Source organism: Hyla sarda, chromosome 4, assembly GCF_029499605.1.
Source record: "Hyla sarda isolate aHylSar1 chromosome 4, aHylSar1.hap1, whole genome shotgun sequence".
Lineage (NCBI taxonomy): Eukaryota > Metazoa > Chordata > Amphibia > Anura > Hylidae > Hyla > Hyla sarda.
The window spans coordinates 167,639,021-167,783,199 of record NC_079192.1 but is presented as its reverse complement, the minus strand read 5'-3'; the positions used below and the strand labels follow the sequence as shown (position 1 = coordinate 167,783,199).

Here is a 144,179-nt window from a genome sequence, read left to right as displayed (position 1 = left end):
TTGTGAATTTTCTCCTTCACTTTGCTGCTATTCGTGTGAAACACCTAAAAGGGTTAAAACACTGACTGAATGTCATTTTGAATACTTTGGGGGGTGTAGTTTTTATAATGGGGTCATTTATGGGGTATTTCTAATATGAAGACCCTTCAAATCCACTTCAAACCTGAACTGGTCCCTGAAAAATACTGAGTTTGAAAATTTTGTGAAAAATCGGAAAATTGCTGCTGACCGTTGAAGCCCTCTGGTGTCTTCCAAAAGTAAAAACTCATCAATTTTATGATGCAAACATAAAGTAGACATATTGTATATGTGAATTTAAAAAAATGTATTCGTAATATCCATTTTCCTTACAAGCAGAGAGCTTCAAAGTTAGAAAAATGCTAAATTTTCAAATTTTTCATCAAATTTACCGATTTTTCACCAAGAAAGGATGCAAGTATCGACAAAAATTTACCACTATGTTAAAGTAGAATATGTCACGAAAAAACAATCTCGGAATCAGAATGATAACTAAAAGCATTCCAGAGTTATTAATGTTTAAAGTGACAGTGGTCAGATGTGCAAAAAACGCTCCGGTCCTTAAGGCCAAAATGGGCTCCGTCCTGAAGGGGTTAAGGTGAAAATTAGCTGCGTCCTTAAGGGTTAAATGTTATTTTGGAAGGGGTTTATTTAATCATTTATATAGGGTTTAACATTATTATTATTATTATTGACCCAATTAGTTTTTTAATGATCCATCATTAGATGGCTCATACAGATCAATACACTACCTATGTAATGCATTGATCCATGAAATGTGTGCTCTATTGGTTGAGCCTGCCCTACACAGGCTCTATCAATAGGAGCAGAGTGGCAGCTACAGAGGCTCACATAAGCCCTCTCCTCCAGCAGCCAGAACAACGGATCTCCTGGCTGCAAAAGTGCTGGCTCAGGATTAGAGCACTTATGGGTTTAAGAAGTACCCACCAAATGTATTATCAGCAGTAATAATGGGGAGATTTATCATAACTTTTGCAAGGGGAAAGGTGACTAGTTGCCCATAGCAACCAATTAGATCACTTTTAATTTCCAGAGGCCTTTCTAAAAATTAAAGATGTAATTTCGTTGCTATGGGCAACTGGTCAACATTTCCTCTGTACAAGTTATGATAAATATCCCCCAATGACCTGTCTTCATCTAGAGTTGTACATAATTTATGGCCATTTATGGCCAATATGGTGTTGCCATGCACTGCTGGAGTCCTGGGTTTGAGTCTGACAAAAGCTACTTTAACACTGCCCTTGTGACCCGGCAGTACACCGGCCGGTGCAAAGCGTTGGGAGTATAGCAGGAGAAAAATTTGTGCATGTACCATCCTTTTCTTCAGCTATACTCCTGTAAAACAACGAATCAATGGGATCCGGCCACATCTGTTGTGACCCATCCCGATAACGGCCATTAAAACCCCCCCAAAAAAAGAGTCTGAAGGACCTGTTACCCACGAGTCACAACGGCACTGTGAAAGTAGCCAAAGTGTGACAACTGTATGGAGTGTGTTTTGTGGCAGTGTGGCAAGGAAAGGGTGTATTTTCTTGGCTCACCCTGCAGAAGCTCTCACCTGCTTCTTAAGTAATGAGGCAGGAGGGAAGGGAGGTGTGTATATGAGATGGAGACTCAGTCTAATGTGGGCTCTTCCTAGGAGACAGCATGTGGGCTGTAGGGGAGAGACAGAGCCTGCTGAGGAGTACACAGCCCGAGCTATGAGTGGCTCAAAGAGAGTGACATGAATTGTGAGTAGAAGGTTGCAGGGGACATATGTTTAACTGGCTGAGGGAAGCTCAGCGGTTGTTAATCAGGACAAGCTGATCTGTTTAGTCAGTGACTAGACGGTCTAGGATTTTGTTTTGTTCCTGCTTTTTGTTTATTTCTTTCCCTGCAACCTGTCTAATAAAACTGGCAAGGTGCCAGATTTGCATTAGAAGCGTTTGTTTGCTGGCTTATTGAAAAGAAACCCATCCTGTGGCGTGGTCCAGGACAATCCCAGAGCTAATCCCCAAGACGGATCGTCACAGTATGCTTTCTGGTGTTTTGGTGGTTTTCTCCCTTACTCCCAAAAACATACTGTCGGGTTTGGTTGACTTTTAGTTTGTGAGTCCCAATGTGGATATATGGGGAGATTTATCAAATCTGATTGCTATGGGGAACTGGTAAACCTTTCCTCTTCACAATTTTTGATAAATCTCCCCCATAGAATGGTGACAATTGGAGAGGATTTTATCATTATTGGTGCAGGGGAACTATTTTTGCAGTGTTGATGTGTGCCATATTTATTGATATATTTTGAGGAGATTCAAATTTCCAGAAATGTTACTATATTGTACACTTTTCTATGATTTACCCATTGTGCAAAAAATTTCAACTTCCAAATTTCAACTTCCTGTAGATGGGTACTGCATAGTGCCATCTGTAGGGTAATTTGCACAATGCTCTCATGGGGGGCTTTTCTCTGTCCTGGGGAGGCCATTTATACTCATTGGTTAAGAAGTCCGTACCACAGGATCTACTTGATTGGCAGCAAGAGATCATAAAAGTACTTGGGACAGGAAGTAAGGGCGGTGGATGGGAACACCAGAAGATGTCATGAGGTAGTAAGCTGTCTCCACCCGCCCCAAAGGGGGGTGCATGCCAAGATGAGGGCCCTGAGAAACTGTTCCAGGTGCTGCTGTGTGTCACGGATAGATACCGGTAACATTATAATTACGTATTATGTATTTTCCTCTTTTCTTTGTTTCTGTATACAGTAGTTACTTTGTTACATGCAACTGGTAACAATCAGAGATAAGATGGGGATGTCATTATGGTAGAAATCAGAGATAAGATGTGGATGTCAGAGATGGTAGAAACCAGAGATAAGATGTGGATGTCATTATGGCAATTGAGACAGCGAATAGATCTATTAAATCTCCAGGTGAGATTGTGATGGGTTTAGTATATACGGTAGCGATCATCCAACTTTCTTCTGCAGAGAAAGGGCGCATGGCCCATGCATTTCAATGCATAAACATTTGTGCACATTTGGCATAGTTGCTGATCCTTCGCTACCTTGTTTGTCATAAATAAAAATATATCCACGGAGTTCCTCATAGGAGCTCCTGTCAAATTTAGTACCGTTAGATATATATAGTGCTGTATCTAAATTGTTGTTCCGGTTGTGTGTGTGTTAGGCAGATAGGCTTGTGTCAAAGTTTGTGTCACTTATATCCCCCAATAGTGTTAAAGGGGTTCTCCGGGACTTAGACATCTTATCCCCTATCCAAAGGATAGGGGATAAGATGCCTGATCGCGGGATTTCCGCTGCTGGGGACCCCCGGGATCTTGCACGCGGCACCCCGTTTGTAATCAGTCCCTGGAGCGTGTTCGCTCCGGGTCTGATTACCGGCGACCACAGGGCCGGTGGCGTGTGACGTCACACCCCCGCCCCCGTGTGACGTCACGCTCCGCCCCTCAATGCAAGCCTACGGGAGGGGGCGTGACAGCTATCTGTATTCATCTTGGTATAATATTCTCTCGGACATTACTGACCGTGTGGTGACTGATGTGTGTACAACACAGTTACATGTAGATACTGTAATTCTGTAGCCTCTATATAGCTGCTATCTGCATAAGCGTAACATGCTACTATATATGTTCTATACATTTCTTATTTTACATGCTTCATATATGTAGTCATTGCGCTTATATATTAAATAACGCTTCAATAATGTTCTATATGTGTCAAATTGATTAATGATTCATATATATGTATAATCTGTTTATATACTCATTTTGTTTATAAATTATAACCAATAAATCTGCATAGTTAAAAATACCTTTGTGTTATTTCATCATATTGCAAAACATACCGCCATAGCGTAAACCAATGAGCTTTTAAATATTCTGGGTAAATAGTCAGGCCCAGAGATATGAATTGCTTTGTTTAGCTATTTTAGCAGGTTATAAGATCACATATATTAAATTACTGGTGACTGTAGGTCATGATGTCACAATGGCTTAGTGACCAATGGCTTAGGAACAAATCCTATATTAAGGGAGTTGCCCACAGGGATGATTTACACATGAATAGTGGCCTCACTGTGCATAATCTCCTCCCACAAATGTAAGGAGGTCCACACATGGGTCACCATCGTGTGTGATCAATCAGACTGACATATTTGGTAGGTCCTACCGAGATCAGATAGTACTGACATTATTTGGTAGGTCCCACTGTAGATCAGATCAATAATACTAACAGTTCACACAATGACGTTTCCAGGTTGAATCTGGTGGAAAAATTGCACTCTAAATTCCATTGCAGCAGAGTCTTATTGTTTTCAATGCGATTCTGCTGCACGTGGCAGAATTTCTTTGCTGGAAATATTCTTTAGGTGGAATCTGTTAAGAAATGAATTGCAGTCTATGGAGACAGCACATTTCTGAGCGGTCCCTACTCTGGTAAGTTGGTGCCTGCCGCAGATGAAATGTCTTGACAGAAAATCTGTTCCGCAAATATCAAGCTGTGGGAACAGGGTCTAAGACAAACACCATTGATATTATGCTCAACCCACTGGCTCAGGAATAACTGAAAATGAAAATTTGGTAAAACTGCCATATACAAGTTATTTAATGACCACAAAAAGTGCTACGCCTCATGTACACACACAAAAGTACAGGTACACTCTACACTCACCGGGAACTTTATTAGGTACATCCTGCTATTAGGTACAACTTTCTACAAGGTGCTGGAAACTTTTCTCAGACATTTTGGTCCACATAAACATGATGGCAACATGCAGTTTCTGCAGATTTGTTGGCTGCACATCTATGATGGGAATCTCCCGTTCCCAGGGCCGGATCATCATTGGCGATCCTGGAGTGCCTGCTCCGGGCCCCGTGTCCGCAGGGGGCCCCCATCACATTCGGGACATCCCTGTGTCCCGAAAAATCTTTTCAGGACACAAGGATGTCCCGGTTTCCTCTCTGCAGCCCCGCGTTAACTTTAAAAATGCAGGGGCCGTCGGGAGGTAGCGCACGCAGGGACGTCACTGACGGGACGTCAGTGACGTGCCCTCGTGTGCTACCTCCCGACAGCCCCTGCATTTTTATAGTTAACGTGGGTCCGCAGAGAGGAAACCCATGCACCCACTGTAGAAGAGCAGAGCATTGAGGAGGACACGCGCGCATAGTAAGTCACCAGCACCAGCTGGCAGCACATCATCTTCAGTGTTCTGACCACTGCTCCTCCGGCCCTGGACCTAGCAGTAGATCGTGACCCCGGACAGGAGGTGCTGTGGTCGGAACACTGAAGTGGGGCAGTACACAGGCATCCAGCCTCCAGCCATACACTGTATATGGCTGAAGGCTGTATGTCTGTGGGGGAACTATACTGCACCTAATGTGGGGAACTGTACTGCCAACCTAATGTGCGGGAACTGTACTGCCAACCTAATGTGCGGGGACTTATACTGTCAACCTAATGTGCGGGAACTTATACTGCACCTAATGTGGGGAACTATACTGCACCTAATGTGGGGAACTATACTGCACCTAATGTGAGAAACTATACTGCACCTAATGTGGGGGAACTATACTGCACCTAATGTGGGGGAACTATACTGCCAACCTAATGTGGGGGAACTATACTGCCAACCTAATGTGGTTGAACTATACTGCCAACCTAATGTGGGGGAACTATACTGCCAACCTAATGAGGGGGAACTATACTGCCAACCTAATGTGGGGGAACTATACTGCCAACCTAATGTGGGGGAACTATACTGCCAACCTAATGAGGGGGAACTATACTGCACCTAATGTGGGGGAACTATACTGCACCTAATGTGAGGAACTATACTGCACCTAATGTGGGGGAACTATACTGCCAACCTAATGAGGGGGAACTATACTGCCAACCTAATGTGGGGGAACTATACTGCCAACCTAATGTGGGGGAACTATACTGCCAACCTAATGTGGGGAACTATACTGCACCTAATGTGGGAGAACTATACTGCACCTAATGTGAGGAACTATACTGCACCTAATGTGGGGGAACTATACTGCCAACCTAATGTGCGGGTACTTATACTGCACCTAATGTGGGGAACTATACTGCACCTAATATGGGGGAACTACAACCTAATGCGGGGAACTATACTGCACCTAATGTGGGGGGTAACTATACTGCACCTAATGTGGGGGGTACTATACTGCCAACCTAATGTGCGGGGACTTATACTGCACCTAATGTGGGGGAACTATACTGCACCTAATGTGGGGGAACTATACTGCACCTAATGTGGGGGAACTATACTGCACCTAATGTGGGGGAACTATACTGCAACTAATGTGCGGGGAACTATACTGCCAACCTAATGTGTGGGGACTTATACTGCACATAATATGGGGAACTATACTGCACCTAATGTGGGGAACTATACTGCACCTAATGTGGGGAACTATACTGCACCTAATGTGGGGGAACTATACTGCACCTAATGTGGGGAACTATACTGCAGCTAATGTGCGGGAAACTATACTGCCAACCTAATGTGCGGGAAACTATACTGCCAACCTAATGTGCGGGGACTTATACTGCAACTAATGTGGGGAATTATACTGCACCTAATGTGGGGGAACTATACTGCATCTAATGTGGGGGGGAACTATATTGCACCTAATGTGGGGGTACTATACTGCCAACCTAATGTGCGGGGACTTATACTGCACCTAATGTGGGGAACTATACTGCACCTAATGTGGGGAACTATACTGCACCTAATGTGGGGAAGTATACTGCAGCTAATGTGGGGGAACTATACTGCACCTAATGTGTGGGGAACTATACTGCCAACCTAATGTGCGGGGACTTATACTGCACCTAATGTGGGGAACTATACTGCACCTAATGTGGGGAACTATACTGCAGCTAATGTGGGGGAACTATACTGCACCTAATGTGCGGGGAACTATACTGCCAACCTAATGTGCAGGGAACTTATACTGCACATAATGTGGGGAACTATACTGCACCTAATGTGGGGAACTATAGTGCACCTAACGTGGGGAACTATAGTGCACCTAATGTGGGGGAACTATACTGCACCTAATGTGGGGAACTATACTGCACTTAATGTGGGGGACCTACAACCTAATGCAGGGGGAACTACAGGGTGGGCCATTTATATCGATACACCTTAATAAAATGGGAATGGTTGGTGATATTAACTTTCTGTTTGTGGTACATTAGTATATGTGAGGGGGGAAACTTTTCAAGATGGGTGGTGACCATGGTGGCCATTTTGAAACGGCCATTTTGAATCCAAATTTAGTTTTTTCAATAGGAAGAGGGTCATGTGACACATCAAACTTATTGGGAATTTCACAAGAAAAACAATGATGTTGTTTCATAAGAAAAACAATGATGCATAAAGAAGCCAAGGAAAGATGGAAAAATCTGCAGTAGGCATCAAATTACAGATAAGACATTCTTGACATTCAATGTATGCAATCCTTGAACAACAGTTTGAGGGTGCATATTGTTGTGCGAGATGTGTGCTAGTTGTCCATTTGGAAGCCCAGATCCTGCATCTAGAGGGGCGACTGGCAACAATGAGAAGCATTAACAACATGGAGAGGAGTCTCGTGCTCACTGAGCAGGCACTCTCGGGAATAGAGGTGGGGGAGGACAGTGGGACGGAGTTGCAGGACAGTCAGGCAGTTAGCTGGGTTACAGTTAGAAAGAGGGGTAGGGGAAAAAGTGTCAGGGAGGCTAGTCCTGAACTGGCACACCCCAACAAGTTTGCCCGCTTGGCAGATGAGGGGGATGCCATTACAGAGCTAGCAGTACTGCAGCAGGATACCGCCTCTGACCGCCAGGGGGGTGTCTGCTCCAGTAAGGAGGGAAGGAGGAGTACAGGGCAGGCCAGACAGGTACCAGTGGTGGGGGACTCAATTATTAGGGGGACAGACAGGGCAATCTGTCACAAAGACCGGGATCGCCGAACAGTGTGTTGTCTGCCTGGCGCACGAGTTCGGCACATCGCGGATCGGGTTGACAGGTTGCTGGGCGGGGCTGGAGAGGACCCAGCAGTCATGGTACATATTGGCACCAATGACAAAGTAAGAGGTAGGTGGAGTGTCCTTAAAAATTATTTCAGGGACTTAGGCCGCAAGCTTAAGGCAAGGACCTCCAAGGTAGTATTTTCTGAAATATTACCTGTACCACGAGCCACACCAGAGAGGCAGCGGGAGATCAGGGAGGTAAATAAGTGGCTCAGAAGCTGGTGTAGGAAGGAAGGGTTTGGGTTCATGGAGAATTGGGCTGACTTCGCTGTCGGTTACCGGCTCTACCGTAGGGACGGGCTGCACCTCAATGGGGAGGGTGCAGCTTTGCTTGGGGAGAAGATGGCTAGAAGGGTGGAGGAGTGTTTAAACTAGGGACTTGGGGGGAGGGAACCCACAGCAAAGAGGGGGAAGATAGTGTAGATAGAGAGGTGGGAATTATAAATGTATCTGGGGGTGGAGCGGAGGGAGGGGTTAGAATAGTTAATAGGAATAGGCTTCATAGGAAAATAAAACTTACACCCTTGAATCCCATTGGCCCCAATAACATAAAGGATGGAAATGTAAAGTGTATGTTCACAAATGCCAGAAGCCTAGCAAATAAAATGGGGGAGCTTGAGGCCTTGATACTGGAGGAACATATTGATATAGTTGGGGTCACTGAGACATGGCTGGACTCCTCACATGACTGGGCTGTCAATCTGCAGGGGTTTACATTGTTTCGCAAGGATAGAATGAACAGAAAAGGTGGTGGAGTCTGTCTGTATGTAAGAAGTGGTATGAAAGTCAATGTGAACGATGCCATAGTGTGTGATGATTTTGAGGAGGTGGAATCACTGGGTAGAATTACAAAAGGAGGGAAATACTGAAAAAATAATATTTGGGGTAATCTACAGACCCCCTAATATCACTGAAGAGATAGAAGTTCGGCTTCATAAACAAATAGAGAGGGCCGCCCGGGCAGGTACAGTGGTAATAATGGGAGATTTTAACTATTCAGATATAGATTGGGGTCCGGGGTTGGCTAAAACCACAAAGGGGCGTCAATTCCTAAATTTATTGCAGGATAATTTTATGGGCCAGTTTGTGGAGGACCCAACAAGAAGTGATGCCTTGTTGGATCTGATCATTTCCAACAATGCAGAGCTGGTTGGTAATGTAACTGTGCGGGAAAACCTTGGTAATAGCGACCACAATATAGTTACTTTTGACTTAAAATGTAGAAAACAAAGACAGGCGGGGAAGGCAAAAACATATAACTTTAAAAAGGCAAACTTCCCTGGGCTGAGGGCTGCACTACAGGACATAGACTGGGGGGAGGTGTTGTCAAATACTGATACAGAAGGTAAATGGGACATCTTTAAATCAACTCTAAATAACTATACAGCTAAATATATACCAGAGGGGAACAAATATAAACAGTTAAAACTAAATCCTACATGGCTGACAAATGATGTTAAAAGAGCAATAAACAACAAAAAAATAGCCTTCAAAAAATACAAATCTGATGGGTCAGCGATAACATTGAAACAGTACAAAGAGCTTAATAAAATCTGTAAAAATGTAATAAAAACAGCAAAAATTCTAAACGAGAGACAGGTGGCCAAAGAAAGCAAAACTAATCCTAAATATTTTTTTAGATATATAAATGCAAAAAAAAACAAGGACAGAGCATGTAGGACCCCTTAATAATGATAATGGGGAGGTTGTCACAGGCGATCAAGAGAAAGCGGAGCTACTGAATGGGTTCTTTAGTTCTGTATACACTATGGAAAAAGGAGCTGACATTGGCCAGGTCAGTGCTGGTAACACATCATGTAATGTACTGAACTGGCTTAATGTAGAGATGGTACAAGGTAAGTTAAGTGATATAAATGTAAGCAAATCTCCAGGGCCAGATGTATTGCACCCAAGAGTTCTTAGAGAGGTAAGTTCAGTAATATCTGTACCCCTGTTCATGATATTTAGAGATTCTCTGGTGTCTGGTATTGTGCCAAGGGACTGGCGCAAGGCGAATGTGGTACCAATCTTCAAAAAGGGCTCTAGGTCTTCCCCAGGAAACTATAGACCGGTAAGTTTAACGTGCATTGTGGGTAAATTGTTTGAAGGACTTATAAGGGATTACATACAGGAATACATAGGGGATAATTGTATTATAAGTGATAGCCAGCATGGGTTTACTAAGGATAGAAGTTGTCAAACCAATCTAATTTGCTTTTATGAAGAGGTGAGTAGAAGCCTTGACAGAGGAATGGCTGTGGATATAGTGTTTCTGGATTTTGCTAAAGCATTTGATACTGTCCCTCATAGACGTCTGACAGGTAAGTTAAGGTCTTTGGGTTTGGAAATTTTAGTTTGTAACTGGATTGAACACTGGCTCATGGATCGTACCCAGAGAGTGGTGGTCAATGATTCGTACTCTGATTGGTCGCCGGTTATTAGTGGTGTACCCCAAGGTTCAGTACTGGGCCCGCTGTTGTTTAATTTATTTATCAATGATATAGAGGATGGTATTAACAGCTCTGTTTCTATCTTTGCGGATGACACCAAGCTTTGTAGCACGGTACAGTCTATAGAGGATGTGCATAAGTTACAAGATGACTTGGATAGACTAAGTGTCTGGGCATCCACTTGGCAAATGAGGTTCAATGTGGATAAATGTAAAGTTATGCATCTGGGTACTAATAACCTGCATGCATCGTATGTCTTAGGGGGGATTAAACTGTCAGAGTCACTGGTAGAGAAGGATCTGGGTGTACTTGTAGATCACAGACTACAGAATAGCATGCAATGTCAGGCTGCTGCTTCCAAAGCCGGCAGGATATTGTCATGTATCAAAAGAGGCATGGGCTCAAGGGACAGGGACATAATACTCCCCCTTTATAAAGCATTGGTACGGCCTCACCTGGAATATGCTGTTCAGTTTTGGGCACCTGTCCATAAAAGGGACACTGCGGAGTTGGAAAGGGTGCAGAGACGCGCGACTAAACTAATATGGGGCATGGGTCATCTTAGCTATTGTTACGCCGAGCGCTCCGGGTCCCCGCTCCTCCCCGGAGCGCTCGCTTCACTCACCCCGCGGCAGCGCTCCGGTCACGTCCTCTGACCCGGGGCGCTGCGATTCCGCTGCCAGCCGGGATGCGATTCGCGATGCGGGTAGCGCCCGCTCGCGATGCGCACCCCGGCTCCCCTACCTGACTCGCTCTCCGTCTGTTCTGTCCCGGCGCGCGCGGCCCCGCTCCCTAGGGCGCGCGCGCGCCGGGTCTCTGCGATTTAAAGGGCCACTGCGCCGCTGATTGGCGCAGTGGTTCCAATTAGTGTGTTTCACCTGTGCACTTCCCTATATCACCTCACTTCCCCTGCACTCCCTTGCCGGATCTTGTTGCCTTAGTGCCAGTGAAAGCGTTCCTTGTGTGTTCCTTGCCTGTGTTTCCAGACCTTCTGCCGTTGCCCCTGACTACGATCCTTGCTGCCTGCCCCGACCTTCTGCTACGTCCGACCTTGCTTTTGCCTACTCCCTTGTACCGCGCCTATCTTCAGCAGCCAGAGAGGTGAGCCGTTGCTAGTGGATACGACCTGGTCACTACCGCCGCAGCAAGACCATCCCGCTTTGCGGCGGGCTCTGGTGAAAACCAGTAGTGGCTTAGAACCGGTCCACTAGCACGGTCCACGCCAATCCCTCTCTGGCACAGAGGATCCACTACCTGCCAGCCGGCATCGTGACAGTAGATCCGGCCATGGATCCCGCTGAAGTTCCTCTGCCAGTTGTCGCTGACCTCACCACGGTGGTCGCCCAGCAGTCACAACAGATAGCGCAACAAGGCCAACAGCTGTCTCAACTGACCGTTATGCTACAACAGTTACTACCACAGCTTCAGCAATCATCTCCTCCGCCAGCTCCTGCACCTCCTCCGCAGCGAGTGGCCGCTCCTGGGATACGCTTATCCTTGCCGGATAAATTTGATGGGGACTCTAAGTTTTGCCGTGGCTTTCTTTCCCAATGTTCCCTGCATCTGGAGATGATGTCGGACCTGTTTCCCACTGAAAGGTCTAAGGTGGCTTTCGTAGTCAGCCTTCTGTCCGGAAAAGCCCTGTCATGGGCCACACCGCTCTGGGACCGCAATGACCCCGTCACTGCCTCTGTACACTCCTTCTTCTCGGAAATCCGAAGTGTCTTTGAGGAACCTGCCCGAGCCTCTTCTGCTGAGACTGCCCTGTTGAACCTGGTCCAGGGTAATTCTTCCGTTGGCGAGTATGCCGTACAATTCCGTACTCTTGCTTCAGAATTGTCCTGGAATAATGAGGCCCTCTGCGCGACCTTCAAAAAAGGCCTATCCAGCAACATTAAAGATGTTCTGGCCGCACGAGAAATTCCTGCTAATCTACATGAACTTATTCACCTAGCCACTCGCATTGACATGCGTTTTTCCGAAAGGCGTCAGGAACTCCGCCAAGATATGGACTCTGTTCGCACGAGGCGTTTCTTCTCCTCGGCTCCTCTCTCCTCTGGTCCCCTGCAATCTGTTCCTGTGCCTCCCGCCGTGGAGGCTATGCAGGTCGACCGGTCTCGCCTGACACCTCAAGAGAGGACACGACGCCGTATGGAGAACCTCTGCCTGTACTGTGCTAGTACCGAACACTTCCTGAGAGATTGTCCTATCCGTCCTCCCCGCCTGGAAAGACGTACGCTGACTCCGCACAAAGGTGAGACAGTCCTTGATGTCTACTCTGCTTCTCCACGTCTTACTGTGCCTGTGCGGATGTCTGCCTCTGCCTTCTCCTTCTCTACAGTGGCCTTCTTGGACTCTGGATCTGCAGGAAATTTTATTTTGGCCTCTCTCGTCAACAGGTTCAACATCCCGGTGACCAGTCTCACCAGACCCCTCTACATCAATTGTGTAAATAATGAAAGATTGGACTGTACCATACGTTTCCGCACGGAGCCCCTTCTTATGAGCATCGGATCTCATCATGAGAGGATTGAACTTTTGGTCCTCCCCAATTGCACCTCGGAAATTCTCCTTGGACTTCCCTGGCTTCAACTTCATTCCCCTACCCTGGATTGGTCCACTGGGGAGATCAAGAGTTGGGGGTCCTCTTGTTCCAAGAACTGTCTAAAACCGGTTCCCAGTAACCCTTGCCGTAACTCTGTGGTTCCTCCAGTAACCGGTCTCCCTAAGGCCTATATGGACTTCGCGGATGTTTTCTGCAAAAAACAAGCTGAGACTCTACCTCCTCACAGGCCTTATGATTGCCCTATCGACCTCCTCCCGGGCACTACTCCACCCCGGGGCAGAATTTATCCTCTCTCTGCCCCAGAGACTCTTGCCATGTCCGAATACGTCCAGGAGAATCTAAAAAAGGGCTTTATCCGTAAATCCTCCTCTCCTGCCGGAGCCGGATTTTTCTTTGTGTCCAAAAAAGATGGCTCCCTACGTCCTTGCATTGACTACCGCGGTCTTAATAAAATCACGGTTAAGAACCGCTACCCCTTACCCCTCATCTCTGAACTCTTTGATCGCCTCCAAGGTGCCCACATCTTCACTAAATTGGACTTAAGAGGCGCCTATAACCTCATCCGCATCAGAGAGGGGGACGAGTGGAAAACGGCATTTAACACCAGAGATGGACACTTTGAGTATCTGGTCATGCCCTTTGGACTGTGCAACGCCCCTGCCGTCTTCCAAGACTTTGTCAATGAAATTTTTCGTGATCTGTTATACTCCTGTGTTGTTGTATATCTGGACGATATCCTAATTTTTTCTGCCAATCTAGAAGAACACCGCCAGCATGTCCGTATGGTTCTTCAGAGACTTCGTGACAACCAACTCTATGCCAAAATTGAGAAATGTCTGTTTGAATGCCAATCTCTTCCTTTTCTAGGATATTTGGTCTCTGGCCAGGGACTACAGATGGATCCAGACAAACTCTCTGCCGTCTTAGATTGGCCACGCCCCTCCGGACTCCGTGCTATCCAACGCTTTTTGGGGTTCGCCAATTATTACAGGCAATTTATTCCACATTTTTCTACCATTGTGGCTCCTATCGTGGCTTTAACCAAAAAAAATGCTGATCCCAAGTCCTGGCCTCCTCAAGCAGAAGACGCCTTTAAACGACTCAAGTCTGCCTTTTCTTCGGCTCCCGTCCTCTCCAGACCTGACCCTTCCAAACCCTTCCTATTGGAGGTTGATGCCTCCTCAGTGGGAGCTGGAGCTGTTCTTCTACAAAAAAATTCTTCCGGGCATGCTGTCACTTGTGGTTTTTTCTCTAGGACCTTCTCTCCAGCGGAGAGGAACTACTCCATCGGGGATCGAGAGCTTCTAGCCATTAAATTAGCACTTGAGGAATGGAGGCATCTGCTGGAGGGATCAAGTTCTCCTGTTATTATCTACACCGACCACAAGAACCTCTCCTACCTCCAGTCTGCCCAACGGCTGAATCCTCGCCAGGCCCGGTGGTCTCTGTTCTTTGCCCGATTTAATTTTGAGATTCACTTTCGTCCTGCCGATAAGAACATTAGGGCCGATGCTCTCTCTCGTTCCTCGGATGCCTCAGAAGTTGAACTCTCTCCGCAACACATCATTCCACCTGACTGCCTGATCTCCACTTCTCCTGCCTCCATCAGGCAGACTCCTCCAGGAAAGACCTTTGTTTCTCCTCGCCAACGCCTCGGAATCCTCAAATGGGGTCACTCCTCCCATCTCGCAGGTCATGCGGGTATCAAGAAATCTGTGCAACTCATCTCCCGCTTCTATTGGTGGCCGACTCTGGAGACGGATGTTGTGGACTTTGTGCGAGCCTGCACTATCTGTGCCCGGGATAAGACTCCTCGCCAGAAGCCCGCTGGTTTTCTTCATCCTCTGCCTGTCCCCGAACAGCCTTGGTCTCTGATTGGTATGGATTTTATTACTGATTTACCCCCTTCCCGTGGCAACACTGTTATTTGGGTGGTCGTTGATCGATTCTCCAAAATGGCACATTTCATCCCTCTTCCTGGTCTTCCTTCTGCGCCTCAGTTGGCTAAACAATTTTTTGTACACATTTTTCGTCTTCACGGGTTGCCTACGCAGATTGTCTCGGATAGAGGCGTCCAATTCGTGTCTAAATTCTGGAGGGCTCTCTGTAAACAACTCAAGATTAAATTAAATTTTTCTTCTGCATATCATCCCCAGTCCAATGGACAAGTAGAAAGGATTAACCAGATCTTGGGTGATTATTTGCGACATTTTGTTTCCTCCCGCCAGGATGACTGGGCAGATCTCCTCCCATGGGCCGAATTCTCGTATAACTTCAGGGTCTCTGAGTCTTCCTCCAAATCCCCATTTTTCGTGGTGTACGGCCGTCACCCTCTTCCCCCCCTCCCTACTCCCTTGCCCTCTGGTCTGCCCGCTGTGGATGAAATTTCTCGTGACCTTTCCATCATATGGAGAGAGACCCAAAATTCTCTCTTACAGGCTTCATCACGCATGAAGAAGTTCGCTGATAAGAAAAGAAGAGCTCCCCCCGTTTTTTCCCCTGGAGACAAGGTATGGCTCTCCGCTAAATATGTCCGCTTCCGTGTCCCTAGCTACAAGTTGGGACCACGCTATCTTGGTCCTTTCAAAATTTTGTGTCAAATTAATCCTGTCTCTTATAAACTTCTTCTTCCTCCCTCTCTTCGTATCCCTAATGCCTTTCACGTCTCTCTTCTCAAACCACTCATCCTCAACCGTTTTTCTCCCAAATCTGTTCCTCCCACTCCTGTTTCCGGCTCCTCGGACATCTTCTCGGTCAAAGAAATTTTAGCTGCCAAAAAGGTCAGAGGAAAAAATTTTTTTTTAGTGGACTGGGAGGGTTGTGGTCCTGAAGAGAGATCCTGGGAACCTGAGGACAACATCCTAGACAAAAGTCTGCTCCTCAGGTTCTCAGGCTCTAAGAAGAGGGGGAGACCCAAGGGGGGGGGTACTGTTACGCCGAGCGCTCCGGGTCCCCGCTCCTCCCCGGAGCGCTCGCTTCACTCACCCCGCGGCAGCGCTCCGGTCACGTCCTCTGACCCGGGGCGCTGCGATTCCGCTGCCAGCCGGGATGCGATTCGCGATGCGGGTAGCGCCCGCTCGCGATGCGCACCCCGGCTCCCCTACCTGACTCGCTCTCCGTCTGTTCTGTCCCGGCGCGCGCGGCCCCGCTCCCTAGGGCGCGCGCGCGCCGGGTCTCTGCGATTTAAAGGGCCACTGCGCCGCTGATTGGCGCAGTGGTTCCAATTAGTGTGTTTCACCTGTGCACTTCCCTATATCACCTCACTTCCCCTGCACTCCCTTGCCGGATCTTGTTGCCTTAGTGCCAGTGAAAGCGTTCCTTGTGTGTTCCTTGCCTGTGTTTCCAGACCTTCTGCCGTTGCCCCTGACTACGATCCTTGCTGCCTGCCCCGACCTTCTGCTACGTCCGACCTTGCTTTTGCCTACTCCCTTGTACCGCGCCTATCTTCAGCAGCCAGAGAGGTGAGCCGTTGCTAGTGGATACGACCTGGTCACTACCGCCGCAGCAAGACCATCCCGCTTTGCGGCGGGCTCTGGTGAAAACCAGTAGTGGCTTAGAACCGGTCCACTAGCACGGTCCACGCCAATCCCTCTCTGGCACAGAGGATCCACTACCTGCCAGCCGGCATCGTGACAGCTATGAGGAGCGATTAAAGGAGTTACAATTGTTTAGTCTTGAGAAGAGACGTTTAAGGGGGGATATGATAAACGTATATAAGTATATTAATGGCCCATACAAAAAATATGGAGAAAAACTGTTCCAGGTTAAACCCCCCCAAAGGACGAGGGGGCACTCCCTCCGTCTGGAGAAGAAAAAGTTTAGTCTCAAGGGGCGACACGCCTTCTTTACCGTGAGGACTGTGAATTTATGAAACGGTCTACCTCCGGAACTGGTCACAGCAGGAACAATTAACAGCTTTAAAACAGGATTAGATACATTCCTGGAACAAAATAACATTAATGCTTATGAAGAAATATAAAATCCCATCCCTTCCCCAATATCGCGCCACACCCCTACCCCTTAATTCCCTGGTTGAACTTGATGGACATATGTCTTTTTTCGACCGTACTAACTATGTAACTATGTAACTATAATATGTCAACAAAAGTTAGATTTTATTTCCATAATTTACACTTTCAAAATAACAGAAAACAAACAAATGGCGTCTGCAAAAGTTTGGGCACCCTGCAGAATTTATAGCATGCACTTCCCCCTTTGCAAAGCTGAGACCTGCAAGTGTCATGGATTGTTCTCAATCATTATCTGGGAAGACCAGGTGATGTCAATCTCAAAAGTTTTAAATGCCCAGACTCATCTGACCTTGCCCCAACAATCATGGGTTCTTCTAAGCAGTTGTCTCGAAATCTGAAACTGAAAATAGTTGACGCTCACAAAGCTGGAGAAGGCTATAAGAAGATAGCAAAACGCTTTCAGATGTCAATATCATCAGGAACAGTGGATGTTAAAGCAAGATCTGGAAGACCAAGAAAAATATCAGACAGAACAGCTCGCAGGATTGTGAGAAAAACAATTCAAAACCCACGTTTGACTGCACAATCCTTCCAGAAAGATCTGGCAGACACTGGAGTTGTGGTACACTATTCCACTTTAAAGACATACTTGTACAAATATGGTCTTCGTGGAAGAGTCATCAGAAGAAAACCTCTTCTACGTCCTCAGCACAAAAATCAGCATTTGAACTTTGCAAATGAACATATAGACAAGCCTGATGCATTTTGGAAACAAGTTCTGTGGACCGATGAGGTTAAAATTGAACTTTTTGGCCAGAATGAGCAAAGGTACGTTTGGAGAAGAAAGGGAACAGAATTTTATGAAAAGAAACTCTGACCAACTGTTAAGCATGGAGGTGGATAAATCATGCTTTGGGGTTGTATTGCAGCCAGTGGCACAGGGAACATCTCACTAGTGGAAGGAAAAATGGATTCAATAAAATTTCAGATAATTTTGGATGCTAACTTGATGCCATCTGTGAAAAAGCTAAAGTTAAAGAGAGGATGGCTTCTACAAATGGATAATTATCCTAAACACACCTCGAAATCCACGGGGGATTACATCAAGAGGCGTAAAGTGAAGGTTTTGCCATGGCCTTCACAATCTCCTGACCTCAACATAATTGAAAATCTATGGATAGACCTTAAAAGAGCAGTGCGTGACAGGCAGCCCAGAAATCTCAGAACTGGAAGACTTTTATAAGGAAGAATGGGCAAAGAGACCTCAAACAAGAATTGAAAGACTCTTGGCTGGCTACAAAAAGCGTTTACAAGCTGTGATACTTTCCAAAGGGGGCAGTACAAGATATTAACTCTGCAGGGTGCCCAAACTTTTGCAGATGCCATTTTTTTGTTTTCTGTTATTTTGAAAGAATAAAATAACAGAAAAGGTGGCAGAAACATCTGACGTGGAAATTCTGCCATGTGAACAGTGCAGCAGAATCCCATTGAAATCAATGGGACTCTGCTGCAGCTGCATGTCCATACGGAATATTCTGTGCTGATATTCCGCAAGAAATCCTACATGTGAACATACCCTACATATTCTGTCTGCTACGGGTCCCACCAAAATCCATCAGCATTAGGCCCACATGGACATGTGCCATCACCATTGACTACAATTTTGTAGTGTGAATGTACCCTTACATAGGATGTAATCTTGGATCAGAGTGTATTTTTAAAATATGATTCACCTGTAAAAACCACAACGGTAAGGCTACGTTCAAATTGCTATTGTGCTCTGTCCCGTTAAAGTCCTGTTCGGCTCTTTTTTTGTTTTTCAAACGGACCCCAAAACGGGTTGGCGGACTCAACTGGGTCCCACATCCTGCCAAACTAAGAAATAAAAGAGGGACAGAATGCAATCCAGTAATGGAGCACGACAGCAATGTCAACGAGCACAAGGAATCACGCAGCATTACAACAGCAATTTGCTGTAAGGTAATTGCAGGTTTTTTTTTTAACTGCATTTTCCCTGCATTTCAGAAACAGAAACAATACTTCCAAAAAGCACAAAAGAACCACAGCTACAAACCCAGCCGTACATTTTCACTAAATCATGCCTTACAACAATAATAACCCTTCTCCATATACCCTATCTGTTATATGCATTATATTAGGCACTTCTTATCTTCTGTTTCAATGTTTTTATTAAGGTTTTCAGTAAAGAATAAAGTATACAATACATGTAACATAGTTAAGGCACTTTATGCCAACAGAAAAGGAATGTAAACTCCCATATGTAAGTTATCAATACAGTAAACATAAGTCCGATAAACTCGATACTTATAGGGATACTTATAAAGGTTCCTCCGATTGAACAATAGGCACAAGATGAGCTATGTGAAGGAGACCCGACTATCTAAATCAATCAATATATGTTAAGACAGATTAGCCCGGTAACACCGGGTTGTGACCAATACAAAGACAGACACACAGGGGAAGACAACACGAATAGTGAAACAAGGGAGAGAAGATAGGTCCGGTAGGAGAAAGAGAAGGGAGAGAAAGAGAGGAAAAGTGCAAAGGCAGAAACTTCATGAAGGGTTACCCAGATAGTCCACCCAAGGTTGCCAGGTAGCTTCAAAAGACTGTTGGGAATCATTTAGGAGGCTCGTCAGTTTGTCATTAGCCATTATCCAGTTTAGCTTGGGGCGTATCAGCTGAAATTGCACAGAACCTGATTTCCAATTAGTCGCTACAGTTATCTTGGCGGCTAGAAAGATGTAGGAAATAAGTTTGCAAAGTCCCTTTGAGACATTCGGGATTGAAGCATTTAATAGAGCTTGCTCCGGGGATTTCACAAGGTTCACACCTGTGACCGACAGGATAAAATAGACCCGTATCCAAAAGCGTTTCACTCGTGGGCAAGTCCACCAAATGTGGAACATAGTCCCCTGCTGCTGGCAATTACGGAAGCACAATGGAGAGGCTGTGGGGTACATTTTAGCTATTCTAGTAGGGACCAAGTACCATCAAAGTAGCACTTTCCAGCCCGCTTCCTGCAAGGATGTATTAATGGAGAGTTTGGAGGTAATAGAGGCGCTAAGGGTCCAATCTTTCAGGTCAATTTCCTTCCCCATGTCCTTCTCGCAGGCAATCAAATACTGTAATTTGGTGGGGGTAGATAATAGGGTGTTATAGATAGAAGAGATGGTGCCCCTACTGTCAAAAGCTCTCAGACACATTGATTCATAAGAGGTGCGGGAAGTAATGTCCGTCCCCGTCTTCTTAAGAAGACAAAAAGTGTGAAATTTTACTGTAGCGGAATAATTCTGAGTCGGGTAGCTTATAGAAGGAGCGGAAGTATGCTATTGGTTTAATACCCAGTCTATCAATAAAGTCACCTATGCGAAATAATCCCTTATTTGTCCACCATGAGAAAGCCAGCGAGACCATGCCAGGAGGAAATTTAGGATTACGTAGAAGTGGTGCTACCGTGGTGTGGGCTGATTGTAAGGGGAATCTATTACGAAGACTATCCCACAATTGTAGCGATTGTGATAAAATAGGAGAGAGGATTGAGGGTCTTTCTTTAGCTGGGAACCAATGTAAGAGGGATAGAGGTACGGTAGATGCAGCTAACTGTTTGATGGAGACCCATTGGGGGCTAGAGTGGAGTATGTGAAATTGGGTAAACTGTCCTATTCTCGCTGCTTGGTAATATTTTTTAAGATTTGGAACCCCTAATCCCCCTTGAGAACGGGGAGCAAACAGTGTCCTGCGTCCCACTCTGCTACCCCTGGAGCCCCAAATAAAAGTAAGAAAGTCCGATTGCAAGCGGTCTATAGCTTGAGAGGGAACGGAGATTGGCAGGGCACGGAAAGCATAAAGCACCCTAGGTAAGAGATTCATTTTGATCGAGGCAATTCTACCAAACCACGATAAGGGAAGTTAGTCCAAGTACGTAAGTCACTCCTAATGTCTCTGAATAAGGGGGGAAAGTTGGCTGAGTACAAGGAGGAAATCGAGGGGGTCAAATTAATACCTAAGTAAGGAACACCCTGCGTGTTCCATTGGAAATCAAAGTTCAGTTTCAGCAGTTTAACCGTCCTGTCTGGAAGATTTATATTCAGAGCTATTGATTTGGAAGAGTTTAGTTCCAAACCCGATATCTCCGCGAATTTAGATTCGACGTAAACAGATTAGGGAGGGAGGTCAATGGGGAGGACAAAGTCAGCAGGAGGTCGTCTGCAAAGAGAGCCACTATATGTTCCCCTGTCTCCGCCCTGATGTCTAAAATAGAGGGAGAGTTGCCAGCGGTTCCATAGCTAAGGCAAACAGGGCAGGGGAGAGGGGACAACCCTGCCTCGTTCCTCTCCTGACCTGGAAGGCCTCCGAGGCATAACCTCGAACATTAACCGTAGCCTAAGGATCCGCATATAATGTGCGTAGGAGTCTGATAAATTCCTGGCCAAAGCCCCTGCGTTCCAGAGCTAAAAACATATATTCCCAATGTAAAGAGTCGAAGGCCCTCCGTAGGTCTAGAGAGAGCAGAAACCCCCTTTGGCAACTAGTATTGCCATCCCAAGGGGAAATGTAAAAGAGTGATCAGATCAATTATTCTTCGAGTCTGGTCCGAGGCCTGTCTTCTTGGGATGAAGCCCACCCGGTCCGGGTGGACATAGGCCCCTATAAAAGTGTTCAAGGGTAAGGCCATAATTTTGGTCAGTAATTTCATGTCATTATTAATCAAAGAGATAGGGTGGTAATTGTCACATACAGAGTGGTCTTTGTTCAGTTTCGGGATGGCTTTTATAACAGCCATGGAATATTCCGGGCCCAGGGGAGCCCCCCGACGTATAGCATTAAATATATCAACCAGATGAGGTAGGAGGACCAGGGCAAACTTCTTATAATAAAGGGCTCCAAAACCGTCCGGACCAGGTCTGCTAGCTGTTTTGGAGGAGTTGATAGCCAAGGACACCTCCTCTGGAGTGATAGGCTTCTCCATGGTCTCTTTATGCTCAGGATTAAGAGTGGTTAGGTTAGCCATTGCGAGAAACTCAGTTGCCTTATCCTTATTTAAGGGGGGGGGAGGAATCATATAGTGATTGAAAATATTTTGCAAACTCCCCCAAGACCAGATTAGGGCTCTGAGAGAGAGTGCCATCTCGTAAGCGAAGCCTGGGGACCGCCCCCAAGGATCGCCTAGGAGCTAATTTCCTAGCCAGAAGGGCACCAGGTTTGTCGCACTGAGAGAAAAAGTGGTACCCGGACCAACGAAGGCTCTTTTCCGCTCGGGCCGTCAAAGCCATATTGAGGGCCGCCCTAGCATCTTCCACCTTAGCTCTAAGATCCTGCTCTGGGAAAGTCTTATGCTCTCTCAGCAGATCAGCATAAGCCTTTTCCTTTGCCTTCAGATCAGACATATAGGCCTTTTTGAAATGTGAACCCATTTGGATCCACTTCCCCCTAATAGTCGCCTTATGGGCTGCCCAAACTGTGGGAATGGGGACCTCATTAATGGAATTTGTTATAAAATAGTGTTTGATTTCCTCCATTATTTCCTCGACTCTGGCAGGGTCAGATAACAATGATTCATTCAGAGTCCATCGGAAGGACGTAGGTTTAACCCACCAATCACTCCGATACAAACAATGTCGTGGTCTGACCACGAGCATGGGAGAATTTTCGCATAGGTGACCAACGGTAACAATCTCGCGGGCATGAAAATATGGTCTATACGGGAATAAGTAGAGTGGGGGGAGGAATAATATGTGTAGTCTCTAGAACTAGGATTGAAATTCCTCCATGCATCAGTGAGGTCATGCGAAAACAGTAATTTAGCAAAAAGAAGGCCCTGGGGAGAAGGAGCTCTGAGGGTGGTAGATCCTGGAGAAGATTTGTCCATGATATGATCCAAGTTGGAGTCTCCCCCCAGGATCAGGGATCCTTCGATGTGCGGAGTTAGAGCTGTGAACATATCATGGAAAAACTGTAATTGATTATCATTAGGGGCATAATAGGATACAAACGTCACCACTGAATCAAGAATTTCCCCCAGATACCAATAAGTATGAAGAGTGAATGAGACTTCTTTAGAGAAACAAATTACCACTCCCCTTTTCTTTTCAGGCGAGGAAGCTAAATAAAAAGTTGGGAACCAGGTATGGAGGTAAGAGGGGGCTGAGTCAGTGGAGAAGTGCGTCTCCTGTAGTAAAATAACCTCCGCTCCCAGAGAGCGGTAGTGCCTAAAAGCCTTGCGCCGTTTTATCGGGGAGTTAAAACCGTGTACATTATGGGATAGTACCTTGCAGAGAGCGGAGCCAGAATTAGCGACTACCTGAGACGCCATGAGGACCAGCAGGTGGGCGCCAGTGTATCAGCATGAAGACTTGTAACGGGTGGAACTAGGGTAAAAAATAACCAATTAGTTATGATGCATAAGAAAAGAGCCAGAGAGGAAGTAGGAAAGAGAAGAGGAAGGACCATAGACAAAAGGAGACACAAGAGGGAAGGGGCACACAGACATGAGAGGCACTTCTTATCTTATCATAGGATCAGTTTCGAATGATTGTCCACAGCATTGCTGACACTCTAACTTCATTTTTCATGCTGCCTTAATATAATTAATCTCATTTTTAATGTTATCTATAATTATATTTAACCTACAATAACATCAGATAACCATAAGAATATTCTTTCTTTAAAAAATAAAAAGAAAGAGGAACCCTCAGAGTGGAGAGGGGAGTCCATGCAGTGTCCTGCTCAGTGCACACCTCTAGTGAACAGGAGCAGAGGGTGGGGGAGTTGTGTCCACAGCCAGTAGTGACAGTTGCCTGGTTTCACAATCTGAACTGGTTAATCAAAAAAAGGGAGCAGCTCTAGACTTGTTGCTTTCTGTAACCATAGAAGCAAGCCCAAGCTTTCTCTTCTTTTCAGTGTTTTTTAGCTCTATGTGGGCTGACAGAAGTGCAAGAATAATGTCCTGTGATACATGCACTGTAGGTAAGTCTATGTAATGATATAATTAAAGTAATATGCTCATGGGGTTTATCTTTATATCACATTGTCTGTGTTCTGAGTGTCAGTTAGTTTCTCATATTATTGTAAGTTAGAAACTTGCTAGTTTATCAAATTAGGAGACCAAAGGTAATAATGAAATTAGCTTTTAAGTCAATTGGCAACATACACAAGCTTCTTTTTTATGCTTAATTTGTAATACTGTCACAACTTGCACTTCATAATTGCAAATGATGTAGCATTTTACACTGAGGAATATAAGGAATCCCTATACAGAGCTACATATTGCTCCATAGTCTGTGACCTGCAGTGGGCACAAACAGATACAATGCTTCTTCCAGTAGTTGTGCCCCTGCCTTGCTTCTGCTTATCCAGGTTAACAGGCTAACAAGTCCCTCTGCTGCAGGATCCATGTACAGGCACACCATAAAGTATGGACCCTAAGCACTGATTTTGTTAGGCTGGAAATCCACTTTTTTTTTTTTTTTCACTGAAAAAAACACCAGTGCAATTTCCTGCATCTGACGTTTTTTTTCTGGCGTTTTTGCATTTGAGTTGAAATTGCATTTTTGGGCCCTTTGGCGTTTTTTCTAAATGTGTTGGGTACCCCCCCCCAAAAAAAAAAAAAAAGGATGCAATAGGGATGGTAAAAACATTTTTTTATGAAATGTTTATTTTTTTATAATTAACTTTTAATTCATTTTTAATAACGTGTGTATGTGTGCTTCACTTTTCCCCCTCAATTTTTTAAATACATTTTTAGGTAGTACTACTACTCCCAGCATGGAACAGACTGTTCCATGATGGGAGTAGTAGTACCTGTACTAATAAACATATCGCCCCGGGTGTCACTCCTGACACCCGATGCGATCGTCCATAATATAGCAGAGATGCGGAGCGGCACTATATAGCGCTCGCATCTCTGCTCTGTACTTCGGCCAGTGGTGTGAATAGAACATCGCTGATTCATATTTCCCACCCAGAGTGGGGATTGGCAGGATGGTTGCAGCCAATCACAGCTCTCAGCGGGAAATATGAATGAGTGATGTTCTATTCACATCACTGGCCGGAGTATAGTGCTGAGATGCGGAGTGCAGGAGAAAGCGGCTCCACATCTCTGCAATAGATAGGACGATTACAGTGGATGTCAGGAATGATACCCGCTGGGATCTGTCCTTAACTGCAGGTACTACTACTCCCATCATGGAGCACGCTCTGCTCCATGTTGGGAGCTGTAGTACCTGCATTAATAGACAGATCGCAACAAGTGTAACTTCTGACACCTGTTGCGATCTGACTATTAATGCAAGCACTACAGCTCCTAGCATTGAGCAGAGTGTGCTCCATGTTGGGAGTAGTAGTACCTGCAGTTAAGGAAAGATCACAGTGATTGTCACTCCTGACACCCGCTGTGATCTTCCTGTATAATGTAGAGATGCAGCCGGCCAAACTGAAAAACGCCAAGTGGAAAAATAATTTTGCCATTTCTCATTGATTTACAGCAAACATCTGGCTGCAGCATTTTTTGGGCGAAAAAACCCATGCAGCAGAACTGGCGTTTTTCTTGGCGTTTCCCCCCCCAAAAAACAAGTGAAATTCCAGCCTTAATGAAATGTCTTCCTTTTTTCAATGAACATACATCAATCACCCTTTTGCTGCAATTTCTGTAAAAAAAAAAAAAAGGTTAATCTGTGTTATTTGTGCAGTGACTGATATCTAACTATATAAATATCTTAATGTTCTATTTGGAAAAGTAATTTGTTTTTCATATTATTGTAGTTTAGAAACTTGCTACACAGTCTCCAGAAATCAGACATTTTTAATAAATGTTTTACTGTCATTTAGGTCAATATTAGACCAGGGTTATGCGATTGCATCAAGTCCCAGACAAGTCACATGACCAAACTTTTCATGCAATTTTTCTGTTACATGACTATGTTGGAATCTTGACATTTATTCCCGCAGCATATGCAAAAATAGCAACCCATAGGACAATTGTCAGTCTCTGTCAAGCCTAGGGACATTTGATCAGTAAGGGTCTGGGTATTGAGATCCCCACTGATAGTTAGATTAGTCCAGGAGAAGAGCACATTCAATCCCTGCTCTGACCACTCAACACGAGATGGGCTTCTATAGAAAGTTATGGTCAGAATCAGGGCTCGGCAGCACATTCTCCCAGCCTGTTCTAACATTTTGTGGGGGTTTGAACACTCAGGCACCAACAAATCAACATTTTTTAAATGTCCCTAAGAAACGTAAACAGACATTGACTATTGGCTTAGAAAGTATAATTTGTGATTGAATTAAAAACTGGCTGAAGGATGCTATCCAGTGAGGTTTGGTCAGTTATAAGTGGTGTAATGGAAGGTATAACTCTAGGTCTGCTATTTTTCTTACTTATTTATATCTGATATTAAAGATAATATTAAAAGCTCTTTTTGTAGTTGTGCAGATGACGCCATGCTATAAGGTATAGTGCAATTTATGGAAGGTTTTGACACTTCATACATGTATACAGGTGGAATAAAAAGTAAGTGAGCCCTGTGAAATTAGGGCTGGTTCACATCACGTTGTAGGGTTGATCCCTCAACCCTACAAATAAGTTAATCAATATTTATCAATGTGTATCAGTATTTAGAGGGGTATTTCAGGATTTTTTTATTTGACTATGCTACAGGGGCTGTAAAGTTAGTGTAGTTCATAATATAGTGTCTGTACCTGTGTGGTGGTTTTCTCACAATTCTTCTGTGATTTTCACCCCACTATTTATTTTTACCAGCATACAAAATGACTGTTGTCTCTGATTTTTCCCAGCTTGCAATGCGGCCGAGACCTGACTCACTAGTCAGCTGATGACAGGGAGCCTGTCTGCTTCAATGGGTGGAGGGATCGCTTGGTGGGAGAGAGATCAATCTGCAACTAATGCAACAGCAGTAGGCACCATGATTGAAAACCACAAGTCTTTTGTTTCAATGGGTGGGGTGGCTGATGTGTGGGAAGGAGGAAAATGGAATTCTGGGATTTGTAGTCAAAAAAAGAAAAGTCAAACAGGAAATACAAGTTCACAAACAGCTAGCCACAAAGTTATGGTAATCTCACAACATAGCCATTTAGCCCCAAGACAAGCGCAGATCCTTCCTAAGCATGTCCATTACTGTCTGCCAGGTACGTACTAAAATCCCCTTATGGTTGATAACCCCTTTAAGGTTATCAATATTTCTGGGGTGCCTTCTGTGCACAGACCTCTTTGGGTCATGCCACAGCATCTCAATAAAGTTAAGGTCAGTACTCTTATTTGGCCATTCAAAACACATTCCAAAAAGCAGCTAAAGCCATGATGCTTCCTTTACCATGCTTTACAGTTGAGATTAGGTGTTGGCATGCGGTGTTATTTTCCCACTAAACATAGTGTTGAACATTTGTGCACCGTGATCTCTGCAGTGGATCTCCAGAGTGGAATTTCACTTGGACAATACTTAGTGGGAATGGGCCCTTAGACTGTGTCTGTCCATAATTGTGACTTACATACACATCTGACCACATTATATTAGTAACTAGCTAGTACCTGGCGTGGCCTGTTTTTTTCCTACCTAATAGTTGTTGGGGAGGAAAAGCAACATAGGAGAAAGTACTTGTCCCCATATCCCATCCTCATAACTCGTCCTCATAACCCGTCCTCATATCCCGACCTCATATCCTGTCCTTATATCCCGTCCCCATACTCCATCCCCATATCCCATCCTCATATCCCGTCCCTGTATCCCGTCCCCTTATTCCATCCCCGTATACCGTCCTCATATCCTGTCCCCATATCCTGTTCCCATATCCAAACCTCATATCACATCCTCATATCCCATTCCCATAACCGACCTTATATCCAGACATCATCTTCCTTCCCCATATCCAATCCCCATATCCCATGCCCATATCCCGTAACCATATCCCGTCCCCATATCCCGACCTCATATTTTGTCCCTATATCCTGTCCCCATATGCCATCCTCATATCCTGTTCCCTTATCCCGACCTCATATCACGTCCTCATATCCCATCCCTATATCCAACCTCATATCCAGACCTCATATGCCTTTCCCATAACCCGTCCTCATATCCCGACCTCATTTCTAATCCTCATATCCCGATCTCAGGTGGGGCTGAGTTGTAATGAGAATATTGTAAGATGAAAATAAAAGGGGTGTGGCTTAAAGGGTGGGTGTGTATTTGCAAGATGGGGCATGGAATGCGGGGAGGGTGTTGCTTGCCAGCCAGACTGACGCATTCACAAGGAGATGCAGAGCTTGTGGAGTAAGGTACCAGAAGTTCCATACATTTGTATGGAATTTGAAACAAAAACCCCATCCTTCACATATGGAGGTAGGTAAGGGGTTAATTCAACTATTATATCGTTTTATTTGACAAATAAGTAACATTTGACCAAGTATTATCGAAATACACTGCTCAAAAAAACAAAGGGAACACTTAAACAACACAATGTAACTCCCAAATCAATCACACTTCTGTGAAATTACGCTGTCCACTCAGGAAGCAACACTTATTGACAATCAATTTCACATGCTGTTGTGCAAATGGAACAGACAACAGGTAGAAATTATAGGCAATTAGCAAGACACCCCCAATAAAGGAGTGGTTCTGCAGGTGGTGACCACAGACCACTTTTCAGTTCCTATACTACCTGACTGATGTTTTGGTCACTTTTGAATGCTGGCGGTGCTTTCACTCTAGTGATAGCATGAGACAGAGTCTAAAACCCACACAAGTGGCTCAGGTAGTACAGCTCATCCAGGATGGCATACCAATGCAAGCTGTGGCAAGAAGGTTTGCTGTGTCTGTCAGCATAGTGTCCAGAGCATGGAGATGCTATCAGGAGACAGGCCAGTACATCAAGAGATGTGGAGGGGGCCGTAGGAGGGCAACAACCAAGCAGCAGGACTGCTACCTCCACCTTTGTGCAAGGTGGAGTACTGCCAGAGCCCTGCAAAATGACCTCCAGCAGGCCACAAATGTTCATGTGTCCACTCAAACGGTCAGAAACAGACTCCATGAGGGTGGTATGAGGGCCTGAAGTCCACAGGCGGGGTTCTGCTTACAGCTCAACACCGTGCAGGATGTTTGGCATTTGCCAGAAAACACCAAGATTGGCAAATTTGCCACTGGCGCCCTGTGCTCTTCACAGATGAAAGCAGGTTTACACTTAGTACATGTGATAGACGTGACAGAGTCTGGAGATGCCGTGGAGAACGTTCTGCTGCCTGCAACATCCTCCAGCATGACCGGTTTGGCGGTGAGTCAGTAATGGTGTGGGGTGGCATTTCTTTGGGGGGCCGCACAGCCCTCCATGTGCTTGCCAGAGGTAGCCTGACTGCCATTAGGTACCGAGAGGAGATCCTCAGACCCCTTGTGAGACCATATGCTGGTGCGGTTGGCCCTGGGTTCCTCCTAATGCAAGACAATGCTAGATCTCATGTGGCTGGAGTGTGTCAGCAGTTCCTGCAAGAGGAATGTATTGATGCTATGGACTGGCCCACCCGTTCCCCAGACCTGAATCTGATTGAGCACATCTGGGACATCATGTCTCGCTCCATCCACCAACGTCAAGGTGTTGGCGGATGCTTTAGTCTAGGTCTGGGAGGACATTCCTCAGGAGCATGCCCTGGCATTGTAGGGAGGTCATATGGGCACGTGGAGGCCACACACACTACTGGGCCTCATTTTTACTTTTTGTAAGGACATTACATCAAAATTGGATCACCCTGTAGTATGGTTTTCCACTTTGATTTTGAGTGTGACTCCATATCCAGACCTCCATGGGTTGATAAATTTGATTTCCATTGATATTTTTTGTGTGATTTTGTTGTCCGCACATTCAACTATGTAAAGACGAAAGTACAGTGATCCCTTAACATATGATGGTAATTAGTTCCAAATGAACCATCCTTACTTGAATCCATCGTATGTTGAGGGATCCGTGCAATAGTAATATAGAATGTTGTACTCACGTGTCCCCGCTGCTCCGGACCGTCACCGTTGCCCCGGATCGTTGCTCTCCGTTGACATAATCACGTCACTGCGCACGCTGCTCCTATTGGATGACGGGACGGCGTGCGTGGCGACGTGATGACGATGAAGGAGAGCGACGGCTTTGCAGCGGAGCCTGAAGATGACAGTCCGGAGCTGTGGGGACAGGTGAGGGACACTCACCAGAGCACACGGGGCACATTAAACGGCTATCCGGCAGCAGCTGAAGCAGTCTGTGCTGCCAGATAGCCGTTTATGCGATGGACCCAACATACAAAAGCATCGTATGTTGATGCTGCCTTCAACATGCGATGGCCTCTATGACGAAACGGGAAAAAAATCACTGTGCGACAAAATGAAAGAAAAAAAAGCCATTTTGTAATTTTTGGGGGCTTCCATTTCTATGCAGTACATTTTTCGGTAAAAATGACACATTGGGCCTCATTTACTAAGCTGAAATGACCAGTTTTTGTCTGGTTATTATGTCTGAGACATGTCTGCGCCAGTGTGCGACAGTGTACGCCTGGAAAATCCAAGAAACCCGACATTGCACTGTGAAAAGCCTAAAACAGGGCGTGGTCTGTTGCAAAGGGGGCGTGACCGGCCCGAAAAGGGGCGTGGTTTCACAACCCGACTGATTTACTATTGAATTCACAGAAAATCCTGTGGGTAAATGGCTGGAAATATCGACCTAGAAAAAGCTGGTCAGAAAATGTTCCCGACTTTTCCCAGTAGTATATAGAGAGGATCCTGCAAGTCTGAAACAATTTTTCCCACTAGTAAAAACCCGAAACTCTTAGTAAATGAGGCCCATTATCTTTATTCTGTAGGTCCATTGGGTTAAAATGATACCCTACTTATATAGCTTTGATTTTGTATAACTTCTGAAAAAAATCATAACATTTAAAATTGTCCTATTCTGACCCCTATAACTTTTTTATTTTTCCATGTATGGGGCGATATGAGGGCTCATTTTGCAGTTTTTATCAGTACCATTTTTGTTTTGATCGCTTTTTATTCATTTTGTTATCGTATAAAAAGTGACTAAAAATACGCTATTTTGGACTTTGGAATTTTTTTTACGCATACGCCATTGACCATGCGGTTTAATTAACAATATATTTTTATAGTTCAGACATTTACGCACACGGCAATACCACATATGTTTATTTTTACTTACACCGGGTTTTTTTTTTTATTGGGAAAAGGGGGTGATTCAAACTTTTATTAAGGAAGGAGTTAAATTATCTTTATTAACTTTTTTTTCTTTCACTTTTTTTTAAAAATGTTATAGCCCCCATAGGGGACTATAACATGCAGTACATTGATTCAATACACTGATCTCTGCCATTGCATTGCAATGGCAGTGATCAGTGTTATCATCGGTTGATTGCTCAAGCCTGGATTTAAGGCTTGGAGCAATCAATCGACGATCGGACGCGCAGGAGGCAGGTAAGGCACCCTCTTGTTGCGTTCTAGCTGATTGAGACATCGGGATTTTACCGCGATGGTCCCGATCAGCCCCACTGAGCTGCCGGGAAGCTTTTACTTTCACTTTAGACACGGCGATCAACTTTGATCTCCGCATCGAAAGAGTTAATGCCGGACATCAGCCCGATCGGCGATGTCCAGCATTAGCCACGGGTCCTGGTTGCTTATAGCAACCGGGACCCACCGTGTATGATGCGCGCTCACCTGCTGTCATACCTTGGGAGACGCTTATGGACGTTTATAAACGTCCATATGCATTAAGGGGTTAAACAAAAACCCCGACCCTCACAAATGAGGGTAGGTTAGGGTTAAATTAAGTATCCTATATTTTTAGTGAACGTATAAGTAACATGTGACTGAGTGTTATCAAAATATCTCCAGCTGTTTGGAAGTTATGCAGTAACATATATTTCCCATAGACTTGTATGGGACTTTAAACAGAAACCCCGACCCTCACAAATGGGGGTGAGTAAGGGTTAAATTACATATCCTATGTTTGTTGTTGACATATAAGTAACATGTGTACCAAGTTTCATGTTAATATCTTCAGCCATTTGGAAGTGATGCTGGAACATATACACATACACACACACATACACATATACACATACATACACACATAGCTTTTCCTTGATAAATCTCCCCCATTGAGTTTTATATAGATAGATAGATTAAATGAGGAAATCCAGTTTTCTAAAGGTTTCATTGACTTTTTTTTTATGCAGCTGTATGACGGACAGCTGTATTTATGCATTGAAAAATATATTGTAAAGCTACAGCTAGCCAGCCATAGTCATATTTCTATAAGCAAGTATCATAGGTGTCTTAGGGCTCTCCAGAGTGAGGTCAATATTTTAATGGATAGCGATAGCTGATATATATTTTCTAGGTTACTTTTTAGACTATGTTTATCCAGCATAGCTGTATACTTAGGCACATAACTGTTAATAATAGTCTTTGACTAAGGCCAGGTATTATTTATGTTGATTTAATGATTCACTTGTGTTATATGTAAGCCAACAATGTCAAATGATACACTAACTTAAATTTACTGTAGCATAAAAAAATATGGTTATGTAAAATATGCAGATTATATGGGTTTAACCCCTTTTCTTTTTTTCCATTTCTATCCACTCATCTTCTAATAGCCTGGTCTCTTTTTTCCATCAGTGGAGCTATGTGAGGTCTTCTTTTGTACTGGACCACTTGTACTTTTAATGGCATCCTTCACTTTAACATAAAACCAGTGGCATATTACTTTATTATGCATGTTTGTATGATTACAGTGATACCCAATTTATATACAGTGGTCTCTCAAGTTACAATATTAATTGGTTCCAGGATGATCATTGTATGTTGAAACCATTGTATGTTGAGATGGTAATTATGGAAACCAGGTAAGTGGTTCTGAAGCCACAAAATGTCATCCAAAAATAGGAAAAAGTGAGGAATAAAGAAAAATAATTAAATAACTAATACAGATAAAGCAAGTCCTTACATATAAACTAAAAAGAAGCTGTAAATCACTGTCTATGTAGAGGACAGGAGCTTCTTCAGGGCAATATCCAAAGAAGGTTATATAGAGCCTCCCTACCTGTTGTCCAAAGGTGCAGCTAACCCTGGCACAGAGTAGTTAAGAACATGTAATACCTCACTTTACTATAGGGAGGAGCTAACAGACAGCCCGTCAGTGCATGCACTTCAGTAACACAGGTATTTTATCACAGAAATGCTCATTCTGATTGGTCTGTTCTTCCAGCTCTTGACAAGTTTTGCAAATCTCGAGTATGTTAAATATTCAAGTTACAATTGTCCAGGATAGACCATTGTATTATGAAAATATTGTATGTTGAGGCTATTGCAAGTTGAGGGATCACTGTTTTGCTACTTTAAAAATATTAAAACCTTTAAAAAAAAAACATATTTTGACCTCTTTCTATATATTTAAATAGTTCTATGTATGGAGCTGTGTAAGGGTTTGCTTGATACTTCCCCAACACATTCTCTCCATGCATGTACAGTAGAATGCATTAAGGGTTAATTCAATTTTTAGATTACATTACATCTTTTCTTCTTATATTTTGTGTTTTATAAGCTGCCTGTTAAGTTTCACTTACATTTTATGATAAAATAAAACGTGTCATTACAAAGTACAATTCTTCGCGCAAATAAACAAGCCCTAAAATGGGTCTGTGCCTTTTAAAAAGTGAGGAGGAAAGAATGAAATTGCAAAAATAAAAATTAGCTGTGTCCTCAAGGCCAAAATTGGCTGTGTTATTCTCTTAAAGAGAATCTGACAGCTGCTTCACCAGCACTAAACCCAGTATACTGGGTAACAGTGTGCTTGAAGAGCTGTAAAATGAAGGCTTACTCACTGAAATCCATTTGTTAGGTGTAGAGTTATATTGTAAATAGCTTTACTCCTAATTGTCCTAACTCTGCACCTAAGGAATGGACCTCAGTGACCCCTTACTTTACAGCTGTTTACCAGCACTATAACCCAGTATACTGGGTTTAGTGCGGGTGAACTAGCTGTCAGATTCTCTTTAAGGGTCTATTCACATGTACAGTATGCAGGATTTAGAGCTGTGTTCAGTCATTCAGTTTACATTGAGATCTGCAGCAGAAAATCCTGCGCATCAAATCTGCACAGATTACTGTACGTGTGAATAGACACTTAAGTGGACCTGACAAAACTTTTTATATAATATAGATAATAACATTGTATGTATATTAGTATTATAGATTGGTCAAAAATTGTCTTGTCCCTGCAGCTATTGCATGTGTGTGGGGACAAAATACAGGGGCCCAAGGGGGCGTGTCCTGCCAAGCTGCTGTGAGGCCGCACGTTCCTTATGCTCCATCCCTGACCGCCGCCTCTCTAGGGATTTAGCTACCTAAATGGGGAACAAAAGAAACAAGAAGCCACCTAAGCCTGGGGAAACCCCTGCTGCCTTGGGGGCTCCCATCTCCAACTTCTTTACCCCGCTGCTAGAGGCGCCATCGGCCCCGGAACATGGCGGTCCTCGCCAGGCGCCGTCTTCCTCCAGCCAGCATAAGCAGCGCACAGATGCTGCTGCAGCTCCCACAAGTTAGCTGCCTCGCAGGGGTGAGTCCTCACTGTCCCCGATGTCTCCCTCCATCTCTCTGCTGGACCTGGCCTCGCCGGAGTGCTTGACCCTGGTCCTACCCTGCCAGCCACCACCATCTTCCTGTTAGCAGGGTCCAGACCTGCTGGCTCCGCCCCCCACCTCCACGGCCGCCATTGCCACTGCCTCCCTCCACACTACAGCACTCTTCGAGACCCCTGCTCAGCCTCTCTGGGCCCCAATCTCCCCCAGAGAAAGCCTCCTATAATTTTACAGCCTGCTACCAGCCTGCCCTGGACTCTGATGACGCTGCTGAATTGGCCACTGTGGCCCCAGGATCACCTGCTCTGCTACCCCCCTGCAGTCCTGCTGTTTCCCTTCGGGGGTCCCCGCTGCTATTTGGCTTCATGGACCCAGTTGAGTTTACTTCTACTCATGCCGACTGTCTGACGGACCCCCCTATGACCTCCCTGCACCCCTCAGCTGCTGTGAGCCCACACGCACCCTCAGATCCCCTCTGCCCCCACTATCTCCTGTCGTGGGGCATGCAGCCTCACCAGCCCCCTCATGGGGATGATCCAGCTTGTCCTAGCTGCTGGCGGATGGAGAGGGTCTGCCAGCCCCTCCCCCTCGATCTGTTTCCACAAAAGTTATACTGGGTGCTGGTCCCCCTCAGGCGCTACCAACTGTGCTTCCGCTCCCATCTGCTCAGGACTCTGCTCACTCTGCCTGCTGCTACAGCTCATCATATTCTGAGAGATCATCCAGAGCTACAGGCACTCCTAGCTCTACTACCATCTAAGCAGGATCTTTCATCTCTAGCAACTGAACTTAGAACGGCCTGGCGACAGGATCTCCAGGTGGTGCAGTCAGAGGTGGACTCCCTGCGCACTTCTGTACAGGAGCTTCAATCCTTCAAAGCCTCAGTCCAGCAAACGGTGGACTCTCTTCTGTCTGAACTAACTACCCACATTCATCACCAGCATCTTCTCCACTCACAGTTCGACGATCTTGAAAAATGAAATCGCCGGAATAATATCTGGTGCGGGGCCTTCCTGAGTCGGTTCGCCCTCAGGACCTTCTCCCAGCTCTTACCGAGATATTCAACTCCATCCTGAACCGTCCAGCACGCACCCCCATTGAGATGGACAGAGCACACTGGGCCTTGTGTCCTCAAAGCACTGACCCCCTTAAGCGGAGGGATGTAATTTGCCGCCTGCACTACTATGCTGTCAAGGAAGATATCATGCAGAAGGCTCGACAGCAGAGAGATTTGGAGTGGGGCCCTTCTCCAGCTGTTCCCTGATCTTTCTCGCCACACTCTTAGACAACGTGCATCCCTGAAGCCACTACTTGCTGTCCTCCAGAACCGGAATATCCCCTACCACTGGGGATTCCCATTCACCCTCTCTGTCTGCATGGATGACAAGTTAGTGACTCTCCCACGCCCGTCAGCTCTACCCCTGCTTCTACAAACCCTGGGACTGCCCCCGATGGACTTGCCTCAATGGGATTGTGGTGTCCCAGTACCGCATTCTATACGGTACTTGTTTATTTATGGGTCCCCATAGCCAGAGTCCCTAGGACGTAGGGATTCATATTAATCCAGTCTACCCCTAGTCGCCTCTATTCTAGTATATAATTAGTAATTTATGCATAGATTAATGTAAATAGCATAATATATGTAAATAAATGGTTAATTACTTTTTTCTATGACGTCGCACGGCCTTCGGGTCATGTGATGCGTTCCAAGCCTCACTCTGGATGCATTCCAGGCCTCACTTTGGTATTTCTAGCCTCGTTTTGGTATTATTATGTGTATAGGAAGTCAGATGATCACCCAGAAGCCTGTGTGACGGTGAGTGACAGCTGACCTTGGACCTATCAAATTAGGCTCCGCCCCCTGTCCATATAAGGAACGCGGCAGCCATTTTAGCTCCCTTGCTCCTGTGCTCTTGATGAGAGAAGACCTGTACAGCAGTAATCGCAGTGAGTTAGGCCTGAGCCTTGCGGCAACGGCTGAACAATTATAGTTATAGAGTGTATCAATTCCCAAACACTGTGCGGGACTACCGGACCTAATCTACCCCTAAATCCGGACGGATCCACGCACCAATTACCTTGATTCTATTAACCTGCAAAAGACGCAAGGTCCATAGCAATTGTCAGTCATTGAAGTCTATAAAAGTGTATTACAGAGACTGTTACTGTATTCTGAATGTACCGCAAGTTCAAGAGTAAAGTTTACTTCAGTTCAAGTTTAACTCCAGTGTGGACCTTCAGTCATTATCTACATACGCCGTTTCTGGGAAGGGCGGCGATAGGCCGAAGCTATACCTCAATAATACCAGCCCTCACCCTGGCGTCACGAGTGACAGGGTTAATATTAACCCCTCACATACCGTTACCATACCACCACTAACATACACCCCCCAAGGGCTACCACAGGATGAACTCCTGAGGAATCCACATGTGCAATTTGTCTCGTCACTGAATCCAGCTACCCCTCGTCCACAGAGATCCCGGCGATGACCCCACAGTTTTTCCCATTCTAGGAGGGGATCCCAACGTTCTCAAAGAACTGTCCTGCTTGCTGCTGTGTCACTGCGGACCCCTTGTTACTGTCCGTACTGATTCACCTAGGCCGGCCCCAGCCAACTATCCCCAGTTTCAGCTCCTGTTGCGGCGTCTAATGCCTGGTTGCTGGGCTCTGCCACCTACCAACGGGACTGATGAGTATATTTGCATTTTTGTGCCCCTCTGATTTTGTATTTCCCTGCTGTTTCCCTCCCCTCATGTTATGAGGTCATACAGATTTTGTAAGCTTGTCTCCTTTCTATTACCTCCAGCTGGACATGGCTTTCATTGTCTGTATCATCTTTCTCTCTTTATATGCCCCACGTAGGTTGTTGGTAGATACTTACTGCTACCACGCTAGTTAATTGTGCACCTTGTATTTGTGCATTTTATTCTTTCACTTTTCTCCTCTTTCCCCTCTCTCCTCTATCCTCTCTTCTCCCCTCCTTCTTCTTTTGGTTGTTGCTTAAATTTGGGTCCCTCCCGCTCCCTTCCCAGTGGTCTTGCACCCTCCTCCTATTGACACCGCTTTTATTATGGCGTCACTTATGACTTTGTCACTGAATGTGCAGGGCTTCAACATCCCTGGGAAGCGGGCGAAAATGCTTATGTACTTTCATAAGCAGAGGTCCCATATTGTGTGCCTACAGGAGACACATCTCCACCAGGACCAGTTGTCGGGGTCCCGTAACCGGTACTACCCGACGTGGTTTCACAGTAGTTCCCCCTCCCAGAAAGTTAAAGGTGTTGCTATCTTTTTCCATAAATCCTTAGCAGTGCAGATTATTGACTCCCGTGTTGACCTTGATGCTTGCTATGTGTTTGTGAAATGTTCCATACAGGGCCATGAATATACCGTGGCCAGTATTTATGCCCCGAATCATGGGCAGCGGTTGTTTGTGGAGAAAACGCTGGAGGACCTTAATGAGTTTTCCCAAGGTATGCGGATAGTCTGTGGTGATCGTAACGTGGCCTTCAACCCCCTTCTAGATACCTCATCAGGCTCTAGTACACTCTCGTTTGCAGCGTTGAGGGGCATTAAGCGATCCCTACATATGCACCAGCTATGTGATGCCTGGCGTCTCCTTCATCCCACGGATCGCGATTACTCTTTTTTCTCACATGCGAGGGGAGTGTACTCTAGACTCGATTATATACTTGTTTACCATCACCTGCTCCCCCCTCTCACCTCTGGGACGATTTACCCGATGATACACTCAGACCATGCCCCAGTTTCTTGTACTCTTCAGCTCCCTGCACTTTCCAAGAGGGAATTTACCTGGCGTCTAAACGAGAAGCTTTTGTAAGATCTTCTCTGTTTAGCGGAACTTAAGACAGCAATCACTACCTCTCACTCACACATGCCTCTGACACCACGCTGCAGCAGACTAAGTGGGAGGCACTGAAGTGTGTCCTTCGGGGTGTCCTGATCCAGCATGGAGCCAGACGCACACGGGAAGCTTCCCATAAGCTTTCAGTTCTTATGACTCAACTAAGCACCCTAGAAACCCATTATAAACGGACGCTCGTTGAGGACCTTCGAGACCTCCTCAGAGTGTGGAAAGAGATCCAGGTTCTCATAGGTTCCATCAGCAATGTTCCGCCTCCCACTACGAATGGGGCAATAAAGTAAGACGATTGTTGGCCCATGAGGGACAAGAGAGCCCTGAGGGACAAGAGAGCTGCTCTCTTTGTACCATCGATTAAAGACTCCCAGGGTCGCCTGGAACACCTCACCTCCCGTATACTTACCTGTTTCCACTCATACTACTCTGGCCTATACAACATAACTGGTGTGGGTGGTGTCCCTGTCCCCTCTCCGCAGCCCATCCGTTCATACTTACAATGCACGGCCCTACCCCCTCTGCCACCTGATACCCTAACTAGCCTCAAGAATCCCTTCACTGTGGAGGAATTAGATTTGGCCATCTCCTCCTCTCCCTCAGGTAAATCACTGGGACCTGACGGTTACACTGCCCGGTTCTATAAACTGATTAAATCGGAACTCTCTCCTTTCCTCTTGTCTGCTTTCAATGCTATTTCCCCCTCTATATGTTTCCCTGACTCTTTTTTGGCCACATATATCACAGTTATCCCTAAAGAAGGCAAGGATTCTAACCTCTGCCAAAGCTACCGCCCCTTCTCCCTCCTCAATGTAGACGCTAAGCTCGACGCCAAACTAATAGCACTGCATCTTAACCCCTCCTGGAGTCCCTGATCCATCTGGATCAAGTGGGTTTTATGCCTTCTAGGGAAGCCCGCGACAACACTTTGAAAACTTTCACCCTTATTCATCATGCCCAATCCACTAAATTTCAGTGCATGGTACTATCACTAGATGCCGAAAAGGCCTTTGATCGGGCGGGCTGGGACTTCATGGAGGATGTGTTGAAGCAGTTGGACCTTGGCCCTTGGCCGCATCATGGCCTTATACCATAACCCCTTAGCTAGGATTAGGGTCAATGGCTCCCTCTCAGCGCCTGTGCTCATTTGCAACGGCACTCGACAGGGATGTCCTCTCTCCCCCCTACTCTATGTCCTGGTGATGGAACATTTGATGCAAGCTATTAGACTTGACCGTAACATTCAGGGTATACCGATGGGGATCTTCACTTTAAATGTTCTGCATTTGCAGATGATCTTCTTCTTTATATCTCCTCCCCTGAGACGTCGCTCCCTGTCCTTTTGTCCGTACTCGAGGACTTTATTGCATTGAGCAACTATAAAATCAACTTCTTCAAAAGTGTCGCCATGAATGTCTCCCTTGACTCTGCCCTAGCCCAAAGGTTGCAAGGAATGTACCCCTTCTCTTCGCTCCCCTCTTCTTTTCGTTACCTGGGTGTGCTTATTCCCAAAGACTTCTCCTGAGTTGTGGACTTGAACTTAACTCCCCTGCTAGCAAAGTTTAAGGGGGACCTCACTAAATTGGATCGCAAAGATTTTTCATGGATAGGCCGCACTAATATCCTGAAAATGAATCTACTTCCCCGCCTGCTCTATCTGCTTCAGGCGTTGCCAGTGATGCTTAGTCGTGCTTTCTTCCGACCCCTGACCGCACTTTTTACTAACTTGGTGTGGTCTCATGGACAACATAGGCTCTCTAAAGTCATTCTGGCTCAGCCTAAAACAGATGGTAGCCTGGCCTTTCCTGACCCATATACATATTATATAGGTAAAACAACAATAGAGAAAAGGAAACACAGCCACACATCCACAATATGTATTTTGATCTACTTGCTTCTCAGCATAAATTCAGGTTGTTAGTGTAACACTTGCGCTCTGGCCGGACACGCCGGTTCCCGCTGCTTCTGTTCCCGCTGCCGACAGAGCTGGGATTCACATCACGGGACGTGGCCGCATGCGACTCCCAGCCCGTCACTCACCTTCCTCATCTTCCGCCTCTCCGTGTCCTCGTAGTCCCCGGTGTGTGTGCCCCCGCCTCCTAGGGCGCGCGCGTGCTCGAGCTCTTACTCTTAAAGGGCTAGTGCTTCATTAATCAAAGTGTCTACACCTGTGCCCTGTCTTTAAATATCAGCTCCTCCCTTCTTTCCCTGCCGGATCTTTGGTTACCTTTTGGCATGGTGAAAGTCTGTGTCCCTGTTACCGTGTACCTGTTCCTTGCTACCTTACCTCCCCTGCACCTGTGTACCTGCCCTGACCTACTGCCATCTTGCCATGTCCTGCCATTCTCCTTCTGTGCCACGCCACTTGCCAGCTACCGGTGTGGATGAGTCATGCCAGGGGTAGCGACCTGGGTGCTGCAAGACCATCCCGCTTTGCAGCGGGCTCTGGTGAAAACCAGTGGCACCTTAGACTCCGCTCCCTGGCACGGCTCACGTCATCATCCACACAGGCCCATAGGATCCACCACCTGCCATGACCCGTTACAGTTAGTATACATTTTGATCAAAAAGTACAAGCCCACTTGCCACCTATTTAGAGTGGGTCCCTAACCCAACATTGGCGTAGCGCCAGGTGGCAGACCCCACCACCGCAACACCATGCCCACAGGGGGAGCGACCCAGTGGCCAGGCAGCCCAACTGCTCCCCCATCAAGCCCCTGGCTCCAGCCCACACCACCCCACAGACAAAGCTTCACAGTAACAATGACAGTCGCAGTGCAACCAAATCAATGTGAAAACCAACCAAGTGCTACCTGCCAGTGGGCTGGGAGAATGCTAGGAGGAAACCCTTATGCAGTCACCTGCTACTTAAAAACGCCTGGGCCGAATGGGTGGAGCAAAGTGCTGACTATGAAATAGGGGACATACTACAATGGTAAAACAAAAATAGAGAAAAAGAAACACAGCCCCATTTCCATAATATGTATTTTGATCTACTTGCCTCTCAGCATAAATTCAAACACTAACAGGTTGTTAGTATATTACATAGCCTCGCTGGCGTCTCGTATACTTGATGGATTTCACACCTCTAGTACCAAACTGTGGGTCCGCCTGGAAAACTTGCTTTCCCCCCTCCCCTTACCTCCCTCCTGTGGATCTGTCCTGCTTACTGAACAGCTGCCACTAGACTTCCCCTCCCTTTGTCTCGAGGATTATTGTTACGCCGAGCGCTCCGGGTCCCTGCTCCTCCCCGGAGTGCTCGCGGCGTTTCTCTCTCTGCAGCGCCCCGGTCAGACCCGCTGACCGGGAGCGCTGCACTGACACTGCCGGCGGGGATGCGATTCGCATAGCGGGACGCGCCCACTCGCGAATCGCATCCCAAGTCACTCACCTGTCCCGGCCCCCGGCTGTCATGTCCTGGCACGCGCGGCTCCGCTCCTTAGGGCGCGTGCGCGCCAGCTCTCTAAGATTTAAAGGGCCAGTGCACCAGTGATTGGTGCCTGGCCCAATCAGCCTAATTAGCTTCCACCTGCTCCCTGGCTATATTACTCACTTCCCCTGCACTTCCCTGCCGGATCTTGTTGCCTTGTGCCAGTGAAAGCGTTTAGTGTTGTCCAAAGCCTGTGTTCCAGACCTTCTGCTATTGCTATTTGACTACGAACCTTGCCGCCTGCCCCGACCTTCTGCTACGTCTGACCTTGCCTCTGCCTAGTCCTTCTGTCCCACGCCTTTTCAGCAGTCAGCGAGGTTGAGCTGTTGCCGGTGGATACGACCTGGTTGCTCCCGCCGCAGCAAGACCATCCCGCTTTGCGGCGGGCTCTGGTGAATACCAGTAGCATCTTAGGACCGGTCCACCGACACGGTCCACGCCAATCCCTCGCTGACACAAAGGATCCACATCCAGCCTGCCGAATCGTGACAATTATCCACTACTCTTGCCTCCACCACCTCACCAAAGTTGACCTGCTCAAACCACTGGGCCCGCTGACCCCCCTGGTTGACAACCCAGACTTTCCTCCGGCTTCTTGGCTACCCCAGCACATTCACCCCTGCCTGTCACTCGGGTCCTCCGGTCCTCCTCCTTGAAAGATCTACCTGATATCCTGGGAGGTGTCACACATTCTCCGATGCACGCATTCCAATATCTTCAACTCCGACATTTCTATGACACAGGGCAGGTTTCAGGGGAACTGCATAGAGAAGCCACACCATTTGATAAACTGTTAACTACGACCGGGCCGACTCATACGATCTCCTTACTGCACACCATGCTAAGCAGCCGTGATTACCGGACACTGTTGTCCTATCAACAGGGTTGGGTGAGGGAACTTGGCCACACCCACAGCACAGTGGAATGGGAAATATCCTTTATGCTATGCCATAAGGCCTCCAGAGCTGTAGCTCTCCAGGAGACAAATTACAAACTGCTCTCTCAATGGTACACTGCTCCATCGCTTTTATCCTTCTATACCTGATGTCTGCTGGAGTTGTGGCAGAGATGTGGGGACCCTTACTCATGTCTCTCTTTTCTGCCCCTCATTAGCCCCCTACTGGTCTTCTGGGGGAGCCCTAATTTATGATATCACTGGCGGACAACTAGATGATAACCCCCAAACTCCCTTTCTCTCCATCCTGTCTGGCCCCCCGGAATCCTTAAAGAAAGGCCTTACTGGTGTGGTACTAGCAGCAGCCAGACGGGTTATACCGAGGCGCTGGAAATCCCCCCCCCCCCCCCCCCCCCCGCTACCACTGACTAGCTTCACAAAGTTTTGCATTTTCAGGGTCTGGAGGAATGCCTAGCTGATCTCCATGCCTCCTCCAAACAATACATTTGCGCTGGTGCCTTTGGATGGACTTTGCTGCTTTACCCCGCTTCTTGCAGTTTGGCCTCTCCTCGACCTCCCCTCCTCCTCCTTGATCTTATCCTTCCTCCTCTCCCTCCTCTCTTCCTACCTGAACTGACTTTTCCTACCCTTCTTTACCCTTCCCCTGAGTTCCCCCTCCCCTCCAGTACTCTCATTCTCTTCCCTCTCGACTCCTTCTGATTTTCTCCTCCCACATATTACCGGACTATGTTACTTGTTTCCCATGTTGTTTATTTTGTTGTTTGCCCTTTCATTGTGAAATTGATTCTAATTTAGCTTTATTCTGCATTTTACGCTGAGCTCACTCTGGGCTCTGAGATACTTTGTATTTTGCTCTTTTTTGTTCAATAAAGACTCTTGTTAAAATAAAAAATAAATGCAGGGGCCCTCTTTGTCCTACCCACACTTGCTGTATTTTGTATAGAGACCCACAGGCAATAGCTGCAGGGACAAGACAGCTTTTTTAACCCACAAAATATAGACTTTTTTAACCTAGGTATATTACAAATATACATATAATGTTATTATTGTTAATATATAAAAAGTTTTTGCAAATGACAGGTACACTTTAACTCCTTAAGGACACATGACGTACTGGAACGTCATGTGTCCGCTCCCGATCTATAACGCAGGGCCACCCCGTGTCATAGCGGGTCGGGCCCGGCCTCTAACAACGGCCGGGACCCGTGGCTAATAGCGCGCTGCATTGATCGCGGTGCCGCGCGCTATTAACCCTTGAGACGCAGCGTTCAAAGTTTAACGTCGCGTCTAAAGTGAAAGTATGCCGGTTAACTCAGTGGGCTGTTCGGGATAGCCGCAGCGAAATCGCGGCATCCCGAACAGCTTACAGGGCAGCAGGAGGGTCCGTACCTGCCTCCTCACTGTCCGATCGCTGAATGACTGCTCAGTGCCTGAGATCCAGGCATGAGCAGTCAAGCGGCAGAATCATCGATCACTGGTTTCCTATGAGAAACCAGTGATCAATGTAATAGATCAGTGTGTGCAGTGTTATAGGTCCCTATGGGAGCTATAACACTCCAAAAAAAAAAAGTGAAAATGAAGTGAATAAAGATCATTTAACCCCTTCCCTATTAAAAGTTTGAATCACTCCCCTTTTCCCATAAAAAAAAAAAAACACAGTGTAAATAAAAATAAAAACAAACATATATGGTATCGCCGCGTGCGGAAATGTCCGAATTATAAAAATATATCATTAATTAAACCGCACGGTCAATGGCGTACGCGCAAAAAAATTCCAAAGTCCAAAATAGTGCATTTTTGGTCACTTTTTATATCATGAAAAAATGAATCAATGATGAATAAGTCCTATCAATGCAAAAATGGTACCGCTAAAAACTTCAGATCACAGCGCAAAAAATGAGCCCTCATACCGCCCCATATGCGCAAAAATAAAAAGTTATAGGGTTCAGAAGATGACAATTTTAAATGTATAAATTTTCCTGCATGTAGTTAGGATTTTTTCCAGAAGTACGGCAAAATCAAACCTATATAAGTAGGGTATCATTTTAATCATATGGACCTACAGAATAAAGATAAGGTGTAATTTTTACCGAAAAATGTACTATGTAGAAACGGAAGCCCCCAAAAGTTTTTTTCAATTTTGTCTCACAATGATTTTTTTCCCGTTTCGACGTAGATTTTTGGGCAAAATGACTGATGTCATTACAAAGTAGAATTGGTGGCGCAAAAAATAAGCCATCATATGGATTTTTAGGTGCAAAATTAAAAGAGTTATGATTTTTTAAAGGCAAGGAGGAAAAAATGAAAATGCAAAAACAGAAAAACCCTCGGTCCTTAAGGGGCTAAGGGATTAAACAGAACTTAAGACTACCTAAGAAAAACTGTATAATGTCACTCATGCACACGGCCATAATTGGGATCCTCTGTACAGTTTAATGGGGTACTCCACTGCTAGACATCTTATCCCCTATTCAAAGGATCTCCAGCAGCACCCAGCGTTCCAAACAAATGCCGGGTTCCGCCCCTCGTGACGTCACTCCATGCCCCCTCCATTCATGTTTATGGTAGGGAGCATGACGGCCGACATGCCTCCTCCCATAGAAATGAATGGAGGGGGCGTGGCATCACAGCAATCACGGCCACCCGCTTCTAGCGCTCTGAACAAAATGTTCAGAATGCTGGGGCACGGGAGTACCCCTTTAATCCATACCCTAAAACAGCACCTATAGAAATGTGTGGGTCCATGCTGTATCTCATTTTTCTTATTGAATCCAAATAAAAAATGCTTCATGTTCCTTTGAATATTGTATTAAGGAGTATACGCACATGGTGCTCTCTTTTAAATACTTAATGGTTCTTTTCATGAGAACTTAAAAAACATACTATCGGCATAACTCATAAAGAGTATACATTTTTGTTTTACAGAATGAACACTGCAAAGAACAACCTAAAGACCACGATGTATATTAATAAAGTAGCTTAAAAGGTCCCACTTTTCAATGATTTTTTCCCAATCCATTTTAATACGGAAATGTCTTACCGGCTATCTAATGGATTCATCAGTCTGCCCTCCCGCTATGGCCTTGGTGACGTCCACGTGGATGCAGGCAGGAGGTCTCCTCGCTGGAACACCAACTTAGGGAGCATTAGACATGGACTGGAATCACCAAGGCATTATGGTCTATCTGAGCTGGAGAGGAACATTGAGGTGAAACTTATATACTAGCATATTCTTATTCTTTGTGTAGAAATATTCTTTTTAGATTTAACATATTTCATAAAGATTTTCAAGCAAATATACATCTGTATATCAAATATACAATACACATATTTAATGATATAATTATTTTATGATTTTGGGTGGAAAGGTTAAAAAGATATTTCCATCATATAATGTTACGGCATAGGATATCCAGTAATTCCCATCTCATTTATTTATTGCCTATCCACAGCATAGAGGATGACAGGCAGATTGGTGAGGGTATGACCACTGAGACCCTCCAACCTCCAGGACCTTTGCCAGTCCTGCGAATAAAAGATATGCAGCACTGGTTCAACACTGGAGCCCCGTCACAGTCTTTCCCTGCATGTGATTGTGACGAAGTATTTTCATGCTCAACTGGGTGGCTGGGAGAGCCAGTGTACAGGGAAAACTGTGAAGGATTTTCAAGGCTGAATCAGCTCTGCAGGCTCCTTATTCTCTGGGGTCAAACCCCCACTGGTCATACAATGATGGCATAACCTAGCAATATGCCATCATCAGATTGAAATACTCATTTAAGGGTTTTGAAACACATTCCTTAATTGAATCATATACATTTACCATTTTGTTCCCATAAAGGCTGCTGGACACTTGGAACCAGATAACTGGATGGGGCACAGCAGAGATCATACCAGGCACCCTCCCAGTCCACAGCAAACAGACAGAGCTAGATCTGTGAGTCCTCTCCGAGGGATCCATTCACTAGAGTGCTATAGGTACAGAATGAAATGAACTTTCAGAGCCTTGTTAAACAAAGAAAAGGTTTATAAATAGGATGATTGTGCTAGTGTTGATTGCAAAATCTGTTAGTTAATCTCCTCATTTTGCTTTGAGTATTTCCGAGGTGAAGGGTGATGTCCTAGAAGAGTCTTTCAAAGCAAAACTTGCTTTGAAGAAAATAGTGATGCCTATTTGTAATTATTCTAGCCACTCAGATCCAGAACAAATATCGTTTTCAACAAAATGGTGCTTTCAAAACAGTGTAATGGCCTATTCACACTATTTATTTTCCAAGTGGAATTCTGTTCTGGAATTCCACTTGGATAATATGGTGCAACAGCCACCCAATGTTCTTAATTCTGCTGCACCATTCAAACTACAATATACACAACGTTCCCATGCGTAACAGATCACCGCCAATCAGTATCAATACAACCAAACTGAAAAAGGCATCTAAAGATCAATAATTGAAAATGATGCAACAGCCTCCCAATGTTCTTAATAGGATTCTGCTGCACCATTCAAACTACAATATACACAACGTACCCATGTGTAACAGTTCAACGCCAATCAATATCAATGCAAACAAGCTGAAAAAGCCGTCTAAAGCTCAATAAATGAAAAAGATTAATGTCAGGAACCGGACTGGAAGCGGGTAGTGGATCCTCTGTGTTAGTGAGGCGATGGCATGGGCCATACCAGGGGACCGGTTCTAAGAAGTTACTGGCTTTCACTAGAGCCCGCCGCAAGGCGGGATGGACTTGCTGCAGCGGTAACTCCCAGGTCGTATCCCCCGATAGCGACTCAACCTCACTAACGGCTGAGATAGGCGTAGTACACAAGGACAAGGCAAGGTCAGACGTAGCAAGAGGTCAAGGCAGGCGGCAAAGGTTCGTAGTCAGGGGCAACGGCAAGGGTCTGGATACACAGGCTTGGGAACACACAGAATGCTTTCTCAGGGCACTAGGGCAACAAGATCCGGCAAGGACAGGAAGGGGAAGTGGGTTTATATAGAGTAGGGAGTGATTGGAACTGATTGGGCCAGGCACCAATTATGGTGCACTGGCCCTTTAAATCTGAGAGACCCGACACGCACTCGCCCTAGAGAGCGGGGCCGCGCACGCCGGGACTGAGCAGGAGGACGGGTCAGGTGAGTGACACTGGATGCGACCCGCGGGCAGGCACGTCCCGCCGCGGGAATCGCATCCCCGCCGAGAGACACAGAGCAGCGCTCCCCGTCAGCGGGTCTGACCGGGGCGCTGCAAGCAAGAGCAGAACGCCGTGAGCGCTCCGGCGGAGCACTCGGCGTTACAACTAACATTATTGAAACATAAATGCAAAGAGACATACATTTAAAAAATCATTAAAAAAAATACATGGAGTGCAGACAGTACTGCTGGTAAGAACTGAACAAAAGTGAGGGCTTACACATATCATTGGGCTGTAAGGTAATCAGAACTAAGGGAGGTATAGACAGTAATCCCCAATTGTCATAAGACCATAGCAGCAAGTAAATAACAAAGTGCATCTAAATAAGAAGCAAGGTCTAATAGTAAATAGAAAAAAGGAGGGGGGGGGAAGAAAAGAGTAATATCAATTATTACCAAGTGGAAGAGAGTGATGTGTTAGCTTCTACCACCCAAAGTTTTGCTCCAAGGCTTCTTCCGGTGTGTTCAATTATTGCTCTTTAGATGCCTTTTTCTGTTTGTATTAACCATTCAAACTATGGTATATCCAGACCCCAGAACACACGAAAGGAAGAACATGTTCATTTTTTTTTGCCAGAATCTGCTCTGAAATGCATTGCCGTCCATTAAGACTGTGCATTTTCGAGCGGTCCTAGTAGTGGCGCTCGCTCCAGTCAGAATCTCTGCTCGGAATTAGCCCTAAGACTTAGCCCTAAGACTAGTTTTATCTGTGTTTATAAATAGTGCTGTACTTATAGACTTTATATACACACATATGCCATTGGAATACCATCTACGGATTCAACTTTTTTATTGGAGCGAAGCAGCGCCTGATATAGAGGCTTTTTACTTAATTCTCATTGTCATGGAGGAGTGGGAGAGGACTCCAGTGGCTGTCTGTAAAGCCCTGATGAACTCTATGCCTAAAAGGCTTAAGGTAGCGCTGGAAAATAATGGTGGCCACACAAAATATTGATACTTTGGGTCCAATTTGGACATTTGCACTTAGGGGTGTACTCACTTTTGTTTCCAAGGTTTAGACATTAAAGGGTTACTCCCATGGAAAACTTATTTTTTTAATCAACTGGTGCAAGAAAGTTAAACAGATTTTTAAATTACTTCTATTAAAAAATCTTAATAGTTAATAGTTATTTTGAGGGGACACAACATAAACTCATTAAACATTAAACTACTTTACATTGTAGCTGAGCGTCATTTCTTCAGTGTTGTCACATGAAAAGATATAATAAAATATTTGTGAGATACTGTATATTTTTATGAAGGATATTAATTAAATGAAGGACAATATTAATGCAACTAAAAATAATTTCTGTATAATCTGTTATTGTAGTAAACTTCCAGCTTGCTCAGAGTATACTAGGAATTTATCCAGCCCATCACTGTCAAGGAGAAGTTCCTTATCTCGTCCCTCCACCTGGTCCCCAGAGGAGTATAGCATAGAGCCGACATTGAGCCGCAAGGGCTGGAGTGGATCAGAAATCGACCTTAGAGCATCTCTTTCAGAAAGTGCTCAGAAGCGTTCAGATCTTGTTCAACACCTAAGAGATGCTCAGTCCAAACTGGAGGAGCAGTCAGAGGAGCTCAAAAAACGAGACAAAGAGCTAGAATTGAGCAGAGCCAAAACTGAACTACTGGCTATAAAGCAAAAAGTAAGATAACATGCATGCTTTCAAAAGCATATTGAAAAGTGGGACACAGGAAATATATAAAGTATTTTCAGTTAAACCGTTAACACTTTTTTGGACTTTTCCAATCCTAGATTGACAGGTTGGAGTAGGATATGATGGTCCAGCCTTGTCATATAGGCATAGTAAAGTTTAGCAAAATGTGCATTCAGAATTGAAAATGAATTCTTAACTGTGTAGCAGATTACTTGTGTAAAAAAGGAAATTCTTCTAATAATATTTTCATTTTTATTTTGTCTTTGCAGTTACTTTTGGGACCCTAAACCACCAGCATGTCTTAATGCAGCTGGGGTTCACTGTCCTAAAACTGCTTATATGAAGCCCATCTGATACCACAGTCAGTAATTGTTTAACATTTATGTCACTGGAGGGGAATACCAGACTCGCATCACACAACTTCTGGCCCATGCACATTGTGCCGGAAAAGCTGTGGACAGTACACATTGCTATACTATGCATTTTGTAGTAAAGGGAGGTATTCCCTCATTGGCTTCATCAGCGCAATTCTTTAACAAAGCAGCTCCCTTCCATTTAATGTAGTATTAAAGGGGTTATGCACCATAAGGTGATTTTTGTACTTACCTGCCAGAACTGGGTATTTCCTGTTGGATTTTGTTCTCTAAACTACACATCCCACAGTTCCATGCTTGACAGTTTGAGATCACTTTCCTTCCTCCCACACATCAGCCACCCCACCCATTGAAACACAGTGTTTTCTAACCAGGCAGCCTACAGCTGTTGCAAAATTGAAGCAGGACTGGCTTCCTCTGATCACCTGACTAGTGACATCAGGTCTTGACACACTGCAACCTGGGAAATCCCGAGACATGAGTAATTTTGTATGCTGTTAAAAATACAAATTGAGGCCATAATCACATAAGAATTGCGAGAAAACCGTCACACACAGATACAGACACTATATTATGAACTACACTAACTTTACAGCCCCTGTAGCATAGTTAAATAAAAAAATATCCTGGAATACCCCTTTAAGGGCTCATGCATACAGCCTAATTACAGTATGGAGCCATAATAGGGCTTCTCTGTATCCCTCAAATTTCATATAGAAGTTTTTTTCTGTTGGATTCTGAATCATGCACACTATATCGTATTCATCTACAATATATGGAGATACATACAGCAGCAAAAAGAGGCAGAGCAACTGTTTATACTGTGCCTTAACACTGAATTAAAAAGGACACGTGGTCTACCCGAAAAATGAGATTTTGCTGACATTAAATAGATTGGAGGTGGCCTGATCACACACTTTTTTTACATCATCTTGATATGCCCTTCCTTTCCCAATTTACTGTATAAGGGTCAATAGCTTTTCTGATAATTCAGGGAATTGTCCAGATGGATGTGAACATAATTTTCAAAATGGAGAATGTCAGGCAGGAGATGGGCTGGATTATATAGTCAAATTGCAAACTATAATGCAATGTAATCGGGGGGGGGGGGGGGGGGGGTACAGGTCCTCCTTAATATTGTTAACTTTTTTAATTTTCTTCATCGTTACCATTAATATGTCCTAGTTTTTCTCATGAAACTTTAAAATTTTTGTAACATCTACACATTCAAAAATAGTTATTGTTCGTATACCTGACAAAAGCTGTCAGAACAAAAGAAGCTGATATTAGTACTGACAGTGTTTCATTTATCTTTTAGCAACTAGAGTCCTCAATATCCCAGTTAGAGAAAGAGAAAGGCTGGCTTGAAGTATCTCGTTTTGAGGATAAGAAACAACGTGGAGAACTACAAGACAGGCAAGTCTTAATATTTAGTGCTGTATTAGTCCCTAGTTGTTGTCACGATGCCGGCTGGCAGGTAGTGGATCCTCTGTGCCAGAGAGGGATTGGCGTGGACCGTGCTAGAGGATCGGTTCTAAGTCACTACTGGTTTTCACCAGAGCCCGCCGCAAAGCGGGATGGTCTTGCTGCGGCGGTAGTGACCAGGTCGTATCCCCTAGCAACGGCTCAACCTCTCTGGCTGCTGAAGATAGGCGCGGTACAAGGGAGTAGACAGAAGCAAGGTCGGACGTAGCAGAAGGTCGGGGCAGGCAGCAAGGATCGTAGTCAGGGGCAACGGCAGGAGGTCTGGAACACAGGCTAGGAACACACAAGGAAACGCTTTCACTGGCACTAAGGCAACAAGATCCGGCGAGGGAGTGAAGGGGAAGTGAGGTGATATAGGGAAATGCACAGGTGTAAACACTAATTGGAACCACTGCGCCAATCAGCGGCGCAGTGGCCCTTTAAATCGCAAAGACCCGGCGCGCGCGCGCCCTAGGGAGCGGGGCCGCGCGCGCCGGGACAGAACTGACGGAGAGCGAGTCAGGTACGGGAGCCGGGGTGCGCATCGCGAGCGGGCGCTACCCGCATCGCGAATCGCATCCCGGCCAGAGGCGGTATCGCAGCGCCCCGGGTCCGTGGAACCGACCGGAGCGCTGCAGTGAGAGGAGTGTAGCGAGCGCTCCGGGGAGGAGCGGGGACCCGGAGCGCTCGGCGTAACAGTACCCCCCCCCCTTGGGTCTCCCCCTCTTCTTGGAGCCTGAGAACCTGAGGACCAGACTTTTGTCCAGGATATTGTCCTCAGGTTCCCAGGACCTCTCTTCTGGACCACAACCCTCCCAATCCACTAAAAAGAAGGTTTTCCCTCTGACCTTTTTAGATGCTAAAATTTCTTTGACGGAGAAGATGTCCGAGGAGCCGGAGACAGGAGTGGGGGGAACAGATTTGGGAGAGAAACGGTTAATGATAAGTGGTTTAAGAAGAGAAACATGAAAGGCATTAGGAATACGAAGAGAAGGAGGAAGAAGAAGTTTGTAAGAGACAGGATTAATCTGGCGCAAAATCTTGAAAGGACCAAGATAGCGTGGTCCCAACTTATAGCTAGGAACACGGAAGCGGACATATTTGGCGGAGAGCCATACCTTGTCTCCAGGGGAAAAAATGGGAGGAGCTCTTCTTTTCTTATCCGCGAATCTCTTCATGCGTGAAGAAGCCTGTAAGAGAGAATTTTGGGTCTCTCTCCATATGATGGAAAGATCACGAGAAATTTCATCCACAGCGGGCAGACCAGAGGGCAAGGGGGTAGGGAGGGGGGGAAGAGGGTGACGGCCGTACACCACGAAAAACGGGGATTTGGAGGAAGATTCAGAGATTCTGAAATTATACGAGAATTCGGCCCAAGGTAGAAGATCTGCCCAGTCATCCTGGCGGGAGGAAACAAAATGTCGTAAATAGTCACCCAAGATCTGGTTAATTCTTTCTACTTGTCCATTGGATTGAGGATGGTATGCAGAAGAAAAATTTAATTTAATCTTGAGTTGTTTACAGAGAGCCCTCCAGAATTTAGACACAAATTGGACGCCTCTATCCGAGACGATCTGCGTAGGCAACCCGTGAAGACGAAAAATGTGTACAAAAAATTGTTTAGCCAACTGAGGCGCTGAAGGAAGACCAGGAAGAGGGATGAAATGTGCCATTTTGGAGAATCGATCAACGACCACCCAAATAACAGTGTTGCCATGGGATGGGGGTAAGTCAGTAATAAAATCCATACCAATCAGAGACCAAGGTTGTTCGGGAACAGGCAGAGGAAGAAGAAAACCAGCGGGCTTCTGGCGAGGAGTCTTATCCCGGGCACAGATAGTGCAGGCTCGCACAAAGTCCACCACATCAGTCTCTAGAGTCGGCCACCAATAGAAGCGAGAGATGAGTTGCACAGATTTCTTGATGCCCGCATGACCTGCGAGATGGGAGGAGTGACCCCATTTGAGGATTCCGAGGCGTTGGCGTGGAGAAACAAAGGTCTTTCCTGGAGGAGTTTGCCTGATGGAGGCTGGAGAAGTGGAAATCAGGCAGTCAGGAGGAATGATGTGTTGAGGAGGAAGTTCAATTTCAGAAGCATCTGAGGAACGAGAGAGAGCATCGGCCCTAATGTTCTTATCAGCAGGCCGAAAGTGAATTTCAAAATTAAATCGGGCAAAGAACAGAGACCACCTGGCCTGACGAGGATTCAGCCGTTGGGCAGACTCGAGGTATGAGAGGTTCTTGTGATCGGTGTAAATAATAACTGGAAATCTTGATCCCTCCAGCAGATGCCTCCATTCCTCAAGTGCTAATTTAATGGCTAGAAGCTCTCGATCCCCGATGGAGTAGTTCCTCTCCGCCGGAGAGAAGGTCCTAGAAAAAAACCCACAAGTAACAGCATGCCCGGAAGAGTTTTTTTGTAGAAGGACAGCTCCAGCTCCCACTGAGGAGGCATCAACCTCCAATAGGAAGGGTTTAGATGGGTCAGGTCTGGAGAGCACGGGAGCCGAAGAGAAGGCAGACTTGAGTCGTTTAAAGGCGTCTTCCGCTTGAGGAGGCCAAGACTTGGGATCGGCATTTTTTTTGGTTAAAGCCACAATAGGGGCCACAATGGTAGAAAAATGTGGAATAAATTGCCTGTAATAATTGGCGAACCCCAAAAAACGTTGGATGGCACGGAGTCCGGAGGGGCGTGGCCAATCTAAGACGGCAGAGAGTTTATCTGGATCCATTTGTAGTCCCTGGCCAGAGACCAAGTATCCTAGAAAAGGAAGAGATTGGCATTCAAACAGACATTTCTCAATTTTAGCATAGAGTTGATTGTCACGAAGTCTCTGAAGAACCATACGGACATGCTGGCGGTGTTCTTCTAGATTGGCCGAAAAAATTAGGATATCATCAAGATATACAACAACACAGGAGTATAATAGATCACGAAAAATTTCATTAACAAAGTCTTGGAAGACAGCAGGGGCGTTGCACAGGCCAAAGGGCATGACCAGATACTCAAAGTGTCCATCTCTGGTGTTAAATGCTGTTTTCCACTCATCCCCCTCTCTGATGCGGATGAGGTTATAGGCGCCTCTTAAGTCCAATTTAGTAAAGATGTGGGCACCTTGGAGGCGATCAAAGAGTTCAGAGATGAGGGGTAAGGGGTAGCGGTTCTTAACCGTGATTTTATTAAGTCCGCGGTAGTCAATGCAAGGACGTAGAGAGCCATCTTTTTTGGACACAAAGAAAAATCCGGCTCCGGCAGGAGAAGAGGATTTACGGATAAAGCCCTTTTTTAGATTCTCCTGGACGTATTCAGACATGGCAAGAGTCTCTGGGGCAGAGAGAGGATAAATTCTGCCCCGGGGTGGAGTAGTGCCCGGGAGGAGGTCGATAGGACAATCATAAGGCCTGTGAGGAGGTAGAGTCTCTGCTTGTTTTTTGCAGAAAACATCCGCGAAGTCCATATAGGCCTTAGGGAGACCGGTTACTGGAGGAAGCACAGAGTTACGGCAAGGGTTACTGGGAACCGGTTTTAGACAGTCCTTGGAACAAGAGGGCCCCCAACTCTTGATCTCCCCAGTGGACCAATCCAGGGTTGGGGAATGAAGTTGAAGCCAGGGAAGTCCAAGGAGAATTTCCGAGGTGCAATTGGGGAGGACCAAGAGTTCAATCCTCTCGTGATGAGATCCGATGCTCATTAGAAGGGGCTCCGTGCGGAAACGTATGGAACAGTCCAATCTTTCATTGTTTATACAATTGATGTAAAGGGGTCTGGTGAGACTGGTCACTGGGATGTTGAACCTGTTGACGAGAGAGGCCAAAATAAAATTTCCTGCAGATCCAGAGTCCAAGAAGGCCACAGAAGAGAAGGAGAAGGCAGAGGCAGACATCCGCACAGGCACAGTAAGACGTGGAGAAGCAGAGTGGACATCAAGGATTGTCTCACCTTTGTGCGGAGTCAGGGTACGTCTTTCCAGGCGGGGAGGGCGGATAGGACAATCCCTCAGGAAGTGTTCGGTACTAGCACAGTACAGGCAGAGGTTCTCCATGCGGCGTCGTGTCCTCTCTTGAGATGTCAGGCGAGACCGGTCGACCTGCATAGCCTCCACGGCGGGAGGCACAGGAACAGATTGCAGGGAACCAGAGGAGAGAGGAGCCGAGGAGAAGAAACGCCTCGTGCGAACAGAGTCCATATCTTGGCGGAGCTCCTGACGCCTTTCGGAAAAACGCATGTCAATGCGAGTGGCTAGGTGAATAAGTTCATGAAGATTAGCAGGCATTTCTCGTGCGGCCAGAACATCTTTAATGTTGCTGGATAGGCCTTTTTTAAAGGTCGCGCAGAGGGCCTCATTGTTCCAGGATAATTCAGAAGCAAGAGTACGGAATTGTACGGCATACTCGCCAACGGAAGAATTACCCTGGACCAGGTTCAACAGGGCAGTCTCAGCAGAAGAGGCTCGGGCAGGTTCCTCAAAGACACTTCGAATTTCCGAGAAGAAGGAGTGTACAGAGGCAGTGACGGGGTCATTGCGGTCCCAGAGCGGTGTGGCCCAAGCCAGGGCTTTTCCAGACAGCAGGCTGACTACGAAAGCCACCTTAGACCTTTCAGTGGGGAACTGGTCCGACATCATCTCCAAGTGTAAGGAACATTGGGAAAGGAAGCCACGGCAAAACTTAGAGTCCCCATCAAATTTATCCGGCAAGGATAGTCGTAGTCCAGAAGCGGCCACTCGCTGCGGAGGAGGTACAGGAGCTGGCGGAGGAGAAGGTTGCTGGAGCTGTGGTAGTAACTGTTGTAGCATAACAGTCAGTTGAGACAGCTGTTGGCCTTGTTGCGCAATCTGTTGTGACTGCTGGGCGACCACCGTGGTGAGGTCAGCGACAACTGGCAGAGGAACTTCAGCGGGATCCATGGCCGGATCTACTGTCACGATGCCGGCTGGCAGGTAGTGGATCCTCTGTGCCAGAGAGGGATTGGCGTGGACCGTGCTAGAGGATCGGTTCTAAGTCACTACTGGTTTTCACCAGAGCCCGCCGCAAAGCGGGATGGTCTTGCTGCGGCGGTAGTGACCAGGTCGTATCCCCTAGCAACGGCTCAACCTCTCTGGCTGCTGAAGATAGGCGCGGTACAAGGGAGTAGACAGAAGCAAGGTCGGACGTAGCAGAAGGTCGGGGCAGGCAGCAAGGATCGTAGTCAGGGGCAACGGCAGGAGGTCTGGAACACAGGCTAGGAACACACAAGGAAACGCTTTCACTGGCACTAAGGCAACAAGATCCGGCGAGGGAGTGAAGGGGAAGTGAGGTGATATAGGGAAATGCACAGGTGTAAACACTAATTGGAACCACTGCGCCAATCAGCGGCGCAGTGGCCCTTTAAATCGCAAAGACCCGGCGCGCGCGCGCCCTAGGGAGCGGGGCCGCGCGCGCCGGGACAGAACTGACGGAGAGCGAGTCAGGTACGGGAGCCGGGGTGCGCATCGCGAGCGGGCGCTACCCGCATCGCGAATCGCATCCCGGCCAGAGGCGGTATCGCAGCGCCCCGGGTCCGTGGAACCGACCGGAGGGCTGCAGTGAGAGGAGTGTAGCGAGCGCTCCGGGGAGGAGCGGGGACCCGGAGCGCTCGGCGTAACAGTTGTTAGAATTGATATTATAGTCAAAGTAATTAACAGTGGGAAGATAAAAAAAATAAATAAAATGAATGTGGAACATTGCACATAAAAAAATAATAAAATAAAAAATTCCAGAATATTGCTAATGCCCAAGTGAATACTGTCACCAAGCACTTATGTCTCAGCAAGAAAGGGAACAATCATCAGTGTCCTCAATCCCCTCTATGCGCCTATAACACCCAGGGGCGGACACAGACAGCAGAGGGCCCCTGTGCAAAAAATGTTCCTGCCACCCCCCCCCCCCCCCCCAAAAAAAAAGTACCATGCCATAAAATTGCACTGCAACTCACATTAACCTGCAGCATTAGGTTGGCAGCAGTTCCCCCACATTAGGTAGCATAGTTTCCCCACATTAGGTAGCATAGTTTCCGTACATTAGGTAGCATAGTTTACCCACATTAGGTAGCATAGTTTCCCCACATTAGGTAGCATAGTTTCCTCACATTAGGTAGCATAGTTTCCTCACATTAAGTAGCAGTTTCCCCACATTAGAAAGCATAATTTACCTACATTAGGTAGCATTGATTCCCCACATTAGGTAGCATAGATTCCCCACATTAGGTAGCAGTTTCCCCACATTAGGTAGCATAGCCCCCCCAACACACACACAGACAAACACACACACACACACAGACACACACATAGATACACTTACTTGGCCTGTGCATCGCTTCTCCTCTCCGCCTGCGGGCTGACAAGTGATGTCACTGATATCCTCCTGCATGGGTCTGAGGAGGCACATTACTTCCTGAGACGCTATTATGCGCCACGGCCACTTTAGAACAGTGAGCAGTGAGAGCGCTGGCCCTACCATGAACCTAATAGGCAGTAAAGTTCCTCCCCTGAAAAAAGTCCCACCGGGTCCCATGGTAGGGCTGGCCCTGGAAAGGCTGGCGGGCCCCCTCACATGCTGGGCACCTGTGCAGCTGAACCAGATATGTCCGCCCCTGATTAGGCCTATAATACCAGTGCAGTTTCTATTTGGACATGTGGTTTTAGGAAGAAATGGAAAATCCAATCCAGTGGCATGAAATAGATTATAGTTATAGTAGGAAACCATCGTCAGTAGTTCCAGTAGAGATAACATTTTGGATGCATTTTTAACAAACATAGAAGTACCATATTCTACAATTTCTAACCAAATATACAACCTAAATTTAACACCGTCAAACTGCTAATTCTTTATTCTTTTAACAGGATTATAAATCTGGAAATGGAAGTGATGTTGGCCAAATCAAGTTTGGAAAATTTTAACTACACAAATGAATTGATGAACCAAAAAATATCTATGGTAAAATAATTCAGTACACCAATTATTTTTTCTGATATTACATGATTTTATATTTATGTCCATAATATGAAGAAAAATGAAAGCATGCTTGTTCTGTGCTTGTTGTACTAAGAAATTTACAGAACAATTATGGAAAAACACAATAAGTAAATGTAATACAGAATAAGGCCCATTGTTGCCATTTGATGCCTAATCATTAACCCCTTAAGGACTCAGCCCATTTTGGCCTTAAGGACTCAGACAATTTAATTTTTACGTTTTCATTTTTTCCTCCTCGCCTTCTAAAAATCATAACTCTTTTATATTTTCATCCACAGACTAGTATGAGGGCTTGTTTTTTGCGCGACCAGTTGTCCTTTGTAATGACATCACTCATTATATCATAAAATGTATGGCGCAACCAAAAAACACTATTTTTGTGGGGAAATTAAAACGAAAAACGCAATTTTGCTAATTTTGGAAGGTTTTGTTTTCACGCCGTACAATTTATGGTAAAAATGACGTGTGTTCTTTATTCTGAGGGTCAATACGATTAAAATGATACCCATTATTATATATTTTCATATTATTGTTGCGCTTAAAAAAAATCACAAACTTTTTAACCAAATTAGTACGTTTATAATCCCTTTATTTTGATGACCTCTAACTTTTTTATTTTTCCGTATAAGTGGCGGTATGGGGGCTCATTTTTTGCGCCATGATCTGTACTTTTTTTTTTATACCACATTTGCATATAAAAAACTTTTAATACATTTTTTATAATTTTTTTTTAATAAAATGTATTAAAAAAGTAGGAATTTTGGACTTTTTTTATTTTTTTTCCTTCACGCCGTTCACCGTACGGGATCACTAACATTTTATTTTAATAGTTCGGACATTTACGGACGCGACGATACCAAATATGTCTATAAAAAATGTTTTTTACGCTTTTTGGGGGTAAAATAGGAAAAAACAGACGTTTTACTTTTTTATTGGGGGAGGGGATTTTTCACTTTTTTTTTACTTTTACTTTTACATTTTTTTACATTTTTTTTTTACACTTGAATAGTCCCCATAGGGGACTATTCATAGCAATACCATGATTGCTAATACTGATCTGTTCTATGTATAGGACATAGAACAGATCAGTATTATCGGTCATCTCCTGCTCTGGTCTGCTCGATCACAGACCAGAGCAGGAGACGCCGGGAGCCGCACGGAGGAAGGAGAGGGGACCTCCGTGCGGCGTTATTTAAATGAATGATCGGGCGATCCGATCGTTCATTTAAATCGCGAACCGCCGCAGATGCCGGGATCTGTATTGATCCCGGCACCTGAGGGGTTAATGGCGGACGCCCGCGAGATCGCGGGCGTCAGCCATTTTCGGCGGGTCCCTGGCTTGCGATCAGCAGCCGGGATCAGCCGCGCATGACACGGGCATCGCTCCGATGCCCGCGGTTATGCTTAGGACGTAAATGTACGTCCTGGTGCGTTAAGTACCACCTCACCAGGACGTACATTTACGTCCTGCGTCCTTAAGGGGTTAAAGGGGTACTTAATTGGAAATCATTTTTTTTTTTAAATCAATTGGTGCCAGAAAGTTAAATAGATTTGTAAATTACTTCTATTTAAAAATCTTAACCCTTCCAGTACTTATCAGCTGCTGTATGTTCCAGAGGAAGTTATTTTATTTTTGAATTTATTTTCTGTCTTACCACAGTGCTCTCTGTTGACACCTCTGTCCATTTTTGGAACTGTCTAGAGTAGGAACTTCCTGTGTAGCATATAGCAGTTGATTAGTACTGGAAGGATTAAGATTTTTTAATAGAAGTAATTTACAAATCTTTTTAACTTTCTGGCACCAGTTAATTAAAAATGAAAAAATGTTTTCCAGGGGAATACCCCTTTAAGATAAGTGATGTATGACTTATTAATGAATCTATTACTTTTAAATGTAAACATTAAATACTTGATATGTGTAATTTTTAAAAGGGTAATGATGAGGTTAATCGGGAACTGAAAACAGCCAGAGAAAACCTTGTATACTTCCGAAATCGGGTGAAAATCCTTGAGGCAGAAAAGAACCAAGCTGTGGAGGAGCTCAGGAAATTACGAGAGGTAATTGGGGAAATCAGCATGAGGCTGAAGGGTAGTAAAAAGGACAGGTAGCTTGAGTACATCTTGGATAAAAGGAGGCCATCAATGAGATGATATATGTGTGCTACTTCTGATTAAGATTGAAGTGCCTTAATAAAAACTGTATCATGAATATGTTTTTGCAGGTTTTCCATTCAAAACCATAAAAGTTATAATGGAAGATTTTTAACATACAGTGATTCCTCAAGTTACAATATTTTCAACACACAATGGTTATTCCTGGATCGTTGTAAGTTTGCACTGTACTCATCATATAATGTAGTGCAAATTTACAGCATGTGTGAATTTCTAGATGCTCCAACAATCAGAGTAGGCATTTCACTGGTAAAACATCTGTGTTAGTGAAGTTACTGTTAGATCAGCTGCTGTATACTACAGAGGAAGTTGAGTAGTTCTTTTCAGTTTGACTACAGTGCTCTCTGCTGCCACCTCTGTCCGTGTCAGGAACTGTCCAGAGCAGGAGCAAATCCCCATAGCAAACCTCTCCAGCTCCGGACAGTTCCTGACATGGACAGAGGTGTCAGCAAAGAGCACTGTGGTCAGACAGAAAAGAACAACTCAACTTACACTTTAGGATACAGAAGCTGATAAGTACTGGAAGGATTAAGATTTTTTTATAGAAATCATTTACAAATCTGTTTAACTTTTTGGCACCAGTTGACTTGAAAAAAAAAATAGTTTTCCACCGGAGTACCCCTTTAAGCCTCGTTTATTGCATATTCTGCTTATTATTGTTCACTTCTGTCGTATTTAATTGCTAAGTTAAATTAGGAATTAAATATTTCAGTTGTGAACACCAAGACTTTATACATATGTTTGCTATGAAGATTTTATTTGCATCATCTTAAAAAACTAAATTGTACAGAAATTGGCAAAGGAGTCTAGGACAATTAAATTATTACAAACATTACAGCATTGGTTAAAAAGATAAAACATTGTAAAACACTGTAACAGTATTTTACATGACTTGTTTATGTTAATAGTATAATATATCATAGTTTCTTTTACAGGGGAGTCAGCTGGCTCTTAGTCAAACAAATGAAGCAAACCAGAGAGCAACGGATACACTCCGAACTCAGCAAAGCCTTCAGGATGAGCTTGCTGACCTCCAGCTAAACTTTAACAAAATTAATCTGGTATGAGTATTGTAACGGAACTAGTTGAACCATATCTTAGATTTTATAATTTCTCAAAGTTGTTGCTTTCAACAGGAGAAAGAACTTCTGTCGTCGAAGGTACTTCGATTGGATGAGAAAATATCAGATTTGACTTTACGACTAAAAGTTGCCCAAGCTGACAAAGAGCGAATTTTGAAGGTAGATATGATAACAGGATGACTATGAAAGTTATACTTTAAGATCGCTTTTTAGTATTGATTGCGATAACCTGTTATCCAACAATGTTATCCAGGAAAAACTTGAGTTTCATCAACGCACACAGGAGTTATCCCTAGAATTGGAGAGGGCCCAGAGAGGACGGGAAGGGTTTAATGACCAGGTCAGTGACCTACACATCGAACTAGTTGGGGCCAAAGCACAGGCAAATCGACAGGACCAAGAGAAGGTGCAAATGAAAGAAGAACTGGTGATGCTGAAGCAAGTAAGGATGTCACAAATCTTGTTAAAACATCAAATAATTATATAACATACCACAATAAAGCATTCTGCAAATCGAATGCCTATTATTTACTATAGAATCAACATATTGGCCCTGATTTACTATTGGAAACCCGACATGTTTAATCGGGTTGTGCGCCAGATTCTGCTGCATTGCGCCAGAAATTCTGTCTGCTCCAGAATTTGTGCCAGAATTCTGTCTCAATGTGCCAGAATTCTGTCTGCGCCAGAAATGAAAAACCCGACCAACTCTCCATTTTACTGAGAAAACCTGAAAAAGGGGCGTGTATGTCGGGAAAAGAGGCGTGGTCACAGAAAATGGGTTTGTTCCTGACATTTTCACAAAAACCCAACATATTTACTAAGGTTTCCACAGAAAATGTGGTGGATTTGAATTGAGGAAAACCCTACAGATTAGAGCATGTGTAAAAAAAGCAAAATGTAGGGAAAAGTGCAAAATGTAGGGAAAGTTTAGTAAATACGGTGGAAAAAAAATTGTAGGGAATTAAAACCCACAAAGAAACCTACACAACACTCTTAGTAAATCAGGGCCATTGGCCTTGATTTACTAAGAGTGCAGTGTAGGTTTTGTTGTGTTTTTTGCTGTTCCAACCTTTTTTTTCCATGGTATTTACTAATTTACTCAGCTTTCGGAAACTTTATACAGTACATGCTTTAAAGTGTAGGGTTTTCTTCCCAGAAAATTCACATGATTTTCAGAGTGGTTTTCAGAAAAGACGAGTGATTTTGGATGAAATGTAGGGAACACGCCCCTTTTCCAAAAAAACACGCCCATTTTGTAGGTTATTTTTTTTACTCTGAGTGATTCTGATTGTCGGGTTTTTTCTGTTGCACATTCTTTCGCATGGTCCATGCGACAGAATTTAGGCACAAAACCAGACAAAAAGAGTAGGAATCCTGTTAGTAAATGAGGGCCATTGTTTTCATATAATGCATGAATAGAAAGTAGATATTATCTGGTTTTTTATATGGACTTAAAAGACTGCATGTGGTAATATGATTACTGATGGTTTTCAACCAGGTAAATGAGAAGTTAACAGCAGAGCTGGGTCAGATACAGCTACATCTTCACAACTCTTTAGAAGATCTTCACCAGACTCAAGCAGAGCACAAGATCTCCAGCAACCTTGCATCTGCACTTGAGGCTGAGCGCAAGCAACTCTTGGAGGAGAAGCAGACACTAATGGCTGCCATAGAGAAGGATGAGGATAGTCAGAGTGTCCAGGAACTCAGGTGATTAGATGCAGAAACAATGAAAACACTTATTAGAAAAGGGGACAATAGAAGATTCGTGGGATATAGAGGCTTTAAAAGTAGTGCATAACCAAGACCAGGAGCATAAACATGTGTTCTAACATGGAACTATGGTTAATATCAGGGTCATCATAAGCAGTGGCACATACGGTATATAATATCCCTGAATCCAAGGAAGGATCCCTAGGGAGTAAATATATAAGCACAAAAAGACTCTCCCTGAAAGACCATATAGCCCCAAATGTCTGCACATAGCTGGGACCCTTTCCCTAATAAAGACTACCCCCATAGCCTTGGAACATAACCCTGACCTAATAATCCCTAAACCTGTCCAGTAAACCCCCCCCACACACACCTTTGAAGTTATTTTTCGAGGATGATTGTGAACATACCATAAGCTGTGTTCACACTACATTTAGCATCAGGGTCGGCCTGATTGACATTTTGTGCCCTCATATAGTAGTTAGGGCACACACACTGCCTCCATATTATAGCAAAGATCCACACACTGACCCCACATTGTAATTAGGACTCCTACGCTTCCCCTATATGGAAGACAGGATCCCCACACTGCTCCATGTAGTAATTAAGACCCCCCCCCCCCCCCGCTGCCCCATATAGTAGTTAGGACCCCCACACTGTCCTATATAGTAGTTAGGACCACCACACTGCCCTCATATAATAGTTAGGACCCCCCACATTATCCCCATATAGCAGGCAAGATCCCCACACTGCCCCATATAGTAGTTATGACCCCCACAATGCCCCCATAAGTGGCAACATGAAAACTAAATAAAAAAAATACTCACCTGTTACAATGTTCCTCTGCATCCTCCCGATGCTCTGTCCCTGCCCTCTTCTCTGACTTCCGGTGCAGGCAGCGTCGGAGAGAAATGTTCTCTGCATCTTAAAGATGCACAAACACATTTAAGAGTTGTGCTAACTTAGGGATCCAGGGCGTTTGTCCTGGATTCCCAGATGGGTGCCCTTCCTATGAGGCATCCATTAGAAACACTATTTTACATTTTATAACAAAAACATTTTTTTTGTGAACCTATGGACAAAATAAGCCATTGTTGGAGCATATGTAAGCTTCTGTCAGAGGCATATGGCAAGTAGCACTCCTATTATATACAGTCATTGGGGTACATTTATCAATGTTTGCTTATGGATTCCTTTTTTTAGTTATTTTTTTTCTTACAATTTTTTTTGCTTATGTGCGACTTATTTATTAACTGCTTTCAGCCTGTTGATAAATTTCTTTCACGTAAGCAATTTTTCTGTTTTTGCTTTGGTAGTGGCTTTTTCTGCTCCATGTCTGAGCTGGAGTAAATTTAGTAGCTTTTTTCATGCGATGCGACTTTTTTGCGACTGTCGCACTTGATAAATCTCTGACCACTGCAAGTCAAAAATCACTTTTTGCTTTGGTAAGCAAGATTTATATTTTCGTGCGACAATTTTGCGACAATTTTAAGCAAGAAAAAACTACTAAATGCTTTGATAATTGTCCCCCATTTTTTCAGATCTAAGTTTCATGCATACACTGCGGCTCTGCTAAAAACAGATGATAGCATTCCCTTCATTGGTTTTCTAGAAAAGGAGAATGTTACATGCTTTTAAAAATGTGATATTTTGAATTTGTAGGTAAATGAAGAAAGGTAGTCCAGCAGTCCCTTAAAACGTAGATCCTTTATTTCACTTTTCTTTAAAAATACAGAGCACACACCATCCACCTTCACCTGGTCAGCAAACAACTCCTATGGATGCTTTTCGAACGCATGCGCGTTCTTGATCACCACCTGTAGTGATCAAGAACGCGCATGCGTTCGAAACGCGTCCATAGGAGTTGTTTGCTGACCAGGTGAAGGTGGATGGTGTGTGCTCTGTATTTTTAAAGAAAATTGAAATAAAGGATCTATGTTTTAAGGGACTGCTGGACTACCTTTCTTCATTTACCTACAAGTCTCAAGCCTTGCCGGGCTCAAGTCCTTGCAGACCGTGGAGGAGGTGAGCTGAGAGAACTTTATTTCTTATTCATTTGTTATATATTTTGAATTTCCAGAGCTTCCCTTACCCAGCTACAAGAAGAAAAAGACAAGCTACAAGCCCGGTGCCATGACCTGGAAATGGCATTGGAGCAAGCACATGAGCAATTGGGTTCCCAAATTCAGGAGCAGCAACAAGTTACATTGTATTGGAAAGAACGATGGCAACAGACAGCTGTTAACTTGAAGAATACAGATGAGCTGCTGGAGCAAGAGAGAGCTCAGTGTCAGAAAGCTTCTCATAAAGTGAGGGAATATTCAACACATATGACAACCTTAGTTACAAATGTAAATTATGGCATTTCTTTTAATATTTAATATAAAACTAACACAAGAAAAACTGTGGCTTTCACATTTACCATGGATTTATAGATTTCACTAAAATTGGAGTGTTAGGGAAATTATTGTAGTTACATCTAGACCCCACAATCTACATTGACATACTGTCCACTTGTAGTCCAACCCTAATTAGTACCTTCGCAATTAAGAGAATTTCCCAGAAAAAAAAATTGTGGCGGACTGTTAAAAAAAGGTCAGCTACCTGGATCCTCGAAGTTCATGGTACTTTCTACTTCCTAACCTGTGCTCTTATCATAAATGCATTGTGTGCAAACAGCATTAACATTGAAACCAACAACATTATCCACATACATGATTGTCTAGCATTTACTGTCAAGCAACAAGCAGAAAAGTATGTAACCTAAAAAATCATTGAGAAAACTTATTTTAGTTTGAATTTTACAAATGGTCTTTTCTCTAGATCACAGAGTTACTACAGGACTGTGAAATGTTACAAACAGAAAATGAGGAGGTCTGTGAACTCAGATCAACTATAAGCAGGTTAGTTATGGATGAATATGTACAGTATGAAGCTGCAACACATTTTAGTATAAACTAGCTGAGTACCCGGCGTTGCCCGGTTTTTCCTTCCTAATCCTTGTTGGGGAAGAAAATAAATAAAGGAGGAAGCTTTTGACTTCATATCCCGACCTCCTATCCCGTCCTCCTATCTCGACCTCCTATCCTGACCTCCTATCCCGACCTCCTATCCCATCCATCTATCCCGACCTCCTATCCCGTCCTCCTATCTCGACCTCCTATCCCGACCTCCTATCCTGACTTCCTATCCCGACCTCCTATCCCGTTCTCCTATCTCGTCCTCCTATCTCAACCTCCTATCTCGACCTCCTATCCCGTCCCCCTATCCAGTCCATCTATCTCAACCTCCTATCCCGACCTCGAATCCCGTCCTCCTATCCCGTCCTCCTATTTCGACCTCCAATCCTGACCTCCTATCTCGACCTCCTATTCCATCCATCTATCCCATCCTCCTATCTCGACCTCCTATCCTGTCCTCCTATCCCGACCTCCTATCCCGTCCTCCAATCTCGAGCTCCTATCCCGACCTCCTATCCCGACCTCCTATCCTGACCTCCTATCCCGACCTCCTATCCCGTCCTCCTATCTCAACCTCCTATCCCGTCCTCCTATCTCGACCTCCTATTCAGACCTCCTATCCCGTCCTCCTATCCCATCCTCCTATCCTGTCCTCCTATCCCGACCTCCTATCCCGACCTCCCATCCGGACCTCCCATCCCGACCTCCCATCTCGACCCGTAATATGTGTACCAGGTATTGAAATAGCTCCAGCCGTACGGAAATTATATGGGAACATACATTTCCCATTGATTTGCATGGGACTTTAAACAAAAACCCTGACCCTCACAAATGGGGATAGTTAAGGGTTAAATTAACTAACCTATATTTTAAGTGAACATAACATGTTAATAAAGTAACATGTGACCAAGTATTATTGAAATATCTCCAGCCGTTTGGAAGTTATGCAGTAACATATATTTCCCATTGACTTGCATGGGACTTTAAACATAAGCCCCGCCCCTGGCAAATGGGGGTGAGTAAGGGTTAAATCCCCTGTCCTATGTTTGTTGTTGACATATAAGTAACATGTGTGCCAAGTTTCATGTTAATATCTTTAGCCGTTTGAAAGTTTTTGTGGAACATACACACATACATACACACACACGTTGAGTTTTATATATGTAGACTAGCTGAGTACCCGGCGTTGCCCGGTTTTTCCTTCTTAATCTTTGTTGGGGAGAAAAATAAACAAAGGAGGAAGCTTTTGACTTCACATCTCGTCCTTTATATTGTTGTAATATCCCAACCCCATATCCCGACCTCCTATCCCGACCTCCTATACTGTCATCCTATCTTGACCTCATATGCTATCCTCACATCTTGTCCTCATATCCCGACCTCTTATCCCATCCTCATAGCCCGTCCTCCTATCCCGTCCTCCTATCCCGACCTCCTATCCTGTCCTCCTATCCCGACCTCCTATCCCGACCTCCTATCACGTCCTCCTTTCCCGTCCTCATATCTCGACCTCCTATCTCGACCTCCTATCCCATCCTCCTATCTCGACCTCCTATCCTGACCTCCTATCCCAACCTCCTATCCCGACCTCCTATCCCGACCTCCTTTCCCGTCCTCATATCTCGACCTCCTATCTCGTCCTCCTATCCAGACCTCCTATCCCGTCCTCCTATCCCATCCTCCTATCCTGTCCTCCTATCCCGACCTCCTATCCCGACCTCCTATCCCAACCTCCCATCCCGACCTCCCATCTCAACCCGTAATATGTGTACCAGGTATTGAAATAGCTCCAGCCGTACGGAAATTATATGGGAACATACATTTCCCATTGATTTGCATGGGACTTTAAACAAAAACCCCGACCCTCACAAATGGGGGTAGTTAAGGGTTAAATGAACTAACCTATATTTTAAGTGAACATAACATGTTAATAAAGTAACATGTGACCAAGTATTATTGAAATATCTCCAGCCGTTTGGAAGTTATGCAGTAACATATATTTCCCATTGACTTGCATGGGACTTTAAACATAAGCCCCGCCCCTGGCAAATGGGGGTGAGTAAGGGTTAAATCCCCTGTCCTATGTTTGTTGTTGACATATAAGTAACATGTGTGCCAAGTTTCATGTTAATATCTTTAGCCGTTTGAAAGTTTTTGTGGAACATACACACATACATACACACACACGTTGAGTTTTATATATGTAGACTAGCTGAGTACCCGGCGTTGCCCGGTTTTTCCTTCTTAATCTTTGTTGGGGAGAAAAATAAACAAAGGAGGAAGCTTTTGACTTCACATCTCGTCCTTTATATTGTTGTAATATCCCAACCCCATATCCCGACCTCCTATCCCGACCTCCTATACTGTCATCCTATCTTGACCTCATATGCTATCCTCACATCTTGTCCTCATATCCCGACCTCTTATCCCATCCTCATAGCCCGTCCTCCTATCCCGTCCTCCTATCCCGACCTCCTATCCTGTCCTCCTATCCCGACCTCCTATCCCGACCTCCTATCACGTCCTCCTTTCCCGTCCTCATATCTCGACCTCCTATCTCGACCTCCTATCCCATCCTCCTATCTCGACCTCCTATCCTGACCTCCTATCCCAACCTCCTATCCCGACCTCCTATCCCGACCTCCTTTCCCGTCCTCATATCTCGACCTCCTATCTCGTCCTCCTATCCAGACCTCCTATCCCGTCCTCCTATCCCATCCTCCTATCCTGTCCTCCTATCCCGACCTCCTATCCCGACCTCCTATCCCAACCTCCCATCCCGACCTCCCATCTCGACCCGTAATATGTGTACCAGGTATTGAAATAGCTCCAGCCGTACGGAAATTATATGGGAACATACATTTCCCATTGATTTGCATGGGACTTTAAACAAAAACCCCGACCCTCACAAATGGGGGTAGTTAAGGGTTAAATGAACTAACCTATATTTTAAGTGAACATAACATGTTAATAAAGTAACATGTGACCAAGTATTATTGAAATATCTCCAGCCGTTTGGAAGTTATGCAGTAACATATATTTCCCATTGACTTGCATGGGACTTTAAACATAAGCCCCGCCCCTGGCAAATGGGGGTGAGTAAGGGTTAAATCCCCTGTCCTATGTTTGTTGTTGACATATAAGTAACATGTGTGCCAAGTTTCATGTTAATATCTTTAGCCGTTTGAAAGTTTTTGTGGAACATACACACATACATACACACACACGTTGAGTTTTATATATGTAGACTAGCTGAGTACCCGGCGTTGCCCGGTTTTTCCTTCTTAATCCTTGTTGGGGAGAAAAATAAACAAAGGAGGAAGCTTTTGACTTCACATCTCGTCCTTCATATTGTTGTAATATCCCAACCCCATATCCCGACCTCCAATCCTGACCTCCTATCCTGTCATCCTATCTTGACCTCATATGCTATCCTCACATCTTGTCCTCATATCCTGACCTCTTATCCCATCCTCATAGCCCGTCCTCCTATCCCGTCCTCCTATCCCGACCTCCTATCCCGTCCTCCTATCCCGTCCTCTCTCGACCTCCTATCTCGACCTCCTATCTTGACCCCCTATCCTGTCCTCCTATCTCGACCTCCTATCCCGTCCTCCTATCCCGTCCTCCTATCTCGACCTCCTATCACGACCTCCTATCCTGTCCTCCTATCCTGTCCTCCTATCTCGACCTCCTATCTCGACCTCCTATCCCGTCCTCCTATCCCATCCCCCTATCTTGACCTCCTATCTCGACCTCCTATCTCGACCTCCTATCCCGACCTCCTATCCCGACCTCCTATCCAGTCCATCTATCCCGATCTCCTTTCTTGACCTCCTATCCCGACCTCCTATCCCGACCTCCCGTCCTCCTATCCCATCCTCCTATCCCAACCTCCTATCGCGACCTCCTATCTGGACCTACTATCTCGACCTCCTATCCCGTCCTCCTATCCAGTCCATCTATCCCGACCTCCTATCTCGACCTCCTATCTCGACCTCTTATCCCGACCTCCTATCCCGTCCTCATATCTCGACTTCCTATCCCATCCTCCTATCTCGACCTGCTATCCCATCCTCCTATCTCGTCCTCCTATCTCGACCTCCTATCACGACCTCCTATCACGACCTCCTATCCCGTCCTCCTATCCTGTCCTTGTATCCCGTCCTCGTATCCCGTCCTCGTATCCCGTCCTCGTATCCCGTCCTCCTATCCCGACCTCCTATCCCGACCCGTAATATGTGTACCAGGTAGAGATGAGTGAATTTACAGTAAATTTGATTCGTCACGAACTTCTCGGCTTGGCAGTTGCTGACTTATCCTGCATAAATTAGTTCAGCTTTCAGGTGCTCCGGTGGGCTGGAAAAGGTGGATACAGTCCTAGGAAAGAGTCTTCTAGGACTGTATCCACCTTTTCCAGCCCACGGGAGCACCTGAAAGCTGAAGTCATTTATGCAGACTAAAGTCATCAACTGCCGAGCCAAGAAGTTCATGACGAATCAAATTTACTGTAAGTTCGCTCATCTCTAGTACCAGGTATTGAAATATCTCCAGCCGTACGGAAGTTATGTGGGAACATACATTTCCCATTGATTTGCATGGGACTTTAAACAAAAACCCGACCCTCACAAATGGGGGGTAGTGAAGGGTTAAATTAACTATCCTATATTTTAAGTGGACATGTAACATGTGACCAAGTATTATCGAAATATCTCCAGCCGTTTGGAAGTTATGCAGTAACATATATTTCCCATTGACTTGTATGGGACTGATGCTGGAACATACACACATGCATACACATACACACACACACATTGAGTTTTATATATATATATATATATATATATATATATATATATAGATAAATGCTCCTTTAAGAACTGTGCCTAAAAAAGGGCACATACAGTAATTTAATTTGTTGTGTATACACAATAATGTTTTCCCATAGAAGAATCACAAACTCTGCATATTTTAAACACAAAGGGACACATTCACAGAAACTATCATTTTGGATGGTGCTTGTGCAATACATTCTGTTGAACTCTCCAGCCTCATGGTGTACCATAAAGTGCCCACTTACCATGATGTATGGATAACCATACCACACAGTGCCCAAATAGATCTCACAAACTAGAGAATAAAGCTACATCCTGTGTCTTTCCATAGGTTTGGGCACCGAAGGTAGGATTGAGGGTGCTTGTTTTTGGTTCACAGGTCATTAGAGCAAGTAGTTCCCTCAGTTATTACAAATTGAAATGGAAGTGAAGTATGTCAAAATTTTGTAGTACTAATCTGATCAGAAATCCACCCAGGATATATACCATTAAAATTGTCCTATCTGTGTTTTTCTCCAGATTAAAAGACGAAAATAACCAGTTAACCAAGAAAGAACTGGAGCAAAATAATCATCTAGGACATCTCCACAGATCGCTGGTAAAACCCACTAGAAACCTAACACTTAGTCTTGCCATTTACTTCAGATGATAGGTAATGGTTTGTGACATCCACTTCCATCAGATGTCTATAGACGTAGCAGTTTTTAGTTGGGCAAGGCTCAAACAAGTTGGATTTTTTACCTTTCTTTTCCTTAAATGGGTTGTATATTCTCCTGCTCAATCGAAAATCAGGCATGGAGAGATGCATGGGCACAGCAACTATACTTGCTGGGCATTAGACAGTTGGCAGTTTCACCTCTCCCTTTAATTTAAGCAATGCCAAATGTGTCTGCCAGCTGCTTCCCTCCCTCCATTTGTAAAAATAAAATGCATGTTTGGCTATGATTATCAAGCATCAATTTTCTATCTCACTCTTTTCAGTCACTCGTCCTATTTAATTGAAAAACTATGTCTTAAAGGGGTAATCCACTGATCAGCGTTTGGAACAAAATGTTACGAACGCTTAGAGCCAGCTCCGGGAGCTTGTGACATCATAGCCCCGCCCCCTCAATGCAAGTCTATTGGAGGGGGCGTGACAGCATTGAGGGGGTAGGGCGTGATGTCATGATGGGGTGGGGCAATGACATCACGAGCTCCCAGAGCCGAATCTAAGCATTCAGAACATTTTGTTACAAAAGCTGAGCAGTGGAGTACCCCTTTAAATAAACATGTATATTAATATGGTAATTGTCAGTGTATGTTGAACTGTACTACTAATGCCGCTGGTTAATTTATGCAAAACACATAATAAATCACAATGCAATTATTTTATATATTGACTTCTGGATTATTTTAGCAAATCAGGACAGATGAGAGATTTCTTGCTTATTTAGTTCATAAAGGACTGTCTAGACTGGATACAATTAAAGCAAAATGAAGCTGTGAGTGTGATTTGTCACTGAACATGCATGTATGGAATGTGATCACTAAGTCCAATGAATGGCTTTAGTAGCATCATGTGTCAGCTACCTCTTTAACAATAGTTAAAATGTTCAGCTCATTCCCATCCCCCCTCTTCCTGCATAAAAATCTCTGCACAGGTCACGGAGAATGCTCATAAAAGCATCACATAGAAGTTAAGGAAATTAATGAGTCCGCTCCTACAGTTTTCTATGGTCCATGTGGCTGCTATAAAGCATATCTCTAAATGCTGCCCCCCCCCCCCCCCCAAAAAAAAATCATGTTCAGAAAATGGAATAAAACAAAAACTACAAACAGAAGATAAATGGATTAGATATATGTATCAGTATCTGATACTCAAATCATACCCTTAGATCTTACTCTTTTTCATTAAAACAGAAACCCCTATTTATGCATAATAATAACTTGAAAATATATAGCTAAATAATAATAAAGACCATCTCTTTGAGAAGACCACCCCTTATCCAGACCATATTTCTTATTTTAAGTACCATATATTAGGCATAGTGCCATTTTCTTTGATATGACCACAGTCAGTGTTCTAATTAAAGAGTTTTCATAACAAAGAGTTCTATGACAAAGGTATGGTAAGAAAAACCGTGAAAGAATAAATAAAATAAATATGTTGAATGTATTTTGATTTCAATATAATTGCATTTAGCTCTTCTTATATGTTATGATTCTGCCTTCACAGAAAGAAAGCACAGAAGAGACTGATCAAATAAATGAGCTATATAAAGAGCTACAGAAATCTCAGTAAGTTGTACATTTTGACTCACTGGCACTCAGTTCTACTAATTGTTGCTTACTCTGTATAATTTAATGCTAAAAATATGATTGTTATATAAAAATTTGGAAAAGAAAGACGTACTCTGAGATAGTATTGTTGTAAAGAAGAAAACAAAAACAAAGTGAGTGCCTTTAAAGTTTGCTTTTATAGGTACAATTCTATAATCCATTTAAAGGGAATGATACAACAAAGGGTATATCCAAAATCTTAGCTCCCTAAAATGTACTTCTTATATTTGAAGGATATAAATAAATATGAAAAAGGGCTGTATGTAGGGCTGTTGGGCTCTATTCCACAATAGAGTACAGTGTGCTTTAACCCCTTAGGAAATCATAACTACATGCAGGAAAATGTATATGTCAAAAATTCTCATCTTCTAACCCCTATAACTTTTTTATTTTTCCGCATATGGGCTGGTATGAGGACAAATTTTTTGCGCTGTGTTCTGAAGTTTTTATCAGTTCCATTTTTGTATTGATCGGACTTTTTGATCACTTTTATTCATTTTTTCATGATATAAAAAGTGACCAAAAATACGCTATTTTGGATTTTTGAATTTTTTTGCACGTATGCCATTGACCGTGCAATTTAATTAACGATATATTTTTATAGTTTGGACATTTCTGTATGCGGCGATACCACATGTTTATTTTTATTTTTATTTACACAGGTTTTTTTTATGGGAAAAGGGGGGGGCGGGGATTCAAACTTTTATTAGGGAAGGGGTTAAATGACCTATGTTAACTTTTTTTTTCCAGTTTTTTTTTGCAGTGCTATAGCTCCCATAGGGACCTATAGCACTGCACACACTGATCTCTTATGCTGATCCCTGCAAAGCCATAGCTTTGCATGGATCAGCGAGATAGGGGCTCGATTGCTCAAGCCTGTAGCTCAGGCTTGGAGCAATCAAACCCCGATCGGACGCCTCGAAGACAGGTAAGGAGACCTCCGCTTGCGTCCCAGCTGATCGGAACATTGCGATTTTATCGCGATGTCCCGATCAACCCGACTGAGCTGCCGGGAAGCGTTTACCTTCACTTTCAGACGCGGCGGTCAACTTTGATCGCCGTGTCTGAAGGGTTAATAGCACGCGGCACAACGATCGGTGCCGCGCGCTGTTAGCCCAGGGTCCCGGTTATGAATAGCAGCCGGGACCGACCCGGGACAGGGCTCAGGGCGTACAGGTACGCCCTAAGTCCTTAAGAGATTAAAGCATATGTGTCATTTCAGGGGACTATGTGTCATTTCAGGATAAGCTGCACTGTGTGTGTTCACAAGGAGCAGCACTATTTTTGGCCATTATATAATTTCTATGTTGTATTTTCAAGCAGATTTCTGCTCTGCAGGCTCCATCTGTGATTTGCAATTCTCTTAGAGCTGCTGAGCAGAGCTCCCTCCTCCCACCTCCAAAGACATGTACTGCAGACTCAGGACAAAGCTGAGCTGATTTTGAGAGTGTATTACAGTCTGACAAGAGAGAAGGGATAGGGAAAACGTTTGATGACAGGAGAAAAAATAATTTTTGTCTAATAGCATATAATACAAAGTTTCTTATGTCCACCTGTACTATTGATCTATGCAAAGTTTGTTTAAATGACAGTGCCTATTTCAACCTATCAAAGACCAGGCTGATGAACTATCACTATAGTCAGCATGTATAAAAGGCCATTTGTTCATTCCTTTGTAGTAGTCTCAATCTCAGGGGACCAAAAGTCATGCCCCTGATGCATCCTGTTTCTGTTTACATTTCCAATATATCACTTTATAATTTATAAACTTGTTGTGATGCAACAACTTTTCATGATATGCTGTACAATTACTACTATACATATATTACAGAAAATTAAAGAGAAAAAGAGAAGAAACTTACATACAGTTAGTGATTCTTATTAGCCATTCATTTTTTGACTGTTAGCGTCCAGATAGCATGGTTTCACTTATATTCAAATATACATCTGGATACAGTGTCTAATACACATCCTATTGTTTTCAATGAAAATGCATATATTTCAAATCTTTTTGGATCACTTAAAGAAAATAGAAGTGTGTCAGTGTGTAGGGACAGGTAAAAATTACCTGATCCGCAACTGCCCTGAGTATTAATATGTGATAGGCCCTGCTGCTGTCCACCCTGCCGGGGATTCTCAAGTCCACAATAGCTTTCCAAGAACCCTGAAAATCAGGCTGACCTTCTATCATCAGGGGTTCGTAGTATATGGGCCTTTGACAAGCGCTTGGTACCTTACCATTACCGGTCAGCTCACCAAATAAATAGAGAGATTAAATTATACTAAATAACAAAACAATGCATTTCGATGGTCCAGCCCTCTTTGTCTAGTTAACTTCTAATAAAATCTTTTGAATTTATTAAAAGATCTGCTGTAATAGCAAGGTACCAGTGCGATTATTGCCTGAATGGGACAATTGCTGCTCTGATCAGCTGAGGAATAAACAAGCATTTTTTCATCTGCTGATCTCCGAGATCATGTAGGCCTAAAAGTCATTGGAATCAAAATCCAAACTTTGCTTTTACTGATTTTTCTTTATCAGGACACAGCTATATTCTTCTAATCTGTGCAATTGCACTGAGGCCTTTTTGAGGAAATTTATGAAAACCTGTGCAGAGAGAATCAAATCGGACAAATCCGAAAACTTTACGAATTTTCTGAAAAGTTTGATTCGTAACAAATCTAAATATCACCGCAATTCGATAAAACAAATTGCTTCATTCAGTGCAGTCCAGGGAGGGGAGGGAGAAGGTGAGAGAGAGAGGGGGAGAGAGAGGGATAGAGGGGAAGAGAGAGAGAGGGAGGGAGAAGGAGGGAGAGGGAGAGAGAGGGAGGGAGAGAGAGGACAGTTATTGTTAAGGCCATAAATACCTACACACCTGCTTTCAATGCCTAATTCAGGTGTTAAACGTACTGGGGCATATTTTGCTGTCATAAGTGTAATATATACGCACTCAGCGCTTTTATGTTTTTCCTGTTAAACCCATAGGGGCCAGTTATTGTTAAAGGCAATAAATACCTACACACCTGCTTTTAACGCCTAATTTCAGTGTAACCATACTGGAGCGTATTTTCCTATCATAAACGTAATATATACGCACTCAGCGCTTTTACGTTTTTTCCTGTTAAACTCATAGGGGCCAGTTATTGTTAAAGGCCAGAATTACCTACACACCTGCTTTTAAGGCCTAATTCAGGTGTAACCATACTGGAGTGTATTTTGCTATCATAAGTGTAATATATACGCACTCACCGCTTTTAAGTTTTTTCCTGTTAAACTCATAGGGGCCAGTTATTGTTAAAGGCCAGAATTACCTACACACCTGCTTTTAAGGCCTAATTCAGGTGTAACCATACTGGAGTGTATTTTGCTATCATAAGTGTAATATATACGCACTCACCGCTTTTAAGTTTTTTCCTGTTAAACTCATAGGGGAAAGTTATTGTTAAAGGCAATAAATACCTACACACCTGCTTTTAATGTCTAATTCAGGTGCAACCATACTGGAGCGTATTTTCCTATCATAAGCGTAATATATACGCACTCAGCGCTTTTACGTTTTTCCTGTTAAACTCATAGGAGCCAGTTATTGTTAAAGGCCAAAAATACCTACACACCTGCTTTTAACGCCTAATTCAGGTGTAACCATACTGGGGAATATTTTCCTATAATAAGTGTAATATACTGCAATCAGCTGTTGTACAAGTATGTAAGGCAGAGAAGTGCCAGAGGAGTGGCAGAGGCCTAAATTCAGGCAGAAGTTGCAGCAGATTAGGGGAGCGTGCCAGCAGGAGTCACAGCGAGAGGCCTGAGCTCCCGGTATCAGCTAGCAGTCGTGTCTTGACCAGCAACCTATCTGCCGTCATAGATTGGGTAACTCGGTCATCCACTTATCCCAAGTGACATCTGACACCCTCAGTCAACAGTCGGTGGGTTTTATAGCAATTATATACTTAAATTATATGAAATATTATTTAAACATTTACACGTCACATGCAAATTGCAGGCTCGCTATTAGAATCACTGCCGCAGAGCTCCTGGATGTGGCAGCAGGGTTGGAAGATCAAATGGCGTCACAATTGAAGAGATTAAAGAGTTTTTTTAATTACATTTTTATTTAATTTAATTTTAATCTATTTTTATTTTTTAAAATCCTTTTTTGAGGACCCATTAGAGGGCAAGTTTAGTGCCAGCAGCTGCGGTAATTCCAGCTCCAAGTAGTGGAAGGCTAAGTTTCCTCTTGTTTTTTTGGGGGATGTTTTGCCCAAAAAAACAACAAAATGGCCGCATGGCTTTTTCCATGGGAAAAATGCTGCGGCCAGGTGGTAGAAGGGATTCAATGGGGAAACGCAAATGTTAGCAGGGATTCAATGGGGAAACGCAAAATGCCAAACCCACTTTGCGTTTTTGGGTTTGCCGTTTTTTCCCTGACCCTGGCATTTTGCTGCGATCTGGCAGTTTTTCCAAATTGCAGCAATGCTGAGACTCTAGCGTTTTTAAGCAAAAAGGCCATAGTTTCAGCATCCTCGAAGAGAAGGAGTGATGCATAGCATCCCTACTTCCCTCCGCAGCCATACAGCATTTTCCAGCACAGCATGCTGAGCTGGAAAATGTCCCTGCAAAAATCAGGACTTCAGCTGTGCTCGTGGCTACAGAGCCAGGAGAACAGCTGATGCTGAGCAGTAGATATACGTTATATATCTACTGCTCAGCAGGAACTTACAGTGATCCTGCAATGTGTATACAGTATACACGTTGCTGGCTCACTTAACCCCTCACTGAGCTGAGCGCTATGCACCAGCCTAGCAAGGAAAGAGTTAACTTACACTGCTGGGAAGTGTAGGTTAACCCTTTGGGCGGTATACACTATATCTATAGATAGCTGTATATACTGTATGCAGAAGACGAAGTCCGCTTACCTCCCTCGCTCCCTGTCCCGGCTACAGACGGGAGCCAGTCTTGTAAGGGTGGGAGACTCTGTTCACAGTGTACGTTTTGTATAATGTGAACAGACCCTTCTGCCAGTGTCTTCCCAGACAGGGAGACCCCAGCTGTTGCTAAACTACAACTCCCAGCATGCCCAGACAGCCAAAGGCCCATTGCACTATGGGCGCTCTCCCCAGCGGAGTGCGCCAAAAATGTCTTAACCCATTTTTTGTGTTTCTTTTTTCTTTTCGTTTCAGATTTGTGTATGCAGAGGATTACAGCGGATTCAGTGGATTACTGCGGATGGACTGAATTTGTTTCTTTTAATAAAATGCTTAAAGAGGGGTGTGTTTGTGTCATGTTTTCATTTAATTGAATTTTCAGGCTTAGTAGTGGAAGCCGTCTTATTGATGGAATCCATTACTAAGCCAGTACAAGCAGCCCCAGAGCGTCAAAAATGGTGCTTCTAGGCGGTAACAGGCTGGTGTTATTTAGGCTGGGGAGGGCCAGTAACAATGATCCTCGCCTACCCTGGTAACATCAGGCTGTTGCTGCTTGGTTGGTATCTGGCTGAAAATAAAAATACGGGGAACCCTATGCATTTTTTTTTCATAAAAAATAAAAAGAACGCATAGGGTTCCCTGTATTTTTATTCTCATCCGGATACCAACCAAGCAGCAACAGCCTGACGTTACCAGGGTGGGCTAGGACCATTGTTACTTCCCGTCCCCAGCCTAAATAACGCCAGCCTGTTACTGCCTAGGCCCAGGAGTGCCGTTTTTGATGCTCCGGGCCTGTTGGTACCAGCTCTTCCCGGCACCCCTGTGGGGGTTAGCACTAGCTGTTTTTGGTGCTAATGCCTTTGGCTGTCTGGGCATGATGGGAGTTGTAGTTAAGCAACAGGTGGAGTCTTCCTGTCTGGGAAGACACTGGCAGAAGAGTTTGTTCACATTATACAAAACATACAATGTGACAAGAGCCTCACACCCTTACCAGCCTGGCTCCCATCTGTAGCTCTGCCCCTAATGACATCATCACTAGGGGCGGAGCTACACTGACCCAGAAGGGACAGGGAGCGAGGGAGGTAATCTATAGATAGCTGTATATCCTGTATACCGCCGGCGAAGGTGAGTAGTGATGCTATACATCACTCCTCATCTCCTTACACTCTGTGGACTGGGCGCTCAGCATCCGACACACAGAGTGGTACCCTAAAGGCAGTGAAAAACTGCCACAGGGTACAAAATTGTCTGTTTCCACACACCAGAAAAAACGCCAGAAAAACTGCCAAAATGTAGGAAAATGCTGTGGCAGTTTTTCTGGTGTTTTTGCTGGCGTTTTTTTAGGTGTAAAAAAAAAAAATGTGGAAACTTACCTGAAGTGTTAACATTTTTAAGTAGAAGAAAATTACAAATCTGGGAAATTTTTTTTTTAAACCAACTGGTGGCAAAGCATTATAATCTCATAGTTCCCCTTGTTAAACAACCTCACTCAGGTTTATGGAATGGACTGTTGCAGAGATTTATACAACTTAAATGGGCACTGTCAGATATGGGCACTGTCAGACATTTCATATGTTGTAAAGCATGCAAAACCAATAGGTTTTGCAATTGCTTTCATTAGAAAACTTTCAGTATTTCATACTGAAAAAGACAGTCAAACAACTGCCCCCCTGCCTGCTTGGACACATACTAGTCCTGCTGTGTCCATGCATCATGGACCCACTTCCTTGATTGACAGCTGTGAGTGCAGGGAAAAATCCTCCCACTGTCAGCTTGTGTCCCGCTACTGTCAGTGAGGACAAGCTGGGAGTTGTAGTTTTGCTAATGCTAGGGGAGATGTGAGCAGACAGCATACTGAGGGTGGGGGCGGAGACCTGCACAGTGAGGCCATGCCCTCTCCCTTTGAGAGAAATTCAGACTAGTGAGCTAAATTAAAAATGTAATAAAAAAATAAAGGTGCTAGACACATAAAAATTAGATGTACATGGTCAGGATTAGGTACTGAGTGATATATTAAAACAATGTTTTTTTGTTGGATCTGACGGGTATGCTTTAAACTGCCCCCCTTTTAAATCCACCCTTGATGACCTTGTCACATATAATACTACCTATACTACCTATAGTGTTTTTTGAAGTTTCTATTTTTTGCACTTGCATGTTCTGTAATCGGGCTGTAGCTCCCATGAGGTGAGTTAGGCGATCGCCTCAGGTGCGCTGTTGCAAGGGGGCACAGCGCCCAGGGCTGCTTGCACAGAGAGTCCAGCATACATTACACTGAGGCATTGATTCCCAACTGGGGTACCAGGACACTCTGGTGGAAAATATGGCGCAAACATCTTTTGATTTTCCTGCCCAGGCCTGTGCACCTGTGAGTCACAGGCATGCAGGCTGGGCGGGAGGGAAGTCTGTGTGCAGTGCTTGGATGGGTGATGCTGCAGCTTCAATCCTCGAGTATCCTCCCTCTCCTGTGGAGCATCTCTGGATTCCCCCTGGTCCCTCAGCAGACTGATGGGAATGAGGGAAGGAGCAGGAGTGGCGCTGGCAGAGGCCTACTCCGCTTCAGGTATTAAACCCCTTCCCTTCTGTCACCCCTATACACCTCTCTACAACCCTTTGTCACCCGTCAAACCTTTACACCCCTGTACGCCCCTCTGTCACCCATGTACGCCGCTCTACACCCCTGTCATCCATGTACACACCTCTATCACATCTCTACACCCCTCTGACACTCTTGTACACCCCTCTGACACTCTTGTACACCCCTCTGACACCCATGTGCACCCCATCTGTTTCCCCTCTGTCTCCTAGGTACACCCCTCTGTTACCCCTCTGTCACCCATATACACCCCTCTGTCACTCTTGTTCACCTCACTGTCACCCATGTATGCCCCTCTGTCATTTCTCTACACCTATTCACCCCTGTACTTCTCTACACCTGTAAAAGGGGTGAAACCAGGGCCAAGCTACCCACCTACAGGGGGTCCTACATTTAGCCAACATATAAAAAATGATTCGGTAAGGGTGTCCCACTAATCTTTTTTATTCAAGGGGTGCCCAAAGCCAAAACGGGGGGGATGCGCAATTTTCTGTTCTCACCTCGGGATCAAAAAGAGCTAGCTACAGCTCTGTCTATAATGCACATCATGTAACAATGTTTAGCACTTCTCTGATCACTGTTATAAGAGCCTTGTAGCTTGCAGACTTTGTTTAACCCCTTAAGGACTCAGGGTTTTCCCGCTTTTGCACTTTCATTTTTTCATCCTCACCTTTTAAAAATTATAACCCTTTCAATTTTGCACCTACAGACCCATATGATGGCTTATTTTGTGTGCCACCAATTCTACTTTGCAATGACATCAGTCATTTTACCCAAAAATCTACGGCGAAACAAATAAAAAATAATTGTGCGACAAAATTGAAGAAAAATTTGTTTTTGTAACTTTTGGGGGCTTCCGTTTCTACGCGGTACATTTTTCGATAAAAATTACACCTTATCTTTATTCTGTAGGTCCATGCGATTAACCTCTTCAGGACGCAGGGCGTATGGATACGCCCTGCATTCCGAGTCCTTAAGGATGCAGGGCGTATCCATACGCCCGTGGGAATTCCGGTCCCCACCGCTAGCCGGTTGGGGACCGGAGCCGGATGCCTGCTGAAATCGTTCAGCAGGCATTGCGGCATATCGCTCAAGGGGGTCATGATGTCCCCCCATGTTGGCGATGGCCGCAGATCGCTGGAAAATTCAGCCCAGCGATCTGCGGCGATTCCAGGTCAATCAGGTCTCCAGTGACCCGGTGACCCGGAATTACTGGCTGATCGGTGCCGTCTCTGACGGCCCCTCGAACAGCCATAGCCAGCAGGGGTGAGGTGGCACTGTTGCCACCTCACGATCGCCCTGATTCATCGGCCGGTTTACTGGCCGACCTAGGCTTATAGTCGAGTCAATAACTTTTCCTGGGTTTTTGGGGTTAAATTAGGGGCCTTGGCTTATATTTGGGTCGGCTTATACTCGAGTATATACGGTACTCTCCAAAATCCCCTTGTCGCTCCTTCCCTTCTGAGCCCTCTACTGCGCCCGCCGAACACTTTACATAGACAAATGAGGTATGTGCTTACTTGAGAGAAATTGGGCTACAAATACAAGTAAAAATTTTCTCCTTTTAATACTTGCAAAAATTAAAAAATTGGGTCTACAAGAACATGCGAGTGTAAAAAATGAAGATTTTGAATTTTCTCCTTCACTTTGCTGCTATTCCTGTGAAACACCTAAAGGGTTAAAACTGAATGTCATTTTGAATACTTTGGGGGTGTAGTTTTTATAACAGGGTCATTTATGGGGTATTTCTAATATGAAGACCCTTCAAATCCACTTCAAAACTGAACTGGTCCCTGAAAAATATCGAGTTTGAAAATGTAGTGAAAAATTGGAAAATTGCTGCTGAACTTTGAAGCCCTCTGGTATCTTCCAAAAGTAAAAACTCATAAATTTTATGATGCAAACATAAAGTAGACATATTGTATATGTGAACCAAAAAAAAAAATATTTTGAATATCCTTTTTCCTTACAAGCAGAGAGCTTCAAAGTTAGAAAAATGCTAAATTTTCATTTTTTTCATAAAATTTTGGGATTTTTCACCAAGAAAGGATGCAAGTTACCATAAAATGTTACCACTATGTTAAAGTAGAATATGTCACGAAAAAACAATCTCGGAATCAGAATGATTAGTAAAAGCATTCCAGAGTTATTAATGTTTAAAGTGACAGTGGTCAGAATTGCAAAAAACGTCCGAGTCCTTAAGGTGAAAAAGGGCTAAGTCCTTAAGGGGTTAAAATAATATCCTACTTATATAGGTTTTAATTTTGTATTACTTCTGAAAAAAATCATAACTACATGCATGAAAAGTTATACATTTAAAATTTGTCATCTTCTGACTCCTATAACTTTTTTATTTTTCTCATTTTTTATCGGTACCATTTTTGTTTTGATCAGAATTTTTGATCGCTCTTTATTAATTTTCTTTACGGTATAAAAGTGACCAAAAATATGCCATAGTATAGCATTGATCAGTGTTATTGTCGCTTGACTGCTCCTGCCTGTGTCCATACAGCTGATCGGGACACCGCGGTGGTCTGAGCCCGACTGAGCTGCCAGGAAGCATATTTTTTAACTTTAGACGCGGGGATCAACTTTGATCGCTGCGTCTAAAGGGCTAATAGCATACGTCACCGCGATCGGTGCCCCAGCTTTCATTAGCCGCCGACACCGACCCGTTATGACGCAGGTTATAGAAAGGGAGGGGGTGCAGGCATACAGGTATGCCCTGCATCCTTAAGAGGTTAAAGACATTTTATAATTTATGAAAACTTAATTTCATAATCATAATTTAACATTCTAATAGGCTATAGATATCCAGGTAAGAAGTCCAGAATGGAAGGTAACTCTTATCACTACATTCTCATGGCATGAAGGATATTTCCAAAAGAATCTGCATGTCACAGAATTATTTCACTAACCCAGCACACACCCTACCCTATGCATGTCACAGCAAGGCAAAGTGTTCTACATCTGATTGGTTGCTATGGGTTTTGATAAATCTCCCGAATTTTCTATGCCACTGCAGGCAGTGTGCACCTTTCTTCTATTTTACCCACTTTTTCACTTATTTGCATTACCCTGTGTCCATCCCCTGATAAGTCCCTGATAAGACTTGTGATAAAACAAATGGGGCATTTATTAGGGCATTATTATAGTGTATTTTAATGTGCTATATACCCCTCAACTTGATACTTAAAATGTCCTCACATTCGACAAGCGTACCTGAACAATGTGATGTGTTTACCATAGAACCTGTCTCTGTGCTTTGCTTGCCTGTTGTCTTTTATAGCCTCTTACATTACCTGCCTGCCTTTAATAAGTAGAAATATTGCCAGGCCTTTTCTATTCACAAGAGCTAGCAACAAATGAATATTGCCCTAGTATAATGTATTGTGCTGGCACTCCCTTATGTTCCCTAATTGTTTGTCTGCTGGAATGTAGAATACAGTTGAGCAGATCATTTGGGTTGTGTATGACTGGATAAAACTTTATCGTTACAGTGAGAAGATAAAGGAGCTGGAAATTCAACAATCAGACAAGGATTTAGATATGAGAAAGATAAAGGTAAGACAATTGCATTTGTTATGGCTTTTCTACTAGTACTTTCACTTTTTAACGTTGACATGTCATCCAACTATAATGTTCTTTAATGTGAAGCTAAAGTGCTTACAATATGTATAAGATCAGGACATGCTTCCCTCCACAAAATGTAAAATGTACTGAAAGATTGTTCTTGACTGATCTGTCACACAGCAGACATCAGTAATGCCCAGTGAGGCCCCATTGATTTATAACGGGGTCTGTTGTTTTACCAGAAAAATTGTGATGCATGCGGCAATATACACTGCTCAAAAATAAAGGGGACACTTAAACAACACAATGTAACTCCAAGTCAATCACACTTCTGTGAAATCCCACTGTCCACTCAGGAAGCAACACTGATTGACAATCAATTTCACATGCTGTTGTGCAAATAGAACAGACAACAGGTAGAAATTATAGGCAATTAGCAAGACACCCACAATAAAGGAGTGGTTCTGCAGGTGGTTACCACAGAAAACTTCTCAGTTCCTATGCTTCCTGGCTGATGTTTTGGTCACTTCTGAATTCTGGCGGTGCTTTCACTCTAGAGCTAGCATGAGACGGAGTCTACAACCCACACAAGTGGCTCAGGTAGTGCAGCTCATCCAGGATGGCACATCAATCTGAGCTGTGGCAAGAAGGTTTGCTGTGTCTGTTAGCGTAGTGTCCAGAGCATGGAGGCGCTACCAGAAGACAGGTCAGTACATCAAGAGATGTGGAGGGGGCCGTAGGAGGGCAACAACCAAGCAGCAGGACCGCTACCTCCGCCTTTGTGCCAGGAGGAGCACTGCCAGAGCCCTGCAAAATGACCTCCAGCAGGCCACAAATGTGCATGTGTCCACTCAAACGGTCAGAAACAGCCTCCATGAATGTGGTATGAGGGCCCGACGTCCACAGTTGGGGGTTGTGCTTACAGCCCAACACTGTGAAGTACGTTTGGCATTTTCCTAGAGAATACCAAGATTGGCAAATTCACCACTGGCGCCCTGTGCTCTTCACAGATGAAAGCAGGTTCACACTGAATACATGTGACAGACGTGACAGAGTCTGGAGATGCCGTGGAGAACGTTCTGCTGCCTGCAACATCCCCCAGCATGAACGGTTTGGCGGTGGGTCAGTAATGGTGTGGGGTGGCATTTCTTTGGGGGGGCCGCGCAGCTCTCCATGTGTTTGCCAGATGTAGCCTGACTGCCATTAGGTACCAAGATGAGATCCTCAGACGCCTTGTGAGACTATATGCTGGTGCGGTTGGCCCTGGTGTGTCAGCAGTTCCTGCAAGGGGAAGGCATTGATGCTATGGACTGGCCCGTCTGTTCCCCAGACCTGAATCCGATTAAGCACATCTGGGACATCAGGTCTCGCTCCATCCACATTGTACCACAGACTGTCCAGGAGTTGGCGGATGCTTCAGTCTAGGTCTGGGAGGACATCCCTCAGGAGACTGTCCGCCACCTCATCAGGAGCATGCACAGGCATTGTTGGGAGGTCACACATGGGCATGTGGAGGCCACACACACTACTGAGCCTCATTTTGACTTGTTTTAAGGACATTACATCAAAGTTGGATCAACCTGTAGTATGGTTTTCCACTTTGACTTTGAGTGTGATTCCATATCCAGACCTCCATGGGTTGATAAATTTGATTTATATTGATAATTTTTGTGTGATTTTATTGTCAGCACATTCAACTATGTAAAGACGAAAGTATTTCATACGATTAGTTCATTCATTCAGATCTGGAATGTGTTATCTTAGTGTTCCCTTTATTTTTTTGAGCAGTGTACTTATCCATCATGTGTGATAGAATGAAACCTGAAATGCAAATGTAAATTTTTTTTGCATTAATGGCCATTAAAAAAAGGGTCATACTACACGTATTTATTACCACATTTGAGTTTTTGGTGTATTCAGAACTTACTCTATAGTTTCATGAAGTATTGCCAAATGTAAGCATTTGTAGTTACATTACAGTAGTCAAAAAAATGTTATTATCAATTCAATTATAAACTTCTCAACACTGAAGGTCAAGCCATTAGATCAAGAAGATCTGCACATGATCACTTTTTCAAGCACCTAGCTCCAATCTGTTGCATGAGGAAGGGGCTATTTTTTCAGCCACATAAAACTTAAAAAATCAGATCAAGTCAGTACAGTATGGCTGTACAATGTCTCGTGTTCATCAACATTCTAGTTATAGCCACTTGTTTGAGAGTGACAGAATTCTTGAAATGACATACCTTGGTCTATCACTAAGGCAGATTGCTTAGGCCGAAATGTCAGCACTGTTCAATGTTGCATGTCCCAGTGGTTAAGATACTGGAGGCAAAGTGCACTGACATATAGGCAGTTTAGAAGAATGGTGTGTTATGATCCATTATGTTCTGCAAGTGAATTTGGATGTCACATACCAAGCCTAGGGCATTGAACAGTGTCTACACAAAACGTCACAAGGCACTTGTGCAACCTGTCGAGCTAAAGGTTTTCATTGACCTCATACCACTGCTTTCAAAGTTTATCATGATGCCATGAAAGATGGCAATGAAGGATTGAATGGAGGTTTATCCGACTTAGGCGTGGAATCTCGCTTATGTCTTGGACGCAATGAGAGACATTTGTCTGAAGACCATGTAGAAAACACCATGAAGAGGCCAAAAAGAGGTTACAATGATTCTACTCTCAGGATTATTCTTTACACAAGGGACACTAACAGCTTGGTGTTGCATTGATTTGGTCTTGAAACCAGTGAGAAAGCCATTCCTCTGAAGTGTCCCATGAACACTTTTTATACACAACAACGTCAGGCTGCATATTGTGTGTATTTCTTTTCATCAGCCTGCTTAGCCTCCCTTGCCAACAGTGAATGTTAAGGATTTGTGTGCCCAAGTTCATTTGACATAAACTGCAAATTTACAGTATTTAGTGCATTTGAGTGAATTGTTTGTGTGAGACCATATTTAGGGGTTTGTGGTCCATTAAATAAAATCCAAATAAATACCGGTATACGTGTTAAATTCAGGTTGTATTGCAACAAAACAGTAGAAAAACCTGGTGGGGAGGGGGGATTACTTTTGCAAGTCCCTTTACAAGCACTTTTTAATATTGATGACCTACTATATTTGTTACCTACCACACTCATCAGGATATAGCACTGTTAAAGATTTTAATTAAGCATTATTAACCCCTTAAGGACAATGGATGTAATTATATGTTGTGGTGCACTATTACTTAAATATCACCTATCATCAACTAATCTGTCCCTATATCCCCCCCAATCTGTCCCTGACTAATACTGATGCTAATCCAGTTTTTTTTAAACCCCCCATTTTACCTTATTTGTTCCGTGTCTTGCTGCTCTCGGCTCTGTGCCTATGTGAGGGAGGAAAGGGGCGTGAAGCCAGCCTGGGCTCACTTCCACCCTTCTTCCTCTATGCTGCAATCCCTCTCCCTCCCTTCCATTTACAGGGGGGCGAGAGGTACAATCAGCGGGCATGGAGAAGTGGCTCAGGCACACAGCATGCTCCCGGCCAGGAATGTAAGGAGTGCGCCGTGCTGTGTTCACAGCACTTGCTCCCGCCTGTCTGATTGACAGGCAGGGAGCTGCACTGTGCTTCTCAGTGTCCCGACTGCACTGACAGAGACCTAACTCATGCCAGGCCAGCATGATTTCGAACTCTATGGGAGACTTGAGGCCGGGACATGTAGGGAGACCCCTAGTTGTCATTTTTTAGAAATCTAAATATATATAATATTTATATAAAGTATATAAAATGTATGTATATAAATAAATATTTTTTTTATTAACATACAATTTAAAAGTTGTTTATAATAGGATAATAAACAACATATCAAAAAAAAATTTGATGACAGGTACTCTTTAAAACTCCAGGACGTGCGATAAAAACTACAGATCATGGCGCATAAAATGAGCCTTCATACAGCCCCATATACAGAAAAATGAGAAAGTTATAGGGGTCAGAATAGAGCAACTTTAAACATACAATTTTTGTTAAAAAAGTTTGAGGTTTTTTTTAAATAGTACAGTAATAGAAAAGCATGTAAAACTTACTTGTATACTTAAATCATTTTAATCGTATTGACCCACATGTCAGTTTTGCCGTAAAGTGCACTTCATAAAAACTGAACCATCCAAAAGTTGCATAATTGTGGTTTTCTTTTCAATTTCCCCATGCATTTTAAGGTAAAATTTTAGGTAAAAAAAAAAGCCTTAATATAGGTCTATGGATAGAAAAATACAATAGTTATGTTATAAGGTGAGAAGGAAAAAATGAAAATTCTAAAATGGAACTGGCAGTTAAAGGAGTACACCTGTTTACTAAAATGTTTCCCCTATTCAAAGGATAGAGGATAAGTGTCCAATCGCAATTTTCTGCATGGCGTCCTGGCTTTCTGCATAAAAAGAGCTGTGTTGACCACAAAAACGCTGTATCCCTCGCTCTCCTATAGAGAGGCATGGCATGTTGGCCAGTGCTTCGTGCTGTGGTCGGCACGGCTCTTTTCATGCAGAGAGCCAGGCCGCCATCCAGGAGATCATGGGTTTCCTTTGGATAGGGGATAAACTTTAGTAAACCGAAGTACTCCCTAATCTGGGACTCTGGTATTTCTTGGGATTGGGGTAAAACAAAGGATGTCATGATGTTTTGTACACATCACATCATTTATGGATTAACAGAATAACACGATAATGTTATAGGAGATATCACAAGAAGACATCTCAGTGTTTACAAAGTATTATAATTAGGGATAAGCCAATGGAATCTGACCAATCCGAATTAGTTACAAATTTCAGGAAAAATATTATTCGTACTGAATCCGAATATCGCCGCGATTCGATTAAACTCCATTTAGTGCGGTCCAGGCTCCAGGGCATCTAAAATAGCGGACCTACATGTGAGGACATGGGGCAAGGAACTCTGGGAAGGCGGGTAGGCGGGATGACCCTGAATCACATACAGCCTATCAGCAGCCAGCCAGCCCTGTGATGTCACAGCCCTATATAATCGGCAGCCATTTTGCGGCCAGCCATTCTAGCATTTTATGTCAGACAGAGCGTTTAACTGGAGGGAGAGATAGAGCAGTGTGTTACAGGGGAAAACAGCTTCACAGCAGCGATTCACCACAAGCCCAAATCACTGCAGAAAAGCACTGACAGAGAAGGGGGGGGGTGAGAGAGAGAGAAAGAAAGTACACTCTTGGGTGTACTACTCAGCGACACTGTACTGCTGCAGTGGGGTGTACAATAACTCTAAAGCTAATAGGGGCCAGTTAGGCTGAGCACTAAAAGCCATTGTCACCTGATTTCAGTGCCTATTACAGGTTGCGTAGCGAAGTGTGTTGTCCTCTCATAAGTGCGTACCTAGGTGGGGAACGTTTTTTTTTTCCTGTCAAACTAATTTAGGCCTACTTACTGTGAAAGGCCAGCCAAAGCTACACACTTGTTTTTGTAGCCTAATATAGTTTTAAGCGGAGTGTATTGTTCACCTCTCATAAGTGTAAACTGTACATACACCAACGTGGTGTATGTTTTTTTCCCTGTTAAACTAATTTGGGCCTAGTTACTGTGAAAGGTCAGCCAAAGCTACACACTTGTTTCTGTAGTCCAATACAGTTTTAAGCGTAGTGGAGCGCATAGTCCTCCTCTCATAAGTGTAAACTGTACGTACACCTACGTGGTGTGCTTGATATATTTTCCTGTTAAACTAATTTGGGCCTAGTTACTATGAAAGGCCAGCCATAGCTACACAGTTGTTTTTGTAGCCTTATACAGTTTGTAGTGGAGCGTATAGTCCTCCTGTCATAAGTGTAAACTGTATGTACACCTACATGGTGTCCTTTATATTTTTCCTGTTAAACTAATTTGGGCCTAGTTACAGTGAAAGCTACACACTTGTTTATGTCGTCTAATACAGTTTTAAGGGTAGTGGAGCGTTTGGTCCTCCTCTCATAAGTGTATACTGTAAGTACACCTACCTGGTGTACGATTTTGTTCCAGTAAAAGTCATAAGGGCCTAGTAACTCTGAAAGGCCAGCCAAAACTACACACCTGCTTTTGTAGCCAAATACAGTTTTGAGAGAAGTGGAGCGTATTGTCCTCCTCTCATAAGTGTAACATATACGCACTCAGCTGGTGTATAAGTATGTCAGGTAGAGAAGTGCCAGGATGTGTACAGAGGAGTGCAGAGGCCTAAATTCATCAGGCAGAGGTCACAGCAGACTAGGGGCGAGTGGCAGCAGGAGTCGCAGCGAGAGGTCTGAGCTCCCGGTATCAGCTAGCGGTCGTGTCTTGACCAGCAACCCATCTGCCTTCATTGATTGGTTAACTCGGTGATCCACTTCATCCCAAGTGACATCTAACACCCCCTGTCAACAGTCGGTGGGTTCCTCAGACACAGCCCTCAGTTGGAATGACCCGGGAGCAGTCCCTGTCCTCCCATTGCCTCTGTCGTATGCTGTTCCCTCCCCCACAGAAGTATCTTATGCTGTGGGTTCAGCTCCACTATTTGGTGAGGATGATTTACTAGAGGACAATCATCAACTACTGCCCAGCCAACAAGTGGAGGAGACATCCACTGCTTCCTCCGCTAGGCGGGCAAGTAGTGATGAGGAGAGTGGTGTGGAAGGTGGTGTTGCGAACGAACAGGCTCCTGAAGCAGACACTGTTGAGGAACCTGAGGAGGACATCAGTGACGTGCAGACACAACTCGATGGTGATGAAACCGATCGCACTTGGGAGCCGGGTGCAGAAGGGGTTTCATCATCATCATCAGGAGAAGAGTGTTGCAGTTTGCCCGTGAGGCAGCAGCTAAGCCAGCAAGGTGGTAGCATGATTGGGAGTCAACATGTGGGCAGAAGTGGGAAGTCTGGAGCCAAACGTGCCCAGGGTAGACTACCTGCTTTGCAGCAGCCTACCTTCCCGGGAGGTAGTGGAAATGGGGTTCCTGGAGTCAGTGTCATGCTGTCCTTCACATGGTTTGTGAACATGCTGCAGTACCAGCTCCATCAGCAGCAGCCTGAGTCTACAGTTTCTAATGAGTAGCTTTCTTCACCCGCATAGTGAAACAACTCATCAGCAGCAGGTAGACCTGGAGCAGGACCTGAACCAGCAGGTGGTGGCATACCTTGACATGACCATACCAAGACACCTTGAAAATCCGGTGGACTTCTGTGCAGCCAAACTTGATTTGTGGCCGCATCTAGCAGAGTTTGTCCTGGAAAAGGTATCCTGCTCGTCCAGTAGTGGGCCATCAGAGCGGGTGTTTAGTGCGGCAGAGGCCATAGTAACCCCAAGGAGAACTCATCTGTCCACCAAAAATGTGGAGAGACTGACCTTTTTGAAGATGAATCAGGCATGGATTAGCCAGGATTTCCACCCACAAATGCCTGATGCATCAGAGTAGATTGACCATGGTGCCACACCAACACTTCACAAATATGGATAGTGCTAAACATATTTAAGGTGATGCTCCCCAGTTACAGAAGTTCCTCCGCATCAGACCATAAGTAAGTATTGAGGATATGCATTAGCCAAAACGTAACTTTTCTTACGATAAAATATATGAACCCCACATTTTTTTTTAAATCTAAGAAAAGGAAAGGTGAGCAAAAAAAACACCATGTGCCACCTACACCACCGAGTATTAACCCCTTAAGGACCAAGCGTTTTTCTGTTTTTGCACTTTAGTTTTTTCCTCCTTACCTTTTAAAAATCATAACCCTTTCAATTTTGCACCTAAAAATCCATATGAGGGCTTATTTTTTGCACCATCAATTCTACTTTGTAATTACATCAGTCATTATACTCAAAAATCTACGGCGAAACGGGAAAAAAAATCATTGTGCGACAAAATTGAAGAAAAAACACCATTTTGTAAATTTTTGGGGCTTCCGTTTCTACGCAGTACATTTTTCGGTAAAAATGACACTTTATCTTTATTCTTTAGGTCCATATAAAATTATACCCTACTTATATACCATATATACTCGAATATAAGCCGAGTTTTTCAGCACGATTTTTCGTGCTGAAAACGCCCCCCTCGGCTTATACTCGAGTGAACTCTACGCCTGTCAATCCCTTTCAGTGGTCTTCAACCTTCGGACCTCCAGATGTTGCAAAACTACAACTCCCAGCATGCTCGGAAAGCCATCGGCTGTACTGGCATGCTGGAAGTTGTAGTTTTGAAACATCTGGAGGTCCGAAATTTGAAGACCACTGCGGCTTTCGTCATCATCCAGACCCCCCTTTAGTTTTCTACTCACCTCCCCTCGGCTGGTCTATGCGCAGCAGACGTCCCCGCGCATGAACGTCCCTGTGAGTCGTCCGCAGTGGTCCGCAGTGGTCTTCAACCTGCGGACCTCCAGATGTTTCAAAACTACAACTCCCAGCATGCCCGGACATTTTCTATTAAAAAAATCTATTAAAAAATCTTAATCCTTTCAACACTTGCTGTATGATCCACAGGAAGTTCTTTTATTTTTGAATTTCCTTTCTGTCTGACCACAGTGTTCTCTGCTGACATCTCTGTCCATATCAGGAACTGTCCAGAGCAGGAGAGGTTTGCTATGGGGATTTGCTCCTACTCTGGACAGTTCCTAAAATGAACAGAGGTGTCAGCAGAGAGCACTGTGGTCAGACACAAAGGAAATTGAAAAAGAAAAGAACTTCCTGTGGAGTATATAATAACTGATAAGTACTGTTAGGATTAAGATTTTTAAATAGAAGTAATTCACAAATCTGTATACCTTTCTGGCACCAGTTGATTTAGGAAAAAAGGTTTTCCAGTGGAGTACCCCTGTAAAGCTGGTGTTTCTTATTTGAGTGACTAAAAGTAACACTTGGCAACTTTATGATACACCTTGTGATTGTTTGTGTCACAGGCGTGTGAATTTTTGCGTCACTATCTGTTTTACTGGTTAACCCCCGAAGAACCCACCCACATGGCGAGGGTTTATAGCGAGTTTCTTGCTGCAAGTTTGAGATGCAGCAAATTTACAGCTGCAGCTCAAACTCCCAGCGGGAAATTGGCTGTGAACCCTCGCCTGTGTAAATGTACCCAAAAAACCCTACACTACACTACACCTACACAAAATAAAAAGTAAAACACTACATATACATATACCCCTACCCAATAAAAAAATAAAAAACTCTGGTACAGCACTGTTTCCAAAACGATGCCTCCATCTGTTGCAAAACAACAACTCCTAGTATTGCCTGCCAGCCATTGACTGTCCAGGCATGCTGGGAATTATGCAACAGCTGGAGGCACCCTGTTTGGGAAACACTGCCGTAGGGTAATTTTAGTATCGGAGACAAGTGTCATTCTTGCATCCGGGTCCGTCCCTATGCAAATCCCTAATTTAGGCCTCAAATGCGCATGGCGCTCTCTAAATTCGGAGCACTGACGTATTTCAAGGCAACATATGTGGTATTTCCGTACACGGGAGAAATTGCCTAACACATTTTGGTAGACTTTTTCTTCTTTTACCCCTTATGAAAATGTAAGGTTGGGGTCTACTCCAGCATGTTATTATAAAATTTTTTAGTCTTTTACACTAACATGCTGGTGTTGCCCCATACTTTTCATTTTCACAAGAGGTAAAAGGAAAAAAAAAGACCCCCAAAATTTGTACTGAAATAACCCAAATGTGGACGTAAAATGCTCTGCAGGCGCACAACAAGGCTCAAGAGTGAGAGTGTACCATGTACATTTCAGGTGATTTGCACAGGGGTGGCTGATTTGAAGCCCTCTGATGTCTTACAAAAGTAAAAACATGTCAACTTTATGATGCAAACATAAATAAGACATATTGTATAAGATAGGGTATAAGATGTCAGATCGCCGGGGGTCCTCGCTCCGCCCCTCGTGACATCATGGCCACCCCCTTAATGCAAGTCTATCAGGGGGGTGTGATGGCCACCACGCCCCCTCCCATAGACTTGTATTGAGGGGCGGGCCATTACGTCATGAGGGGGTGGAGCTGTGACATAACGATGCTCCGGCCCCTGTATTGCCCATCATTACACACGGAGCGAGTCTGCTCTGTGCAGTAATGATAGCGGGGTGCCGCAGCTGAGATCCCGGGGGCCTCAGCAGCGGAACCCTGGCGATCTGACATCTTATCCCCTATCCTTTGGATAGGGGATAAGTTGTCTAGGGGCGGAGTTTCCCTTTAAGGTGAAGATGGGCTGGGTCCTTAAGGGGTTAAAGAGGTTTTCGTTTTATAATTGATGAAAAGTGATTATTTCACTAACCCAGTCCACTCTCTATGCGTCTTATGACAAGGAAAAGCGTTCTACACCCCTATTGAGGCTCTCTGTAGCCCACAAATAGCCATTTTTAATAGCGATTCGCCGCAAATATATTTGGACCGAACCAAATTTTTTCGGGAAATTTGGCAAATCGCCCAAATCGAATTTTCAAAGAATTTGCTCATCTCTAATTATAATAACATGAGATTACACAATAAGGAATAAGGTCTCATTCACATCACATTTTTGGGAAAACATTCACAGGTTTTGAGATACCTTCAAAAAAGGTATTGTGATGTATACCGCAACATATTCACAGAGCACTCATTTACTTTAATAGTTTGGTATACCAATGTACACCAATCTATTAATGTACAATGGGAACACTGATGTTTATGGGCCTAAGGCTATGTTCCCACTCCAACACAGAATACAGGTCCAAACACAGAAAAGGTGCAAATCTTTCCAGGATGGTCAAAGATTTTTAACACACCCTTAAGTAAAATGGATAATGCATAATACATGTGAATACTCACAGTACATTAAACAGGAGCATGATTCACTACTGAAATATTTGCTGCTACACTGGTAAGTTTATAAATATTTAGTTTAGTCCGTATATACAGTAATCCCCGACCTGCGATGGCCCCGACATATGATAAAATAGACATACGATGGCTTCTCAGAGGCCATCGCATGTCGATGTCAGCATCGACATACGATGCTTTTATATGTTGGGGCCATCGCATTAACTGCTATCCGACAGCGCAAAATGCTTAAGCTGCTGTCAGATAGCAGTTTAAGCATCCCGGGCAGGTTCCCTTACCTATTCCCGCTGCTCTGGGTCCACTTCGTGATCCTCCGGCGTCTTCTGCATCTTCGCCAGGGTCCGGGCCTCGCTTTCTGGAATCATTATTACGTCACTACGCACGCCGCGCCGGCGTAGCAGTGTTATAACGTCACCAGAAAGCGAGGCAGAAGACCCTGCAGAAGATGCGGAAGAAGCCGGAGGATCGCGAAGAAGACACCGGAGCAGCGGGACAGCATCGGGACCCCCTTGGACAGCATCGGGAGCGGTGAGGACCTAGTTTGGAGTGGCGGAGACAGGTGAGTACAGCTTCCTATACTTTACATTGCACTGATCCCTCAACATACGATGGATTCGACAAACGATGGGTCGTTTGGAACGAATTACCATCGTATGTTGAGGGACCACTGTATGTGTATGTTAACAGAGCTGTGATAAGCAAGTGGCCTTTTTATGTAAAGGTTGTGTGATAACTGTACTTGGTAACAATAATATGCTACACAGAGTGAAAATGGATCTGTCCTTCGCATTGAGCTGGATGCATGCCGGCAGCAGTTGGAATTGGAGAGAAGTCGTCGGGAGATGCTACAGTGTAGGGTGGAAGAACTGGAATCTAAACTTGCAGCAGAAAGAAGAAGCCAGGTCAGTGTTCCTGTGAGCAAACGGAACATGCACAACATAGTCTATGACCACGACAGGTGTAATGCAGCATACAATCTCAAAGATTAGGTTCATATATAAAGATATACCCTTCAACATTATTTTACGCATCCTACTTTAAATCTCAATTCAACACAATTTGCCAATGTGGATTTTGAGTGAAGCCACTAACACCTTTATAATACAATCTTGTCTATTAAATGTCATTTTAGGATTGCCTTGGTAGTGCGGAAATCCAAAGCACGGTGACCCAACCACACAGGTTTGTTATCTGAAAGATCTAAAGTTGGGCAATGGTAAAGTCTGATGACCTTTTCTGCTAATATAAGAAGAAAAGAACACGGTGCACTTGGCAGTGCAGTACAGTGCCCTGAGCAGGTCATAGAAGAGTGAGATTGACTTGTGTAGTACTGTAAGCATAGCACTGACAGCCTGGTAATCAGCAGCACTACAGCTTTGTTATTGCAGAATATCTGTATACTGTACACTATATACTGGAGTGCAGCGTTCATATTTAATCGTACATTATACACTAATGTGAAGCCTAACACTGTGCGGAGAAATTTACATTGTAAAGTATGGGAGTATTCCAGTTATTATCTGTATAGCTTTTAAATATATATTTTTGTATCAATTCCTTGCAGTTTGCAAAATCTTTGCTTGTAGTCATTTCATAGGGATCTTACTGTTTTCTTCCAGGGTATAAACATCTGTCCAGGTCAAGTGATGGTCAAATAAGTGCAGGACTGATTGGAGATACAGTATATAGCATAGCTGAGCATTGTAACAAGCTGTAATACCATGTGTCCATCACATGACCATGAACTGATTTTTATCCCTGGGAATAACAATAATCATAACATGTAAAGTTAGATACAATTATTATAGTGCAGCATGGTGCAACATAATAATTTTTCTTAATTACTTTCCTTTTCAATTGTTTGTAACAGTGTTAATGCCTGCTCTCCCACTCCCTCATCACTATGTATGCGCCGTCTCCAAAGCACTTGTACTCAGCGTATGACACACAAAATGTATAACTCTACATCGTTGAGTCTCGCACTGGCTATGTAGATGGAGCAGGAGGCTTTATCTCACTTGACTATTAGCAACTGGGAGTGCAAGCAATGGCTGCTCAGTTTAGACATTTACACACAAAATTAAAAGGTCATTTAGAAAAATCATTATTGTGCACCATGCAGCACTATAAACATTTTTCAATGAACTTTACAGTAATGTGTTAAAGTTCCTACTAAATAACAGCAAGCAGATATCCAGAAAACTGTGATCAATTAATATAATATTAATTATATATTCTAATGCATTTTTATATTATTAAAATAACTCTCTGAATATATAAAACCATGGAGAAAGTTTATGTTTTATTGGGTAACAATGAGGTTCCATAGAAAAGTGTTATTTTTGCAGGTCTGAAATGTACAGTTTAGAGCTGCAGCTGGAAAAAGAAAGAGAAGCAAAGAAGCAGAAGGATGAACTTATATTTACTCTTAAAGAGGTGAGAAACTAAAGTTGGCAGAAGACATGTGATTGTTATCAGCAGATCCTGCCAATAGCCTCAGGACTTCCTCATTACCTATAGGGCAGCCTGCCTGACTGTGATCAGATAGGATGGATTCTAACCTACATGTTCCTTTGGTTTTCTCAGCTAATTTGGTTTTCTCTCCCATGGTAGGTGTAGGCAGCAGAGTTAGAGTCCCCCCCACTAGGTGTAGGCAGCAGAGATAGAGTCCCCCCCCCCCCAGTTGGTGTGGGCAGCAGAGTTCGAGTCCCCCCCCAGTAGGTGTAGGCAGCAGAGTTGGAGTCCTTATCCCCAAGCAGATGTAGGCAGCAGAGTTTGAGTCGTCCCCCCCCCCAGTAGGTGTACACAGCAGAGTTCGAGTCCCCCCCCCCAGTAGGTGTAGGCAGCAGAGTTCGAGTCCCCCCCCCCAGTAGGTGTAGGCAGCAGAGTTCGAATCCCCCCCATAGGTTTAGGCAGTAGAGTTAGAGTCCCCCCCAGTAGGTGTAGGCAGCAGAGTTAGAGTCCCCCCCACTGTAGGTAAAGACAGCAGAGTTTGAGTCCCCCCCAGTAGGTGTAGGCAGCAAAGTTAGAGTCCCCCTAGTAGGTGCCGGCAGAAGAGTTTTTCCCCCAGCCCCCCCTCTTCCCAAGTTGAAAAAAAAAATGTATGCTCACCTGATGTCCCATGCAGTGATCTTCTCCTCCGGAGTGCAACAGGGGCCCGCGTCTTCCTTCCTACACAGTGCAGGTGCTGATGAGTGACGTCATCAATGCCTGCTCTGTGTGGGGGCGGAGGTCACATCCCCTCTGTGTATGTCGCAGATACGGATCACACAGGGGGACTCCTGCTGGGGATCCGGGAAAAGCATCCTGGATCCACAGGAGCGGCAGCAGTGGCATGCCCTGTTCCCAGCCGGGCCCTCGGACAACGTCCGATCGGACCAGCCAGTCAGTCCGCCCCTGAGAACTCATATTGATTATATATAGTGGCTTAAACTTTTGTTTTCTCTCTAATACAGCAAATAAAGGAGCTAAAACTTAAAAAACCTGGAGATATTAAGGTGAGCATCAAATAAAGTATTTATGTTAAGTCCAGTCATTATATAATTGACAATAATGTATTATAAAAAATAAAAAAAATAAAAGAACTTTGCTATAATCATAAATACTGTTACGCCGAGCGCTCCGGGTCCCCGCTCCTCCCCGGAGCGCTCGCTTCACTCTCCCCGCGGCAGCGCTCCGGTCACGTCCTCTGACCCGGGGCGCTGCGATTCCGCTGCCAGCCGGGATGCGATTCGCGATGCGGGTAGCGCCCGCTCGCGATGCGCACCCCGGCTCCCCTACCTGACTCGCTCTCCGTCTGTTCTGTCCCGGCGCGCGCGGCCCCGCTCCCTAGGGCGCGCGCGCGCCGGGTCTCTGCGATTTAAAGGGCCACTGCGCCGCTGATTGGCGCAGTGGTTCCAATTAGTGATTACACCTGTGCACTTCCCTATATTACCTCACTTCCCTTGCACTCCCTTGCCGGATCTTGTTGCCTTAGTGCCAGTGAAAGCGTTCCTTGTGTGTTCCTTGCCTGTGTTTCCAGACCTTCTGCCGTTGCCCCTGACTACGATCCTTGCTGCCTGCCCCGACCTTCTGCTACGTCCGACCTTGCTTTTGCCTACTCCCTTGTACCGCGCCTATCTTCAGCAGCCAGAGAGGTGAGCCGTTGCTAGTGGATACGACCTGGTCACTACCGCCGCAGCAAGACCATCCCGCTTTGCGGCGGGCTCTGGTGAAAACCAGTAGTGGCTTAGAACCGGTCCACTAGCACGGTCCACGCCAATCCCTCTCTGGCACAGAGGATCCACTACCTGCCAGCCGGCATCGTGACAGTAGATCCGGCCATGGATCCCGCTGAAGTTCCTCTGCCAGTTGTCGCTGACCTCACCACGGTGGTCGCCCAGCAGTCACAACAGATAGCGCAACAAGGCCAACAGCTGTCTCAACTGACCGTTATGCTACAACAGTTACTACCACAGCTTCAGCAGTCATCTCCTCCGCCAGCTCCTGCACCTCTTCCGCAGCGAGTGGCCGCTCCTGGGATACGCTTATCCTTGCCGGATAAATTTGATGGGGACTCTAAGTTTTGCCGTGGCTTTCTTTCCCAATGTTCCCTGCATCTGGAGATGTTGTCGGACCTGTTTCCCACTGAAAGGTCTAAGGTGGCTTTCGTAGTCAGCCTTCTGTCCGGAAAAGCCCTGTCATGGGCCACACCGCTCTGGGACCGCAATGACCCCGTCACTGCCTCTGTACACTCCTTCTTCTCGGAAATCCGAAGTGTCTTTGAGGAACCTGCCCGAGCCTCTTCTGCTGAGACTGCCCTGTTGAACCTGGTCCAGGGTAATTCTTCCGTTGGCGAGTATGCCGTACAATTCCGTACTCTTGCTTCAGAATTGTCCTGGAATAATGAGGCCCTCTGCGCGACCTTCAAAAAAGGCCTATCCAGCAACATTAAAGATGTTCTGGCCGCACGAGAAATTCCTGCTAATCTACATGAACTTATTCACCTAGCCACTCGCATTGACATGCGTTTTTCCGAAAGGCGTCAGGAACTCCGCCAAGATATGGACTCTGTTCGCACGAGGCGTTTCTTCTCCTCGGCTCCTCTCTCCTCTGGTCCCCTGCAATCTGTTCCTGTGCCTCCCGCCGTGGAGGCTATGCAGGTCGACCGGTCTCGCCTGACACCTCAAGAGAGGACACGACGCCGTATGGAGAACCTCTGCCTGTACTGTGCTAGTACCGAACACTTCCTGAGAGATTGTCCTATCCGTCCTCCCCGCCTGGAAAGACGTACGCTGACTCCGCACAAAGATGAGACAGTCCTTGATGTCTACTCTGCTTCTCCACGTCTTACTGTGCCTGTGCGGATGTCTGCCTCTGCCTTCTCCTTCTCTACAGTGGCCTTCTTGGACTCTGGATCTGCAGGAAATTTTATTTTGGCCTCTCTCGTCAACAGGTTCAACATTCCGGTGACCAGTCTCGCCAGACCCCTCTACATCAATTGTGTAAATAATGAAAGATTGGACTGTTCCATACGTTTCCGCACGGAGCCCCTTCTTATGAGCATCGGATCTCATCATGAGAGGATTGAACTTTTGGTCCTCCCCAATTGCACCTCGGAAATTCTCCTTGGACTTCCCTGGCTTCAACTTCATTCCCCTACCCTGGATTGGTCCACTGGGGAGATCAAGAGTTGGGGGTCCTCTTGTTCCAAGAACTGTCTAAAACCGGTTCCCAGTAACCCTTGCCGTAACTCTGTGGTTCCTCCAGTAACCGGTCTCCCTAAGGCCTATATGGACTTCGCGGATGTTTTCTGCAAAAAACAAGCTGAGACTCTACCTCCTCACAGGCCTTATGATTGCCCTATCGACCTCCTCCCGGGCACTACTCCACCCCGGGGCAGAATTTATCCTCTCTCTGCCCCAGAGACTCTTGCCATGTCCGAATACGTCCAGGAGAATCTAAAAAAGGGCTTTATCCGTAAATCCTCCTCTCCTGCCGGAGCCGGATTTTTCTTTGTGTCCAAAAAAGATGGCTCCCTACGTCCATGCATTGACTACCGCGGTCTTAATAAAATCACGGTTAAGAACCGCTACCCCTTACCCCTCATCTCTGAACTCTTTGATCGCCTCCAAGGTGCCCACATCTTCACTAAATTGGACTTAAGAGGCGCCTATAACCTCATCCGCATCAGAGAGGGGGACGAGTGGAAAACGGCATTTAACACCAGAGATGGACACTTTGAGTATCTGGTCATGCCCTTTGGACTGTGCAACGCCCCTGCCGTCTTCCAAGACTTTGTCAATGAAATTTTTCGTGATCTGTTATACTCCTGTGTTGTTGTATATCTGGACGATATCCTAATTTTTTCTGCCAATCTAGAAGAACACCGCCAGCATGTCCGTATGGTTCTTCAGAGGCTTCGTGACAACCAACTCTATGCCAAAATTGAGAAATGTCTGTTTGAATGCCAATCTCTTCCTTTTCTAGGATATTTGGTCTCTGGCCAGGGACTACAGATGGATCCAGACAAACTCTCTGCCGTCTTAGATTGGCCACGCCCCTCCGGACTCCGTGCTATCCAACGCTTTTTGGGGTTCGCCAATTATTACAGGCAATTTATTCCACATTTTTCTACCATTGTGGCTCCTATCGTGGCTTTAACCAAAAAAAATGCTGATCCCAAGTCCTGGCCCCCTCAAGCAGAAGACGCCTTTAAACGACTCAAGTCTGCCTTTTCTTCGGCTCCCGTCCTCTCCAGACCTGACCCTTCCAAACCCTTCCTATTGGAGGTTGATGCCTCCTCAGTGGGAGCTGGAGCTGTTCTTCTACAAAAAAATTCTTCCGGGCACGCTGTCACTTGTGGTTTTTTCTCTAGGACCTTCTCTCCAGCGGAGAGGAACTACTCCATCGGGGATCGAGAGCTTCTAGCCATTAAATTAGCACTTGAGGAATGGAGGCATCTGCTGGAGGGATCAAGTTCTCCTGTTATTATCTACACCGACCACAAGAACCTCTCCTACCTCCAGTCTGCCCAACGGCTGAATCCTCGCCAGGCCCGGTGGTCTCTGTTCTTTGCCCGATTTAATTTTGAGATTCACTTTCGTCCTGCCGATAAGAACATTAGGGCCGATGCTCTCTCTCGTTCCTCGGATGCCTCAGAAGTTGAACTCTCTCCGCAACACATCATTCCACCTGACTGCCTGATCTCCACTTCTCCTGCCTCCATCAGGCAGACTCCTCCAGGAAAGACCTTTGTTTCTCCTCGCCAACGCCTCGGAATCCTCAAATGGGGTCACTCCTCCCATCTCGCAGGTCATGCGGGTATCAAGAAATCTGTGCAACTCATCTCCCGCTTCTATTGGTGGCCGACTCTGGAGACGGATGTTGTGGACTTTGTGCGAGCCTGCACTATCTGTGCCCGGGATAAGACTCCTCGCCAGAAGCCCGCTGGTTTTCTTCATCCTCTGCCTGTCCCCGAACAGCCTTGGTCTCTGATTGGTATGGATTTTATTACTGATTTACCCCCTTCCCGTGGCAACACTGTTATTTGGGTGGTCGTTGATCGATTCTCCAAAATGGCACATTTCATCCCTCTTCCTGGTCTTCCTTCTGCGCCTCAGTTGGCTAAACAATTTTTTGTACACATTTTTCGTCTTCACGGATTGCCTACGCAGATTGTCTCGGATAGAGGCGTCCAATTCGTGTCTAAATTCTGGAGGGCTCTCTGTAAACAACTCAAGATTAAATTAAATTTTTCTTCTGCATATCATCCCCAGTCCAATGGACAAGTAGAAAGGATTAACCAGATCTTGGGTGATTATTTGCGACATTTTGTTTCCTCCCGCCAGGATGACTGGGCAGATCTCCTCCCATGGGCCGAATTCTCGTATAACTTCAGGGTCTCTGAGTCTTCCTCCAAATCCCCATTTTTCGTGGTGTACGGCCGTCACCCTCTTCCCCCCCTCCCTACTCCCTTGCCCTCTGGTCTGCCCGCTGTGGATGAAATTTCTCGTGACCTTTCCATCATATGGAGAGAGACCCAAAATTCTCTCTTACAGGCTTCATCACGCATGAAGAAGTTCGCGGATAAGAAAAGAAGAGCTCCCCCCGTTTTTTCCCCTGGAGACAAGGTATGGCTCTCCGCTAAATATGTCCGCTTCCGTGTCCCTAGCTACAAGTTGGGACCACGCTATCTTGGTCCTTTCAAAATTTTGTGTCAAATTAATCCTGTCTCTTATAAACTTCTTCTTCCTCCCTCTCTTCGTATCCCTAATGCCTTTCACGTCTCTCTTCTCAAACCACTCATCCTCAACCGTTTTTCTCCCAAGTCTGTTCCTCCCACCCCTGTTTCCGGCTCCTCGGACATCTTCTCGGTCAAAGAAATTTTAGCTGCCAAAAAGGTCAGAGGGAAAAATTTTTTTTTAGTGGACTGGGAGGGTTGTGGTCCTGAAGAGAGATCCTGGGAACCTGAGGACAACATCCTAGACAAAAGTCTGCTCCTCAGGTTCTCAGGCTCTAAGAAGAGGGGGAGACCCAAGGGGGGGGGGTACTGTTACGCCGAGCGCTCCGGGTCCCCGCTCCTCCCCGGAGCGCTCGCTTCACTCTCCCCGCGGCAGCGCTCCGGTCACGTCCTCTGACCCGGGGCGCTGCGATTCCGCTGCCAGCCGGGATGCGATTCGCGATGCGGGTAGCGCCCGCTCGCGATGCGCACCCCGGCTCCCCTACCTGACTCGCTCTCCGTCTGTTCTGTCCCGGCGCGCGCGGCCCCGCTCCCTAGGGCGCGCGCGCGCCGGGTCTCTGCGATTTAAAGGGCCACTGCGCCGCTGATTGGCGCAGTGGTTCCAATTAGTGATTACACCTGTGCACTTCCCTATATTACCTCACTTCCCTTGCACTCCCTTGCCGGATCTTGTTGCCTTAGTGCCAGTGAAAGCGTTCCTTGTGTGTTCCTTGCCTGTGTTTCCAGACCTTCTGCCGTTGCCCCTGACTACGATCCTTGCTGCCTGCCCCGACCTTCTGCTACGTCCGACCTTGCTTTTGCCTACTCCCTTGTACCGCGCCTATCTTCAGCAGCCAGAGAGGTGAGCCGTTGCTAGTGGATACGACCTGGTCACTACCGCCGCAGCAAGACCATCCCGCTTTGCGGCGGGCTCTGGTGAAAACCAGTAGTGGCTTAGAACCGGTCCACTAGCACGGTCCACGCCAATCCCTCTCTGGCACAGAGGATCCACTACCTGCCAGCCGGCATCGTGACAAATACCTTTAATATGTTAATTCAGTGTCATCAGCTGTGTCTGATCTGGATGTATTTTAATCAGGCTTCCTTGGAAGAAGTAGACTCAGAATTAATGCTGGTCCGGGAGGAATTACAGAAGGTCTGGGACATGTTGAAGACAAAAGACACAGAGCTGGAAGAGCAGTATCATGAACTAGAGTCTGCTCGAGACCAGGTTTGTAGTTTCCACATATGTGCCCATACTTATAGGAGCAAACTCAACCAAACCTGCCAGTTTTGGGAACAATAGCTGTTAGCTAAAACAGTATTCTTTGTATTCACACTGCAGATTTGTTGAATCAATTTCTGCAACTGAAAATCTTTTCCATGCATCTAAATGGGATTACAATCAGTTATGTCCTAGTCTTGCAGATTAACCCTTTACAAGTAGCGGTGTCCTTGTCTAGCAGATTAACCCCTTAAAAATTCAGCTCCCTACTTCCCAGTTGGTATTTCCCAGAGAAAAATAATCTCACCACATTTTAATCAATGCTAAAATGAAAGAAAAACTTGTTTCCCCTGTTTATATTTTCTTTTTAGAGAAAAGTCTCATGATTTCATCTTGTTTGTATTGCATTTTTCTCAGAACCAAAAGGCTCAATGATAAGCCCTAGAGAAAAATACCCTGCCAGTCCCATTACTCCCATTGACTTAAATACATGAATTCTTATTTAAAAAATGCATGATAAAGTATTGCTCTCTGACACCAGCTTCCATTGCATCCATGCTCAGAAGTACTAACAGAGGGTACAGTGGGGCAAAATAGTATTTAGTCAGCCACCAATTGTGCAAGTTCTCACACTTAAAAAGATGGGAGAGGCCTGTAATTTTCATCATAGGTATACCTCATCTATGAGAGACATACTGAGAGAAAAAATCCATAAAAACATATTGTCTGATTTTTAAAGAATTTATTTGGTCAATAACAAAAGTTCATCTCAGTACTTTGTTATATACCCTTTGTTGGCAATGACAGAGGTCAATTGTTTTCTGTAAGTCTTCATAAGGTTTTCACACACACTGTTGCTGGTATTTTGGCCCATTCCTTCATGCAGATCTCCTCTAGAGCAGCAATGTTTTGGGGCTGTCGCTGGGCAAAAAAGACTTTCAACTCCCTCCAAAGGTTTTCTACAGGGTTGAGATCTTGAGACTGGCTAGGCCACTCCAGGACCTTGAAATGCTTCTTACAAAGCCACCCCTTCGTTGCCCGGGTAGTGTGTTTGGGATCATTGTCATGCTGAAAGACCCAGCCATGTTTCATCTTCAATGCCCTTGCTGATGGAAGGAGGTTTTCACTTAAAATCTCACAATACATGGCCCCATTCATTCTTTGCTTTACACGGATCAGTTGTCCTGGTCTCTTAGCAGAAAAACAGCCCCAAAGCATGATGTTTCCATCCCCGTGCTTTGCAGAATGTAAGAATGTATGGTGTTCTATTGATGCAACTCAGCATTCTTTCTCCTCCAAACACGATGAGTTAAGTTTTTACCAAAAAGTTCTACTTTGGTTTCATCTGACTATATGACATTCTCCAAATACTCTTCTGGATCATCCAAATGCTCTCTAGCAAACTTCAGACAGGCCCGGACATGTACTGGCTTAGGCATGGGAACACGTCTGGCACTGCATGATTTGAGTCCCTGGCGGCGTAGTTTGTTACTAATGGTAGCCTTTGTTACTTTGGTCCCAGCTCTCTGCAGGTAATTCACTCGGTCCCCCCCATGTGGTTCTGGGATTTTTGCTCACCGTTCTTGTAATAATTTTGACACCACGGGGTGAGATCTTGTATGGAGCCCCAGATCGAGGGAGATTATCAGTGGTCTTGTATGTCTTCCATTTTCTAATAATTGCTCCCACAGTTGGTTTCTTCACACCAAGCTGCTTGCCTATTGCAGATTCAGTCTTCCCAGCCTGGTGCACGTCTACAATTTAGTTTCTGGTGTCCTTCAACAGCTCTTTGGTCTTGGCCATAGTGGAGTTTGGAGTGTGACTGTTTGAGGTTGTGGACAGGTGTCTTTTATACTGATAACAAGTTCAAACAGGTGCCATTAATACAGGGAACGAGTGGAGGACAGAGGAGACTCTTAAAGAAGTGACAGGTCTGTGAGAGCCAGAAATCTTGCTTGTTTGTAGGTGACCAAATACTTAGTTTCCACCATAATTTGCAAATAAATTCTTTAAAAATTAGACAATGTGATTTTATGGATTTTTTTTCCCTCATTCTGTCTGTCATAGTTGAGGTATACCTATGATGAAAATTACAGGCCTATCTCATCTTTTTAAGTGGGAGAACTTGCACAATTGGTGGCTGAACAAATACCTTTTTGCCCCACTGTATAAATAAAAGCCTGCAGCCATGTGAGTGATCACCAGACTTTTTTTTTACATTTAACAAGATAAAATACATGACTGGTTCCTTCGCCTGTTTAGATTAAAATAAGATTTAATACATACAGGTAGTATTAATTCAGATTTTAGTTTGTACGTATGTATAAATAATGATGATATTATCTATAGTACACAGAATGCAGCACAGAGAAGGTCCGATTGGAACAACTGGTCACCTCTTTACAGAAACAGATAATCGAGAGGTAAGTTATTCAGCTGTTTGCTAGACATAAATTACATATAAATGTTTTATCTAGACATATGCTGTATTCTTCAAAGGTAAATTCCAGTGGCATATTTCTCCACTGAAAGCTGCACTGGGTAGATGTAATAAGTCTATCTGGTTCCAGGAAAAGGGTTAAATTCTTCTGAATATGCTGATGCTTTGTGCGTTGCAGAGTGGACATTTAACTCTATTTTTCCAGAGCACAAAGCTTAGGGTGCATTCACACATTTCAGAGATCCGGCCAGTGCCAAATCTCATTCATTTAAATGCGCTGACCAGAGTCAGATAGTGATTCTGATCGGCTCATTTTTGCCCTGTATCCGGTTTTGTGGCCGGACTGAAAACCATGGCATACCATGGTTTTCAGTCTGTCCACAAAACTGTAATATGGGGCAAAAATTAGCCAATCAGAATCACTATTTGATTCCAGTCAGCTCATTTAAATGCAGCCTTTTAGAAGCAAAACCTGCGTAGAGGAAAAGTGGTTTAGTTGCCCATAGCAACCAATCAGATTCCGTCTTTTATTTTTAAGAGACCTTATTGAGATTTAAAGAAGCGATCTGATTAGTTGCTTTGGACAACTGGTCAGCTTTTCCTCTGCACACATTTTGATAAATCTTCCCCTTTGTCTCTGGAATATCCCCTTTAACTTCTGACTGTGGAAAAGAATAGTGAACTATTTCAGCCAGGGTTATTACAATTAGTATTGGACGTTGTTCATATCATATAATAATTGGTACCATACTGCACTTTGTATAGATATCCAGACTTCCCTTGATACCATTTTAAACTGTGATGTTCTATATAAGCACCAGTTAAGTTTTCTTTATTTCAATATGCTGTTTCATACAAATATGCCTGCTTTAAAATCGGTCCTCCTTTGCAGAAGCGTAGGACAGAAAATCAGTACTTTTGCAAGACATGTTTGAAGACTTTTACTTTGCTCCATATGCATATACAAAAGTGCAAACATAAAGTATCCAGTGGAGTGAAGCCCATCCCTTTCCTTTCATCTCTTTTAAAGTAGAAAATGTACATTTTGCAAAGTGATGACATACTGCCTGGACCACCAATGATCCAGTGAATGAAGGGGCCAATGCTGAATGCACCCCCTTCAAGTTAATAAGGCAATGCTGCAGTTCCCTGCACAGTCAGGTGACCTAGAGCACCACTGGTAAAAACTTGGACGGGAATGTAGTAGTAAATAAGCACTTGGGCCCCTTTATTCTCCCAGAAATTGACCGTCACTGCTAGTCATATGACTTAATTTTATAAGATGGGAATACCTGTTTGATGCTCATTATGGGTTTGACCTTAAATGTTTCTCAAAAGCAATAGATGAATGGTATTTAAGTTATAGTATTTTCAACCTAGAATGGCCACATCCCATTGAAAGCCTGGAATAATGTTTTTTTCCCAATCTGCATAGGGATAAGTCATTAAAACATCTTCAGCAGATTCGAGAGATGGAAAAGACAGAGATGAGCATTGAAAAGTCATCCCTGGAACTGAAGGTACAAAGTGACTGTTCCAAATAATATAGCAGTAATAGTTTTGCTGATAGTATTGTATTGCAAACAGTGCTTGTCTGGGCATTGCATGGAATTCAATGTTCCATTCCATCTACTGTTTAGATACTGTTTGATATATTAAACGCTTCCCCGACAAGCTATGAGCAAGAACTTCAAATTTGCAATTATTTTACTTTCATGTGTTGGTTGCAATTAATAAAGAAGCCCTGTGGCCAACCCAAAAAATTAGATTTTACTATGATTAAATCTCAATAGGATGTTTTACAGTTTATTGAAACACCCTTCCGTTCTTCAGATATGTGAGTTTATAGTTTGTCTGAAAATTCAGGGAATCAGTCAAATTGGCATGAACTTAATTTAAAAAAATGGAAGAGCATATCAGGTGATGGGCAGGATTTTACATTCAGGGGGTGTGTACTGTATGTTGTATATTAAGGGACGTGTAGTATGCCTGATAAACACTTACTGACAGTATAATCTTGAAAGGAATCTCATTTTGGGGTTTGGCCACAGGTCCTCTTTAAATTCACTTGTGTTTCTTTTTTTCCTTTCTGGATTTTGAAGCTGGCAGAGATGCAAGAGCAAAATGGTAAAGTTTCCCACACTGGAATAAAGAAGTGGAGTCCGACAGGATCCCAAAATGATGCAAGCCCTCATAATTGTTATCGATGTGAAGTCTTTCTACAGCAACTAGAAAAGGCAATCAAAGGTAGGTCAATTGTAATAATGCCTAAGATTCCAATGTGAAGTACGGTATATTGCAGATTTGCCCCACAGCTACGTTCTGCCAACATTGCTGGGTGTCTGGCTCATGTAGCAATATTTATAAATCTCTTTTGTAATTAAAAGTGGCAGGTCCACTAGACAAAACCATTATTATGTACTTTTATTTAACTCCTCCCTTCCATTCCCCAAATCATGGTTACTACTGTTCTTTTTATTAATATCATTGAGGAGCACAACAGTATGGGTGTAGGCCATGCCACTTGGAGGATAACACTATGTATGATTTGCTTTTCAAATTGGGCCCCCAGCTTCTTTAGGGCCTAGGTCTCATATTTCCTCCATCTGGTTTACAGTGCCATTCCTCCAGCTCCTTACGCTAACAGAATCCTCCTTTATTCTGCTTCTGGATCCTGTTCAGTAACTTCAACCACTCCGTTTCATTCTTTCAGGACAAGTTCTTGGGTGGGATCATAAACCCTTGGTGTCTGGTATATGCAAGCCCTTTGGGCTGTACCCCTCCTCCACCAAAGGTATAGAGGTATAATTTACTCACATAGAAATTGCCTGGATCCAAGAGTAGTTTCAAAGAGCCATAAAATCAGTTATTTTGTAGCCTGTCCCACATCGTAGACATGTTGTGAGAATACAGGGAACCTTGGGACTTTTGTAAAGGGGTTTACCAGGTAATACAGCAGGTGTTCTACATTGCTCTTTCAGCAGGTCCTGAGTGCTGTTTGCAATATGTTCCTTTGCACAATGAAGGTTGGAGCCGGCACTCCATGCTTTCCTGCCTCCATGCCCTCTGTTGCCATATGCCCGCCCACCTCTTAATATGCAGAACCTTTTCATAGCAATCACATCCTAATGACATTAGAGATTTTGCCTGTGTAACCATTCTGGAGAGTATTTGCATATTCAAAGATGGGTAGGCATACGGCAGCAGATGGGCTGGAGGCAGGGAAGCTCAGAGAGCCATCTCCCACCTCCATTGCACAAAGGAGCATGTTTACATATTAGCAGTGCTTCAGAGCAACTCCTTTCTGCTGTTCTCTGGCAGTGCTCGCATAGATGTGAGATCAGATTCAGGACTGCAACACACACACACACACACCAGTATGGGAGTGACTTCATGTCCAGAACCTTTAGTCACTCCCAAAACCCGGACCCAAACCCCAATATTATGTCACTGAGGCAAGAAGCCTCAGTGATACATGCTTCCCATCCACCATTTTGCCAGCTGCTTGCTTACAATAGTAATACTTTATATTGTTATATATTATATTTTTAAAACTTTAACCACAAGGTCTGTATTTTAACCAGGATGTCAGGAACGTAATGTGGAATTACAGGAGGAAAAGAACCAAACATTGTCCTCTCTTTACAAGCTGCAAGATATTCTAAAGGTAATTATTTCTAGCTACTGTGTCAGTAAGTGCCAGCATGTTTGTTCCTGCCATGTGCCAAATTTAGGTAAATGCCACTAACAGAAACTATTATTCTCAGTGCAAAAGATTTAGGCTAGGTTTACGTGCTTTAGCAGCTGCATGTTGATGAAACCACACTCGATTTTGTTGGCTGGTAATACTATGGTATTATTAGTGAAATCGAAAGGCCATTAATTTGTATGTGGCAGCCACAGAGTAAGTAGCTGTACATTAATCAGTTGATCCTGTAGGAACCAATCACAGCTCAGCTTTCATTTTACCAGAGCTCGTTAAGATATGAAAGCTAAGCTGTGATTGGTTGCTATGGGAAAACCGGACGTCATACCTCATGATGTCTTCTCTAGCATGTGCAGTGTAACTGGCAGCAGTTTTTACAGAAATAAGATGAAGGTCCATTAGTTTCACCAAGATCCTGTTTCCAATCCATATGTCTCAATCCATGTAGTCATTTGTGCCAACCATGGGGGAGATAATAAACATTATGCTGCAGGATAGCTAGGAGTTGTAGCCCTTTAACTGGATGTCACGTGGCATGGTGTTGTAGCCATCCTTGTGTTTCATTGTGACCCCTACTGACCTTTTATCAAATGATATAGAAGAGTTGGAGAGGCTCTTGTCTGACTACCCACCAAATAAACCCGGGCTACCTAATTAGACACTTATACCCAAGGTGTCAGATTGTAGTTTGTCTGTATAAATATATATATTAGGGCTCAGGGTTTAAGACAACTGGACAGGTTGTGTTTCAAGTAATATTTAAATTTATTGATTGTATATAATGTGACAATTGAATATTAGATAAAATGTAAATAGCAGCAACTGCGTCTCACAGGGCCCTTGTGTAGGCGCAGCACCCACTATATACTTATACTTTGCTGCTGAAGAAAGGACTGAGACAGTCCTGAAACGCGTCCAGCGTCCCCTCAATACCTATTGAGACCACCAGTATATTTGCCCTGCTTAAGTCAATAGCAGTCCGATACCGGACAATAAACTGTCAATCACCTGACACCCGGTGAAGGAGACATCCGCGCCTCGCTGCCACGAGGACGCCACCGGCACATGTACGTGCGCATCCGCAGAACCGCTGCAACAACACCACCCGCAACCCACCATCTACCAACATCACCACTGTGGGAGACGGCCGAGTCTCCGGTGATGCTGCTGCTTACCAAGACAGCTACGCAGTGCTAACACACTGCGAGATTACACAGCGCAACAGGAGGAGATCGCAGCATCCCCGTGAAGTTCAGCGCATCAGTGTCCGGGAGCGGTGAGATACAAAGTATCATACAAATATGCATGCATATTAACAGTGACTGCACACTAGCTGTTCATGTTGAATATTGTCTACAAATAGCAAGTTTATCTTCTACTTAAACGTTGAAGTGTTTAAATAGCCGGACTCATCTGAACGGTTGCTACGGGTTACTAACCTTATGGTTGCCATTGGTTACCACAATACCAGAATCGGTCTATATGAGCAGGACTTTTTTATGAGAGGAGATTATTTACCATAGAGGATGGACTAAGACTCTCCCACCCAGATCCCTCTCTATATATATGTTTATGGTGGTCTCTATATTCTTATTTTATATTTTTTATAATTTTTTACCAGTATATTTTTATATTTTATATACTGTACTATACATATGCTATAGTTCTTAATAGTGGGTGCTGCGCCTACACAAGGGCCCTGTGAGACGCAGTTGCTGCTATTTACATTTTATCTAATATTCAATTGTCACATTATATACAATCAATAAATTTAAATATTACTTGAAACACAACCTGTCCAGTTGTCTTAAACCCTGAGCCCTAATATATATATTTATACAGACTTTTATCAAATGAGTTGTACCCATAGTACAAAGTGCAGGAATAAGAACTCTGGACACTAGGATACCATGAAACAATGTTAACAACTTTACTGAACTTCTTTTACAAATCCAATAAAATACAAATGCTTTGACACAGCTTGAAACGTTATTGCTTTGGAGCCAAATGGATGTTTATTTGATCACTGTCCCATTAAATATTTTTTAAGCAGATTTACTGAGTTTAGCAACCTCTAAGGTGCTTTCAGCATGTTATTGTGTAATGTCTAAAGCAGATGTGAATGGTCACAGTTGAATATGTTCCCAGTCCAATTTATAGAAACAACTGATGATGATTTTCACAGGTTGGCTTACTGTAGTTCAATAGACCAGATCAGTAGACTTTCTTTACTCACACAAGAACACTAACACATCACTAACTCCAACTGGAGGCCAACTAAGAGTATAGTGTATTGCAGAGAGACCCTTGTTAAGCCTTATTCTCTCTGACAGAAACTTTGAAAAATTCTTCTGAAGAGGAAAACTTGAGCACTTTATCCCCACACCGTGAGCAGGAACAGTGACTTAGTTGTAGACAGGATTTTACCTTGATAGAGCACATGTGGCCTAGGTGTAGGTATGCCTAGTGAGAGCAGAACTGAGGCATGTGGCACTAGCAAAAAAGCCAGTCCAAGACTGCTGACTAAAAGGCTTGGGTCCACCCCTTCTCCTGGGAGAGGAAGGCTGGAATATGGACTTCTCTTACAACTGGTTGGAAGGAGCACTTGACCAAAGCATCATTCATATGTGTACAGTAAATGCTGATTTTAAACCTACACTTTAAATATCTAAGTGTATAAAACAAATTTGATGCAGTGTACGTAAATATATTTGCAATAAACTTCCAGTATCCCATACACTTTTTCTCTCAGCCACATAACTGTATAAGAATAGTAGCTGGACCATTGGTATTGAAACACTACATAATGAGACATTTTTATTAGAATAAAATAAATGGAAAAGTAGTGTAGCTTACTAATCAAGTGTTATACATATATATTCTTTTCTCCATTGAATGCCCCATCTTGCTATATTACTAAATAACATTTGCAGTGCTTTGTAAATAAATGCATGTAAATAAAAGTAATGAATTGCCTTGTAAGGATTTATAATCCCAAACACATGCTGCTGTCTCACAAGTCATGTACAGTAAAGAAAATAAAAGATATATGACCTATAGTGTGGAATGCAGCTCTGTCAGTCACACTGCCTTTACAATGACTCCATTTACTTTATGCAGAGCCTGAGCATATACGTACAAGCAGATGGGGAAACAGTTGATAGTTAAGTATTATTTATACATCATAGGACAACTACTAGTTCTAGAAAAGCAAATATGGCACACTGATCAACTTAAAGGAGTACTCCGGGATATGAAAACGTATCCCCTATCCTAAGGACAGGGGATACATTTTAGATCGCAGGAGGTCCGACCGCTAGGGCCCCCATGATCTCCCATATGGGGCCCCGGCAGTCGGTGGCAAGGGAGCATGTTCGACCACTACATGATGCAGCGGCCGACCAACCCCCGCAATACATCTTTATGGGAGAGCTGGAGCGCTGCATTCTGCAGTCTCTTGCTCTGCCATAGCGCTGCATTGAGGGGGCATGGACAGGTTAGTGCAGGTGACTCTGGTGACAGATTTCCTTTAAAGGATCCATTGCTAATGTTTTGATGCCAGATATCACAGGACACCTTTAGCGGTGCATGCCTCCATGAGTGAGAGCTGTTATGATTGCTTGAGGAGGATTAGGCAGGTAGTTGTTATAGCTGGTTATTGCATATTTCTTCTGAATCCTGATAATTTGTTTGTAATATCTGCCTCCACAGAACCTCTCGAAGCAGACTAAAGTAAATGAACAGGTGGCACAAGCTCTGCAGATAGACAATGATACCCTTAAAAACCAACACAAGCTGGTAACAGAACAAGTAAGAAATATACAAACTACTTCTAATCGCCTACTTTTTATAAAATTATAAATAAAACGGCTAAAAAAAAAGTGGACGTTCCTTATCTGACCTCCATTTAATTGTTATGCTGTTTTACCAGGCACAATATGGGTAAGCCACTGTTCTTTCACAAACAGTAAAGGGAATTCTCAGGAGTGCTGCAGCCCCTTCATTGTAACTGGCAGGGAAGATGGGGAGCAGACCCCACTGACCAAACATTTATTCCTTGGATAAGCCATCATTTTCAAGTCTTTGAGAACCCCTTTATAACAAGTCTGACGAGAAACTTTAGTGTGTATCCAAAAATATATGTATATATAAGGGTGCGTTCACACAGCATTATTGCTGTTTGTTTAAGGTATACATTTTATAGCAAAAAGGAATGCACTAATAGATGCTTAAAATGGATGCTGCTGTATGACAGACAGCATAATACATTTTCCATTGACATTATAATAAAAACTGCATTGTAACATATACATTTTTGGGGGGGCATAGAGAAAAGTGTAGGTGTCTACATTTTTGCATACAGCAAAATTAAATGTACTCTGGTGGAAAGAGTGAAATGGAGACAATAACACAATGGCCCTCATTTACTATTCTAAACCCGACCTCTTTTGTCGGTTTTTTTTGTCGCATCTTTGTCTGCGCCATGTCGCAGACATCCTGCGCCAGTCTGCGACACTATGCGACATTTTTTCCCGACGGACCCGATGTGGATTCTCCCAAACCCGAAAAAGGGGCGTTACCCGACATTTCTGAGCTTTCCCACGTATTTATTAAGGTTTCCAACCCGAATTTGTTGAATTGTTGTGGATTTTTTCCCGACAGCTCAGAGGAGTTGGAAACCAAAACCAACAAAACCCACGTGCGACAAACAGGATGCGACATAATAATAAATACCAGGGGAAAAAACCATCGGGTAAGAAAGCAACATAGACTTACAACCCGATTTTCTTAGTAAATGAGGGCCAATGTGTACACACTCTAATTTTCATATAGATAGTGGATAGATAGATAGATAGATAGATAGATAGAGAGGGGTATTTATTGGTGTAGGTGAACAACTTTTTACTCCTTTAATTCATATAGTGGGAACTGTGTACCTGCACCAAATGTATCCCATGGTACAGGGCACGTGATAAACCTGGTTCTGATCCCATTTCTAACATCAGTACTCCACTTGGTATGCTGTTTTCTCTGCAACTTTTTAACCTGTGCAACAATTATGTGACTTTTTAATAATGTTGTCCACAGTTATTTTGTAAGCTCCTTTTTATTTGGTGGTCATTAGCGCCCTTTTTGGTGGGTTGTGCCAAAGTATGCGACTTTTTGAAAAAGTTGCAGCTTCATAAATCCCTACAAAAAAAAAAAAATCAACCAAAAACACATCTACCACTGCAACAATCAAACACAGGTAAATGAAAAGTCACAGGAAAAGTCGCAAAAACCACACTGCGCCAAAATATTGCATCAAATTTACCCAAGAACACCAGGATAAAATGCTTATTAAATACAGGGGGTATTCAGAGTGTTTAGAGGTATAGTGTTTAGATTAGGATACAGACACATGTAGCTGCCACAGTATAGTTTACCACAAATTGTCACAGCTTTAAAAGAATAGTTAGCGACTAATAGACTGCTCCAACTTTGGACACACAGTTTTTGGACACACTGCAGCTGTATAGGGGCAGCTTCATATATCTGTGCCAGCCACATCTTAATCTTAGCACTTTAGCCTGGTAATGAATGATGATGTGGACACTTCATGCGTGACCCAGCTTTGTCATCTCTATTGACACGAGGGGTTAAAGAAATGTATTTATATTTGCCTACAGCACATCTGGTCTTGGCTGCCAAGTAGAAAATATGGTGGCTGAGACACAGTGCTGAACCACTATTCCACATAATATAGTTTATTACAATTGTAGAGAGGGGGACAGCGCTTGTGAAGGCGTTGAATCTTAAATTATTTACAGTGTTTATATATACTTGTATTAGAAAACAAAAAATATCCAGTGCAGCAGGAGCTCGAATACTGAGATTTATTTCCAATACAGCAACATACAGGAAGGAAGACAGCAGTGACGCGTTTCGATCGTTTAAGCGATCTCAGTCATACTGACACAGTAGTCACAATGTTGGAGTACCTATATAAGGGAGGTGTCTCTAACCACAGGTGCGGAAGCAATTATTGCACCTGGAGGAAGACACTCCCCCGCCAGGAAAATCCATTACAGATATAAATATACCCATAAAACCGGGACATTCACAAATGTTGTAGCATATAACACAGTGAGTCCTAATCATAATACAAGATAAAGATCATATAAAAAACAAAGAAAACACATATACATGAGCAAAAAGGAAAAAATATTAAAAACTGTAACAAGGATGTTTACAAATATTACATGAGATGGAGGCAAAAATTTCTAGTAATATAACATGTAACAATATAATGAATTTATTGTAATATGCCAACCATCTGTAATAGAAATGCAGAAAAACATCTTAAGCAAATTGTGGACTTCGGGGTAGAGTTATTTTTTTTACCATTAAAGAAGCGGAGTATATTTTTGTTCAACACCCTGTGACCCATATATTTCACTCACTCCCCAAAGTCCATAAGGATACCTTTCCCCCGCATATGCGTCCTATTGTGGCTGGCATCTTCTCCCTCAACGAACATCTATGTGCATCGGTTGATTCCATGTTACAACCGTTGATAGGGGAGATGCCAGGGTACATTAAAATACAGGTCATCTCCTTTCTGTTTTTGATCAGATTAGGTGGCAAACAGGTTGGGCATGGGTCACCGCCAATGTTACATCTTTATATTCTGTGATACCCCACGATCAGGCGGTGACTGCTCTATCCTGGTTTCTACACAGATATTCAGGGTACTCTGGTGGTCTGCGGGAATCATCGACGACCTCTTGTTTATCTGGGGGTCCGATGTAGCCGCCATGAAGGCCTTTTCCCAGTATCTCAACAAGAATGAGGCCAATTTACATTTTACTGTGCTGAGGAGATTCCTTTCTTGGATTTGAGGTTATCGGGGTGCTCCTCAACAGGCAAAATTATTACACGCTCTTTTCGTAAACCAAGTGCTGCCAACATCATCCTCCATGCCACTTCGTGCCATCCCCCCCATGTGGCAAAAAATGTGCCTGTCGGGGAGATGGTACGGGCAAGACGAAATTGCTCACTTGATGTTGATTTTGAGAAGGAAGCAAATACAGTGGGGGCCAGCTTACTTAAAAGAGGTTAGCAGAAATGGCATATAGATCATGCCAAAAATGTGGCAAGATCCAAAAACAGATCTGATCTACTATTAATTAAAAAATCTAATTCTGAACAACTAAACACTACTTAACAACCGCTCACCTAGTCATCCAGTACAGCACGGACTATAAAGCAATCACAAAAATCATAGATAAATATATGCCGATTATCGGCAGTGATTCTAATTATACATCAGTGCTGGCTGATGGATATAGGTGTGTACCGAGAAAAGCACCTACTATAGGTCAGATGGTATCTCCTAGCCTCTTTGTGGCCGATTTTTCCAGAGCACCTACGTAAACTGCAACACACCTTTTGTAGTATATCTGGTAACATGTCGAGAGTGTAATGTACAATATGTAGGATGTACAATTCGTCCCTTAAAGGTTAGAATTAGAAAGCATATTTCCGATGTTAAACATTTTAACTCTCCACATGTTTCTATGATTAGTCAACACTGTGCGAATAAACACGATGGCAATTATAATTGTCTATCCTCCAGGGTATTGAGAGGGTGGTTGTCCCAAAAAGAGGGGGCAACCATGGACAAAAACTTCTCGATAGAGAAATGTTTTGGATCATGCGTCTTGAAAGCAGACGTCCTATGGGCCTTAATAAAAGGCAGGATGTAATATTACATTATTGAATTGCTCTTGAAGCATGTATCTTCCAACTCACATCCTTATATTCACATATTCATTTGTTCCATGAAATGTCTCTTTTAAAATATATAGTCATCTTGGATTATACATTATTTTCCAGCTCATAACATTATTGTTTATTACCATACTCCAGTACTATTTTGCTCTCAACATTTTGCTTGACTCTTGTCCCTCAAAGCTGATTTGTTTTGTTCTGTATTTCTATTACAGATGGTTGGCATATTACAATAAATTCATTATATTGTTCCATGTTATATTACTAGAAATGTTTGCCTCCATCTCATGTAATATTTGTAAACATCCATGTTACAGTTTTTAATATTATACCCTTTTTGCTCATGTATATGTTTTTTCTTAGTTTTTTTTATATAATCTTTATCTTTTATTATGATTGGGACTCACTGTGATATATGCTACAACATTTGTGAACATCCCGGTTTTATGGGTATATATATATATCTGTAATGGATTATCCTGGCGGGGGAGTGTCTCCCTCCCAGGTGCAATAATTGCTTCCGCACCTGTGGTTAGAGACACCTCCCCTACATAGGTTCTCAGTATGACTAAGATCGCTTAGATGATCGAAACGCGTCACTGCTGTCTTCCTTCCTGTATGTTACTGTATTGGAAATAAATCTCAGTATTTGAGCTCCTGCTGCGCTGGATATGTTTTGTTATCTAATACGTTACCCATCAGCATTGTCCAGGCTGAATCCGTGACACGGCTGGCGGCAATTGAGGGGTTATCTGGTCTTAGTACATACGATATTGTAGTAGTTATAACATACAAGTGCTCAAATCTTGTATCTGGAGTGATTGTTACTGTTGTACAAGTAATTTAATGTTTGAGTTTTTAACATTGTCATATAGATGTAATTCTGTGTGTTACTTATATGATATTTGACTTGTTATGCTAGTTATTGCTATCAAAACATTACTTTTCTCAGTGGTTTTAGCTCTTTCTATGCAATGTATTTTCTGTGCAGCTCAAGGTTATATTTAAAGAGAAGCAAAACTTGGAAAATGCTTACAAGAAAATTCCCCAGGAGGAGAAGCCAGCAGATGACTGGACAGAGAAATCCAGATTAGTTAAGGTAAATTATATACAAACTTAACTTCACCTCATTTTACCTACAATAGTTGAGCCCTACACCCTCAGTGCATGATGTAATATCCTTTGGCAGAAAAAATAGAAAGATTTGGCCGCCTACACTACATAGACAGGTTTAGCTAAACAGTGTGTTATAAGGGCAAGAACACTTTGAGCTTACCGTAATATAAACATATTAGAACTGAAGCATAAACACACAAGCCTCCTTGAAAGTGTGTTTTCAATCTGGAAAAAAACATTTTTTTACAATTCTTCTGGACGAGAAATGATAAGTGTTTTAAAAAATAAAAATAAAAAGAGAAAAGCAAAAAAACAACTAGGACACTCCCAAACAAAAAGTGGCCAAACAATGATGGTCTATCAACAGTTGGCTAAAGGTGCCTTTAATAGCTTTCAGCAAAATACTTTTTCGGCTGTTAGCTCTTCCTCCTTAACCACCAAACATGGCTCCGCTAAACATGCAGATGTTGTCTGGGGGGAGGAGAGAAGAGAAGAGTAAGCACTGTTAGATGTTTCTGGTTGCAGCTTATTTACAGGAAGAACAGAAGGAAATTAAAAATTTAACCCCTTCACGACGAGCGACGTACATGTACGGCGCCGCGAAGTGTCACTTGGCGTGCGGCGACGTACATGTACGTCGCGGGGTTCCGCGAGCGCCGCGTCTCCGGTAGCGGTGATCGGGCCGGGATGACTGCTGTTATCTAACAGCAGGCATCCCAGCACATCGCCGAGGGGGGTCCTGAGACCCCCCCATGACCGCAATGCGCGCAAATCGCAGGTCAATTCAGACCTGCGATCTGCGCGATTCCGGGTCATACGGGTCACTGGTGACCCGGTGACCCGGAAAATAAGAGGGATCGTAGGTGTCCGAGACACCCTAGATCCCCCTAAAGGGATAGGAGTTTTGTGGCAGGGTTGCCACCCCTCCTATCCCTGCTATTGGTCGGCCGAGCGACCGACCGATAGCAGACTGGGGGAGGGGGGGGGTTAAAGTTCGGTTCCCCCGCTTTGCCCACCTATCGGTGTCCGGGCAAAACGGGGAACCGTCCAGGGAGGGTCGGCGCCGAAGGTCCCTACCTGGATCCCGGATCGCGATCTTCCATGCGGGGATCCCCCACGTGCGGCGGCGGCGGCTTCCGGGTCCTGCTAGGTGAGTTGTTGCCTAGCAACATCTGGAGGGCCACAGTTTACAGTGGTCTCTAAACCGTGGCCCTCCAGATGTTGCAAAACTACAACTCCCAGCATGCCCAGACAGCTGTTTGCTGTGTGGGCATGCTGGGACTTGTAGTTTTGCAATATTTAGAGGGGTTCAGGTTGTAGATCACTAAGTGGTCTCAAACTGTAGCCCTCCAGATGTTGAAAAACTACAACTCTCAGCATGCCCAGACAGCAGTTTGCTGGCTGGGCATGCTGAGAGTTGTAGTTTTGCAACATCTGGAGGGCCACAGTTTTGAGACCACTGGACAGTGATTTACAACTTGAACCCCTCTAAATCTTGCAAAACTACAACTCCCAGCATTCAGGAACAGCATAAGGCTGTCTTGGCATGCTGGGAGTTGTACTTTGTTTGCCTCCAGCCATTGCATAACTACATCTCCCAGCATGCCCTTCCGCAATCAGTACATGCTGGGAGTTGCAGTTTTGCAACAGCTGGAGGCACACTGGTTGGAAAATACTGAGTTGGGTCATAGAACCTAACTCAAGGTTTTCCAGCCAGTGTGCCTCCAGCTGTTGCAAAACTACAACTTCCAGCATGCATGGTCTGTCAGTGCATGCTGGGAGTTGTAGTTTTGACCCCCCTCCCGTGTGAATGTACAGGCTACATGCACACTGGCGGCAGATTACAGCGAGTTCCCCGCTGCAAATTTGAGATGCGGCAAATTTTCCGCCGCAGCTCAAACTCCTAGCGGGAGACTCAGTGTAATCCGCCGCCAGTGTGAATGTAACCTAAAAACACTACACTACACTAACATAAAATAAAGAGTAAAACACTATATATACACACGTACACTGCCCCCCCCCCCACCCCCCACCCCCCTTCTCCAATAAAAATGAAAAACGTATTGTATGGCAGTGTTTCTAAGATGGAGCCTCCAGCTGTTGCAAAACAAAAACTCCCAGCATTTCTGGACAGCAATTGACTGTCCAAGCATGCTGGGAGTTTAGCAACAGCTGGAGGCACCCTGTTTGGGAATCATTGGCGTAGAATAACCCTATGTCCACCCCTATGCAAGTCCCTAATTCAGGCCTCAAATGCACATGGCGCTCTCACTTTGGAGCCCTGTCGTATTTCAAGGCAACAGAATAGGGTCACATGTGGGGTATCACCGTACTCGGGAGAAATTGCCTAACAAATTTTGGGGGGCTTTTTCTCCTTTTACCCCTTATGAAAAGGAACAGTTGGGGTCTACACCAGCATGTTAGTGTTAAAAAATAAACATGTTTACACTAACATGCTGGTGTTGCCCTATACTTTTAATTTTCACAAGAGGTAAAAGGGAAAAACGCCCCCCAAAATTTGTAACACAATTTCTCCCGAGTACGGAGATACCCCATATGTGGGCGCAAAGTGCTCTGGGGGCGCACAACAAGGCCCAGAAGGGAGAGTGCGCCATGTACATTTGAGGTGATTTGCACAGAGGTGGCTGTTACAGCGGTTCTGACAAACGCAAAAAAAAAAACACACCCACATGTGACCCCATTTTGAAAAGTACACCCCTCACGGAATGTAATAAGGGGTGCAGTGAGAATTTACACACCACAGGTGTCTGACGGATCTTTGGAACAGTGGTCCGTGAAAATGAAAAATTTTGCACAGCCCACTGTTCCAAAGATCTGTCAGACACCAGTGGGGGGTAAATGCTCACTGTACCCCTCATTACATTCTGTGAGGGGTCTAGTTTCCAAAATGGTATGCCATGTGGGGGTTATTTTGCTGTTCTGGCACCATAGGGGCTTCCTAAATGCGACAAATTTGCTCTCAAAAAGCCAAATATGACGCCTTCCCTTCTGAGCATTGTAGTTCGCCCGTAGTGCACTTCAGGTCCACTTATGGGGTACCTCCATACTCGGAAGAGATGGGGTTACAAATTTTGGGGGGTCTTTTCTGCTATTAACCCTTGCAAAAATGTGAAATTTGGGGGGAAACCCACATTTTAGTGAATTTTTATTTTTTTTTTTACATATGCAAAAGTCGTGAAACACCTGTGGGGTATTAAGGCTCACTTTATCCCTTGTTACGTTCCTCAAGGGGTCTAGTTTCCAAAATGGTATGCCATGTGTTTTTTTTTTGCTGTTCTGGCACCATAGGGGCTTCCTAAAGATGACATGCCCCCCAAAAACCATTTCAGAAAAACGTACTCTCTAAAATCCCCTTGTCGCTCCTTCGCTTCTGAGCCCTCTACTGCGCCCATCGAACACTTTACATAGACATATGAGGTATGTGCTTACTCGAGAGAAATTGGGCTACAAATATAAGTATACATTTTCTCCTTTTACCCATTGTAAAAATTCAAAAATTGGGTCTACAAGAACATGCGAGTGTAAAAAATGAAGATTTTGAATTTTCTCCTTCACTTTGCTGCTTTTCCTGTGAAACACCTAAAGGGTTAAAACATTTACTGAATGTCATTTTGAATACTTTGGGGGGGTGCAGTTTTTATAATGGGGTCATTTATGGGGTATTTCTAATATGAAGACCCTTCAAATCCACTTCAAACCTGAACTGGTCCCTGAAAAATTGCGAGTTTGAAAATTTTGTGAAAAATTGGAAAATTGCTGCTGAACTTTGAAGCCCTCTGGTGTCTTCCAAAAGTAAAAACTCGTCAATTTTATGATGCAAACATAAAGTAGACATATTGTATATGTGAATCCAAAAAAACATTTTTTTGGAATATCCATTTTCCTTACAAGCAGAGAGCTTCAAAGTTAGAAAAATGCAAAATTTTTAATTTTTTCATCATATTTTGGGATTTTTCACCAAGAAAGGATGCAATTTACCACAAAAATTTCCCACTATGTTAAAGTAGAATATGTCACGAAAAAATAATCTCAGAATCAGAATGATAACTAAAAGCATTCCAGAGTTATTAATGTTTAAAGTGACAGTGATCAGATTTGCAAAAAAGGGCTTCGTCCTAGAGGTGAAAATGGGCTCCGTCCTTAAGGGGTTAATCAGGTGACCCCCCCCCCCCCCCCATACTCATAAGAGAGTTGGTTAGTCTCTAGTGTGTTAAATTGTACCAAACTATACATGGGTACAGTTAGGTTTAAATCAGGTGACTTAGAGGGTTTTGTCATATCGGTTGTTTAATTAGCAATTTCACAGTTATTTCTACACCAAAATAAAAACTGCCCCTTAATAAAACTGTTTATGCACTTTAGATAACTGTTGGCCAGATGCCATTACTTCTGACTCCCCTAAGGATCAGCCAAGTGTTCATGTTTATTTTAATCAGGAGTGCAATAATCAGTGGCCAGTTACTTGGCAATAGTTTGTCTCCAGAGGAAATAAAAAAAAAAAATGTATGTATCCAAAATGATGACCCCCCCTGTAAATCAGCAGATTCCTCCATCTACTATCCAATATGTATATATGTATGGGCAGGTATGGACATTTATAAAAACCCTGGGTATCTGCTCAATATATTTTGGATAACATGACTACTATGGATTTCTGTCCATTTTAAGAACTGTCCAGAGTAGGAGAAAATCCCCATAGGAAACATATGCTGCTCTGGACAGTTCCTAAAATGGGCAGAGATGTCAGCAGAGAGCACTGTGCTTGTGATGTCGGCAGAGAGCACTGTGTTCCAAAAAGAATAGAATTTCCTCTGCAGTATTCAATAGCTAATAAGTACTGAAAGGACTAAGATTTTTTAAACTAACTGGAACTAATTTACAAATCTGTCTAACTTTCTGGCACCAGTTGATTTAAAAAAAAATAAGATAAAAAAAAGTTTTCCCACCGGAGTATCCCTTTAAAAAGCCAAGAGGGTGGTTCTTGCATAAACTCGTTCTTGGTACAGGTGCTTAACTTCTTTTGTTCTTTCATCCATACTCTGTGTGCAGTGCAGCAAGGGCCCCACCACCCTTGTTATTAACTTAAAGCACAGTGTGGACAGGGCCTAACTTAGACACTTGTTTTCCCCAACATAAAATATATACATAGTGTACTACTAAGCTAAGAATTTGAAACACTGATCATATACGTCATTGCAAATGTACCTGTGCACATAGTTGTCTAATTTATTTATTTATTTTATTTATATATTTATTTTATTTATATAGCGCCTACAGATTCCGCAGCTCTTACAATTATGGGGTACAAATTGCCAAATTAGGCAGTTGATCACTGGTGATTGTAGTAGCACATTCAATTATGTTATTGTATATGTTTTAAAATAAGACACTAAATGTGTTGGGATCATTACCATTAACATATTTGCATGAAAGTCATACAAGCATGGAGAGAACATGCACATATAGTTGTAACCTCAATTCACGTTATTTAGGGTCCATTGTTGTTGTTTTCTTTCTTAACATGTAAAACCTGCATGGTTTTAACAAGTCAATTTTAGTCCCCCTACTGCAGTTAATGACACACTGAGAGTCCCCACCATGGTGCACAGCTATTTCTAATTCTTTCCATATTAGGGGACTAAAGATGGGCTGTTTGGCAGCAGTAGAAACACACAGGCTTCCTTTCCCTTACTACTCTGGACATTCCACTGTTAGTAAAAATGCGCTAGACTAAACAGGCTGCGCTGTGTTGGGCTGCTGTCTTACACATACTTTGGATTTCATCTGGAGGGAAAAAGGGTTTTTTGATGCACTGGGTTTGCATAGTGTTATGAGAGTAGAAATAAAAAGAAAACACATCAGCACACCATGGAAGGGGTTACACTAAGCACAGAACTGGTGCTGAGAAGCTAAAGGGAGATGGGAGGGGATGAACATATCACTATATACATACAGCAGTAAGTACACTGCTATTTACACAAGAGACAGCTGCTCTGAGCTTTATGGGTGGTCAGAGATGAGAGAGAGGAGATCATCTTCAGCAGACAGACAGATTGGCTCAGCTTGCAGGTACACAACCAAGGCCTTCTCAAGCTCTCTCCCCTTATTTCGTGCACATAGCTCATGCTAAGCCCTACCCCCACTTTCTGAGTTCCTTCCTGCTCTAGTGGTTACAAGAATCAGATTTCCCCTAACAAGGGACAGTATACAGCATGTTGCAGGGAAGGGAGACATCTAGCCTCCAAGACATTAGAGTTGTTTTCCTGTTGTAAGAATACATTTTTAAAGTTTTAAAAAGTGATTTGCAAATATATGAGTAATCACATTTTCTATCACACGGAGAGGAGTTTGAAACAATAGTGACCATTCTCTTTTCTAGAATGTGTTGAGATCTGTCAAGGCCAACAGGGAGCTGTCAAAGGAAAAAGGAGAAAGTCATGAAGATCCACAGCACCCAACAAGAGATACAACGGAAAAGGACATTAGCAAACTGCAAAGACAGCTGGAAGAAAAATCTGAAAAAGTATTTTATTGCTATTTTTTTATTGCTTCTGTAATATAAATGTCTCAGCTGGTCAATACCATCCCTAAACACTTGTAATGATATAGCCAGCTGTACATTTGCCTGCAGTGAAATGTAGCAGAACATAGGGGGGCATTTATCATTGTCTTTAGAGCTATTTTTGTGTGTAGATTTGTCTCACATGTGTTGCAGCGCTGCACCTCAGGCTATTTTTTGCACCTTTTTGGTCTAAACTTTTTTTTTTTTTAAGTGTGTACAGACCAACTGTTAAAGGGGTTCTCCATTGCTTATACATCTTATCCCCTATCCAAAGGATAGGGGATAAGATGCCTGATCGCGGGAGTCCCGCCGCTGGGGACCCCCGGGATCTTGCACGCGACACCCCTTTTGTAATCAGTCCCTGGAGCGTGTTCGCTCCGGGACTGATTACCGGCGACCACAGGGCGGGCGGCGTGTGACGCTATGTGACGCGGCGTGTGACACGGGGGCGGGGGCATGACATCACACGCCGCCCGCCCTGTGGTTGCCGGTAACTGATTACAAATGGGGTGCCGCGTGATAGATCCCGAGGGTCCCCAGCGGCGGGACTCCCATGATCAGGCATCTTATCCCCTATCCTTTGGATAGGGGATAAGATGTCTAAGCACCGGAGAACCCCTTTAAAGTTAGTCTTATGCAGTGGTAATGAATTTATCAGCTGATACTTTTTATGAAAAGGTGTAGAAAAAGGCACAAAACCACCAAAAAGTCTCCAAACTACACCAGCACAGATTTAGCTTAGCTAAATTTCAGAAAATGTGACCTGCACAAAATTTATCAAATGCCCTGCAACCATTTAATAAATTTGGGGCTCCTACAAATTACCAGCACTGAAAAAATATGTAGAAAAATGCTTCACTAACACCTACAATGATAAATGCCCCCCATAGTCACACTGGGGGAGATGTATCAAAGCTCTCTATGTCCCGCATCAATATAGACCAAACTACAGAGTGTTAGGCCGGTCTATTGTGCACCTAATTTATCAAAAGTCACACGGCTCTTGATAAATTCTGTGCACAGACTTTGTGATCTATGCTTTAGACTGTATTTACACCTTCTCCAGCAGGGTCTGACATTTTGGCGTACTTTCAGCCGATGCAACTTGTCACTGAAAAGTCGCTTTTGATAAATTCCACACCAATGCATTTTTCTGTCTAAAATAGACTAGAATGCATCATGTTCTAAAAATCCTCTAAAGCAAAAGTCGCTGAAAAGTCGCTCATATTTAGTTCCCTGAAATACAGCATAATCTGTTTCCCATTGTCCTACATTGTTTGATAAAAAACAAAAAAAACAAAAAACAAAACAAAAAAAGAATTATAACATATAGGGTTTTTTTCTGTACAGTCAAAGTTTTTACTCTTCGCCTTTAAAGAGCCCAAACTATTTTTTTTCCATCCACATACCCACATGAGGGCTTGTTTTTTGTGTGACCAATTGTACTTTGTAATGACACCTTTCATTTTACCATAAATGTGTGGCGCAACCAAAAAATTGTGATGGGATATTGAAAAGAAAACTGCAATTTTGCAGCTTTGGGAGGGTTCGTTTTTACACAGTGCACTTTACGGGGAAACTGGCATACTCTCTTTAGTATGAGGGTCAATACGATTGAAATATGGGATTCTGGGATGTGATTCACTGTACCAGATCATGAGCATTATATTTTAATATCTTTAGTTCTGACATTTTCGTACACAGCAATACCAAATATGTTTATTTTTTATTAATTTTTATTTTGTATAATGGGAAAATGGGATGATTTAAAAACTTTTTTTTGTTACATTTTTAAGGTCTCCATATGGGACTATTTATAGCAATCTATTGATTGCTATTACTGTTCAGTGCTAAGCAGAGGTATAGCAGTGACCAGTGATATCAGCAATCTACTTGTATGATCTGCCAGAAGGCAGGCAATACAAGAACATCCCGGAGCGGCCCTGGGACATGTTAGCAGAACTCGGACTCTATCCTTACTGTTCAGACCCCCACGATCGTGCTGTAGGTGGTCTAATGAGCCTTTCAAAGCCCTACTAATACTTCAGATGCGGTGATCAGTATTGATCATGGCATCTGAATGGAAGCCATCAGCATTTCCTGGTGCTCCAAGTACCAGGTAGCCAGGGTGTACATGTACTTCCTGGGTCCTTTAGGGGTTAAGGTAGTTTAATTGTTTTCCTAATTTAATTAAAATAATATGTACACATAAGTCCGGAGGGCAAAGGTCCAGTTCACAGTCTTGGCATTGTCCTAAATTACTAAATTACACACTTTTTCAATTTTATACTGCTTTCATACACCAAGTCAAAAATTTGTGCCCACATATTATAGATCCATACAACATGAAGTAGTAGTATGTCTGTGTGCATAAGCTCTAATACATCTTTTTTAATTCAGTCTTAATTTTGTCTGAAATAAAATGCATTTTGCATTAACATTTAGCTCATGACGTGACTAAACAACTGCTGGTTTTACCTGTGTGTAATAGTTCATGTCTCCTGATAATTTGAATGCACCTATCAGTAGTTATTTGAATAAATAATTGTGGGTTCACCCATGACATTGTTTAAAGAGTACCTGTAACCAAACTAAACTTCTAACATATTGTTCCTTATGTAACTATAAGGCACTTTGCTATTTACTTGCTGTTAAAATTCTCAACCTTTCTCAACCTGTTTTTAATGTGATTGAAAAAACGGCCACTAGGTGACTCTGTTCTGTTCCCTGCACAAGTCAAACAGTTAGTTTGGTCTCCTCCCGGCCTGGCAGGAGACCAAACTCAGGCAGTGCGTGCGGGGCATATCGAAGCACAGCTCTCGCAGGCTTCTGTGATGTCGCGCCTGCTGGGGAATGCCCACTTTCTCCCGCTGGGAGAAAAGGTATGATACATGTACGCCCTGCGCTCGCTCCCCTGCTATGACATGGGCTCATGAGCTGACCCCGTGGCCTAGTGGGGTGGTTCCGGTGGCTATCAATGGCCAGGACCCATGTATAGTGCCTGACATCCCCGATCGCAGTGATGACCGGCATTAACCCATTAGACGCCACAATCAAAGTTGATCGCAGCGTCTAAAATAAAATAAAAAATAATTTTTTCGGCAGCTCAGCGGAGCTGATCGGAACCAGTGCGGTGAAACCGCAGTGTCCCAATCAGCTGAGAGGACGGCGGGAGAGCCCTTACCTGCCTCCTCGCCGTCCGATCTGTCCCTAGATGCTCCAGGCAGCCTCAGCAGCCTGGAGCAATTGAGCACAGATAACACTGATCAAGATCGCATGTTATATTTCCTTATGGGGACAAAAAAAAGGTGTAAAAATGGTTAAAAAAAAAGGTTAATAAATGTGAATTAACCCCTTATATACTAAAAGTTTGAATCACCCCCTTTTCCCATTAAAAAAAAATGAAAACAAAAATAAACATAAACATATGTGGTATCGCCGTGTGCGTAAATGTCCGAACTATAAAAATATAACATTAAATCAACCACACGGTCAATGGTGTATACGTAAAAAAAATACCAAATTCCAAAATTGCGTATTTTTGGTAATTTTGTATACCCTAAAAATATATACAAAAAACAAATCAAAAAGTCCCATCGGAATAAAAATATACTGATAATAACTACAGACCACAATGCAAAAAATGAGCCCTCATTTGGCCCGAATACGAAAAAAAACATTATAAGAGTCAGAAGATGACAATTTTAAACATACAAATTTTGGTGCATGTAGTCATAATTTGTTTAAGTAGTAAAACAAAATAAAACCTGGGTATCCTTGTAACCATGTGAACCTACACAATAAATATAAGATGTCATTTTTACCAAAAAGTGCACTGCGTAGAATCGGAAGCCTATAAAATGACAAAATGGCACGTTTTTTTTTTTTTCAATTTTCTGTCACAAATATTTTTTTTTCGTTTCACCGTAGATTTTGTGTTGAAATAACTGATGTATAATATACTATATTATACATATATAGTATTGTTTTTCAGCTTTATACAAATTTTATACACCAAATGTCAAAATATTAGTTATAATAGTGCTTACAGTGAGAGATCGTATAGCCATTCATATGTGTCATAGATCTGGACTGTCTGTAAGGTTGGGTTCACAATAGGATTTTACTGTACGGGATCCGGCCATATCTAATTCATTTCAACGAGCCGGCCGGAGTCAAACGGTGACTCCGGTCGGCTAATTTTTGCCCCATATCCGGTTTTGTGACCGGATCTTAAACCACGGCATACCACGGGCTGGGTTTGGTTCCCGTACAGTAAAACCGTAGTGTGAAGCCAGCCTTACACTGTATGTTGAGTATGGTTTCAAGTTACAGTGATCTAGAAAAAGAAACATTGTATGTTGAACATATTGTAACCTAAGGTTGAGGGACCACAGTACTGATCACTATTCTAGTTCCTCTGAAAAATCACAGCATATCCTATTTTCCCTAGATTTCATATCTGTTTTACCCTTTGAAATAAATTGGAAAGACCTGTGGATTTATTAACTATATGTATTAAGCATGAAACATTTCACAGCAAAAGTTTAGTAATATGTTCCAGAGTCTCTTTAACAGACATACCTTTTTTTTTTTTTTTTTTTTTTTTTTTTATCTTTGGCGTTCATATGTTTTTGCTTTGATACATTTATCCTAGGAACAGACTTAAATCTGTAAGGATCTTGCACATGACAGAACTGTGAGCTACTTTATTTTTCCATAGAAGGAAAATTTTACACTAAAAGAGTAATTGTAGGCCATAGGCCCTAATATTATAGATTCATACAACATGAAGTAGTAGTATGTCTGTCTGTTTTTTCTTGTCTTAAATAAAATACATAAAAAAGTTATGGTGAATGCCCAAAAATTTAAAGCCAACCAAAGATGAAGGATAAGGATACTTAGTACAGTACTGAGAGAATTAAAAATGACTTAAATTACATGTTTTATGATGTTATTCTGTTTAGATATCCACAATGGCTTCCGAGATCAAAATGTTGAAAGAAAAAAATGAATCTCTAATGAAAGGTTGGTAAAACAAAATTGGTAATTGAATAACAATTTTACTGTGACAAAAATTATGTAACTTCTGCTTTACCCTTACCTACTGTAGTAGGGTTTTCCCACACAGAAAAACAATACCAGAAGTACATTTCCAGTGCAGATGAGGAAGCTCTTAGATACATGAGAGACACAAAGCAAAGAAAGAGAGGTGGATGCATTACAGTTACTCAGCCAGACTTGTATGGTTGATGGGACAGGGTCACAGAAAGGGACACGGAGTGGTGCTTATCATCCAGTTGCAGAACTTTCTGCAATAAATCCACTAAATCTGATTCCAAGTTGGTCTGTAGTGTCTACCAGACAAAATCTCTGTCTGTCATATACCTTTAACATGTTTATGTAGCTTGATGTGAATATGATAATGTTCACACATAATGTATTTCTAAAGTAAACATCCGTGTAATACCTGCTTTATCTGCCATAGTTGTCAGTTTATTTTTGTTTGTTATGATCTCAGTTTTTCTTATTTTCACACCAGTACTATAAGACAAAATGGTCAGAACCACTATACATTCATTCACCAATTCTAGGCTTGCATGGGTTAATTCTTTTAGTGCACACTCTTCAGCCCCCAAAATAATAAAAAAAATTTCAATAGATTATGGGGGTATTTATCAACAGATTTATGTGTCTTTTGTTGCGTATGTTTGGCGCATTTTTGGCCAAAGTTTGGCGCATTCTCTCCACTGTCATTTTGTAAACTTTCTAGGATTTTGACGGTCCTGTGTAAGATTTTTGCAGTGGCTAATAATTTATCGTTTGCGCCAATTGCATTTTGGTGCTAATTTGCCTGTTTTTGACGCATGTTTGACGCAAATCACCGCCAACAATATTCTGACATGGAAAACGCACATACCAAAGGAAGACTATGGTATGCGCCAAAGTTACTAAAGGACATGCGCCAAATGATAAATTTGGTGCACATCTGTAAAAACCAAAGTAAAAAAAAAAAATGGGTAAAAAAAAATTGACAACAGGTAAAAATGATAAATACCCCCCTATATATACACCAGAATAGTGCCAATAAAAGTACAACTAGTACAAGTACTAACTAGCCCTTTTAGGACATGTTCACACGGCAGAAATTTTACAAAATTTCCACCCATGTTGGAACATGCCAGCCCTAGGGCCTCTTGGAAATGCGCTGTCTCCATTGATGGCAATGCACTTCCGTGCGGGTTTCCATCGAAAGATTTGACATGGTAATTTTTTCAGCGGACACTGGAATGTGAATTTCCACAGCAGAAACAATGGGACTCTGCTACAGCAGAATTTCCAAACTGAATTTTTCCACCAGAATCCGCTTGGAAATTCTGTTGTGTGAGCATGGACTTATAGCCTCATTAACGGAAAAACAGATGGCAGGGGTAGAAACAAAATGCTGCAACCTGAAGGCCAAAGTATACAGTGCCTTTAAGGGATCAAGAGAGTAACTTGACACTCTTGTTGTTATGATCTCTGTATTATTTGCCATAGCATGGTTGGATGGCTTTGGATATAATCTGTTACACTGGCCATACTTTCCTTATATCTATAACACAAGTGTTATTTTTCTCCCTGTATGTAGCTAAGCTACGTTTCCAGCAGCAGGTTCAACAGATAAGAAGCATCTCCCAATCTGGTCGTGAAAAAGGACCTACAGACTCTATTGTGCCCCGTTTATCTGGGGGCTCCAGAAATCTTCATGAAGCTGAGTCAGGCAGCCAAGGATCATTAACACCGATGACTGGAATGCAAACTCCAGAAGGATCCTGGACAGATTCTGTTCAAAGCTCCAGATCTACAACACCTATAAACACAAGTGCTGCACATTCCCCGGGGAGACTTAATATTTCCGGAGCAATGAGCAAGAACTGGAGAAGTTACACAGAAGGATCTCTACTAAGTCCAAGAAGCCATGGTGAAATTGAGGGATCAGGTGATGGACCAAGTCCATTCCCATCCAGGGCATCAGCACTTCTTTCCCCTAGACCCTATCAGCCTCGTAAAACAACTTAAGGGGATAGGTTTGGAGGGAGATGACATCATTAGAATGTCATGAATGATCTCCAGATGCAAACATGCTGAGCTACATCATTAAAGGCATATTTTCATCTAGAAATTTATGGCATATCCCCATTTATGCCATAGATGTCTGACAAATGTGGGTCCCACACCTTACTTAAGATGGAGACCCCCCAATTGATGTTAATAGGAGCTGCTTTAACAGTGTAGCCCTGCAAGCTATGCTGTCTAGGTAACTCCCAAGTAACTGTAACAGCATAGTAACTGTCATTAACTTCTATGAGAGTTCTATAAACTGTGTAAAGCAGCCTGTTTAACTGTTTTCAGCTTCCTAAGCACCTACGGAAACCTCAAGTAGAGGCCCTGGAGGATAGGCCATAAATGTCTAGATAGCCATTCTCGTTTTTACCTTAATCACACTTAAAGGGGTACTCCCATGGAAAACTTTTTTTTTTTTTATTCAACTGGTGACAAAAAGTTAAACAGATTTGTAAATTACTTCTATAAAAAAAATCTTAATCCTTCCAGTACTTATTAGCTGCTGAATACTACAGAGGAAATGGTTTTCTTTTTGGAGCACAGAGCTCTCTGCTGACATCATGACCACAGTGCTCTCTGCTGACATCTCTGTCCATTTTAAGAACTGTCCAGAGTAGGAGAAAATCCCCATAGCAAACATATGTTGCTCTGGACAGTTCCTAAAATGGACAGAGATGTCATGGCATTAATGGCTGTGTCTGTAAGAAGATAATAGAAGTTTTATCTAACATGCTAATGACCCATAAGTACCCCTTAGGTGGGACAAATCACTGCAAGTGCCCATAACTTCCCTCCCTGTCCTAACCCCTTGCCTCCCCTTTGGCTTGATTGAGAGCCCCTGTACCGACCGATGTTGCTGTCACAAGGGATGTCAGTCAAATTAAAAGGGTGGCATTAGGCTTGATCATGGAAGGGAGAATATGGTTACTTTAATATCCATTGCAATATCTCATTGCAGCCTCATACTTTCCTTTATTAAACAGATTTTTAATAGTCACTTATATATGTTTTACTATTTAAAAGAAAATACTGAATTTTTTTTTCTAATTGTTTTTCGTAGTCTATTTGTATTTTTTTTAAATTCTATTTTCTGGACATGATTATGGGGTCAGCCATTTTCCAAAAGATGCGGTAAACAGCATTTAGGGATATGTTTTAAAGCTGTCACATGGGCCATAGGAACCTGTAGTCTGAAGTTTAATCACTGACTTCTGTTGGAGAGTTTTCTAGGCGTGCTATGTCACCAGTGCTCATTGTTAAGTAGAGCAGCTGTGACCATCACCTATTGTAAATGGTTTGATCACATCTTAGCTATGTACAGTTGTCACCCTTTAGGCTGGAACTCCACTGAGGTTTTTTTTGCACAAACGCTGTAAAAAACGCCAATTTTCCCGCACAGCGTTTTTTCAGCCGCGTCCAGATGTTAGCTGCAAGTAAATTGAAAACTGCAAAATGCCAGATTCACTTGGCGTTTTTCAGTTTGGCGTTTTTTTAATCCTTTTGGTGTTTTTCAGCAATTTCGGGCTCAGAGGCTGGATTTTCAAAACGCCCGACAAAACCTAGTTTGGCGTTTTTTGCCCTGAAATCGTGGCGTTTTCCTCCCATAGAAGTCTATGGGAGAGCAAAAACACCAAAAAAATGCCATGTTGGTTTTAAATTTTGCGTTTTTCCAAGCAGTTTTTATTCTTTTTTGGACTTTAGCAATCCAAAAAATTATGGAGATACCTTTTTTATTTAAATTTCGTAGGGTACCATAAAAAAATTAATAAAAAAGATTGTAGTGATGGAAAAAATTGTATCTAATCAAATGTATCTTTTTTATTATGAAATGTTTGTTAATTTTTAAACAGGAATCAATTTATGTGAGCAGATAAAGCACAAAAAATGTAGCCGACAATAATAAAAATGTAGTGTGTGTGTGTGTTTTTCACATTTTATTTTATTTTTTTACATTTTTTAGGTAGTACTACTTCTCCCAGCATGGAACACACTGTTCCATGATGGGAGTAGTAGTACCTGTAGTAATTGACAGATCGCCAGGGTTCGTCACAATCCTCTTGTATAATGTATAGATGCAGCCGCTCTTCTATGGTCCCCTGCACTGACATATATATACACCTATTCATATTTCCCGCAGAGAGCTGTGATTGGCCAGATGGTTCCAGCCAATCACAGCTCTCTGTGGGAAATAGGAACATGTGTATATATACGGCCGTGCAGGGGACCATAGGAGAGCGGCCACTGCATCTATACATTATACAGGAGGAACACAGCGGGTGTCAGTAGTGATACCCACGGTGATCTTTCCTTAACTACAAGTACTACTACTCCCAACATGGAGTACACTCTGCTCCATGCTAGGAGCTATAGTACCTGCATTAATAGACAGATCGCAGCAGGTGTCAGAAGTTACACTCGCTGCGATCTGTCTATTAATGCAGGTACTACAGCTCCCAGAGTGGGCTCCATGTTGGGAGTAGGAGTACCCGCAGGTAAGAATAGATCACAGCAGGTATCACTACTGACACCCGTTGCGATCGTCCTGTCTATAGCAGAGATGCAGAGCGGCTGTGTACATCGCTCGCATCCCTGCTCTGCACTATGCTCCGGGCTGGCCACTCATTCATTCATATTTTCCTCAGAGCTGTGATTGGCTGCAACCATCCGGCCAATCACAGCTCTGGGCAGAAAATATGAATGGCCAGTGATGTGAATAGAGCAGAGATGTGAGCGCTGTATAGAGCCACGACACTGCTATATTATGGACGATCGCATCGGGTGTCAGACTGACACCCGGGGCGATATGTCTATAGTACAGGTACTACTACTCCCAGCATGGAACAGTGTGTTCCATGCTGGGAGTAGTAGTACTACATAAAAAATGTAAAAAAAAAAAAAAAGAGAGAGAGAGAGAAAAAAAAGTTAAACACACACATACACTTTATAAAAAAATGTATTAACATTTTGTGATAAAAAATAAACATTTAGTTAAATAAATTTTTACATCCCTACTGCAAGGCAAATTCCACACAAAGGTAAAAACGCAAGAAAAAAGGCCAGAAAAAACGTCAAAATGCAGGGGACAACCGTGGCAGTTTTTCTGGCATTTTTATGCCACAAAAATCGCAGGGCAAAAATCTCAGTAGAGTCCTAGCCTTACTGTAATCTTACCTGTGATGATAACGAGTGGTAAGGAGTTATGGGAATGGGAATTGTCATCTTTTTATTAGACCAAAGTGAAAACTCCAAGATTTCAGGATTATTTTACAATATCTATAGTAAAATTACTATTTTTTTTTTTATTAGATATATGTTTAAAATAAAACTTGATCTAAACATTATTTTTTTTATGTCATATTTCCTTTACATGTGTGCAGATACTTGCAGAGAGAGCCATAATAGATGAAGTGTTAAAGGAGTACTCCGGCGCGCACTTTTTTCCTTTTATCCCGTCCGGGCTGCAAAATAAAAGAAAACACACTTTCTCTTACCTGCCAACGAGCCCCCGGAGCTCCGGTACACTCTGGTACAGGTGTTCGGTCCCCGGGCTGTATTCTTCTTACTTCCTGTTAGCCCGGCATGTCACACGGAGCTTCAGCCTATCACCGGCCAAGGCGGGACATCGCTGCGGCCAGTGATAGGCTGAAGCTCCGTGTGAGGTGCTGGGCTAACAGGAAGTAAGAAGAATACAGCCCGGGGACCAAACACCTTTACCGGAGTGTACCAGAGCTCCCGGGGCTCGTTGGCAGGTAAGAGAAAGTGTGTTTTCTTTTATTTTGCAGCCCGGACAGGATAAAAGGAAAAAAGTGCGCACTGGAGTACTCTTTTAAAGAGATTATCCAAGATTAGAAAAACAGAGCTAATTTCGTCCAAAAAAAAGCAGCACACTTGTCCACAGGTTGTGTGTGGCTAATGAAGGAACCAATCCGGTTACGAAACACATTGTACTTTTTTTTTTTTTTTTTAAAGCATTCAGACTTACATGGCAGTGCCTGTGATAATCCCTTGTTTTGTGAAGGAGGAATTTTTGGAGTATCGTTTATGGGATCTGTTAAGGGAGGAGCAGCATCAATTATGTGCCTATAATCACCATTGTGTTGTATATGTGTGCTGTAGCCTACATGCACAACCACAACTGGTGAGTGGTTTAAAGAACTGGTTTTACCTTTTGTTGCTTTGGAGGTATTCACACAGGGGAGTGCCTTGTGTGCATCTTTTGTGTTTACACACAACCAGAGGACAGGGTCAGCGCTGTTTTTGGATAAAATTAACTCAGTTTATTTAATCCTGGATTACCCCTTTAAGTATAACATATTTAATTTAAAGGTTGCAAGCCCAATCTATGATTTGATATATTCAGTTTATACATTGCAATTTTTTATCTTATAGTTTTATATATTTATTATTTTTCTTACTGAAGGTTATTGTACTGGGTTTTTAAATCACATATTTTGACTACCGGTATATATGTGTAACTATTCTCCAATGAAAGATTAAAACAAACTATAAGGAGTGATCTTAAAGGCTTTTGTGATCATTTTCTATTATTGGCTACTTTTAATACTATAAGTTTGTTACCTTGAATAAGAACTCTTATGCTTTTGCAAAAATAGCATTTTGTAAATTAACCTAAGTACAGAATATGAAAATGTTTTCATAGTTCAGCTGAGATGTTTTTATTATACAGTCATATTTTTTATGCTGTATCGTTTAAAAACATTTAGCGAAGTAGTTTACAGGAGTAAAATGCACCACATTCATTTTAAAGTGCACGCCTCATTATAAATTTGAAATATTTAGGTACATTTTTGCCTTCTAAGGGCATGTTCACATGGTGGACATTCTGCAGACAGCGGGCGCCATGAAAATATTCCAGGACCACTCGGAAATTTTCCATCTCTATAGACTGCAATGCATTGATGGATTCCATCAAAAGTATTTACATGACAATTTTTGGGGGGAAGGCCAGAATCAGGATGTTTCTGCCATGTCAATTTCTACATGGCCTAAGAGAATTTGTAGTGGCTTTTTTTTCACCTATCTTTTTATGATTATAGGCCTTGACCATGTGATTTTAGAATTTTTTTTTTGAAGAATGTGAGAAAACAATACATACACACATTTACAAATGTATTCTTTATTGTTTACAAGACAGTGCGCTCAACCTATCACCGGTCGAGGTGGGACATCGCTGCCCCCGGTGAGACGCTGACCGCAGTGTGATGTTCCGAGCCTAAGAAGCAGGGAGCCGAGCAGCGCCAGAGGGACGGGACGCCGATATCGGCGCAATGGGGGAACGTAGGAAGGTCAGTTAAAGTTTTTTTTTGTATTTGCAGCCCGGGCACAGGGAAACTTAAAAGTTTTGTGCGGCATGTCTCATCTAAAAGGGTTGTACATAGTCACATTTTTTGTCAGCGGGCTCAGGCTGGCATAAAATAAAGATAACTTACCTGACCCAATCAACTGCTGTGTCTTTCCCAATAATACCTGATCTCTGCTAAGCAGCTAGCCACCAGGACCACCCAGCTATGACCCGCGCTCAGCTCCTGAGCATGTGTCACAGAAGGGTAGTGGGACGCTGTCGTCCCCAAGAGGTTAAAGGTTGAATTGTGGAAGGTAGAAGTGATTCTCCCGCCTACTGGTTGGTGGTGTAGCTTTGCACCTAAAATAGTACCTTTGCGCACAAAATAGCGACTTTTGACAAAAGTCGCAAATGATAAATACGTGACCACTGCATGGTCAAAAAGAAAAAGTTTTTACGGGTAGGCAAAAAGAGTGAAACTGTCTATATAAAAAGACGTATAAAAGTTGCTAAATATGCGCCAAAACATTGACAAAAAAAATGCCCTAAAACAATGATAAATCTCCCCCACAGTGTTTAGCAATAAAGTGCTGTTTTCAGGAAAACAAAAATTTTGTAATATTGTGTTCCATTGTAGTCAATTGAAAATTGGGCGCTAGTGCACACTTGATGTTAAATATTAGGGTTATTTAAATGGCCGCTTAATTACTTGAAATGTCATTTGTTGCAGCTGATTTAGCAGAAGATTTTTTCTGCCCAGTATTTTCATTTAAAAAAAAAGGTGATTTTTATGCATAAATGGTAGTAAAACAGACATTTTCTCAGATGTGCATAAAAACCACGTTTTTTTATTCCTAAAAAAACAGCCAAAATTGGTAATGATGTAACCATGGTCTTATGGCCGCACTTCTCCTTTAAATCACCAACATTCTGCAAATATCTTATCTACATAATATGTATTAATTGGAAACAAAATTCTGATATCTGACAAAAATCTTGTTCTTGATTGTTCAATACATAATTTGGTGTATACAAGTAGGGCGGGGGGGCGGGGGAGGGGGGGGGGATTCACACACCAGATTTGTAGCAAATATTTCTGTTTTCTACATCCTAAAAGGGTTGTTTTGGCAGCATGAACATAGGGGGAGATTTATCAAAACCTGTGCAGAGGAAAAGTGGAGCAGTTGCCCATAGCAACCAATCAGATTGGTTGTTTCATTTTTAAAAAGAAGAAATCTGGTTGCTATGAGCAACTGCACATCTCTTCCTCTACACAGCTTTTAATAAATTCCCCCCATGTTTTTTTTTGCAAGTTCTGTTCACATGAATGGGATGTTCACACACAAGTATTCAACATATCTATCATGCATGAATTCACTCTTATTGAAATGGATAGAAAACCCAGTTTTATTTATTTATGCTAATAATCCATTCAGATTGATTTCAAAGGTGAGATGACAGTAGAAGACATTACAGGCTGTATTAAGTCACATACTGATGGCTATGATTGTACAGGAATTGTCCAGTTGACGGCTGAAATCTGCAGTATAATGTGGAGTCCTCCATGATACAGACATTTTTTTCTGTAGCTAAAAATTAGTCTTGTGAACTTCAATGAAAAATGTCACATTATTTTATAGATAAGCACAGATTTGCCCATTACATACTGAAAAACAATTTATAAGATATGGTAGCTCAGAGTCCTCTACAGTATACTTGCCAACTCTTCTAGATAATTCTAGTCTCCTAAAATAAGCAAAGAGCAGGCAATTCTTTTTCAAAGGATGCACTAGGGGGAATTAGTTGCTCCATTTGACTTTAATAGAAGCTGTTTAACTACAGCGTGTATGCAGTGAGCTCCCCCTTGTGGCAGCTGCAGGCAGACTAAATTCTGTGATTTAAAAGGGAAACTGACAGCAGCATCACTCGCACATCTGCTGCTACAGGTTAGTATTGCAGATGATGCTATTTACAAGAGTTTTTATCTTTTTCCGTATGTTTGGCCGTACCAAAGATATTCCCAAAAATCGTAATATGTAAATTAGTTCCTTTGGGGCACCTAAGAAGTTCTCTGGTACTTTGGTGCACTGGTACACCTTCCCAGCTCTCCCCTGAAGCACACAGTGGCTACGTTATGTTATAAATATTTATCAATTAGGTATTGTCCAGGGATTAACTAGACAGAAAATTGACGAAATAAGCAGTGATCTGAAAAAGTCCCATAAAAAAAAATCCTACCGATAAAAACTGCTAATCCCCATGCAAAAAATAAGCCCTCATACAGCCCCATATAAAAATATAAAAGTTATAGGGTCAGAAAAGCCAATGTTTAGCATACTAATTTTCGGATAACATTTTTTTATCATATTTTAAAGTAGTAAATATAGTAAATGTAGTAGTAAATAGTAAAATCGTAATTGCATGGACCTACCAAAATAAAGATAATGGGGTTTATTTACTAACGTGATCCCAACTCTTTTTTCTCAGGTTTTGTGCCCAAATTGTGTAGCACGTTCTATGTGACACAATTTGCAACAAAAAAAAAAAAAAAAAACTCCAGTTTACAAGTAAAACCCGAAAAGGGGCGTGGTCACTGAAGAAAGTGGGTGTGGTCCCAACAAAAGGGGCGTGTCCCCGACCGTTTTGAAAAATCACAACATATTTACTAAGGTTTCCACAGAAAATGTGGTGGATTTCAGCTGGGAAAAACCAGACAGATCAGAACAGTTGTAATAAAAGCAAAACATAGGGAAAAGTGCAAAATGTAGGGGAACCTTAATAAATACCTTGTGAAAATACCTTTCGGAAATCAAAACCCACAAAGAAAACTACACTACACTCTTAGTAAATAAACCCCTATGTGTAATTTTTACTGAAAAGTACACTGTGTAGAGACTGAAGCCCCTAAAAGTTGCGAAATTACAGGTTTTTGTTTCTCCAATACGGCTCCACAAATAATTTTGGGGGGCTTTGCAGTACATTTTGTGGTAAAATGAGTGACAATTGGTGAAAATAATGCTTTCAATTTCCCGCTACAGACCCAAATTAAAGCTTATGCCAATAAGAAGGTAAGGAGGAAAGACAGGGGCGGACACAGACAGCATGGGGCCCCTGTGCAAAGAATGTGCCTGCCCCCCCCCCCCCCCCCCCATACATCAATTGTTCAGGTAGGAGATAAATATGAGATAGATAGATAGATAAGAGATAGATAGATATGATATAGATAGATAGATAGATAGATAAGAAATAGATAGATAGATAGATAGATAGATAGATAGATATGAGATAGATAGATAGATAGATAGATAGATAGATATGAGATAGATAGATAGATAGATAGATAGATAGATAGATAGATAGATAGATAGGAGATAGATAGATAGATAGATATGGGATAGATAGATATGAGATAGATAGATAGATAAGAAATAGATAGATATGAGATAGCTAGATAGATATGGGATAGATAGATAGATAGATGGATAAAGCAAAATATGATGCAGCACTCCACAAGTTGCAAGCAAAGGGTGGTTTTATTCCATCATGTGCATAGACAACGTTGTCTATGCACATGATGGAATAAAACCACCCTTTGCTTGCAACTTGTGGAGTGCTGCATCATATTTTGCTTTGTCTGGATTGAGGAACCGGCAGACCCAGGTATGAGATAGATATGAGATAGATAGATATGAGATAGATAGATAGATAGATAGATAGATATGAGATAGATATAGATAGATAGATATGAGATAGATAGATACATATAAGATAGATACAGTAGATACAGTAGATAGATAGATAGATGATAGATAGGACATGAATATCTTTTTACCAACCAGGGTGCCTCCAGATGTTGCAAAACTAAAAAACTACAACTCCTGGGCCTTTGGCTGTTTAGGTATGCTGGGAGTTGTAGTTTTGCAACAGCTGGAGGCACCCTGTGGGATGGATAGATTGATAGGTAGATAGACAGTGTTTTCCAACCAGGGTGTCTCCAGCTGTTGCAAAACTACAACTCCCAGCATGCCTGGACTGTAGTTTAGCAACAGCTGGAGGCACCATGGTAGGAAAACACTGATCTATGCCCAGTCAATCTATCTCAGTGTTTACCAACCAGTGTGCCTCCAACTCCCAGCATGCCCGGACAGTCTTTAGCTGTCCGGAAGTTGTAGTTTTGCAACAGCTGGAGGCTCCCTGGTTGGGAAACACTGCCTTAATGCATTAATGATAAATAAACAAGAAGTGTGTCCACATGTTGTGGCCCCAGTGGGGTCACTTTCCCTCCTCCGGGGTCCACAGGTCACCTACAGGTCACACTATAAGAACAATTTTTAGAAAAATCGCCGCAAAAATGGTGCAGTTTTACCGCGATTTTGAAAAATCGCGGTGAAACCGCGCCATTTTTGCAGCGATTTTTCCAAAAAATTGTTCTTGTAATGTGACCTGTAGGTGACCTGTGGACACCGGAGCAGGGAAAGTGACCCCACTGGGCTGCTACCCCCCAGCCCCAGGTATACTGCTAGTGAGAAGAGAGGCAGGACAGGGGACATAACTTCCCCTCACAGCCGCTGTGCTCCTGGGAGGCCTGTCAGCTCTCGGCCTCCGTCCTCTTCCTGTGCTGGGGGCGGAGCCATGAATCAGATACCTTCATCCCTGCGCTACTGCTTGTCTCCCTAATGATACCGGAGCAGGAGCAGCGCAGGGATTGTAAAAAAAAATATAGCCCTTGTCTGAGTGGGGATCGGAACAACTGTCCTGGATCCTCACCAGCTGCACCTCTCTCTCAAGGGGGCCCTTGGCCAGTGCCTGAGGGCCCATGTGTAGTGGCGGGCCCCTGTGCAGCTGAACATGCTGCACATGTGATTTGTCCGACCCTAAGGAAAGAACTAAAGTGTAAAAATAAAAGATTCTAGTGTTCTTAAGGTGTAAAAGACATGCAATGCATTTCTGGGCTGTTTTGGATCTCAGGTACCTAAGGAAAGGGCTGGAATAGCCTCAAAATGCATAGTATGTTTTTTATATACATTTTCTATAGTCTATATTGGATTGTGGCAGTGCTCAATGTTCCCAAAAAGAGGAACTATTGGGAG

At 43.6% G+C, this 144,179-nt stretch overlaps 1 protein-coding gene across 5 annotated transcripts; it reads left to right on the top strand.

Annotated features, from left to right (window-relative positions):
- Positions 1-23,871: 23,871 nt before the first annotated feature.
- On the top strand, positions 23,872-135,860 carry LOC130368665 (golgin subfamily A member 6-like protein 26). Of its 5 annotated transcripts, none has more exons than XM_056572665.1 (30): positions 23,872-24,052; positions 45,878-46,160; positions 46,794-46,930; positions 49,473-49,791; positions 51,496-51,593; positions 58,502-58,595; positions 60,567-60,692; positions 61,742-61,867; positions 61,943-62,047; positions 62,142-62,330; positions 63,390-63,601; positions 65,685-65,913; positions 66,428-66,507; positions 71,919-71,997; positions 73,615-73,676; positions 84,744-84,807; positions 96,402-96,539; positions 96,770-96,819; positions 97,986-98,073; positions 99,093-99,134; positions 104,937-105,068; positions 107,412-107,485; positions 108,938-109,022; positions 109,605-109,749; positions 111,087-111,169; positions 114,920-115,018; positions 119,973-120,080; positions 126,498-126,641; positions 131,648-131,708; positions 133,312-135,860. In XM_056572665.1, exons 2-30 carry the CDS (start codon positions 45,984-45,986, stop codon positions 133,740-133,742), a joined length of 3,777 nt encoding a protein of 1,258 aa, XP_056428640.1. In that variant the 5' UTR covers positions 23,872-24,052; positions 45,878-45,983; the 3' UTR covers positions 133,743-135,860. The 5 variants fall into 5 exon arrangements, with proteins under 5 accessions (XP_056428640.1, XP_056428639.1, XP_056428642.1 ...); XM_056572664.1 differs by having other exon boundaries at positions 23,872-24,056; XM_056572667.1 differs by lacking the exon at positions 133,312-135,860 and adding an exon at positions 131,794-133,305 and having other exon boundaries at positions 23,872-24,056.
- The last annotated feature ends 8,319 nt before the right edge of the window (positions 135,861-144,179 follow it).

Excerpts from the sequence above, each read along its gene's own strand:
- LOC130368665 (XM_056572665.1), top strand. The coding sequence starts at position 45,984 with ATGTCTTACCGGCTATCTAATGGATTCATCAGTCTGCCCTCCCGCTAT. Across the intron at positions 62,331-63,389 it reads AACTGGTGATGCTGAAGCAA|GTAAATGAGAAGTTAACAGC; the intron begins GTAAGGATGTCA and ends GTTTTCAACCAG. Across the intron at positions 65,914-66,427 it reads GTCAGAAAGCTTCTCATAAA|ATCACAGAGTTACTACAGGA; the intron begins GTGAGGGAATAT and ends TCTTTTCTCTAG.